General features: G+C 43.1%; 2 protein-coding genes across 3 annotated transcripts; one reads left to right on the forward strand and one right to left on the reverse strand.

Annotated features, from left to right (window-relative positions):
• Positions 1-27,202: 27,202 nt before the first annotated feature.
• LOC147434478 (two-pore potassium channel 5-like) lies at positions 27,203-105,941 on the reverse strand. Of its 2 annotated transcripts, none has more exons than XM_086490928.1 (2): positions 104,104-105,941; positions 27,203-27,444 (listed from the first exon to the last, which is right to left on the reverse strand). In XM_086490928.1, exons 1-2 carry the CDS (start codon positions 105,528-105,530, stop codon positions 27,279-27,281), a joined length of 1,593 nt encoding a protein of 530 aa, XP_086347054.1. In that variant the 5' UTR covers positions 105,531-105,941; the 3' UTR covers positions 27,203-27,278. The 2 variants fall into 2 exon arrangements, with proteins under 2 accessions (XP_086347054.1, XP_086347052.1); XM_086490926.1 differs by lacking the exon at positions 27,203-27,444 and adding an exon at positions 27,486-28,164.
• Positions 105,942-107,411: 1,470 nt separating this feature from the next.
• LOC147434479 (uncharacterized) lies at positions 107,412-108,118 on the forward strand. Its single transcript, XM_086489961.1, has 3 exons — positions 107,412-107,475; positions 107,553-107,635; positions 107,750-108,118. The coding sequence occupies exons 1-3, from the start codon at positions 107,412-107,414 to the stop codon at positions 108,116-108,118; spliced, it is 516 nt and encodes a 171-aa protein (XP_086346087.1).
• The last annotated feature ends 36,061 nt before the right edge of the window (positions 108,119-144,179 follow it).

Genomic DNA, 144,179 nt, shown 5'->3' on the forward strand with positions numbered 1-144,179 from the left:
TGGAAATTTAGACATTGCAAACATAGTACTCAATGTATTGAAATAACTGATCTGTAAATTGTTGAGAATTCTATTTCAATGTAAATAGACATCTACTTATTTTAGGGTTTTGTTCGCTGCTAACCTAAAAAACACTCTTTGAAACAAATTTGACACACTCTCCCTTAAACAGAGACCATATTTTCAACCCAAAATTGCATGCCACCTACTCAGTAGGGTCCCACATGGGATTTAAGGCATTATAAAAAAGCATCCATACTTCATATATTGAGATAGAAATAGATAAAAAAACTAAAGCACTTTTTTGAAATCAAAATTTTAAATCAATCACAAAATATCATAACGTCAAGATACTCTATGGATACATGCAATCAATATCCTTGGTTACAATACAATACATTATCTTGTTCATCTCCCAAATAAATGCTTACAAAAGCTACAATGAGCTTAGAATATAATTTCAACAAAATCATCAAGTCTTGGGTTCAAGACACATTGAGTAGATCTTTGAGGTCTGTCGGGATTGTTCCTATATTGTTGAAAGTTTTCCTCTCTTCTCAATCATTAGGAGATTTTGAAGGTCATGTCGAGGGCCTTGTAAGAGATTTTATTTCTCTCTTATCAATCATTAGGATATTTTGAAGGTCATGTGGAGGGCCTTGTAAGAGATTTTGAAGGTCATGTCGAGGGCCTTGTAAGAGATTTTATTTCTCTCTCTACAATTTTTTCTTCAAATTACACTCACACTTATTTACATCCATCCAAAAGAGCAACTAACACTTTGAAAACCGAACTTCTTGGTGATTTTTAAAAATGATCACCCTTTCATTCAATGCAAGTGTCTTTTTCATGAGGTAAGTGCCACTCATTTAATATTGCTCTTGTCATCATTGAAATGAAAAAAAAAATCACAAAAATGTCAACTAGAGGTAGTATTTGAAGCTTTTGACACCCCCCAATGCATCCAGAACGCCCAAAAACATAAAAAATACAGATGTTTGCTTGCCTTGTTATAACATGCAGAGAGGGAGAAAAATAAGAAGAACTAGAAGGCATGGGACGATTGCTATGCACATTTCTAATATAGCCAATTATATGTCCTAGTATCACAAGAGTATCCTTGAGTTGGATGGAGTAGATGAGTTTTCATAAAAGGATTCTTTGTGGTCTCCCTCCTGACATCAATTCTTCACTTACTCATTTTCATCCAATGATTTTGGAAGATGCAATTGTAGAAGCTTTGGTATAAGATGTGAATACAAACGGTTGCAACAATCACAACTGGTCTCAAATATTGAATCTCTCGAGTGGGAGGCATGCTCTACAAGTTCTCTAACTACTTCAAATATTGCATGAGAAAAGAGACAAGATTTTTGTTTCTATTGTTTGTCAAATTTAAACACCAAAGAGATGGCCTTGTAGTTCATGCAACTGATCGAGATGGTGCTCAAAGCCTAGATCACCAACTACAGTCTCCATAGTCATGAGATATTCCTCAAGTTGGATACTTTACTAGTTTAGTTTTGACTATTAGCAAAAAATAAATTAGATGCTTTTTATTTGTAGAGTTTGAATGGATAACCTATGTGTATCTCTTTGGAAACTATATAATCATTGCTTTCCACTAAGAGTGTGTTGTAGATGTGTTTCCAATTTTTAGCATCGATAGTTCTTTTTCGAAATATATTATGTATGTACGGTTACAAGAGTAAGTACAAAATGTGTTGCTGACTTTGAGTTTTTAGTATTACTAGTATGAGTGTCTTGTTGGATAATAGCTTTGGTCACATAAACTAGAGGCATTGTGTAGTACTATAAGTGTAATGCCTTGGGAGATGTGGCAACCAGAATCCATATTCCCTATATCAGACCCCCACAAGTGTGTAGTTTGAAGTTATCATTGATTATATCTAGAGTCTTGTTTGGCGACAAAAGCTAGAAGCAAGGTGCAGCCATAAGGGTGCCTAGTTTTAAGGATAAGGATGTAGGTGTAGTTCTTGTGTAGAACGATGAGGCACATCACGACATGTATCACATTGTGGAGTTAAAAATTGTTAGGGATCATGTTATGTTAAGCCAAGATACTCCACACAATTCTCTTCTTCTTTTATGAAGAACAATACCAATTTTGAGATTTACTCCGTATGGGGAGAGTAAATGTACTTGTGGACTTAGACGCAGGGCACCAACCTTTTGTTATGTGTCACAAGAAATTCCAAATGTTTGCTTGACTGATCTACATTAGTAAGAGGGTTCCAATTTCCAAAAGAAATTTCTTGAACAGCGAGAGCAATAAGAAGAGCATCTCGCTTGAGATAGGCTCTACTATGTTGAGAAATGAGAGCATTAAGTTTTCTTAATTAGAGCATCTTGCTTGACATAAGCTCTACAATTAAACAAGAGAAATAGAGAATCTCACTTGAGATAGGCTCTACCATTAGTAAACAAATGAGAGTAATAAGTTTTGCTCAATTAGAGTATCTCACTTGAGGTAGGGTCGTCTACTACTAGTATAAGATCTAGTTAGAGTTCTCTTTGGCCAAAGGAAAGGTCTCTTAAAATGGTATTTGATTGTATTCATTCAGCTTAAGTTTTTCTTTGAGAAAATAGTTCCACATATGAGTATTAATTTTCATAATTATCACATGGATTATTGACATAATACAGGTTTAGATTAGGAAAACATGTATATTCTTGAGACAAGTTATTGCATTGATGTTTTTTAGCACATGGATTAGTTGATAATTATCACATGGATCAGTTGACATGATACAGGTTTAGATTAGGAAAACATTTATATTCTTGAGAGGAGTTATTTCATTGATGTTTTTTAGCACAAAAATTCTTCTCCAGGGGGAGTATGTTGATTCAACCACATTCATACCACATTCAACCAATCAAATTTCAATTGTCTTTTTTTTTTTACTTTCATTAGCGAAAAAGAAGGCCCGGTCAAAAATAAGTAGGTTGAAAGTACAAAACAAACATTTCATGCAAAAATCTTAAGGGGGAGATTCTCAAACAATGTAATGGTATGCAAGTCTTCACATATTTGCTAGTTCTCATGGAGGAATTGTATCTATCTCTTCACAAGGTAATTGAGCCAAGATTCATTTTTATGTACTCTTCTTTAACACTCTACATCCATGTTGAAGATTGTAAACCTTGGCAATTAATTTCCTTTCCTAGTCCATATCAATGTCCTGTAATAATGCTTGCAAGAAGGTGAGAAACACACAGGGGAATGAGCAAACGTGGTATCTAGAGTAAAAGTGAAAAAAAATTGATGTGAAGCATGGCAAGTGGAGAAGTTCAAAATGAGAAAATATGTAGAAAACCAAGCATAGTGCTACCACATGATAGTAGCACAAACCCAAACTTGATGCATGGGGTTGTGCTCTATGGAAGAGTAGTAGATGAAGCCCAAGGTTAAAGGTTTACAGAGGTGGTTTTGTACCACCTTTTGCACTTTTTGGTGGTTCGTTTTATAAAAGGTTGTGCCATTAAACTTGTAAGCACGCTCAAAATTTTTTGAAGTGTATAGTTAGAGATAGTACTTTCAAAAAGATATCCACTGATATATAACAAGATCATAGATTCTAAACTTGAAACATGAAAGGGGGGTTGAAAATAATAATTTTTTGGGCTGTTCAATATAATTCACTCACAATTGTGAGTTTTGCTATTAAAAATTTTTTAAAAAAAAAGATCATAGATTCTAAACTTGAAACATGAAAGGGGGGTTAAAAAGTGATACCAAAGGACTACCAAGACCCCACTTTTTGGTACAAAAGCAGAGACGCTCAGCATTATAACTCACTTTGACTTGCAAGGACACATGCCAAATATGCATGGCCTATGCTTCTTCTCCACTAATTTTAAGGATACCCAAATTAACAGACCAAGAGTGATCACCAAGAAGAAAGCCCCATCATAAGACTCTGGAAGTGTGTAAAATGAGAGCACCCTATACTTTGGAAGGCCCTCAAGAGAGGGGACACAGTCAAGGGAGGGTAAAAAAGGGATAACAAAAATGCTTTAGCAACTTCTGCGCTGCTCTTTCCCATATACAAGATTACAACAAACACTTTAGGCTCGGAACATATTCCAATTGCTCATACAATGCACATATGACAATTGTAATATGAGCAATGTGGTGCATTGTATGAGCAATTGTGCATATTCCAACTGTGCAATTGTGAATATATCAACTCACTCCCTCTCTTCAAGGATATTTGATTGTACTCATTCAGTTTAGTTTTTTCTATAAGCAAATAGTTCCACATATGGGTACCAGATTTGGTAATTATCACATAAATTAGTTGATGTGATGTAGGTTAGATTAGGAAAATATTTGTGTTCTTAAGAGGAGTTGATGCATTGATATTTGGGAGCACAAAAACTCCTTTGGACAAAGGAATGGTCTCTTAAAAGGATATTTGATTGTACTCATTAAGTTTCATTTTTTCTATGAGTAGATAGTTCCACATATGACTTTATGAGTAGGAGATTTAGATTAGGAAAACATGTATGTTCTTAAGAGGTGTTGTTGCATTGATTGTTTTTTAGCACAAAAACTCTTCTTCAAGGGCGGTATGCACGCATCTAGACAAGCAATTCATGATAGTGGGCTCTCTTTAATTCCCATGCCCTCAAGTCATTGGCAGTCTTTGGGATGCCCCATTTCACCTTTTCAAATTTTGTGGTTGTGTACCTGAAGCTAACTCGGTATTTGTCACGGCTTCCTCGTTATATCTCAATGCTTGGGATACAATCATATAATATTACTCTTCAAGTGGAAAACACAATCACGCAATCATAATTTATCACAAGGTATGGAACTAACAAGCATGTGGTAGCATTGTAGCCCTTTGGGAGGGACTACTTGTACATGTCAGAATAATTACACCAGGGATGCATGAAATGTATTTATAACTACCACTGCAAGTGCTCAAAGGTATTTCTAACAAGAGGAAGGAGTTGTGGATCCTGTGATCGCAAGGATTTTGCATCATGGAAAAGTTAAATATTTGATCAAACTTTTCAAGACAATGTTAGATGAGCTTATATGAGGGCCTCAATCTAGACAAGTCCTCCTTTTTTTGTATGTTAAGAGATTGTGCTCAATAGAAGGCCATAATAAAGGGCTTTGGGTCCATGCTTTGATTATCAAAGCTGGTTTTAATTGTAATATAGCAATGGGTAATAAACTCATAGACATGTATACCAAGTGTGTTGGTTGGGAAGATGCACATACTATTTTTCACAACTTACAAAACTGTGATATGCTTTCTTGTGGTGCATTGATGAATACATTTTCTAATGAGAGCAACCTCTCCACTTGTTTGAAAGAATGAATCAAGAAGAAAAACAACCAGATAAAGTGGTCTTTCATGTGCAATTAAGGCATATAGCAGGAATCATTCATTAAAAGATGGCATGCAAATTTATGATATGATTGTTAGGAATAGTTTTGATTCAAGCATTGTCATGGTAAACATCCTTATCCACATGTTTCCAAAGTACTTGATTGAAGCACAAAAGGTTTTTGGTTTTGTACATGTTGGTTCAACATATTGTCATGTAATGCAATCATTGAAGGGCATTTCAGTATGGAAATGGACTTCCTGCTATTAAGTTTTTTGAAGAAATGCAACAAAGGGGCATTCAACCAGATAAGGCAACTCATGTTTGTATTCTACGAACGTTTAGCTTGTTAGGAAAGCTAGAAGAGAAATAGTTGGTATACACTAGTTTTACTCAAAGTGGGCTGATGTGTGTGTGTGTGTGTGTGTGTGTGTGTGTGTGTGTGTGTGTGTGTGTGTGTGTGTGTGTGTGTGTGTGTGTGTGTGTGTGTGTGTGTGTGTGTGTGTGTGTGTGTGAGAGAGAGAGAGAGAGAGAGAGAGAGAGAACCAAATGTATACTAGTTTTGTGTGCTCTTCATTCTAGGCATGTGGTCTTTGACTTTCAATTTGTTTTCGACGTGATTCACATTTGGTTGAATAAGCACATTGTTTGGATGGAGATGAATTTAGCAAGTAAAAGCATTAGGGAATTGTTGTGTGGAGGGGTATTTAATCCTAAACTGAGCTATTGTCAATTATAATTTCCTCAACAAAAGTTGGCACTGTGTGATCCTTTGCAATTTTAGTTGTTACAATGGTGGATCTACAAGTAAAACATTTGGTGGTCTTTCCTATATTGTAGGTTGTCTTTTGCTAGCCTTAAATTAGCAATTAGATCAAATAATTATGACACTTTTCAACACGTAGTGTACACCTCAAGAAATATTTTGCAAGGGTATTCCTTCTATGGACTCGGTCACTCCATGGAAAAAGGGGAAATTCGATGGGAAAAAAACATGAAATAGGGTGCCCTCACCCTTTCATTTTGCAGACAAAGTCAAACATTGGATTTTGTACGTGCATATGCATGGTAAAGTAAGACTAGTGCATGTGTCTACGTTGTGATGCACCAAGTACTTGTATACTCATATTTATGCAATAAAGATAGCATGATGTGCAAGAAATCTTGAGAGCTTTCAAGGACCCTATTTTGTCACACTTACCCACTAGAGCTAAAATTGTTAAGAGTCTCAATATATTCTTTCACTTCAATTTGATATAGTTTAAGGAGCATACTAATGCATTTCCATCGTCTTTGGATGCATTAATAAAAAAACACCATTTTAGATAATTTGGGAAAATCCCGTTTCTCGAATTCTAAACGTGTATGCTAGGATTGTGTTATTTAACGATTTCTAAGCTCTAGTTGTCTTTAATTTAGATAAATTATCATGATTGTATAAGTCAATTTACATTCTCTACTATAAAATTTATAAATAAACCTCCAATATAGTTCTTTGAAAAAGAATTTGTATGACATCAATGCTTTTCAAACTTCAACAAATGCTTCTAGAAGTAGCTTCTCAAAAAATGAGGTGTCAAAAAAACGTATTGATATGATTTTTAAGCAGGATATAGATTGATTACAGCAATTAGAAAACATAATATGTAAAGATAAATACTATTAAACACTCTTGTCATAAATTTGATGACCTTAATCCACGTATAACAAAATACTTGGTTATGGTTTTGTAGCATGCTATCAAGTTTTAAATACACAATAATTTAAACAACATTCAAACTAATATTCACAAAAGTATAAAAAATAATATAGAGTATCCTATGGCTATAAGACCATAAGATGCCATCTATTGCACCTATGGCCTTAAGTCCATATAGTGCTCTTTGTAGATATATCTATGACTTTAAGATAATCCAAAATATGTCTCTTTATGACCTCAAGACCATAGGGTAAGAATTGTTAGCAGGTCTCAACGTATAAAGAGATCCATGGATTCAAAGCCATATGGGACTTTATTTATGTGCCACCATATGGCCCTAAGGATGTAGGTTGTCTTAGGGCCACAAGATGCCATTTATGCTAGTAAGAAACCCCTCTATGCTCTATGTTGGCATTCTATGTCCCCAGGGGCACAAGGTGTGCCTCGTATGCTAATAAGAAACCCTTTATTCTATATGTTGTCACCATATGGCCTTAGGCCATAGGGTGCCCTCTATGCTAGTAAGAAATCCTCTATGCTCTATGTTTTCACCCTATGAATCTAGGGCCACAAGGTACCTTCTATGTTAGTAAGAAATCCTCTACGCTCAATATTGAAACCCTGTCGCCCCAAGGCCATAGGATATCCTCTAGGGTAGTGAGAAAAACCCTCTATGCTCTATGTTCACAAACAATTAAAAAATCTAAACAATAATATAGAGTTCCTATGGCCCTAAGACCATAAAATGTCATCTATTGCACCTAGAGTTCCATTTGGTATTTTATTTAACTATACAAAGTTAAATGAGGCACTTACATAAATAAACTATCATGATTCTAACTTTGAATTTGTTTCTTAACATAAAAATACAATATAAAAACTCTTAATATAAGTTTGTGCCAAAGAATCTATCTTAAGATGAAGATTTTTTACATCAAGTACATGCCTTAAAACTTCATTCAAAGGTTTTAAAGATGGTGTCTCAAAAAAAGGAGGTGTTTAAAATCACCATTTGATGTGAATAAGAAGAAGCATATACATTGATTATGTCAAAATAGTACAAAGTATAGACACAAAGATTACCACCAATAACTTGATAGTTTCATAAAAATGATGGTCTTCATCGCATGAACAACAAAGTACTAACTAGAAAGAGTATGATATCCCCAAGAATGAGGGTGTTCAAAAAACATCCTTTTGTAACACTACCAATGTCAAGAACATTTACATTGTTTGCATCACTTAATAAAGACAATTACTAAGAAGAAAAAGTTAACAATACCATAGAAGCATCAAACAATAAAACCAAGAAACTTGAATGAGAGAAGTCTCCTCACAATAGGATGCACTTCATATAAAAAATATTTTATAGAATTTTTCAAGCTATTTCATAACTTTTCATCAAGTTTAAAATTTGAAAAGTACACAATGCCAAATACTTCGTAGATGCTATTTAGAATACTTAACTAGTATAATTAAGGTGGCCTCCTTCTCTTGAGATTTTGAATTCTTTGAGACATATGACATTGCATTACATAGCAAAATTTCTTATGGTTAGTCTCTCTTGTCTTTAACATACAACCATCCACATAACCATGAAACAATCTCATGTTTTAAAAACTTTTGAAGCAATTGAGTAGGTTGGTTCCCTTGCATATTCCACATCACTTCGTATGGACTATCATCAAATATTATAGTGTTGCCCCCATCTAAATAATCAAATAGCTTCAATATAATTGAAAGATTTTTGTGATAGACTCTTTTGTAACTGATCATGATTGAATTTTGGCAGCACGTGCTATCCATATTCATCTTGAATTTGTGACTTTGTGTAGGAAAATAGGTCTTGATTATGTGCTGAGCTTTTTGTAAATGAAGGCAGCTCCAAATCCAAACCTCAAAGAACTCAAAGCAAAAGCTTAAGAAATACTCTCCATCTAGAAGCACTGCATACACCTCATTGTTATCTTCTACAATGCACATGTACTTGGCCCAAGTTTTCCTTGAGTGAAACTCAAATGTTGCAAGAAGCACACTCTCTAAATCCAAGATAAGCGTTTTTTTCTCTTGTTTGAAAGATGTTGTCTTGGCTTGAATGTGATATTTGATGTAATATGAGAGGGAGCTCCTCTATTTTGTGATCATCTAGCAAAATATTTTTTCTTAGAAGCCCTAAAATGATTTTTAAAAAAAGTTAATATAGAGATATTAAGTGTATTGAAGACCTTAGGGACATAGGGTGCTAATTGTGGATGCACTTAGTAAGTCTTATGCAAGAACATATGCTAACCTATGACCCTATGGACTTAGAGTCATAGGGTTTTGAGACCATAAAGTGCAAATCCCCTAAGGTCATAGAGCAAGATTTGACCTTATGACCATGTAGATTGTCCTTGATGGCACAATGAACTCAAATTTCAAAGCAAACAACTATAAAACCTTTTATTAAAAAAAGAAAAAGCATTTGGCACAAAAAACTCAAAAGTTACTTATCGCATAGAAAGACAAATTTAAGAACTATTATTCATTTACATCTTCATATATCTTGAAACCCTAAGCACTCTAACAAAGTCTCTGAGTACATAAAGATCCTTGTAAATGATAAAATGTTACAAAACATTGCTCCATCATTTCTTGATGTCGGGCTATTTGAGATCATACTAAATTTTTAGATTCTTTATATAATTCTTGGCTTCATGTACTTTGATCACAGGCTCCTTGTATTCCAATTTTTCGGCAAGCAAAATTGCTTTTGTACCTTTCAAGGCTGATAACGATTTGATATTCTTTAAGACCCTTACTTTTTCACGATCACGTGCTGAAAGTTTCTTGTCTTCACTTTGAGTGGACATTCCACTAGTGCTATATGTTGCAACTTTCTCATCATAGAGAGGACGAGAAACTTCTAGTAGCCTGCCCATGGAGTAGGTTTTTCCTAGAAAAATTAGATTTCTCTCCTCCCACTCTGCAACAACCTTGTGTAAACGGTTATAAAGCTCATGACCTTGAACTATGGGTGCTTGTCCATATAGACCCTGTAATTGTGTAAATGTCATTACATGATTAAGAGCTTTGATATATGGTAGCAGCTCCCCAAGGAGGATATTATCGTCCTCATCATCAACATTAAATGATATTAAAAAATATAATTCAATGCAAGATTCACTCATCCCTTTAATGGTTCATCATCTACAAAAAGTAATCTTCTTGCATCAATCCCAAATTTTGATGATGCAATAGCCAACGGTTTGAAAAGTGCTTCTACTCTTGGATTATCTAAGCGAGTGATCCTTGATTCTATGCATGGTTGCCATTGACTTTACCTCCAGATCATAAAGAATGGAAATTTTTCTTTAGCTTCCTTTTCTAAAATATTGATGAAGTCCACAACATGCATGTCATTAGCAGCTGACTATATCCCTACATTGAAATTGCTAAGTAGAGCCTTTAAAAACTCAATGCATCCTGGCCGAACAACAATATGCTCATGTCCAAACTTTAAGCTCTTCATTTTCTTGGACTTTTTCCAACATCTCCTCAGGAACAATCCACACAAGCTCACTATTATAGTCAACATTGGTCTGTTGGTGGATGGAAGGTCCGGCTCACCAAGCACTTTGATTTCCAAATCTTGGGGTTGTGTTGGATTCTCCTTCTAGTGTTGCACATGTTATGGAACTTGCATTGCCTTCTACTTCCATTGTATTGACATGCAATCCAATTTCCAAATCTTGGGCTACTAGAATATTTTTATTGAATTCTTCTTCTTGCCTTGCACATGTTCTAAAACTTTCACTGTCTTTTTCCATTGGATTACTCTTTAAATTTATCTCCAATCATTGTAGTGGTTGACCTTCAAAAACTTGTAGATTCTATTCATCTTCTTTAGAAACTCTTTGGTTGACATGAGATTGATAGAATCTTTCTCAATAGGGTCAATGGCATGAGAATCCTCTTTACCAACGATCTCGAGTAAAATTTTGTTAACCGCATTATCTTGTTAAAGGACTGCAAGTTTAAAAAACACCTAATTTTAGATTCCAAAGTATCTACAATCTTTTTTGTCACACTCTTAGAAAAAACTAATCGCAAATAACAGATTTACGAAATGACAACACATCTACAACGAAATTATTTTTATGCTCCTCATCGTCTAGAGATTCATAATCTTTATCTAGCTACATTAGTTCTTTGTCCATGATGGTGGTGTCTAGAAGTATACTTGGAGAAACATTTATGCCTTTAAGCTCTAGAACACAAGTCTCATTTTCTATTGCACTATCTTCTTGCATTGGATGATGTCCTTGAAAAATTTTTACTAAGTTTCTTATGGCCTTCAAGCCATAGGGTGATCTTTGTAGATATCTCTATGACTTTAAGATAATCCAAAATATGTCTCTTTATGGCCTCAAAGCCATAGGGTTAAGATTGTTAACAGGTCTCAACATATAAATAGACCTATGGCTTCAAAGCCATATGGTACTTTATTTATGTGCCACCCTATGGACCTAAGGCCATAGGTTGTCCTAGAGCCACAAGATGCCCTCTATGAGCACTAGTAAGAAACCATCTATGCTCTATGTTGGCACCCTATCGCCCGAGGGCCACAAGGTGTGCCTCTTGTGTTAGTAAGAAACCTTTTATGCTATATGTTGTCACTCTATGGCCCTTGGGCCATAGGGTTCCCTCTGTGCTAGTAAGAAATCCTCTATGCTCTATGTTTGCACCCTATGGACCTAGGGCCACAAGGTACCCTCTATGATAGTAAGAAATCCTTTATGCTCTATGTTTGCACCCTATGGACCTAGGGCTACAAGGTACCCTCTATGCTAGTAAGAAATCCTCTATGCTCAATATTGAAACCCTATGGCCCCAAGGCCATAGGGTGTCCTCTATGGTAGTAAGAAAAATCCTCTATGCTCTTTGTTGGCACCCTATGGAGACTTGAGGGCCACAAGGTACCCTTTATAATGCTACTAAGAAACCTTGTATGCTCTACGTTCGGAGTGAAATATGGCCCCTAGGCCACAAGGTGCCCTCTATGCTAGAAAGAAAACCTCTACACTCTACATTGGCAACCTACAGCCCCCGGGCCATAGGGTGCATCAAATGGCTCCTAGGCCACAAGGTGCCCTCTATGCTAGAAAGAAAACCTTTGCGCTCTACATTGGCACCCTACAGTCCCAGGGCCATAGAGTGCCCCCTATGCCTAGTTAGAAACCATTGAAAATCTATATAAACATCTAAAGACTGTAGGCCACAAGGTGCACTCTATGCTTGTAAGAAACCATCTAAACTCTATGTTGGTAACCTATGTCCCAAAGGCCATAGGGTGGCGAAGGAGCCCTTTAGGAGCATTCCCCACAAAGACCACCTTGTGGCCCCAAGGTGATTTAGTGGCCTAGGTGCCCTTCTTAAGACTCTTCTATTTTGGTATACTATGGCCCCAGGGAAACAAGTTATCCTCTATGCTAGCAAAAAACCCTTTATGCTCTTTGTTGGAACCGTATGGCCCCAAGGCCATAGGGTGCTCTCTATGCTAGCAAGAAACCCTCCATGCTGTATCCTTGCACCCTATGGCACCAAGGACACAAGGTGTCCTCCATGATAGTAAGAAACCTTCTATGCTCTATGTTTGCACCCCATGGGACTATTTTGACACCCTATGGGCCCAGGGATGTAGGGTGTCCTCTATGCTAGTAAGAAACCATGTATGATCTCTGTTGGCACTCTATGGTCCCAAGGGCCATAGGGTACCTTTGAGAATATTCCTTATCACATTTGCAAGGACCACCTTATGGTCTCAAGGCAATTGAGTGGCCTAGGTGCCATCGTAGAGACTCTATATTAGCACCCTATGACCTAGCGCCATAACGTGCCCATTATCTAAAAAGAAACCCTCTATGTTAGCAATAAACCCTCTATTCTCTATGTTGGTACCCTATGGTCCTAGGGCCACAAGGTAACCTTCATCCTAGGAAGAGACCCTTTATGACCTACATTGGTACTCTATGGCCCCAGGGTCATAGGGTGCCTTCTATGCTAGTAAGATACATTATATGATCTAGGTTGCCACCCTATTGCCTAGGGCCAAAAGGTTTTCTCTGCGAAGAAACCATGTATACTATATGTTGGCAATGTATGGCCCTAGGGCTAGAAGAAAACCCTAGGGATATAGGGTGTCCTCTATGATACTATCATATGGCCCAAGGTCCAGATGGTGGCCAAGGTGCCCTTTGTGAGAGAATTCTCTTCTACATATACAAAAACCACTTTATAACCCTATGGCATCCCAAGGGCAACAAGGTGCCAATAAAAAGCCCTCTATGCTCTATGTTGGCACCCTATGGCTCCAAGGCCATAGGACGGCCTTTATGCTAGTAAAATTACCTCTATGCACTATGTTTATGTGTATACTTGTAAGAAGCCATTTATGCACTATGTTAGCATCTTATGACCCTAGATCCATAAAATGTCCTCTATGGTAAAAGAGAAACCGTACATGGGCTATGCTGTCATCCTATGGTCCTAGGGCCATAGGGTGTCCTCTATGCTAGCAAACCCTCTATGCCTAATGCTGGCACCCTATAACCCCAGGGTCACAAGGTAGCCCTCCATGCTCTATATGGGTCCCTCTATTCTAATAAGAACCTCAATATGATTTATGTTGGCACCCTATGGCCCTAAGGTCACATGGTGCTCTTTTTGTTAGCTAGAAACTCTATGACCCTAAAGCCACAGGGTGCTTTTTTTGTTAGGTAGAAACACTATGTACATAAAGCTACATGGTGCTCTTTTTGTTAGTTAGAAACAGTATGTACATAAAGCTACATGGTGCTATTTTGTGTTAGCTAGAAATCCTATGGCCCTAAATCCACAAGGTGTTGTTTGTGTAAGCTAGAAACCTTATGGACCTAAGGCCACAGGGTGCTCTTTGTAAAGGATAGAGACCCTATGGCCCTAAGGCCACGGGGTGCTCTTTGTGATGGCTAGAGACCCTAAGGCCACAGGGTGATCTTTGTGATGGCTAGAGAACCCTAGCCATCACAAAGAGCACCATGTGGCTTTAGGGCCATAGGGTTTTTAGAAATCACAAAGAGCACCCTATGGCCCTAAGCCCATACGGTGCTCTTTGTGATTTCTAGAAACCCTATGTCCCTAAAGCCACAGATGCTCTTTGTGATGGCTAGCTCTTTGTGTAAGCTAGAAACCCTATGGCCTTAATGCCATAGGGAGCCCTTTGTGTAAGCTAGAAACCCTATGGCGCTAAGGCCACATGGTGCTCTTTTTGCTAGTTAGAAACCCTATGTCCGTAAGGCCACGGGGTGCTCTTTGTGTTAGCTATAAACCTTATATCTCTACGGCCACAGGGTGCTCTTTGTATTAGCTAGAAAACCTATGGCCATAAGGTCACAGGGTTCCATGTGGCCATAGGGTGCTCTTTCTGATGGTCACAAATCCTATGGACCTAAGGCCACAGGGTGGTCTTTGTGATGGCCATAAATCCTATGGCCCTAAGGCCATAGGATGATCTTTGTGATGGCTAGTATCCCTATCTCTATAAGGCCACATGGAGCTCTTATTGTTAGCTAGAAACCCAATAGCCCTTATGCCAAAGGGTGCCCTAAGGCTATACATGTGCTCTTTGTGATGGCTAGAAACCCTATGTCTCTAAGGCCACATGGTGCTCTTTGTGATGGCTAGTAACCCTATGTCCCTAAGGCCACAGGGAGATCTTTGTGTAATCTATAAACCCTATGGCCCTAAGGACACATGGTGCTCTTTGTAGTGGGTAAAAACCCTATGGCCTTAGGGCCATAGGGTGCTCTTTGCGATGGATAGTAACCCTATGGCCCTAAGGCCACACGGAGCTCTTTGGTTAAGCCAAAAATCCTATAGCCCTAAGTCCATAGTGTGCTCTCTTTTTTATTTAGAAACCCTATGACCTTAGAAGACCATAAGGTGCTCTTTGTGTAATCTAGAAACCATATGGCCGTAAAACCACAATGTGCTCTTTGTGAACGCTAAAACCCCTATTTTTCTAAGACCATAGGGTGCTCTTTGTAAAAGAAACCCTATGGCCCTAAGGCCACAGGCTGCTTATTTTGTTAGCTAGAAAATCTATGGTCATAAGGCCACATAATGATTTTTGTGTTAGCTAGAAACCCTACTAAGGCCATAGGGTGCTCTTTGTGTTAGCTAGAAACAATATGGCCCTAAGGCCACATGGTGCTCTTTGTGTAAGAAACCCTATGGCCCTAAGGCCACATGGTGTTCTTTGTGAAAGAAACCCTATGGCCCTAGGTCCACATGGTGCTATTTTTTTAGCTTAAGACATTATCGCCCTAAGGCCACATGGTGCTCTTTTTGTTAACTAGAAAAACTATGGCCTTAAGGCCACAGGGTGCTCTTTGTGTAAGAACTCCTATGGCTCTAAGTCCACATGGTGATCTTTGTGTAAGAAACTTATTGGCTCTAAGTCCACATGGTCCTCTTATTGTTAGCTTAAAACATTATGGCCCTAAGGCCACAAGGTTCTCTTTTTGTTAGCTAGAAAATCTATGGCCCTAAGGCCACAGGGTGCCTTAGGTCCATAGGGTGGTTAGAAACCCTATGGCCCAAAAGCCACACGGTGCCTTAGGGCCATAGGGTGGTCATTGTGATGGCTAGAAACTCTATTTCCTTAAGGCCATAGGGTGGTCATTGTGATGGCTAGAAACTCTATGGCCTTAAGGCCATATGGTGCTCTTTGTGATGGTTAGGATTTCTAACTAACAAAAAGAGCACCATGTGGCCCTTAAGGCTATAGGATGCTCTTTGTGATGGCTAGAAACCCTATGGCCCTAAGGTCAGAGGGTGCTCTTTTAGTTAGCTAGAAACCCTATGGCCATAAGGCCACAAAGTGCTTTTTGTGTTAGCTAGAAACATTATGGCCTTAAGTCCACAAGGTGCACTTTTTGTGTTAGCTAGAAACCATATCCCTAAGGCCATAGTGTGCTCTTTGTGTAATCTAAAAACCCTATGCTAGTAAGAATCTCTCTATGCTCTATATTGACATCCCATGGCCCCAAAGCCACGAGGTGCCTTCTATGTTTAGAAGATACCCTTCATGATGGTTTTTTGACAACCTATGGGCCAAGGGCCATAGGGTCCCCTCTATGCTAGTAAGAACCTCTATATGCTCTATATTGGCATCCTATGGCCCCAAGGTGCCCTCTATGTATTGAAGAGACCCTTCATGATCCTTTTTTGGCAACCTAAATTAGCACCCTCTGGCCTGAAGGTCATAGGGTCCCCTCTATGCTAGTAAGAAGGTCCTCTCTATGCTCTATATTGGCACCCTGTGGCCTGAAGACCATAGGGTCCCGTATATGCTACTAAGACTCTCTCTATGCTCTATATTAGCACCAAGGCCAAAAGGTACCCTCTATGCTTTGAAGAAACCCTTCATGATTGTTTTTGGGCAACCTATGGCCCATAGGCCATAGGGTGCTAAACTCTCCATGCTCTATCTTGGCATCTTATGGCCATTGTCCTCTATGCTAATAAGAAACCACCATTGCCCTATGTCTGTCTCCTATTTCTTTACGACAACAAGGTGTCATCCTCCATGCCAATAATTCAAAAAAAAACTAAATGCTCTACATTGACACCCTATGGCCCAGGGCCCATGTGTCCTCTATGCTACTAAAAACCCCTCTATGCTCTATGCTGACACCTAGTGGCCCCAGGGCCACAAGGTGCCCTCTCTCTCTCTCTCTTTCTTTCTTTTGGATATAAATTGTTTATTTGACCTAATTACCTCTCTTTCTCTCGTCCCTTTCTCTCAGCTTCCTCTCCTCTGTTTGTCTCTCCTTTCTCTCTCATTCCAAATAACTATTTTTCTCCCTCTTCTCATCTCTCCTCATTCATATAGCAGGCACTCCCTTGTCAATTTTGGTCGTGAATATCTATCGGTTTTCCAACAGCATCGTCATTCAGGCACCCCCTACCACATCTCCTCTTTCTAGGACCTCTCTCACACCAACAAAAGGCGTACAATATGAAGGTTAGTTTTTTACTGTTTTATTGTTTTTTAATAGAGAGAGGTAAATAAATGTACAAAAAAAGATTGAGCTTACCTGCGAGTGGTGTCGTGTGACACTTCCGTGTTTGGGGAGAAAGGTGCAGGGAGGGAGAGAGAAGGCGGAAGAGGTGGTGCCGCAGGACGTTGCGCATTTGAGAGAGGCTCATGTAGGCATTCAATTTCGTTAGGTGTTGCACGCTTGAGAAGAGGTGCACAAAGGGCAGCAAAGGGCGGCTATTCGTTCGGCAAAGGGCACCATGAGGCACTGTTTGTTTGGGAGAAGAGGCGCAGTAAGGGCGACAGAGAGGCGATGTTCGTTCGAGAGAGGAGGTGCTTCGAGGCATAGGGAGGGTATGTGGCAGAGGTGGCACAAAGGAGACGTTTGGGAGAGGCGAACAAAGGGAGGGCTTTTGGGAGAGGCGCAGGGATCGTTGTTCGAGAGAGCAGAGGAGGTGCATGGAGGGCGTAGAGAGGGCATTTGGGAGAGGTGCAGGGAGCACGCACAGAGCGTTATTCGAGAGAGCAGAGGAGGCGCAGGGAGGACGCATGATAGAGATAGCACAGCTGGGTTTCAAAAGAACAAGAGAGAGAGAGAGAGAGAGATAAGGTTAATTAATTTTGTTAATTCAAAATTCAAATTTTGAATTTCAAATTTTAAACTTACTTCCCGTCCTTCTTTATTTTGAATTTTGAAGGTTTAGAATTGTTTTCTTAGGGGGAGAGTCATACAAATGGATTGGAAACTGAAAGAGCTTTTTGGAAAAAGAAAAAAAAAGTATGGAAATTTTTCAAAAATTTGGCATGAGATTTTGTCCAGTGTCCGTATCGTCTCGCTACGTGTGAGATGATCCCCATGGTTGAAATCGCCGTTCCGGGACCAAAAACCGCATACTAAAAAATACACTAAAAAGCAGTCAAAATTAGAGAATTTTCGCTCGAAAAAAAGTGTGCTATTTTTTGGTGCAGTATTGACCAAGAGACTTGAAAACTCATTTTGAAAAAAATTAGGGTGAGCAAAAAAAAAAAACTTTTATGCATGCGCAATTGTGCACAAGTTGCAGTGTTTTGAAAGTGTGAGCATACATGCAACATACACATATTTATACAAATAATATTTAAATAAGGAGGCCATATACTAGAATGGGTTGCAAAGGTGTTGATTCCCATTTGCGAAAAGGGTTGTAAAGGTGCTGAGAGGCGGAAGTGAAAAAATAGACCCGGTGGCCTCTACACCAAGACTATGCACAATGGCCTCATCATGGGGAATACACAATAGGGGCACCACCTAGCAAGATATGCGGCTAGGATGCATACATATACACAATGAAACATGCCATGCAAAACAATTTCAAGATCCACGTCCAAATGTGGAATGGGGTGATCAGAGAATAAGGTGAGAGGAGGGGTGAGTGAGTGAGAATGGGCTCGCTACTCATGCATGTAGTAAGGAAGATAACGAGGTCAGGGATATATGCAAGTATGCTCACTTCTCATACAAAAGGTGGCGAATCCGCACACCTCAATATGGAAGTAGCAAGATGATAGGAATATGAGAGGGAGAGAGAGTGTGTGTGTATGGTGGCGAATCCGCACACCTTTACATAAGCAGAAAAAAAATGGCAAGGAACAAGCATATACCATACTCACAATGAGATGTATCCAAAGCGACACAAAGTATGGCACCAAGATGGAGTGTATTGATTGCTTGCAAAAGATGAATACAATAGGTAGCGTATGGCAGGAAAATGAGAAGGGAACAAGATCGTAAGAGGCATAATGGAGAGATGGGAGTTGATGGCGAGGAATATCATGAGTGTGTCCACCCTTCTTCTTCTTGAAATTGTGCCTTCAACCCTTAATTACAAGTGGTGTGGAGGTGTGGTGCTCATCTTTTGTGCATGGTGATGGTGATGATGATGGTGTTGTGATTATGTGATTAGGGTTCATGCTACAAGCATGTAGCACAAGAGTGTGTATGGATAGGTGTGTGTGTGTGTGTGTGTTCTCTCCCCCAAGTGAGCTCTCATGGCCTCCTTATATAGGGAAGGAGGGAAGGATTTAGCAATATTTCTATTTGAGGTGAGTGTCCCACTTTGGTGACTAGGAAAATGGGGTGCATGTGACTGTGGCTCCCATCTTGTCTCCTCATTATTTAAAATACCAGAGTCAATAGAGAGACAAAAAGAGAGAATGTGGGTAGGATGTAGAGGATAGGAAATATTTACAATAGTCTAGCTTTGGATAGACATAAGCTTATTAGGGAGAGAAGAGAGAGGTAAGAAAATTATAAGAGAGGTTGTCGAAGGTGGATATTTGTTGATGAGGATGGATCCTCCAAAAATGGTGATAGAATTACTCTAGACTAGCCAAGACCTCATTAAAAGAGCCTTGTCTCTTGTAATCATGCTTTAAGACTTGTAGAACCATAGCCATTCTAGAAGGAAGAAAAGTGGGGATGGCCTGTGTCACCATTACACGAGAAAACTGGGGTCCCCTACAAAAATCATATCTCCGTGTTCATAACTCCAAAAATTCTGAAAAGAATTGAGCTAAAAGTTGAGATCACGAGCTACATCTTTCATGTTGAACGCTCCTTCAGATTCGGGGTTCTTCTTTACTTAAAAAATTCAGCCAAATAATGTATTATTTGTGGCTGCAAAAGTCTTTTGGTGGTCCCCTTTGAGTGGACTTCTCTCTTGCCTTCAAGTGTAAGCTCCTTCATGTGTATGAAAACATGACCTAGAGTGTTGAAAAGATTGGCAATCATTTAGATGGAGCTATTATTGAAATTTGAAAGTGGGGTTGAGGTTTGAAAATGAAAACTAGTGAATAAAATATTTGGTAGAGTGGAATAATATACATACATGAAAAAAAAAAATTAGAAAATACTAGAATATATATATTTAATATTTTTAAGGTCAAAAGAGAGATCAACAAAGAAAGCTTACTTATTATGCTACATCGTGATTGATTAGCATAAGTATTATTTATTTAATAAAGGCTAAAACGTTTGTGAAAAAGGAAGAAAAAATCAAAAGTAACTTATATAATGAGAAATATTTTGATAAAAGGGCAAAAAATATATGGGGGGGTTCCCATGCATGGAAAATCTTTCCTCAGTGCACATGTGCAATTTGATCACACATTTGATCATGCGACACGTACGTACGCCGTTTTTTATGTCCCTTTAAAGACGTAAACATATCATATGGATGTACATCCACGGGACTACTTGAGACACGGTCCCTTATAATCAATGGTTCTGGATGCGCCACTTGGCATAGGATCAATTGATGTGGATGCACCACATGGCATATCGTGCGGCTCATACATACCCCCTTATGTGCTGGCGGACTCTAGCTTTCTGAAATCACTATTTATAGCACCCTATGGTTCAAACTCCATAGGATTCATATATAGCTCACCACAAAACACGAACACATAATGCCGTGTGGTCATAAATCCATAGGATCTATGTATACTTAGCTAGAAACATCAACATATAGCATCCTATGGCCTTTGGTCCGTAGGATGTTCATATACTCATCATGAAACACCTACGTATAGGACCCAATGGACCTAAGGCCATAAGATGTATATATAATCATATCAAGACACCTACATATAACATCGTATGGACCTAAGGCCATAGGATGTATACATACTCATCATGTGACACCTATCATTAATCTACTACATACATTTCCATATGGCACTGAGGCCATAGAATGTATACTTACTATACACAAAACATCTCCATAAAACATCATATGGGCTAAAGGCCATAGGACGTATATATACTCAACAGACACCTACATAAAGTATCCTACGGTCCTAAGGCCATAGGATGTTGTATATCCATCATGGAACAATTACTTATAGTGCCCTATGGCCTTGAGGCCATAAAATATATATATATATCCATCATGAAATAGCTACATATAGTGCCATATGGCTCTGAGGCTATAGGATGTATATATACTTGTCATGACACAACCCATGTAGCGTCACAAACGTCGTAAGACCATATGATGTATATTTATTCAACATAAAACACCTACATAAAGCATCATATGACCCTAAGTCCAAAGGATGTATACATACTCATTATTAAACACCTACATGTTTCCTCATGAACCACCTACATATAGAATCCTATGGCCCTAAATCCATAGGATGTATACAAACTCATCGTGAAACACCTACTTGTAGTACCCTATGGCCTTAAGTCCATAGGATGCATACATAGTCATATAGCATCTTATGTCCATAAGGACATAGGATGTATACATACTCCTCATGAACCACATACACATACGCATTGTGAAACAACTACATATAGCATCCTATGCCCCTAAGGCCACAGGATGCTATATACACATCATGAGACAACTACATATAGTGCCCTATGGCTTTAAACCCATAGGATGTATACATATGCATCGTGAAACAGCTACATATAGCATCCTATGGCCCTAAGGCCATAGGATGTTATATACCCATCATGAGACAACTACATATAGTGCCATAGGATGTTTATTTACTTGGCACAAAACAGTTGCATAAAACATCATATAGACTAAAGGCCATATGATTTATATATACTCAACACCAAACACCTACATAAAGCATCTTATGGCCCTAAGTCCATAAGATGTATACCACCTACATATAGAATCCTATGACCTAGGATGTGTGCATATGCATCGTGAAACATCTACATATAGCATCCTATGGCCCTAAGGCCACAGGATGTTATATACCCATCATGAGACAACTATATATAGTTCCCTATGGCCCTCAACCATAAGATGTATATTTACTCAACACAAAACACCTGCATAAAACATCATATGGACTGAAGGCCATATAATTTGTATATACTCAACACAAAACACCTACATAAAGAATCTTATGGCCCTAAGGCCATAGGATGAATACATACTCATCGTGAACCACCTTTATATACCCATCTATATACCCATCTTGAAACAACCACATATAGTGCCTTGTGTATATATATTCATCATGAAACACCTACATACATACTCACAATGAATGACTTTGTGATGATTTTCTTAACAAATATTTGTTGAAACCTTCTTGCAGGTATGGATTTTAATCAAGGTGATAGAGTATGCATGTTTGTAGCCACACAAAAGGTTGCCCTTGGGAGTGTATGTGAGACGAACCCAAACGGCTATTGCTCAGGAATGCTTATTGAGGAAAGCAATGTATCGGTGTCAGTTGATTTGTGTTTTCAGAAGAGAGCATTCATTCCATTCCCAACAATGGATGCATTGATAGTGGGAGATGCTTTTCACAGTATATTGAAATGGAGTATTGGGTTGCTACAACATATGAATGAGATTCAGTACGAAGGGATTTCTATGTTCTAAACTCACAAAGATGGAAGCATTGGAAGCACAATCTGATGGAATGAGCTATAGGGAGGTTTGGAAGGATAAAAGGGTTCAACTTTGGAATGAAAGCAAAACACATGTAGTAGCTGAAGGCGTTGTCATTTATGTGTGTCCATTTGATTTAGTGAGCTAGGTGGAGATAACATCGGTATTGGTATTGAAACATTCTATGCTTGTGAGGCTACTATTTTTGCACAATCTGATGTATGCAACATCAATCTGGTTTGTTGTCTTATCAAGAGAGTGATAGCTATGGATGGAAAAGCGTTGTTACGATATGAGGATTTACATGCTAGTGACACTTTACAAGATACATGCATTGAATCGGCTAGTTTGGTAGAACCTATTTCAAAAAAACAAAAATATTGCTTTATAAATAGGAAGCCAAAAATGTCTGTGAAACCTTCTAAGAGATCCAATCAAGCATTCATATTATTTGTCCAGCTTGTTTCAACCATAGATTGTTGTTCTATGAGGTGGTCAATATGCCAATAGAGAGAAGGTCATGGCTATACGCAATGAATTTTGGGAACAAAGTTTGCAAAATAGAACCAACTATGTGTATGATACAATGTTGACTGCTTGGCATGAGAACAAAACAACTACAAAGACTTGCTATGTATTTTCTTTTAATGGCAATGAGGTTTGTAGTAGAGCTTGGTACGAAATTCATAGCATTCCAAAAACGTTGTTTTATCGTTACCGTAAACAATTTGAAATGGGGTTCGATGCTCGATGCATGATAATGATGGTGTCATAAGAAAAGGAAGAGACCATACAGAAATGGGAAGGACATTGATGTGCTCTTTTGTAGATTAAAACTCATAGAAAATGCTACATAAGAATAGAACTATAGAAGATGGTACAAGAGAAACCTTGCAACACCAAACACGTACAGGCAAATAGACCTCTTACATTATGTCAATAAAACACTCGAGAGTATGAGTCTCAAGCCAATGTCTAGCACTACATTCAATAGGATTTGGAATACAGAGTTTGCTAATGTGACCTTCTCAAAAACAAGAGAGTTTAGTTAAATGTGTTGTGTGTAGTCGGATAAAGTCTCAACTAGAGTCAACAAAGGATGATGAGTTGATTTCACGTTTGAAGGATGAACGTAGAATTCACATGATGCAACAACAAAGCTGTAGAAATATGTACTACACATGGCGTAAGTTCTCGCGAATGCAAAAGAATAAGTATTTATGCATTATACATGATAAAATGGACCAAAAAAAAAGACAACAATACCTAGATTGCGAGTGAACTCAAAAGACTATGCGAATACATATCAGTTGCAAGTATCATTAACAGGTATGATAACACATGGACATGGTCAGGCAATGTATAGTCATTTCTCGTTGAATGGTCTATGGCCTTCATATCCGAATGCTACAATTGGTTTCATTGCATTATGCTTACAAAATTTAGAAAGAACAGAAAACCATGGGCTAGGAGATTTATGTGATGATGGTATGCCACGTAGCAATGTAGCATTGTTCAATGCATTGAATTCAAGGACAACCCTAGACCACCAAAACAGAATGATGAAAGAGCATGACAGGAACTGTTGATGAAAGAGCATGAGAGGAATGCATCAGCAGCAGTAACACCACCATTGGCTATTAAAGGATGTAATGAAGAGATTGCTAACTTACAATCAACCTCCTCTTGATGTGTTGTAGATACATGTCCACTCCCGTGTTTCGAAAATTGCATGAGAATCTTTTGCTACAACTAGATAATTGTACAAGAGAATAAGAATTGATATTTATTTGCATACTTATCCTTGCTAGTAGCAAAAGGTGTTTTCAAAACTGTGCATTTGGGTTTCGTAATGGTGGGTCATATACATGAGAACATAGATGCAATGTTCAATAGGTTCTCAGAGTGATTGCGAAAAAGAATTGACATACATTTTTCCACATTTGATGGAACATTTTCAAAAATGTAAAAACTAAACTTCAACACCATTTTTGATGACGCAAGTTTCTGATTTCAAATCCTTTGTTAAAGGTTATATGTGTGATGGACAAGATGCTCTTGCTGGACACTCTAAGCCACTTCAATTTCGTTTCTTTATGCAAGGTGAAATCCCAATAATGCAGTACAAAATTCATCCCAAATCACCTGATTGGATGCCGAGGGAGTCACGAATTGAGTTGTGGAAAAAAGATGATCAAGGGAAACCAAAATTGCCAGTAAACTGTCCAGATGTGATTCCTATCGCAAACTACAAGGAATTAAGACATATCTTGAATTCTGGAAAAGTTAGACTCTACTAAAGGGAAAGGAGTACGATTCTACAAAATACATAAAGCAAGTTATTATTTATTGACAAAAAACAATTAGTGAGTTCGAACAACCAACCAATAAACAAACTGGTGAATATACATCATTTTGATCAAAGACTACAAGGAATCATCGAATGCAACAGATAGAGAAAGACATAGATAAGTTCCAAAGATATTAAGAATTGAATGATCACTACGTTGGTCTTTAAGGTGCAAGGCCACAAGAAGCTTGTAGGTCTCAAATTAATGTAAGAAAAGAGGATTTTGTTCTTGTGAGACCCGCAAATCCACAATATCCGATATGGCTAAGAGTTACAAAGTCAGATGTTGATATAGACATCTCATCTCCCTACCTCCTAACTACAAGAATGTTTTCATTCAATACTGGGCACCAAAACATCGAAAAAAAAATTACACAATCCAAAAACAATGAGAATTGTTAAAAAAAAATAAGTGGTGCTATAATCTTGCTGACCCAAAGCGTTGGGAGTGTGTGGATGCAATTGTGTGGTCATGGACTCCAAAGGGTGAAAAACTTGCAGAAGCAATTAAAATGCAATCCAATGTTGAGAAAGAACAAGCTACCTTAATAAGAGAAACTGAATAGCATTTCATTTTCATATATTGTTTTTCTTATTATACATGTCTATGTATGCTTTATAAAGTATCAATTAACACCAACATAAAAATAAAATTTTGAATGGGACAAAAAAAAATGTTTCTCAACACCACCATTTTCTTGAGAATCTATCTCTTTGTCTAATGTAAGACAAATCCTCAACAAAAACTTATCTAACATTCCCAAAATAAATGAAATTTTTTCAAATCAAACAGGAAATAAGAATCCATAGGCATTGAAATCAGTCCCAAAGTTGTGGGATTTTCCCATTTCATCTATAAGTGTTAAAAGCCAGGTGCTTTTTAAGGGTGATGCAAAACCCATGCCCACTTATCCTTGTTGCGTAGGACCTTTGTCCCAACATTTAAGCTATTGGAACATAAACTCAAAGATACTACATTGTGAGCAACTAAAGAGAGATACAGTATTCCACAAGTGGCCTAGAAAATGAATCTGTTTAGATCAATTTCATCTTGCAGGAAAGGTTTAAGCATTTAACTATGAGAATTCATGGCAGCATTACTAGTTTTAAGCAATTCCAAATTATTTGATTCATCTACACTACCACAAACAACCAAAAGAAAGATTTTTTTACCTACTCACTTTTGGAAGGTGCGGCGCATTCGAAGTCTTTGCACCACTCCTCACCCTTCTTCATATACTCACCTAAAGCACTTTTGAGCAACAGATATCTTGCAATTGACAAAGGTAGCTTGAACTTACATTGATCCCTTGTGTAATATCTTGACTTAGATAAAGATACTTTGTACCGCTCCTCACCCTTCTTCATATACTCTCTTGTAGCACTTTTGAGCACCAACTATCTCTAGTTCTATATACCTAATCTTGTACTACTCCTCACTCTTCTTGACACATTAGTTTTCATATTCACAGGCCTATGCTAAGGCTTCAAATCTACTTAGTTGCAGCTCTAGAAGTCTATCCGACAATGTCTTGCACTAAAGCTTCCCCCCCCACAAAAAACACACACACACAATCCTCTATGAGAATCGCAACTCTCACTAGCATTATGCTCTTATACTCGACGACATGTGAAGCCAATGCACTCAAGCCCGCCCCCCCCCCCCCCCAAAAAACATACACACACACACACAATCCTCTATGAGAATCGCAACTCTCACTAGCATTATGCTCTTATACTCAACGACATGTGAAGCCAAAAACTATTAATGCGACACTAAGACGACCTTTCCACATTAATCACCTCTCACAACAGCATTCTGATATTCTGCCTCACATCCCTAATGTACAGCCCAAATACAAAAAGCGTATGAGAGAGACTTGAAAAAAAAATGTGTGAGCAAGCATGCAAGTATAAATGTGTACACATGCCCATGCAAGGTGTGTACGCGCACGAGAGCGCGTGACTAGTTTAAATCAACCCTCACAACCTAGTAAAGTGAAAACAGCCTTTTTTATGATGAGAGGATGCCCTTGACATGCATGCCAGGCCTATTTTTCCATATTAATTGTTGCTTGCAATCCTACTGTGAGAGAGAGAGAGAGAGAGAGAGAGAGAGAGAGAGAGAGAGAGAGAGAGAAGCAGGAGTACTTTTAACGTCGTAGGAAACTATCCCAAGACACCTTAAAGATCTATCCGGGGAGAGAGAGAGAGAGAGAGAGAGAGAAGAAGAAGAAGAAGAAGAAGAAGAGTATTTCAACGTCGTGGGAAACTATCCCAAGACACCTTAAAGATCTATCCGGAGAGAGAGAGAGAGAGAGAGAGCAATTTCTATTGAAAACAACCTGCTATGTACAACTTGGCAAGAATTAAAGAATTAGATGCCGCTCATTTTGAAGCCTCTGAAGCTTCATGCAAATTAATAAGACATGAGAGAGTGATCTTCCCAGAGTTTTCTGTATCCAGCCTATCGAACTGCCTGCACACTTCCGCAATATCTTTCTCTTCAATCTTACGCATTAGCTTCAGCTTATACACGACGAAATCAGACTTGCTGTACAAATAAAACAAAAGCAGCATCAGAGAAGTCCCCATGCACTCGCATTTATATGAATGAGGACTGACTCTCTATACATTATAAAACTCGGCTACCAGTTTCATGAGCAAGCCCTGCAAGAGATGCCATTCAGAGTCACAAAAAAAGCAGGATGCTGTGATGCTGTTAGTTGGGCAGAAAACTGATCATGGAGGAATCCGACAGGTGACCGATAACAAGCACATCTCCCCACAACAGAGTGAGGATTTTATCCTGCCGTGTTTATCTTTCGAATCATGGAAATTTTAAAATTATTCTCGCCAAGCCCTAAACCCCAAACCCTAAACCCTGAACCCTAAAGAAATTCCTTCATTCAAAAGCACTTTCGTTTCACCTCTATTGCCAAAACGGAAGCTCCATATTTCATTCTCAACCTTGCCCCATTCACCTCCAAATGCACCCCTACATAAAAAAATATACAAGCACATTTTCAAAAAGTGTCTTCTGTTAGCGAGATGCCACAGAGGAATAACAGAATGCCACCACATCGCTCCCATCTGCCTGGCTGATTCAGCCGGAATAGCAGTTCGTTGCAGAAGGACCTGTCCAGTACACCAGATTTTGGAGCGTTTGTTTGACCAATGCACAATCTTCTTCCAGTAATTACTCACAAATTTGGCACGCCCTTTTTTCCAAGGATCAAAAGACTGCCTAGTCTTACTCCGTATTGAAGGGTGTCTGGAGTAAGACGCATCTTGTGTCAGGTGCAGCAGAAGTGTTTAAGGATTTTGTTTAAGGATTTAGCTTGGATCTAGTATTCCGCACAAACACAAGGTTGCTTTACTTCACTTGAAAAAGAGAACTAAACTGAACACAATGAATGAGAGAGACGGAGAGAGAGGGAAAAGAGAGACGACACGGCATGTCGGGACCAACAACCTTGCTCTGTTGCCACAGCAAGTACTTGCTTCATTTCTTGCACAAAACTGCTAGTACAATGATGCTAAACATAGAGATGCTGAGATGCTAATGGGTACTTGATGCAGATGCTTGGTAGGATGCGGAGTGCTTGATACAGCCGGGTACTTTGGTACTTGGTAGTGCGGGTACGGCTGGGTACTAAAGGTACTCAGGTGCTAAGGACATGGAGGTCCAGAACCCTATGCTGAGCGAGGCAGGAGCCAAGCCAAAACGCAAGGGTGCTAGATGTTGGGGTACTGCGTTGATGACGACGAGGATGTGGGATGATCTGCTATCGCCAGGGACAGCGATGGGCTGAAAACTGAAATTGCTGAAGAGGCTATGGGCTAAACATTGCAAACGATGACTGCAATCGCCACAAGGTTATGGGCTGGATGCTGAAAACGCTGATGGCTGATGGGAAAAACGCTGGCCTCGCTGGTTCCAAAACGCTCGTCCTGCTAGTGCTTCTGGAGAGGCTCTGTCACTGCTCCTCTACCCTCTACTGATGCCCAAGGGAATGCTCTTATAGGTGCAAAAAGCAGCCCTCTCGCTAAACCCCACGATTTGGAATATAAAAGATCATTTGTTAATAATGCAATGCTAAGAGGCAGTTCACACGCGATAAATGCCTATATGCTGAAATGTTGTACTGTGCACGAGAGGGTATGCAACTATGACCGTCCTATATGCACGTCCTGCTAGAGGCTTACAAAGGTGCCAGGCTAGGTCCTAAGCTAAGACTGACACTAGACTGTAGCAGAAGCTTATCCACGTGGCACAAGTGCAGTGCACGTGTGACATGTTGTTAGTCCTATCCTCACCTCAAAAGCTAAACGATTCTTTCCAAACCTTAAAAAAAGTTTTGCAAATAGTACATCCAAACAAGCCTTTTACGATTGAAATGGATACCAATCACTAGCTATTGGTGTTTTCCTTTACGAAGATGCAAGCCTATAGCCTTTTTGAGAGTTGTAAGCTCACTAATCTCAAAACACAGTACTTCACACAGGAGAAGTACTTCACAAGCAAGAAGGAATAAGGAATTGCTAGCAGTCATCCATGCCTTGGAAGATTTGGCGCCATCCCTTGTGGTTGGGTCTGGCCACAACTCCTTAAAAAATATCCTTGTAAACCAGCCTCTTATGATGAGCGGAGTACATGCAAGACTTTGGCCATCGGAGTGGCAAATGCTTTTAAGTAGATCGTTGAGGTCAATACTTCCTTGTGTGTGAAGATCTTAACTAACTTCTACCTTCCTCTACAAAGGTGCCACACACATGATCCTCACTTAGTGGGAATTGTCGGAATGAACAGCAAAAGAGAGACCAGATGGCAGACTTTGTGATACAAGACAAAGGACAAAGAGCCCCTCGGCCACATATATATCAAATCGCACAAGGAAGCTGATGGAGTGAGCAACTACGGAACAAGCCACAAAAAATATATAGAGGAAGAGACCGAAAAGGAGAGAAACCTGCCAAGGTGGTAAACCGGCAACAAGTTTGAGTCGAGAAGTCTCTGGAGTAGGAGAAAGGAAGCCGACTTGAAAAAGTATTGAGTTGAAAAACGATTTGCTCTTCCAAGACACACACACAATATCGAACACAGTAGTCGAAGGAGATCCTCCATATGTCCACCTGTGAGGACACATCCACCATCGAGGTAGGGACAATATAACCGGCCTATACACAGTAGAGGACGGTACTATTTCAATTACCTCTTAACTTTACACAGAGCACTGAGAAGAAAAGAGAGCACATAGGCATCCAGCGACTAGAATGTCATTGCCCACACAAAGGCCGACACCCTGTAGGCCCCAAAGACTGGTGCCCCTTTCGGTATTTCTTTATTCAACTAAGAACAGACGATCCGGACACGTAGATCAAAGTCTCACAAAGCTGTTCAAACCTGGCGAGGGCTGAAATTGTAGGTTTTTGACCCAATTTCGGCAACATAACGATGCCAAAACCCCTACAGGTCAAAAGCACATGTCTAGGACAGATTCCATCGCAATTTAGAAGCTTTCTGGTGAGCTGTAACAGAATTTCAGCACGCTGTAATTCCCTGTTTTGTCACAGCCAGGTGCCGGAAACCTTGTCTAAGCATGCCAAGGCCTTCTCAAGGCTCCCCTTGTGTACTCTCGCAGTTTAGGTGCGAAACCCTAAACCTGCAGAAAAACACAGTAGGCTGTAATTTTCTGTTTCGCATCATTTTGAGCGAAGCAAACACGTCTACGCGTGTCTGAGAGGCTCCCGCACGCAATGGGACAGTTCCCTTGTGGATTGGACGAGTATTCACGCGAGAAAACTCTCCATTTTCACATTCCTTTGCGATGGAAGTTCCAAGATGGAAAGGTACTCAAGGTAAAGTATGTCTTCGGTCCGTTCTGTACGTAGTACCAAATGGATATAGTTGTTAGGTACGTAAAATTCGTATGATTTTTTTTTAAAGCCAAAAACATACAATACGGTCTATACGCTCTCTGTGCAAGGCTCTACGGGTAACCTTTTTGTATTTGTTGCAGAGAAAACTCTCCTGAATAAGACGCCCAAATAACCAAGAACAAGAGCGAAAACAAGCGCTAGATAAGCTTGGTTGTTTCTCTTTTTCTTTTTTTTTTCCCCTTGGCAAAAGTGCATAAAACCCTCAAAACTGTACATAGTCAACTGAGAAGCCCAACTAGTGGGGCATTACCATATGTGCAAAGGGGAGAGAGGGAGATGCACGAGAGCAAATCATCGTGCTGCATGAGACAAGGGAGAAGGCAAGCTTTCCATTAAAGTTGTGATCACTTGCACCCACTACTCACACACACAATGTGTTCACTTATGATAAAAATCAGTCTCCTCTCTCAGTTTTAGGCGCCCCCTCTTGAGATGAGACATTCTAGAAGTTGAGTTGGCGTGCAGGTTGCTCTCCTACTGCCATGTGTCCAGTTTGCCTCTCTTGAATTAATTCCCTAGTTCTCACCAACTTATAAAGTTGTGACTTATTGAGTGGCCTAAATGACTTTAATTGAGCCTAGCCGCTTCTTTACTAAACGGATTCCAGTATCAATCAGCCCAACCATCTCGTGGCTGTTTGGCCTTGACTCCTGCGGGTGAAACTCCGTTTCACATTGGCCATGCAATGTCCAAGCATTTGTGATTTTAACAAGAGGGTCCCAAAAATTAAATAAAAATCAAGGGAAAGAAACAAGCAAATATATATAGTCCCCTCTTAAAATCGCAAACTTCCTTGATTGCATCCCATATATACCTGCCATAGATGACTTCGTGTAGTAAGCACCCTTTTATCATCGCATGTATCCGCAAGAAATACTCACAAACATGTGTAAATGTGTCAAGCCCTTTGACCTTTGCTCTACTGAAGTGATCTGAGTTGGAGAATACACGGGTTGTAAACCAAAAGCTTCAAGGTAAAACTGCAATAAATTTGGTTACTCTATCAGTTCACTTTCTTCCATCCACTTTGCGGATAGTTTTTGAACTTCACCAAATAATGTCTTGCAACTTTTTCCTTGACTTTTCTTTCTTTTGGCCTGTCCTCCAGAAGACTCAGCTGAGTCTTTTACCTTCCCTGTATTTCTTGACCCCTAGGAAGCTTCGGGAGTCACTTTTGCAAAGAACCTCTTTGCTAAATTTTTCTTTGACCGACCCCCCTTTCACATTGCCCTGAAACCCACTGTCCTCTCCCTTCAACAAGGCATGACCAGTGTTGGCAACTTCCATAAGCTAAGTAAGGGTGGCCACTTTGTTCTTTGTACAGTAGTTCCTAAGCCCTTTAGGCAGCCCATAACAATACTTCTCAATCCGCTCCGTCAATGGCACAAACCTGTAGGAGGTTACTGAGAGTAGTGCTTTACAAATTTTCCAATTGTACTCCTCTAAGATTTTGCAAGAAGCCGCATTAAGTTGGTGTCAATCTGTCATCACATCGTCTTCAAATTCATTTGACAGCCATGCAGATGCAAACATTTGCTTAAAGTAAACCCATGTGGCGGGTGCCTATCCTTGAATCAACGGTGTCGTCCAACATGAACACGCATTTCCTTTCAAGAAAGTGGCAGCTTTCTTGACCTTGGGGGGCCTCTCTGAAATTACCCCCTGCATAAGCATTATCAAACTATTGGAGGAAAGTAAGAGCCTTCGTCTTTTACTCAAATCCACTGAAGGCATCAAACTTCACCGCTGCACCACCTTCTTTGTATGCTTTTGGCTTTTCCAACACTCCCAAATTATCATAGAAAGTGTCTGCAACATGGGGTACAGTGGTGGAGATCATCTATGCCCCTTGGACATTGACATTTTGGTTCCCTGGTGCCATATTTTCTTGCTAGTCGGAAAAACAAGCCAATGAGACCATATAACCAGCATATACACAGTAGAGGACAGTACTACTTCAATTACCATTAACTTTACACAGAGCACTAAGAAGATAAGAGAGCACAAAGGGGTCCAGCAACTTGAATGTCATTGCGCACACGAAGACCGACACCCTGTAGGCCCCAAAGACTGTTGCCCCTTTCGGTATTTCTTTATTCAATTAAGAACAGACGATCCGGACACGTAGATCAAAGTCTCACAAAGCTGTCCAAACCTGGCGCTGAAATTCCAAGATTTTAACCAATTTCGGCAACATAATGACGCCAAAACCCCTGTAGGTCAAAAGCACGTGTCTAGGACGGATTCCTTCGCAATTTAGAAGCTTTTTGTAGAGCTGTAACAAAATTTCAGCCCCCTGTAATTCCTTGTTTCGTCACTGTCACGTGCCCAAAGCTCTGTCTAATGTCAAGCCTTCTCGAGGCTCCCTTGGTGTTCTCTCGCAGTTTAGCTAAACCTGCAGAAAAACACAACCACCTATAATTTTTTGTTTCGCATCATTTTGATGCGGAGCAAACACGTCTATGCGTGTCTCAGACGCAATGGCACAGTTCCCTTGTGAATTGGACGAGTTTTCACGCGAGTTTTCGCATTCCTTCGCAATGGAATTGTGCGTACTGTGGGAGATTAGCAATTAGCTAATCCGCTACCTGTTCAGAAGGCTCTTGCCTTGGCAAACGCACATAAAACCCTCAAAATTGTACATAGTCAACTGAGAAGCCCAACTAGTAGGGCATTACCATGTGTGCAAAGGGGAGAGAGATGCATGAGAGCAAAACATCGCGCTACATGAGACAAGGGAGAAAACAAGCTTTCCATTAAAGTTGTGATCACCTGCACACACTACTCACACACACAATGTGTTCACTTATGATAAAAATCAGCCTCTTCACCCAATTTTGGGCGCCCCTCTTGGGATGACATTCTGGAAGTTGAGTTGGCCTGCAAGTTGCTCTCCTACTGCCATGTGTCCAATTTGCCTCTTTTGAGTTAATTCCCTAGTTCCCACCAACTTATAAAGTTGTAAGTGACTTGCCGAGTGGCCTAAATGAATTTAACTCAACCTAGCCATTTCTTTACTAATCTGATTCTAGCGCCGATCAGCCCAACCATCTCGTGGCTGCCTGGCCTTGATTCCTGTGGGTGAAACTCTCGGCCAAAAGCCGTTTCACACTGGCCATGCAATGTCTAGACATTTGTGATTTTAACAAGAGGGTCCCAAAAATTATATAAAAACATCAAGGGAAAGAAACCAACAAATAGACATAGTAGTTGTCACAGTCTCGTGACACACAAAATATCCATGAGAGATCTTGCCAATGCAAGTCAAAGAGACACATTGCAAAGGAGAACTTCCCCCCGAAAAGTATTGTAATCCATAAGGTAAGGAATGGTAGAGAGAATGTATCAGGGAGGACTGTCGAAGTAGAATCCACAGTCTCAGAGTAGACCATCTTGCCATAATCTACAAGTGCAAAGGGAAAGGCTACCACCAAGAGGGAGAGAGAACCCATCACCAAAGTTGGAATCATCCATGAGGTCTTGTAATGGAATTTGCCTATTCAATTTGAGAGTAGCGGAATTTAATGAGAATACTTTCAAGGAATGATTTTGTGAGCATAGCGGGTAGACATACTTGAAGATAGCAACATAATCATAGCAATTAGTTAACTTGGCATAGACAATACTTTTGCAAGAGAGAGAATTTAGAGAACATGACAACAGTTGAGGACCGGATTTATGTGGAGCCGGTCCCCCCTCCAATAGGCATTTGTATTATGATTTCTCCCATAAAGAGAGACTTGTTAGAATACATTCTTGGTGTTCCTTGTGACCTAGGTGAAGCAATGAAGATGGAAAGCTTCATGCATCACCATCATAGCATAACCTAAACTTGAAGAAAGCTTTAACTATACCAAGCCTCAGTCCCAAGACCTCAAACACCTTCGAAGGTGGAGAGAGCTAGCAGGGAATGAGGGTAGGGAAGAGGAAGAAGAAACATTTCATACGAGAAAGAGCTAGTTCCTCACTTATCATAACTCTTGTGCTAGCATACATAATAGCATAGTCATGAAGAAGAAATAGATGGCAAGCTCAAGCATTGAAGCATGGCTCTTGTATGGATTTGCACTCCATAGCCAAGAGTGTTGGTGTAGGCTCTCAACCTCTACCTGCTCTTGCACTTTGCATAGTACACAATGAGAGTGTTTGTGAGTGTGTGTGGGTGAGTATACCCCCTAAGCACCCCCCTAGCTTGCTTGGGTCGACCCCCCCTTGTAGCTCATGCTTGAAGCTCATTGGACCTCTCCAGGCCTAGCCAATCACAAGCAGGAGCCATTACAAGCAACAGGGATAGCCTTGGGACAAGTGTCCCCCTTTCCCCTTTGAGAGAGAGGACTTGATAAATGCAAAATCAATTAATTAAATATCCTTTATTATCATTGGACCCCTTGGGTGGCCAACCAATAGGTTTCAGGCACACCATGAGGGCAACATGAGGAGGAACTTGACAAGTGTCCTTGCTGCCTCTTCAAGCTGGGGCTTCCCTTGTGTGTGTGTGTGTTCTCTCTCATCCCCCCCCCTTGTAGGCTCGCCCCCCTCCTTGTAGGGATCTTTTTGACTTTCGATGAGCAAGCCCCTTAGTCATCAAGCATGACTAAGCACTTGAGGTAGGGGGTGTTCCCACAAGCATCTCAGGCAAGCTTCTCAAGGCACCTCAAGCACCTTAATCATGCACCAATTTAAGCACCTCAAGCATGGAGCCAGTCAAGCACCTCAAGCATCTTAATCAAGCACCTCAAGCAGGACAAGCACCTCAAGCACGACAAGCACCTCGAGTTTGGGCCGGGTTCCCACCTCAAGCTCAGCCCTAGCTTACCTAAGGTCAAAGGACTTTTACACACATTATTGGAGGTCTTCAATGAAGCTAACCCTAAGGTCTTATGCTCCATTGGTTAGCCTTGCTCTTGATAGACCATCTCCCATTTGGGCCCCTTTACTATTGGCCCCGTGTTGAGATAGATCTATAAGCACATATCTATATCTTAACACTTGTTCCCGTTTATTCTCCCACATTAAGTGATCAATTTAATATGAGAAAATCATTTGGGTTGGTTAGATATTAGATTTTATGACAGGTCTTCATTGCCTCGAAGATCAAAGGTGCATCCAAACTATGCTGGGAGAAGCCATAAGCCCAAGAAGAAGCAACGTAGAAGACTAAACAAATAGAGGCAAGGTGTCACCAGCGTGTGACTACTATCTATCCTTTTTGTTGATTTCTTTCTTATTATCTATTTACTTTCACTTTTTGGAAACACCCCTCGGGAAATCTAACTGCCCTGCATTGCATAGCTAGTGTGGAACTCTCCAGGGGAGTTCAGGCCTGAGGGCAAGAGAGCACTAAGGTTGGACAAGGACTATGGTTAGCTAAGTGGGGTCATTGACTAGCCAAAGCGAATCCTTTGCTACAGAGGCTACATTTCAGTTCCGGATGTGGCCACAGTGTACAAAGAGGGTCGGATGACCTAGAACGATACAATGGCAACATCTCCTAAAATTTAGGGAACTGCTATATTGGGACCTGAAAATGTGTTTGTGTCATTACCTCCGGAATGACAAGGGGAACATTTTCTTACTCTGCCGTGAAGTCAACTGGGCAACCGGTTGGGAGATTTTTAGGCGGCAACCCCGAAACGAGAAAATGCTTGTAAATGCGCCAAGTGGCACATTTTGGTGCACTTTCCTCATGCAACAAGAAGTGGCGTTGAATTTTAAGCTGGGAGAGGCTCATTTTCAGATTTTGTCACAGGTTAAGAGCTATGGAGTGCTTGCTTTCCCTCCTATGTACAGTGCGGTGCCAGGAGTGATGCCCTGCACGCTACGCGCTGCCCTCTCTCTCCCCTATGGCAGTATGTTATGCCCCACTAGTGGGCTTTTCATTTGACCAATGTACAGTTGTGTGGGTTCATGCGCGATTGCCGAGGCAAGAGTCTCTTGCACAGGTACTGGATAAGCTAGCGGCTAATCCCCCCGCAGGTACAGGTGAATTCGGAGAGGTTTCACGCCAGAAATCTCGTCCGATTCAAAGGGCAAGTAGCCCTACAGGTGCGGGAGCTCGAGGACTTGCTACGGACGCGACCGGCACGCGAAACGGAGCATGAAACAGTAAATTACAGCCTGTTGTGTATTTTTGCAGGCTTAGGGTTTTGGCCCTAAACGGTCCCTAATACCCCCAGGAGGCTTGGGGACGCGAGGGGACCGCTGTACAAGTGATCTGGCGCATTTTCGGGGCTGAAAACAGAGAATTCAGCGTGCTGCAGATTCTCGCCAGGTTTTGCAAAGTGCCCGTATGCGTCGGGAAAGTAAGTCAATGCGTGGGAATACTGACTGTGAAGGGTCCTAGTACAGTTATGTTGCCGAAATCGGGCCGGAACAGTTGAAATTCAGCCAAGTGTGTGCGGGGCAGCTTGTAGGGATCCACAGTGTTTATTCCCTCTTTTGAACAATAAAGAAATACCGAAAGGGGTGCCTAAGTTATGGGCCAATCTGGTTTCGGTCTACTCATACAAGTGCAATCTAGCAGCCTGTATCCCTCTCCCCTTTGTTGTGTCTTGAAAGTACAGGTAAAGTGGACGACAAATTAAATGGGTGAAAGCTAAATCAAGGTTTAAAGTAAAGTCTACTGCCCTTTTTGGATTGAACACGCCGGTTTCATGGTTCCATAGACGGGATTAAATCACTTTTTCCCATAGAAGTGAGCCTTGGTCAGTTTGGGCTTGAAGACACAGGGGATCATAGACCAGACATAGGGAATTGTAATTATGGCTGACAGACCAAATGATGTGACTGAAGAGGTTTCCTCTTCACAGGGTCAACAGACACATGAAGTGGGTGAGTCCTCAAGACCACCACAGACGGATGATGATATATTCAGGACCCAGTTGGCTACTGTTGTGGCTATGTTCACACAAGTAATGCAGAACCCGAGGTTTTTAGCCTTTCTGCAACCTCCTGTTCTGTCTCAGCAAGTTGGGTCACTGGATCGTATTCAAAAGCCTGTTAAGGCTCGAGCACAGGTGATTCATACTGCACAGTCAATGGAAACACCTGTACACTTAATGGAGAACATGCAGTCTCCACAACCTGTGCCTAAGGTGCAAGAACAGGTGGCTGAGATGCCAGTCTTTCAAGATGTATTAGTTCAGCCCGCCACCATTCAGCAGCCTATAGCAGGTTCTAATGGGCAGGGAAGCAACCTACAGGCTATGCAACAAGTCTTCCCACCACCTTCAGTACACCCTGGCTATTTTGGAGGTGGATCGGTATTCCAGAGCATGGCTGGTCATGCACCTGGAAATCAGTTTTACACGCCAGGAACAGTGTTTGGGGGTGCTCAAACGATGATGCCTAACCCCATGTATGGTGTCACGGGCATGCTACCAGGGTTTCAGAGCACTCAGGGCCAATTTGGGATGCCACAGGTAAATTTTGGTATGGCTGGAATTACAAATCAGCAGCCAAATATGGCGTTTCCAAGTCAACTTAATTGCGGTCAGGGAACACAAATGAACCCTAACAGTGTTCCCATGTTTCAGTCACTTCCATATGACAATTTAACGCCGCTGGAGAGGCCAACTCCGTACAAAGAAGGTGGCAAAGGTGTGTCATTCACGACCTTTACAGGGTTTGATGACAGGAAGAAGGCTCTCTCATTCCTCCAGCAGTTTGACAAGGCCTACGCAGGGGGAAACTTTACAGAGGCTTCAAAGGTCCGCAAGGCAGCCACTTTCTTGACAGGGAATGCGGGACAATGGTGGACAACTTTATTGCTGCAAGGGCAAGCTCCGTCCACATGGATTTACTTCAAGCAGATTTTTGCAGCAGCATGGTTATCTGATGATTTCGAAGCAGATGTCATGATAGAATGGCACCAGCTTAATGCTGCTACTTGCAAGAATCTGGATGACTACAATCGGAAGTTTTGGAAAGCTCTACTTCCAGTAACTTCCTATAGGTTTGTGCCATTGACAGAACAGATTGAAAAATACTGTTGTGGCCTACCCAAAGGATTGAGAAAGTACTGTACGAAGACCAAAGTCACTACTTTGACGCAGCTCATCGAGGTAGCAAACACTCGCAATGGTTTGCTCAAGGGAGAAGATTGTGAATTCAATACTGGCGTCAAGGAAGGATCAACCAAGAAAAATTCAGCGAAGAAGTATGTTCCCAAGGAAGTTCCTAAAGTGACTCACGAGCCAGCCAACGCAGGGAAAGGCAAAGCTACGGCTGAATCAGAAAAAGGACCAGCAAAGAAATGGAAACGACGTTTTCCTCGCAAGTCAGAAGAGCAAAAGAAGGTCCTGAGGTCAGAGAACAAATGCTTTATTTGTGAGCAACCTGGCCACATTGCTTACAATTGTCCTACAAAGAAAAGGCCAGCTGATTTTGAAAAGGAAAGAAGCCCATGGCTGGTCTAGTGCCAGATATGGTGGGCGACAAGCCAAATTCAGATGCAAGTGAGCTTTGCAAAGCATGGGGAAAGGTCAGGGATCAAACACTGCTTATCTTCTTTGATCCAGGTGCCAAAGCCAACTTCATTTCCCCAGAATTGGCTTCAAAGTTGGGAATCAGACCTGAAGAGATGGGGTATACAGCAGAGGCAAGTTTGGCATGTCCTGGCCATACTGAAGCTGTGACACCCATCATTGGAAAGTTGCGTCTACATATCCAGTCCTATGTAGATGCTAAAGAATTTTACATCATGCCACTGGACGGATGTGATGTGTTGTTAGGTATTCCTTGGTTGTTTCGTGTACAGGGAATCATGGATGCCTACAAAAAAAAGATCACTGTACAGAGCAGGGGAAAGACTCACATTCTGGATGTAAAGCTTAAAGGGGAGTCTATTCCCACTGTATCAGCTTCTGCTATTACTTCTGTAATGAAAAAGCATCTTTCTGCGTACTTGGTTTTTGCACGTGAAGTGTCAGATTGTGATGAATCAAATTTATCTGTGCTAGATAAAGAAAGGTCAATGTTTTTACAACAGTATAGTGACTGTTTTTCCGATTCATTACCGTCTCAATTACCGCCAGAGAGACCCGAGGACCATGCGATAGATTTGGTGCCAGGCAGTAGCCCACCAAATAAGCCTCCGTACAGGGTTAGTGCGGCTCAGCAGAAAGAGATAATGGGCCAAGTACAGGAGTTGTTAGAAAAGGGGCTGATTCAGCCCAGTTCATCTCCATTCTGTTCTCCAGTGTTGTTGGTGCAGAAAAAGGATGGCTCATGGCGTATGTGCATAGACTATCGTGCACTGAACAAGAATACCATCAAGAATAGGTTTCCTATACCTAGAATTGATGATATTATGGACAAATTAGAAGGAGCAGCTGTGTTTAGCAGGATAGATCTAAAGAGTGGGTACCATCAGATCCGCATTAGATCAGAGGATGTGCACAAGACTGCTTTTAGAACGACGTTTGGCCTTTACGAATTTTTAGTGATGCCCTTTGGTCTCACAAATGCTCCTGCTACGTTCAATAGGATGATGGACAGAATTTTCCGTCCACACCAGCAGTTTGTTGGTACGTTCTTTGATGACATGATAGTCTATTCAAAGAATGAAGAGGAGCATAGGCATCACTTGGCCATTGTGTTCAAAGAGCTACGCAGTCATAGGTTGCTCATCAATGCAAAGAAAAGTGAGTTTTTTCTGGAAGAGATTCACTTTCTGGGACACATTGTCTCAAAGGATGGTGTCAGAATGGATCCTGCAAAAGTTGAAGCGATCAAGTGATGGCCAAATTTGAAGACGGTGCACGATGTCCGAAGTTTCTTGGGACTATGCTCCTATTACAGAAGGTTTATCCGAAATTTCACTGAGATTGCTTCACCTTTACATGCTCTTCAAAAGAAGGCAGTCACCTTTAGATGGACACAGAAAGAGATTTCAGCTTTTAATCTCTTAAAGGAAAAGATGACTTCAGATCCCGTCATTGTGTTGCCAGATCTTAGGAAGTCATTTGTGGTCCAGTGTGATGCCTGTGGTAGTAGCATTGGTGCAGTGCTAATGCAAGATGGCAGGGTAGTAGCCTATGAGAGCAGAATTTTGCAAGGGCAAGAGATGACCATGCAAGTCTATGAGAAAGAGTTACTGGGTATGATTCATGAGCTCTTAAGTTGGAAACACTACCTGCTAGGTGCAGATTTCGTTGTCCAAACGGACCATCAGACCTTGCGATACTTCTTGACATAGACAAAGTTATCTGAGAAGCATATGCGATGGGCAAATATCTTGTCCATGTTCCATTTTCAGATTGTGCATGTGGAAGGCAAGAAGAACGTTGTGGCTGATGCCTTGTCAAGGAAGCCACAAATTTCAGCTGTGTCGATTCCTTATCATCATGAACTTGATGATATGAGAGAACAGTATGCAAATGATGAAGATTTTGCAAGGGTCTTCGAGCAGCTAATGGATGGACAACGTCATGAACACTATCTTTTTAAAGACGGGTTCATGATGATGCATGGCAGATTGTGTGTCACAAAGCCATTGCGACACAAAGTTATGATAGAGAGTCATGTCCAACCGTATGCAAGGCATCGTGGTATTGATGCTACAGTTAAAGCGGTTGAGACATTCTTCTATTGGCCTACATTGAGAAGAGATGTGGATGCCTTTGTGCGAGAATGCCTAATTTGCCAGAACGTCAAGTTTGACAGGCAAAAGGCACCAGGGTTATTGCAACCACTACCTATTCCAGACAAACCATGGGAAAGTATAGCTATGGATTTTATCTTTGATCTTCCAAGAACACAGACAAGAAACGATGGTATTTGGACCATCATTTGCAGATATAGCAAACAGGCTCATTTTATTCATGTCAGGAAGAAGATAAAACCTCAGATGGCACGCTTGTTTATGAGCAATATTTTCAAGTATCATGGCATGCCACAGTCGATTGTTAGCGACCGTGATCCACGCATGACAAGTTTGTTCTGGAGAGGCTTGTTTGAGAATATGGGCACAACGCTCAAATTCTCTTCGTCATTTCATCCTCAAACAGATGGGCAGTCAAAAGAGGCAAATTCTATTGTCCTAGATCTGCTGAAGTGCTATGTGTCAAAGCATAAAGGAAAGTGTATTTGCCATTGGTGGGGTATTCATACAATAATACAGTGCATTCATCAACTGGCAAGGCACCTTTTGAGATAGTTGAAGGTGGCAAGAAAGTTCCTCCCATACCGCATACAAAGGACAAGATATTTGAAGCAGATAAGTATGTTCAGGACATGGATGAAATGTACAAGAAGGTCAAAGTGGCCTTAGAAAAGACTCAGGCAAAGCAAAAGAAAGCAGCTGATCGTCGCCGTCGTGAAGTGGTATATTCACTTGGTGATTGGGTGCTTCTACGCTTTGAAAAGGCAAGGTTAAAGAAGATGAAGGGCAAGGAAAGACTGTTTCCAAAGCTCAACATGCGTTACTATGGGCCTTTTCAAGTGTGCGACATAATCAGTGATGTTGCATATAGGCTGAAATTGCCTGACAGTTGGAAGATTCACAATGCGTTTCATGTGAGTCTTCTTAGACCCTATGTGGGTGATGTGCCAGAAGATATGCCAGCTGAAGATCAGCCGGAAGTCGAGGAACTTGACGAGATCTTGGTCCCTGAACAGATTTTGGCACACAAAGAAAGGAAAGTGAAAGGCAAGGTTGCTAGGCGTTACTTGGTAAACTTCAAAAACTATCCACCAATGGATGCTAAGTAGATGGAAGAAGGTGAACTTGCAGAGTCACCAACTGTGTTATCACTTTACCTTGAAGCCTTCGATTTGCAACCTACCTTGACCCCTTGAGTTTCAAAGCTACATGGATTGTCAGTGTGACAATGGCTTCTGAAACAAATGATGTACATGGTATTTAAAGTGAGCTCAAATCAAATACCTGTTACATGAATGTTAGAGCTGTACAGATTGTCAGTTTGGCAATTGCTCTTATGGAATGTCCAAAAGTTTGGTTAGTGCTATAGAAGGGAGTATTTCTTGTCAGTTTGTCAAGGATACGGGTAGATAGGCTTTCTATTTGAGAAAAAGGAAACTCCCTTTACATCATTTGTAAGGGAAATTTATGATGAAAGAAAGGAAGCTAAAAAGAAAGGAGATCAAGTTATCTCATCTTTACATAAATTAACCATGAATTCCCTATACGGGAGGTTCGGCATCAAACCTGATTGTAATATAACAGAAATCTGCAATCAAGAAAGAGTTAATAAACTAATCTTTATCAATTTCACATGGTAGAACAATTAGTAATTGCTTCTATTAAAGAGTACATGTGTAACTGCATTCTTAAACTGTCGGTTTGGGTATGCTCGAAAGTGTTACGGGATCCAACGTGTACTATAAGACAGTGGCGTTCACACGCAGGCAATACATGAGTCGACGAGGTGTTGAATACACCAGGGTTGACAATGAGCATGTATGTGTCGTACATGTGTCGACAGGTGTTGAATACATCAGTGTTGACTAGGAGCATGTACAACATAGATGCAAACGAGGACGTTTGAGATTTCAAGAGGGGGGTATGTCACCAGCGTGTGACTACTATCTATTCTTTTTGTTGATTTCTTTCTTATTATCTATTTACTTTCACTTTTTGGAAACACCCCTCGGGAAATCTAACTGCCCTGCATTGCATAGCTAGTGTGGAACTGTCCAGAGGGAGTCCAGGCCTGAGGGCAAGAGAGCACTAAGGTTGGACAAGGACTATGGTTAGCTAAGTGGGGCCATTGACTAGCCAAAGCGAATCCTTTGCTACAGAGGCTACATTTCAGATTCCGGATGTGGCCACAGTGTATAAAGAGGGTCGGATGACCTAGAAAGATACAATGGCAGCATCTCCTACAATTTAGGGAACTGCTATTTTGGGACCTGAAAATGTGTTTGTGTCATTACCTCCGGAATGACAAAGGGAACATTTTCTTACTCTGCCGTGAAGTCAACTGGGCAACCGGTTGGGAGATTTCTAGGCGGCAACCCCGAAACGAGAAATTGCTTGTAAATGCGCCAAGTGGCACATTCTGGTGCACTTTCCTCATGCAACAAGAAGTGGCGCTGAATTTTAAGCTGGGAGAGGCTCATTTTCAGATTTTGTCACAGGTTAAGAGCTATGGAGTGCTTGCTTTCCCTCCTATGTGCAGTGCGGTGCCAGGAGTGATGCCCTGCACGCTACGCACTGCCCTCTCTCTCCCCTATGGCAGTATGTTATGCCCCTCTAGTGGGCTTTTCATTTGACCAATGTACAGTTGTGTGGGTTTATGCATGATTGCCGAGGCAAGAGTCTCTTGCACAGGTACTGGATTAGCTAGCGGCTAATCCACCCGCAGGTACAGGTGAATTCGGAGAGGTTTCACGCCAGAAATCTCGTCCGATTCAAAGGGCAAGTAGCCCTACAGGTGCGGGAGCTCGAGGACTTGCTACGGATGTGACCGGCACGCGAAACGGAGCCCGAAACAGTAAGTTACAGCCTGTTGTGTATTTTTGCAGGTTTAGGGTTTTGGCCCTAAACGGTCCCTAATACCCCCAAGAGGTTAGGGGACGCGAGGGGACCGCTGTACAGGTGATCTGGCGCATTTTCGGGGCTGAAAACAGAGAATTCAGCGTGCTGCAGATTCTCGCCAGGTTTTGCAAAGTGCCCGTATGCGTCGGGAAAGTCAGTCAATGCGTGGGAATACTGACTGTGAAGGGTCCTAGTACAATTATGTTGCCGAAATCGGGCCGGAACAGTTGAAATTCATCCAAGTGTGTGCGGGGCAACTTGTAGGGATCCACAGCGTTTATTCCCTCTTTTGAACAATAAAGAAATACCGAAAGGGGCGCCTAAGTTAGGGACCAATCTAGTGTTGGTCTACTCATACAGGTGCAATCTAGCAGCCTGTATCCCTCTCCCCTTTGTTGTGTCTTGAAAGTACAGGTAAAGTGGACGACAAATTAAATGGGTGAAAGCTAAATCAAGGTTTAAAGTAAAGTCTACCGCCCTTTTTGGATTGAACAGGCCAGTTTCACAAGGCTAGATAACCACCATCATCAATACATAGGAGAATACCAAGCAAGCATCCACATGCCAAAAGATACTCTCGTTGAGAGAAACATGTTCAAAAGAAGTATCTGCCATGCCAAGAGTAAGCATGGGTTCATCAAACAGATTACTGATCAAGAAGTAGGACAAGACGATCCCAAGCGGAGAGGTAATGATCAAGGAGTAGACAAGACGATCCCAATCGAGAGCAATGTCACATGAAAACGTATTTCGTCCCCTCGAAACAAAACGAAACACAAAATGCTCGAGTCGTTATATTTTGAGGAGGACAAAGCATATTTTTAGGTTCAAATAAAAAATTGGTCTAATTTTTAGTGTCGTGCAAGATATTTTATCACGTGTGTCACATGTATATAGGATATATCCGCCCACTAGACTCCTAAATGTTACATTTTCTATAATCTCTGGAAACATATGTGTTTTGTATTGTGTTTTATTTTCACATTTTGGAAACGAATCAAAACGAGACACCGAAGCCAAGCAAGTAGGGCTGACAATGGAGGGGGGGAACTTAAAACGCACCAACTCTAAAAAACTGACCAGAGATTTCAAGTGCACGAATGGTGAAGATCTAGGTTTTACACTTCTACAAATCCTTCACTTCTTTCCCTTGCGTTAGTGATTCCTTTTACCTTGGACGATGGGATGCCGAAGTACCCGACCGTAACGGCAACACTACCAAATACAAATCCAAGCCGGTAAGGGCTGAAAACGCTAGGGCTGATTTGTAGGGAAAGATGGCGCTAGGGCTGAGAGCTGCAATCTCTAGTTGATCTTTGCCAAAAACGCCAAAGTTGAGTTGAAGCTGGAAAACACAGGGCTGATCTGCTTCTTCTGCTAGCGCTCCCTTCACTTATGATCAAACGATAGGCCAAGTGCTCCCTTCATGGGCCAATTTACAAGTTATGAAATCCTTTAGGTTGAGGTAGGGCAAAACTGGAAGACAAAGTTATAAAAATAAATCATAAATGATTTATTGAATAACTTGAGTTCAGTGAAGTTTCTCGGTGAAACTGTCACACATCTGCCTACCCACGAATCCCATTGGCGCAGGGTATGGCTCGTTGGATTCCTCTAACCTAAAACTACATGCACGTCATGCCAGATGTCCACCATAGTGTAACAACATCTATCAAAAGGCATGTGCAAACCATTTACGCAAGAGGGTTCCAAAACTAGAAAACCTAATCTAATGGACTCGTTTCATCCGACATGCAGGTCCTGTGAACAGGCTCACAAATTGCCACTACTAATCCTCCCAGGATTCTAGAAACTCTATCTACGGATAGGTGGAAAACTGGCTCTAAAAGTCAATGAAGCATGCCCACGTTGCACACAGAGCCATGTGCACATGACATCTCCTCGTGCTTAAGGTGAGATACAGGTACTAAGCTGCATGGCCTCCTTGTATGAGGCTAGCAAACCTGGATAGTCGATGAAAATTCCTCGTCCACCCAAGCAACTTTATGTGTTCCTCGATTCTTGAATTTGAGGAAATATTGCTTTGCTTCCCTCTTATTGCCAAACTAGAATTGGTTCGGTTTGACTCGAAAAATGATCTCCGGTGGTTTTTCTTTTGGATTGCTACTTGCAAGTCCACCCTTGTGGCAACAACTTGTCAGGTCCACTGTGGAAACTCGCTTTGCCTCCTATAGACGCTCCAAGGGAACAGCCATGTGAGGTCTCGTCTTCCGGAATTTGACCGTCCTTGTCCGAAGTCATGGGTGTATGTGTTAAAGAGCAAAAATGAAGTGTCAAATGCTTTCAAACGGTTTCATGCTTTTGTTACCACACAGAAAGGGCTTAAATTGAAAGCAGTTAGACCGGATAATGGGGGAGAGTATGTCTCTAATGAGTGCAATAAGTTTTGTGAGATGCATGGCATTAAGAGGGAATTGACGGTTCCTTATAACCCTGCATCAAAGGGCATGGTTGAAAGATATAATTGCTCTCTTTGTGAGAGAGTCAAACGCATGTTGCCCACTGTCAAAGTCGACGATGCGGAAGCGTACACAAGCAGGGAGAATACACGAGAGAGAGATACTGTGAACCAACCAACCTTGGCAATGAATTGATGTAATACAATGGGGGCTAAGGGTTGCTTATATAGCAACCTTAGTGAATTTCCCTACCCTGACTTTGACAAATAAGTAAAATAAATATCTAAAAGCCAAACTAAATAATGGGATCATATTGGGCAGTTCACTTGAGATGCCAAAACTCTAACAACCTCTCTGTAGCAAATAGTGCACATAAATAGTGAGACCAAGTCGATGAAGACGGTACCAGGACACCCCAGCACGGGCCGGGATACTGGATACACCTCGATTATGCTACCCCCAACTTTGTACCTGACAATAATGCCATCTTGAGCATCGGTTCCCTTTAAGAAACTTTGAACTGTAGACCACACTACGTCCAAAAATCCCCATTCATAAACTGTGAACACATCACGTCCAAATATACTTTTCAAATAATGAACTTTGAAACACATTCTGTCCATAATCCAACCAACAACAATGGATCGGTGCAGTCATTCTTAGTGTTTTAGATACATAAGATTGGTTCCCTGTCAGATGCATGTTCCTTGAACTCCGACCTACGGGTCCAAACATCAATAACTTGAACTACAACACAAGGGTCCAAATTAATTACAGAGAGCATTGCTTACCCCTCTCTGCCTCTCACAAGCCTCTCTCTGGTTGAAGCTAGTGGCGGGCAACAAGAAGAGTGGCCTCTAGACACCCTTCAAGGCTCCCGTGCTGCTCAATGGGGCTGGGGCACAACACAACAAAAACCAACAACAAACCCACAGTCAAATTCCAACTACACAAGGGGCACCACCTAGTTTAAGAGCGAACTAGGACGCAAAAGAGGAGAATCGTTAGAGCAACCCACAAACAAGCAAGGAATTTACACTAACCCTAACACCAATGGAATACTCTCACACCCTAAAACACGAGAGAGAGAGAGAGAGAGAGAGAGAGAGAGAGAGAGAGAGAGATAGTGCTCGGGCTGCTTTGAAACGTATCGGCAATGATCAAGCAAACACAACTATATATTTAAGAAAGAGAGAGAAAGGGGGAGAGGGTGCTTGTTGCATTAATACCTTCTTACAAATCTGTCATGACAAATCAAAGTGAAATTAGTATTTGTTCAACATAGCTTGCGTAAATTTCACCACAACACATCACAAGAAAAGCCACCCCAATCACTGTCTTAAAGCCAGGGGAGTCCTCTCCACCCTGTCGCCCTCTTACAGTATGTGGGATTTATGGCTAGGTTGATGACAACACCAGAGAACAAGCTATCAAGAACTTAACAAAAAACACCAAGACACTTACGCATCATTGTTGTCCATTACTTCACGTTGGAAGGGAGATAAAATATCCAAGCTTAGTCCAAATCCACCCTCCTTGATTCAGCAAATGTTGGGCTTACACTAGTAGGAGAAATGATAGATTTCCTACTCTCAATTGAATGATCACTCTCTCTCTTACAATGGCATAGAGTTCCCTTGCTAATCCCCTATTACAACACATGCACATGCATAAGACAATGAGCTTCCACTCAAGAGCTCCTTCTAGAGAGGTTGAGCTTGGCTTCTCAAGCTATAGCATAGTGCTCTTGCTTATGGCTCCCCCTTTGTGCTAGCTACACTCTCCTTTTATAGCAATTTTGAAGGCTAGGGTTACTCTTCTAACCATGGTTGGGTTAGATTTTCAGCAATTTATCTAATTTCTTTTCCTTGGAATTATCAAGAAGTTGGTGAGGAAAGAGAGAGGAGAGAAATGGAGGTGATAGGACTTTTCATAGTGGGTTAGTGTTAGTAGAGTTAGTATTAATTTACAAATGGAATTGGATATTTACAATGGGAGTATCCATATAGGATACAAATAAGGAAGAAAAAAACTCTTAAGAGGTAAGAAAAGGTGGCTTTCTTACAAGGTTGATGCTCCAAGTGTCTTGAGTAGGGCCGATTTTGACGCTTGTTGACGGTCCACTAGCTTTGACGGTACATTTCTTCTCCACTCTTGACCTTCCTTGAGAGACAAGGTAATTGAAGCTGAGTAATCAACCACCATGATGCTGTCTTTTAAGAGAAGAGGATGAATTTTGTGGTTTTTTTATAGATATGGGTAAATTGGAGGAGGAAAAATGAGACTAGGTGGTCAATTTTTGAATGGAATTGTGTGTGGGAGGTATGAGTTCACCATGGTTTCTCTTATTCTTCAAGGTTGAGGAGAAGGTGAGTAGTGTGCAGAGAGGAGTGGTGAGAAAGATGGGGATGATGAGTGGAGAAGTGTGTGTGAAAGAGGAAAATGATAAAGTGGAAGAGAGAGTGTGGCTGTATAGCATGGGAAAACTGGGATCCACTAAAAAAATCATAGCTCACAGCTCGTAGCTCAAAAAAATATGAAAAAATTTGAGGCAAAAGTTCAACCCACGAGTTACAACTTTTGTTTGTATCACCTTTTCAAATTCGGAGAGCAAGTGAACTTTAAAAATTCAGCAAAACTGACCGTTTTTTTCCACTGCACAAGGTCTTTGTGGGGTCCTTCTTTGGATGATTCTTTTGAATACCTCCAAGAGTGAGCCCTCCATAGTGCATGTATGCATGCCACCTACCTTTGACCTTATTTGGTAGGTCTATAATTGAAGATATTGTTGAGATTAGGATATAAGTGAATAGTACAACTAAGAAAATCAAATATTGAGGGGTCTAAAAAATATGTACATGTCAAATAATATAGGTGGAAAAATATAAAGGGGTCAAAAATAAATCTCTCTCATTATAAGTCTACCATAAAAAGATGAATATTTTTGGTGGTCTAATTTATGAGAGTAATAGAGAATATATGTAAGAAGAAAGAAATCACAATAGTGAAAAAAATATACACATAAATAGAACTAGTTTTTTTGGATTTTTGTTGGGATGGAGTTACACAAAATATAAGAGAAGCTTACATGAAAATATTTCTATATGGAATAAAGAGTATGAAAAATGGTAAGAAAAAATTGTGGTAATGGTGAGGCAATGTACAGAGCATAAATAACACACACCTAGGTAGAAATATTTAAATAAATACCAAAATAATTATGAAAAAATCTTTTATTTAGGCCCTATATACAAAGAAATATTTACATATGCATGGGCCATAATATACTTATATTTTTTATTTTTTTTATTTATTTTTATTTTTTTGGCTTAACTAGCCCAATGACTAGCTAATTGAGGGTTTTTGAAGAAGATATGGGAAAAGTCCCGTGGCTCACGCACGCCTATGTACAGTGAAATGGTAGGGATAGCCACAGTGTTTGGGTGATTTTGGTAGAGTGAGGTAACTCATTGTGGCAATTACAAAGAGCCGAAAAACGGCTATCATTAGCCCTCCCCCTGGATGATGGTATATTCATGTACCATCATAGAGCATCTTTTCCAAAGAGAGTGCTTCAGAGTCCTTGACGAGATCTTTATTGTTTGGCCCCTCAGAATTTTGGCTGGAGTTACACTCATGCTTCATGTAGCAATACTTACATGAGACAGCGGCCTTTGGACAGATCTTTGGTAGATCCTTTGGTAGAAGGCGACTCAAATAGGGCTTCAAGCGATACCCATTTACTTTCCTGGAGTGCTCTTTACCATTCAAGTCCATAAGCTGATAGTAACTTGAATTGAAAGCCTTCTTTACTATGTATGGCCCTTGCCATCTAGTTTCAAACTTGGCATCAAAACGATTATCGAGTCGATTGTCATACCTTAGCACCAGATCTCCTTCATTGATGCCTTTGTCCTTTAGTTTCTTGTCAAGCTTCTCCTTCGCCTGCGTAGCTTTCCTCTTGTAGCACTCGTATGCTGCTTCTCTTTTTCACTCAAGCTCAGCTAAGGTAAGAAGTCGATCCATCCATGCTTCTTGATCATCTTGTGCTGCTTTGTCATGAAGTCGCATTGTTGGAATGTTTAGTTCAATTGGCTGTAAAGCCTCTTGACCATAGACCAAGTGAAATGGTGTGAACTCCGTGGCTTCCCTATATGTGGTTCGATACGCCCACAAGGCACCATCCAAGAAATCATCCCACAACTTTGTCTTGTTTTTCACCATCTTTCTAATGATGCCTGCAATGACACCATTAGCTTTTTCTACCAAACCATTTGATTGGGGATAGTAGGGTGTACTGTGACGATGTAGAATGTGAAGTTCTTCACAGACTTCTGTGAGCAATCCCTTTCTAAACCCTGGACCATTATCAGAAACAATCTCCAAAGGTGTGCCAAATCTACAACAAATGTGAGTGTAGACGAATTTGCTCACTGTCCTCTCATTTACCTTTGCCACACTTTGTGCTTCCACCCACCTAGTCATATAGTCTACAGCCACTAGAATGTAGAGTTTACCATTTTTTGTCCTAGGCAGAGGACCCATAGCATCAATGCCCCACTTTTCAAAGGGTCCATTTGCAAGCACTATTTGCCTCGGGCCATGCACCAACCTTCTATTTCCATTTATCTGACAATTGTGACAGCTTTTACACCAATGTTGAACATCCACATGCAAGCTTGGCCAAACATACCCCGCAAGCAAAATCTTCTTCACAGTTGATTCTTGGGCAAAATGACCACCACATGCCTCTTCATGCAAACCTTTTAGAATGGCTGGAATTTCCTCGATAGTTGGTACTCTTCTGCACACTTGATCCTTCCCTCTTTGATAGAGGGAGCCTTCTAGGAAGAGATAGAAACTTGCCTTCTTCATGAGTCTCCTCTTCTGAGCCTTCGTGAAGTCTTGTGGAAACTCACCCTCCAAAATGTAGCCGATAATGGGAGCCAATGACTCCAATCCCTGGTATCTCGGTTGCTTGACGGTTGCTGCCACCATGATGACCTGCACTTCTTTATTTACACATGCAACGGCTTGTTGGGCAAGTAAATCAACATCTTCATTCTGTTTCCTAGGAATATGATATAGTTGCACTTCTTCAAATTGATTAAACAATCTACGAATGGCATGAACTTTTGTCCGTAAGCTCTCATTCTTGCATGCCCAAATGCCTAAAATCTGTTTAACAATGAGAAGTGCATCTCCCTTTACCATGAGACGTTTTATCCCTTGGCCAATGCACATCTTCAAACCATGAAGTAGTGTGTCGTATTCTGCTTCATTGTTGCTAGCTGAACTTGGTAGATTGAACTTCTCTTTCATGACCACCTCTCCACTTGGGTTGAGCAACACTAGCCCTCCCCCTACTTTTCCTGTGGCTCGACGAAAAGCTCCATCAAAGAACAAGGTAAAAGCATTAGGAATACTTTTTGGTGGTGGTAATGGTAGGGTCTTTACTTCATGCACCTTAATCTCCTTTTCATGCACCCTATAAGTGAGAATCCCTGCCAATTGTGCACGCACACTATCTTCTACCTTGAAAGAGTATTGAAACTCTTGCAACTCCATAATCCACTTTGAGATCCTAGTACTAAGATTCATTTGAGATGACACCCAAGGGAACAAATTCTCTGCAGTGAGAATTACAAAAGGTTTTGGTAGCAGGTAGAATCTAAACTTTCTCACCGCAAATATGAGAGAAAGCATCATGAGTTCTGCTTCTGTGTAGTCTCTCTCCAAAGCATTCATGACCCTACTAGCAAAGTAGATGGGTCGCATCCTTGTACTGTGGGGATCTTGTTGTAGCAACACAGCACCAATTGTTTCCCTTCCAACACTAGAGCTAACAAAGAATGTGTACTCCCAACAAGGAGGCATGAGTGTTGGTAGCTCTGACAAAATGACTTTAATGTTACAAAAATACTCTTCAAGCTCATCAGACCATGCAAATTCTACTTGTTGTGTCAACTTTTGCAAAGGATGAAGCAACTCCGAGGCCAAGTGAATGAAGCGTGACATATACTTCACCTTCTGAATGAAAGAGATCACCTCCTTAAGACTCTTCGGTGATGGGAGCTCAATAAGAGCCTTTGCCTTTGAAGGATCCACCTCAATGCCTTTATAGGAAACCTTGTGACCGAGCAAGATCACTTCATCCTCACCTATGTGGCACTTGTCGGGGTTGAGTTGACCTCCCATGTCGTAGAGCTTCTTTAAACCTTCTTCTACCCTTCGTAGATGCAATGATTTTGAGCTATAAATGCAAAAATCATCAATAAAAACCCTAATGGACTTTCCAAAGAATGCTTGAAACACCATGTTCATGAAGCGTTGGAAAGTTGCAGGAGCATTTGTCAGGCCAAATGGCATGACTCTAAAAGCATAACAGCCCCAAGGAGTGATAAAGGTTGTTTTCAATTGATCCTCCAATGCGATACCTATTTGAAAGTAACCCGAGTAGCCATCACACACAGTGTACTTCTCATGACCAGCTACTTCATTTAGTATCTCATCCTGAAATGGGAGGGGAAAGTGATCTCTTTTTGTTGCCTCATTAAGTGGACGATAATCCACACACACCCTCCACTTGCCGTTTTTCTTAGGAGTGACAACAACGGGAGAGACCCACTCTGAATTCTCCACTGGATAAATGAAACCTGCTGCTAGAAGCTTCCTTACCTCCTTGAGTAGAGCCTGCTCCTTAATGACTCCTAGCCTTCGTAGCTTTTGAGCCTTAGGTGTGGCCTCTGGCTTCAACTCAATCTTGTGTTGAACAACATCTACTCCACGCAAATCGGTGTAGTCTTTAGCAAAAAGCTTCGGAAATTTCCTTAGCACACATTTGAACTCCTCTCTTTCATTCTTTGTAAGTGTTGTAGACAACATACCTTCTAACATTCCTTCATCTTCCACCTTTTGGTTCTCTTGGGAACCTACCTCTTCCAAACCTCGAGAAGAGGTCTCCTGGTTGTTTGGCTTAAACCTTACCCCCATGACTTCAATGGAGGACTCCTCTTCAGTAATGCTGCCGCTACTTTCTTCTTCTGAAGTGTTTTCAGTCCAATCTTCTTCCGTCTCACTTCGAGATGATTCTTCATGGAGCTCCTCTTGGCGTTGCTCTTTCATGTCAAAGACAACCTTCTTGTGATTGTCATTCCTGCAAATTAGCTTTCCACTCTCCCAATCCTGCAAAGCTCGCATTTTCATTAGCCATGGTCTTCCTAGGATAAATGGATAACCACTTCCCTTGGTCGACATAACATAAAAATCCACTGCCTTCTTAATGCCAAAGGCCTCCACAAAAACATTTTTACAAATGCCTACGCACCTAGCCTTGCTATTGTTTGCCATTTTCACTTTGATTTCAGGTGTCTCATGGATGTGCATGCATAGTCTTTGCATGAGCCCTTCTGTCATGATGCAAATTTGTGCACCCCCATCCACTAGACCTTTCCTAACCAATCTTCCTTTTATGTAACAATCTAGCACAGGTGTAATATCCTCGTTCATTTCAGCATGTGCAATTTTTACAACAGGAAAACTCTCTTTTACCTTTCTCCTAGTGCTAACTGCCTTTGTTAAATCCCTCCTAACTTGTGGGCATAATGCAAGAAACTGAGGCCATGAGATATCAGGACCCTTACCTCGCATGTCTTCCAACAGGTTGTATGGAGCCATACCATGTCCAAGAGGGAAGTCTTGGAGATTGATACGACGTCGAGTCCTCTTAGCTTCCTTGGTCTCCTTTGCCTTCTTGCCTTGTCCATGGTCACTCTGTGATGGGACACCCTCTTTCTCTTTACCTTTTCCTCGGCCACGCTTAATGCCATTGGCTTCCATGTCAAACTCATTTGAATTTGTCACCTCTACCACATGCACATTTGGATCTGGCAAAGGTGGAACTCCTTCTACCCCTTGTGGAGGTGGTCTTGGTCCATTTGGCCTTTATAGAAGCCTTGGTTGTTGACCAGCTCCTTCTCCTGCATTCATCACTGGGTAATTCATGTTAGGTCTCCCTGGCTCCCCACGGGGCCAAGGACAATTATACATCCCATGTCCAGACTCTCCGCAATTCCAACATTGCAAGACTCTCCTAGGTCGTGGATCTCGCTCTTCAGACTTCTTTGCTTGTCCCTTTGGACCTACAGCTTGTGCAAGGTGAATTGGCAGGCTGCTTAAAGATTCGTTTAACTTCTCAATTACTTCCGCCGTTACCTCAGGAAGCTCCCTCGATGTTGATGCTTGTGACTTACCTTTGGGTCTAAAACCTTCTATTGGAACCTCTCCCCTTAAGCACTTGAGTTTCCTATATTTCTCAGCAGCCCTAGTTTCAGCTGCATCAAAAGTAGCAGGTGCACCCGCCTCAACTTTTACCTTAAGGTCAGGAAAGAGTCCGGCTATGAACCTCTCCTTCTTTAAAAATTCTGCACCATCACCAGGGTTAGCAACATTTCGTATCCATAGAGCCCAAAGACGTAGAAACTCTTGCTTGTACAAGTAGTAGTCATCTAAGTCTTTTTGCTTATGAGAAACAATGTCTTGCCATAGTTTTTGAGTGTTTTGGGGATCAAAGAAGTATCTCTTAAAACGATTCAACACTTCTGTGTAATTCCCCTTAACTTCCTCAGGCAAAGAGTCAAACCAAGTACTAGCATCTTTCCTAAGGACCACCTCAAACATTTCTACACGTTCTTGATCGGTTACTATCCTCTTGATACGGCAAGACATCTTGAAATTTGCTAAAAATAATTCTGCATCCTCTCCAGGCTCTCCAAAGAAAAAAGGATATCCAGACATTTGGCGTTGGCTCTCCATTATTATGAAAGATTACAACGCGAGTTACAATAAGGGATACAATAGAGATTTAGAACCACTCGCCTGCAAATGAAGAAGTGAGAAAATACCACTCTAGGTTTTCTTCTTCAGCTATCCAAGCTTCAATAAGGTCTCGATTTGTTTGATCAAAACAAAAGGGTAGACTATTGATGAGCTCTAAGAAGGGTTGAAATTCTTCAAAGCTAAGGCGATAAACAGAAATCTCTAGAACTTCATTTTCTGGATCCAAAAGAGCAACCACGTCCCAAGTGATAAATTGCACTTGCTCTACAATTCCCAATGCACAAGCGGTTTGTATAAAAACTAGATCTTCATGCTCGTCGAAGGCCGTGAGAAAGTAGCAATTGACTAGGAGCTCCTTTCCTTCGAGTTCCACACAGTCGGAGTGAGGCAACCTTCTCACAACTTCATAAAGAACATCCTCATCAAGTCCAATCAAGTTTGCAAGATTTAAAGACTCCACTTGTGCTACAAAATTCCTGGACAAAAACTCCTTAGGATTATGGTTAAATCATTCAAAAGCATAAAGAGATTTACAATGTCTCTATGAACAAAGTGTCATAGAAAGTAGAGAAGGATGAGAATTTATACAAATTTGCAATCTTCTCTATGCTCTCTTTATTAAGACAAGCTCTGAATAGCTCCCTATCTCCTTTGTTGAAAGCGAAAGGAAGACTATTAATAAGACGCAAATGAGGGAAAAATTCACCAAATGTGAGTCTATGAAGCATGAACTCTGGCCGCAAGTTTCCTGAAGAGTCTTCCTCAATGGTGAAATGCACTCGCCAAACGCCAAATTTCACTCTATTTACCAATCTTAGAACACACACTAGTTGGATGAATGCGCGGTCTTCCTTAGTGCCCAACAACAAGAGGAAAATGGAATCCACGCGTAGGACCTTCCGTCTTAACTTCACCACCCTCTTGTTATGAGGGAGACGCCTTACTACTTGCTCCTGCAACTCAATTGGTAATAGAGCTAGATCTCTAAGGATTGAACTTTCACTGCACACACATTCCCAGTTAGAACAAATGATTGTTTTTTTGTTTCTTGTAACAACTTGGACAAAGAAAAAACAAACATACACACTATTTTGCCGGGCTGCACTTCATTTTAAAATAAAATGAACACATGTACATCAAAAGAAGTGTGGTAGTTGATGAGAGGTAGAATGACAGGGTTTGGTGATGCAGGAATTTCTCCTGCTCTTTGGGCACCAAACATGAACACCATTCGTTGTTGAAAATGGATCTTTCTACTAATTGCAACGTTTATTCTAATGTGTGGAGTAAAATGAAAGGGAAAAACCTCTATTCCTGGGCCATTATCCATGGCCTATGCATGTCATAATGCTTAAAATAACACAAAAATATAGACGTCCAAGCTAATATCGTACCTAATGAGAGGCAAAATAAAAAGATTTACCGAAGTGTTTATCTCGGCTAACCTAAGAGGACCTAAAATTCTACGAATTACTCGCTGAAATTGCAACTTAGTACTAACAATTATGTGTACCTTTTGCCTTGCAATGGGAATGAAGGGATCATACAAATTCTCGTGATTCATGCAAGCTACTTGATTATGCTAAAGGTTGAGCCTTCACAAAACATACACAAGCCTGTCCTCCGTGGGGGCACCAATTTGAGGCGGTCCAGGGCGGGCAACAAGAAGAGTGGCCTCTAGACACCCTTCAAGGCTCCCGTGCTGCTCAATGGGGCTGGGGCACAACACAACACAAACCAACAACAAACCCACAGCCAAATTCCAACTACACAAGGGGCACCACTTAGTTTAAGAGCGAACTAGGACGCAAAAGAGGAGAATCGTTAGAGCAACCCACAAACAAGCAAGGAATTTACACTAACCCTAACACCAATGGAATACTCTCACACCCTAAACACGAGAGAGAGAGAGAGAGAGATAGTGCTCGGGCTGCATTGAAACGTATCGGCAATGATCAAGCAAACACAACTATATATTTAAGAAAGAGAGAGAAAGGGGGAGAGGGTGCTTGTTGCATTAATACCTTCTTACAAATCTGTCATGACAAATCAAAGTGAAATTAGTATTTGTTCAACATAGCTTGCGTAAATTTCACCACAACACATCACAAGAAAAGCCACCCCAATCACTGTCTTAAAGCCAGGGGAGTCCTCTCCACCCTGTCGCCCTCTTACAGTATGTGGGATTTATGGCTAGGTTGATGACAACACCAGAGAACAAGCTATCAAGAACTTAACAAAAAACACCAAGACACTTACGCATCATTGTTGTCCATTACTTCACGTTGGAAGGGAGACAAAATATCCAAGCTTAGTCCAAATCCACCCTCCTTGATTCAGCAAATGTTGGGCTTACACTAGTAGGAGAAATGATAGATTTCCTACTCTCAATTGAATGATCACTCTCTCTCTTACAATGGCATAGAGTTCCCTTGCTAATCCCCTATTACAACACATGCACATGCATAAGACAATGAGCTTCCACTCAAGAGCTCCTTCTAGAGAGGTTGAGCTTGGCTTCTCAAGCTATAGCATAGTGCTCTTGCTTATGGCTCCCCCTTTGTGCTAGCTACACCCTCCTTTTATAGCAATTTTGAAGGCTAGGGTTACTCCTCTAACCATGGTTGGGTTAGATTTTCAGCAATTTATCTAATTTCTTTTCCTTGGAATTATCAAGAAGTTGGTGAGGAAAGAGAGAGGAGAGAAATGGAGGTGATAGGACTTTTCATAGTGGGTTAGTGTTAGTAGAGTTAGTATTAATTTACAAATGGAATTGGATATTTACAATGGGAGTATCCATATAGGATACAAATAAGGAAGAAAAAAACTCTTAAGAGGTAAGAAAAGGTGGCTTTCTTACAAGGTTGATGCTCCAAGTGTCTTGAGTAGGGCCGATTTTGACGCTTGTTGACGGTCCACTAGCTTTGACGGTACATTTCTTCTCCACTCTTGACCTTCCTTGAGAGACAAGGTAATTGAAGCTGAGTAATCAACCACCATGATGCTGTCTTTTAAGAGAAGAGGATGAATTTTGTGGTTTTTTTATAGATATGGGTAAATTGGAGGAGGAAAAATGAGACTAGGTGGTCAATTTTTGAATGGAATTGTGTGTGGGAGGTATGAGTTCACCATGGTTTCTCTTATTCTTCAAGGTTGAGGAGAAGGTGAGTAGTGTGCAGAGAGGAGTGGTGAGAAAGATGGGGATGATGAGTGGAGAAGTGTGTGTGAAAGAGGAAAATGATAAAGTGGAAGAGAGAGTGTGGCTGCATAGCATGGGAAAACTGGGATCCACTAAAAAAATCATAGTTCACAGCTCGTAGCTCAAAAAAATATGAAAAAATTTGAGGCAAAAGTTCAACCCACGAGCTACAACTTTTGTTTGTATCACCTTTTCAAATTCGGAGAGCAAGTGAACTTTAAAAATTCAGCAAAACTGACCGTTTTTTTCCACTGCACAAGGTCTTTGTGGGGTCCTTCTTTGGATGATTCTTTTGAATACCTCCAAGAGTGAGCCCTCCATAGTGCATGTATGCATGCCACCTACCCTTGACCTTATTTGGTAGGTCTATAATTGAAGATATTGTTGAGATTAAGATATAAGTGAATAGTACAACTAAGAAAATCAAATATTGAGGGATCTAAAAAATATGTACATGTCAAATAATATAGGTTGAAAAATATAAAGGGGTCAAAAATAAATCTCTCTCATTATAAGTCTACCATAAAAAGATGAATATTTTTGGTGGTCTAATTTATGAGAGTAATAGAGAATATATGTAGGAAGAAAGAAATCACAATAGTGAAAAAAATATACACATAAATAGAACTAGTTTTTTTGGATTTTTGTTGGGATGGAGTTACACAAAATATAAGAGAAGCTTACATGAAAATATTTCTATATGGAATAAAGAGTATGAAAAATGGTAAGAAAAAATTGTGGTAATGGTGAGGCAATGTACAGAGCATAAATAACACACACCTAGGTAGAAATATTTAAATAAATACCAAAATAATTATGAAAAAATCTTTTATTTAGGCCCTATATACAAAGAAATATTTACATATGTATGGGCCATAATATACTTATATTTTTTATTTTTTTTATTTATTTTTATTTTTTTGGCTCAACTAGCCCAATGACTAGCTAATTGAGGGTTTTTGAAGAAGATATGGGAAAAGTCCCGTGGCTCACGCACGCCTATGTACAGTGAAATGGTAGGGATAGCCACAGTGTTTGGGTGATTTTGGTAGGGTGAGGTAACTCATTGTGGCAATTACAAAGAGCCGAAAAACGGCTATCAGCGCGATGAGCTGTTCAACAACTCCCTCATCACTCCTCCCGCAAATAACCTAAAAAGGTATGGGCCATGAGATATAGAGGCCTTTTACAACCAAACGCCCCCCCAGACCGTAGCCTGCGTTGTTTGGAGGTACTGAGAGTAATCACTACTCAGACTCTTAATACTCTCCTTGTAAATAACCATCCACGTCCAGGCCATGAGTAACAACAACAATACTCCCCCCGTAAATAACCACAAGGATCCGGGCCATGAGTAAAAACAACACTTTTCAAACATTCAATACTCCCCTCGCAAATAACCACAAGGTTCCGGGCCATGAGTATGAGCAAGCATTCTCAAACACCATTTTTCAGTACTCCACCCAGGAGTAAAATCACCAATCATTGAAACCAGTATTAAAACTAGAGTCAAACAATTCAAATCGGCACCAAGACAAGTTTAAAATAGATACCATCCATTTCAAACAAATTCCAAACAAGATCACCAAACAGAACTCAAACTTAAAAAGCAATCTCAACATTAGTCGAGCTCGAAAAGTCGACTGACTTTCCGTCTTGAAATCTACACCAAAAATTAGGGTTAAGTTCCTTCCATAAGGTTGTAGCTTACCACAGCATGGTCCATCAGCTCTTGGACAGACATTATGTGAGAGTGCGCGTGTGCGGAAGCGTGAGAGAGAGAGAGAGAGAGAGAGAGAGAGAGAGAGAGAGAGAGAGAGAGAGAGAGAGAGAAACGTTGATGTGGGAAGAGGGGGAGATCAGCCCCCCAGGACTACCATGAGCAAAAGACCCGTACAATGATCAGATGATGGAAGTGGGTACCCCCCTGGCCCAAAAAATAGGTGCCCAAGGGGAGGTAGGGCATTTGCCAGATAAAATCCCCCATGACCCAACAAGAAAAGAAATATATGAGGGCGGCCGGACAAAGGTGGGCGGCCGGCCCCATACTCGGGCGGCCGGACTAGGTACAACCTAGACTATGGGTGGCCAGCCCGGAGACATACTAGCCGTACAGGTATGCCCTAGACCTATGTGAAGCAGCAAAGTGGTGTAAATCTAACACCCCCTCTCAACACCTAGTGATGAACAAACCGCATGAAGCCGAAGATGTGAGACAAATGATGAAGATGTCTGCTGCGATGTCCACTGAAGGACAATACTCTGGCTAACTCCGCGAGTGTAGCATCAGTTTGGGGTGTCCCAACCGCCAAGAAATCTCCATGGTAGGATGCCGTCACGAGCAGTGTAGTAAAGTGTTATACTCCGCCGATACAGGGTGAAGATGTTGCATGAAGGTCCCGGCTCAGTGTGAAAAGAACTCCTTGTCATGAGAGAAGTGCCAATAGACTTGCAAGTGTCCTGCCCAATAGGATCTGTAGTGTCTGTAGTCGAACTGTCTGGAGAAAATGAGGAAGCCCAAGAACCGTCATGAGCATGACCGGAAGCATGTCTATGCATGAACCTGTAACCCAGGGTGGCTAGGTGGCTATGTGAAACTCCAGGAAGGCCAGATGTATCAATCTGCGCCATAAACGTCCTTCGAAACAAGGAAAGCTAGACTAAGCAGTTTGCACTGTAGAAGCTACCGTAAGCTGCAGCAGTCACCGAGAGACCGCACGGACCACCACCGGATGGTGTCGTGTCAGTAGGTAGGGTAATCCAAGATGAGGGGAAAGCCAAACTCAACAGTTTGCGCTGTGAATGGCCTCTGAGAAGAGGTGTGGTCAGACCAAGTTGTCTGCACCGTGATCATTCTGTACGAAGAAGGGAAGCCAGACTGAGCAGTCTGCGCTGTGAAGATCCTCGGTGAAGAGGAAAAGCCATACCAATCTATCTGCGCCGTCTTGCCTGTATCTCCTGCCTCCAATCCTTTGGTCAATGAAAATCTGGGATCACAAACCTGTCAAACTCTAAAATCCATTTCTCTTTCGGCACCCCATGCAGCTCCAGCTCCTCTTCATAGCAATCCAAGTATTCTGTCGAGGTCAACTGGTACGTGTCTGTCCACCCAAGATGGTGGTGTCCTCTCTGGGAATGTCAAAATCCCATATGCCATGAGCATGGCCATATCTCGTGTGAACTTTGACGATGAGTGCATAGGTGTGTCCATTGCAAACAACAAGTCACCACCCCCTCTGGAGTGTACAACCGCCGAATGATAGCTGGAATGAATGGATCTCCCAAGGATCGTACGCCCGTGTATGATCAAGCCGATGTCGAAGATACCGTGTACTACAACAATCACTGAGAGACCGCACGGACCACCATTGGATGTTGTCCTTGCGGGAGGTAAATTCATCCTCTATTGAAGAACACAAACCACGTGGCTGCTGCCCACCCCAAAACGCAAATGCGAAGTGATGAAAACGCTGTTGTTCAGCGATTTTCAGCGTGCTCGTACGCTCCCGGCATGGTCCGGAGCGGTGCAGAGGGTTTGGGTTGGGGGGGAGGGGGGAGGGGATCAATGTCACAACCTCTGATAGGCTGGGAAAATGGAGAACTTATCAAACACTCGGTGCCAAATGCGCAATTAGGCACAATTAGTGCATGATTGTGAGCGAAATGATGGATTTCTAAAATTGGAGTTACCTGAGGTCTCGTGGATATGAACCAAAGGGTGTCCTTGCAATTGTTTGGCCTTCTTTTTAGGATAGTCTTTAATTCAGTGGCATGTTTGGCCGCAGCCAAAAAAAGCTCCATTCTTCACTGCATCAGCAATGACAACATTCTTCTCTTGGGCACACGAGAAGTGGTATCGAGAGAAGGTCTCACAACTTGAATTTTTGTTGGAATTGGGGCTGCTTCTCTGAAGTGCCCTTGCCGGATTGGTGATCAAGATCTCTTTTCTTTTCTTTTCTTTTAATAATGCTCCAAGAGGAGAATTTTGATGATGAGAAACTTCTCAAATGTTATGGTGCAATTAAAGGTCAAAAAGTCGTCAAGTTATTTGATTCTAGTAGCACAAAGGACATCATTAGTGAGTCCGTGATGACACGTGTTTGTCTCCCGTCTATTCCTATTCCCACCTACTCGATGATGGGATTCTCGAAAGGCATGCATTCTTCTGTCTCTCTTGCATGTCACAATGTAGATCTTGACATTCAGCAAGTTCGATTTACTCGTCAATTTGTGGTTGCTAAATTAAGTGGATGTGATGTTATTATGGGCATTAGTGGTTTTGGAGGTTCAAGCACACACTAATTAAGATACCTCCTGTCACAAACCGGTGATGTGGCATAGCCCTAGACACACAAATGGGTAGCAAACCGGACACACCAGGCTAGCAAACAGACCCGAAAAACGTGTTGGCACTGCCACGTGGCAGCACCATACGGAGCTCCGCAATTGGCCGCGCAGAATGCGAAAACAGTGCTAACGTGAATGAGCTGTATGGACCCGCTTTTTCTACGCAAAAATAGGGCCGAAAATTGCGTGGCTGATTTTTGGAAGCTTTTGAGTCAAAATTGCTTTATTTTTAATGCTTTTAAAACGGCAGCTTTTGGGGCTCTGCTTTTAGCATCCCTTGTAACCTTTATAATGAACCCAAGGGGGGCTCCCTTTGCAGAGTATCTGGACGCAGAGTCTGAGAGCGAGCACCCGCGGGAGTTGTACTTTGCTCAAAGATTAATATAAAAAGAAATACCGAAAGGGGCACCAGTCTTTGGGGCCAATACCTCTTGGCACGGAACTCCGTTGGGCCATATCGCATCAACTGTGAATTTGTAAACTGTTTTGAAGTGAATCTCTGCTGTGTCGTGGTAGAATCTTGACTTGGAGTGTCCAAGTTTGTTACAGTGGTATCAGAGCACAGAAAGATTCTTCTTCTACGGAGGATTCGATCCTTTTTGCAGTGCACACAGCTTTTGAGAAAGAATCTTCGTGTCTCGACACTCCCACCCTTCATACATCGCGCATCGGGCGCGCTCCCGTCTTCACCGCTCATGTCTTACAGGGCATAAGCCATAAAGATCACTTGCAAGAGAAAGATCCAAGATTTGTTTCGAGTCACTATTTTTTTCAAAAGCAGTGCCATGCAGATGTTGATGTCTATAGCTACCAAGCAGCACACTCCAAGGACTTGGCAAGCTTTCAAGATAATTTTTGCCTTAAGTTTTATGGTTTCTGACATCTTCCTTCAGAGTGCAACTTTTGACAGAGGGGTATCCTGAAATGCTTGCCATGGAAAGCCTAGCAGATTATAACTTGAAATTTCTCGACATCTCCCAATAGATGTCTCTTCACGAGCATATGACCTTGGAGGTCCAATGCGATTGCTATCTTGGGACTACCATCGCCGCCAAAGAAACATTGTTTGTCCAAGAGCTGATGGACCATGCTGTGCTCGGCTACAACCCTATGGAATGAACCTAACCCTAATTTTTTGGTGCAGGTTTCAGGATGAAAAGTCGGTCGACTTTTTGAGCTCGACTGATATCGAGATTGCTTTTTAAGTTTGAAATCTGTTTGAGAACTTGTTTGGTGATCCTGAATGGATGGTATCTGTTTTGAACCTGTCTTGGTGCCGATTTGAATTGTTTGACTCCGGTTTTAATACTGGTTTCAATGATTGGTGATTTTACTCCCAGGTGGAGTAGTGAGAAATGATGTTTGAGAATGCTTGTTCATACTCATGGCCCGGACCCTTGTGGTTATTTGCGGGGGGAGTATTGAATGATTGAAAAGTGTTGTTTTTACTCATGGCCCTAACCCTTGTGGTTATTTACGGGGAGAGTATTGTTGTTGTGACTCCCGGCCCGGACCTGGATGGTTATGCGGGAGGAGTATTAAGAAGTTTGAGCAGTGGTTACTCTCAGCACCTCCAAACGACACAGGCTGCAGTCTGGAAAAAGGCCTCTATATCTCATGGCCCGGACCTTTTTAGGTTATTTGTGGGAGGAGTGATGAAGGAGTCGTTGAACAGCTCATGGCCCGGCCCTGCATGGTTATTTGCGGGGGGAGTGTTCATCGGCGGCTTTATGTTTCTATGTCTTGTAACATGCATATGTGAGCATTTGTGTTGCATTGTGATGTGCCAACCACTGAATATTCCTAATTGGATGAGATTGCCTGGGTATGTAATTTTAGTGCATCAAGACACCCGTGGAAGATCAGTGCGATCTGGGTGTGATGGCTAATTTTACTACACCAAAATATCAAGAGTTCCGATCTGGACGAAAGGAGAAGCCAACTTTTTTATCAAAAGAGCCGAAAGGAGAAGCTAACTCCTTAACAAAAAGAGCAAACCGATTGTCCCTCGGAATGACCCTCGAAAATTTTTGAGCTAACTTGAGTTGTTTTGCAGATATGTTGTAATCGCGGACGATTACTCTCTTTCAAGAAGGGGAGATGTCACAAACTGCTGACATGTTAAAGCCCTGAAGAATGGAGCCAACTTGCAGATGCCGGCCAAGGGGCCTAAACCCTAAGAAGAACAAGTAACAAAAGAAGAAGTCCTATCAACTTACGGGGATCCCGTCCGATGGGACCCCAAGAGACATCAAGGAATTAAAATAAAGCAGGACCCTCACACACATACACAAAGACTTGCGCCAAAAATTGATGACGTGGCAACTGTACAGAGGCTCCGAAAATTCCGTTGACTGTTGACATGGCAGAACTGTACGGATTTCCGCTTTTCACGCTGGTAGTGCTGACGTGGCAGGACTGTACGGATGTCCGTGATTTACGCAATCAGCTTTTGGGCATTGCTTTTGGACCAAATGCTTTTGAGTTTGAAGGCTTTTCACTGTAAACTGCTTTTGGGGCCTAGGGCCTTTAAATATGAGGCCATGGGCTCATTCTTTGGCACGCTTCAGTGAGAAGGTGTAGAGCGTAATTACCGGCTTGTACTGTGTTGATGCAATATAAAGAAACACCAAAAGGGGCGCCAAGGTTTGGGGCCAATACTCTCTGTTCGCCACTCCGTGTCGTGTGTCGTCTCTCTCTCTCTCTCTCTCTCTCTCTCTCTCTCTCTCTCTCTCTCTCTCTCTCTCTCTCTCTCTCTCTCTCTCTCTCTCTCTCTCTCTCTCTCTCTCTCTCTCTCTCTCTCTCTCTCTCTCTCTCAGTGCAGTTGTTACTGAAGTGCTAAAAGTTTGTTCCTTGCTATTGGCACGTGGTGCTCGTCTTGTGACAGCGCCAGTCTTTGGGGCCAATACCTCTTGGCATGGAACTCCGCCGGGCTGTGTCACATCAATTGTGAATTTGTGAACTGTTTTGAAGTGAATCTCTGTTGTGTTGCGGTAGAATCTTGACTTGGAGTGTCCAAGTTTGTTACACCTCCTCTCTTCACATCAAGGAGAATGTTTTTCAGCTTGTTACCATTAGGATGGATCTAGGCATCCAAGCTGGTCCTCTCATCTCTCATGTCCACACTAACACGGAACTACACAGTGGAGTACCGGACTTGGTCATCCGGGTGAGTTCGACATCGACCGATTTGGGTATTCTTGACAAGTATTTTAAGTTAATAATGTTTTGTTTTATCTAGTTTTGTTTCGTAGAAAATAAAGTGATTTAGTTTTTTTTTCCCCTTTTCTTGTGTCCCTCTCTTTTATAGTTTTATGAGTGCTTTATTCCCTCTTATAATTTGTGAGTTCACGCTATTCTGAGGATATAGGTATAGTGAACTATTTCTCAAGGTCATTTCCGTGCTTACCTAGGATGATCGTTTCCTTACACACCATCCCCATCGACCTATGGACATTGTCTCTGGCCAATACCATGACGCAGAACACATAGGTAAAGTTTTCTCTCATTTCCATAAAGTGGATAAAGAGAAGGCTGAAACAAGTGAGCTCTTGTTTAGGAGGCTCCGTCCTTCTAAGGTACGGTCTTTTTGGTTACCAGTTATCTTTGTTAGTAAGAAACCAAACTCACTTCATTTTTGTATGGATTTTAGGGCACTCACGTCAATAATGGTCGCAAGTTTCGGAAGCGGATACCTCTCATTGCCGTTCCTTTGGAGCGTTTAGCGGAGGCGCATAGATTTTTCAAAGTTAACTTGAGGAGTACTCAAATTGAAGGATTGAAGGACACATGAAGCTGCTTGCATGGACGGGGTGGAACTCCACGAGTCCCCATCTCGTGTGTTGTGCATCCTTTTTAGTTCAGTTGTTATTTGAAGTACTTAAAGTTGTTCAATGTGCTCTTTTCCGTTGGCACATGGTGCTCGTCCCCGTTATAATACGACCATAGATGAGGATATCATCAAGAAAGATTACTACAAATTTACCTAGATAGGGCCGTAGAGCACTATTCATCAGCTTTATAAAGTAGCTGGTGCATTGGTAAGCCCAAAAGGCATTACCAAAAAGTTATAATGTCCATATCTAGTCCTAAAGGCTTCAACCCCTATTCTAACTTGATGATAGCCAGATCGTAAGTCAATCTTGGTAAAATACTTGGCTCTCTCTAATTGATCAAAAAGATCTCCCCTTCCAGGCATAGGCAACTTGTTATTAATTGTGAGATTATTTAGTGCTCTATAATCGACCAAAGTCGCATAGAACCATCTTTTTCCTTTACCAGTAACATTGGTGAAGCCCATGGAGAATTACTAGGTTTAATAAAACCTTATCTATATAGTCATGCAACTGCCTTTCTACTTCTAAGTGTTGTACTTGGCCTAACCTATAAGGTGGTTTACAGACATGCTTTGCATCTTTAAGTAAATCAATAGCATGATCTACTTCACCTTTTTCAGGAGGTAAACCTTTTGGAAAATCAATAGGGAAAATATCTTTAAATTCCTCTAGCAAGACTACTTTCATAATCATCACAAAAGGCAAAGACGAGTAAAAAACCTGATCGTTTATTTCTACATCAGAGTACTTTTTTAAAACAGATCTACACCAAAGCATATATACATCACAAGACATTTTATTTACAAGATTTTGCAACTCAAGAGAACATATCGAAGGACTATTCTATACAGCATGCTCACCTTGTATAACAAACTTTTTTTCAAATTCTAATGAGTTTTGTTGGTAGCTCCGTTTCAAAGAAGGTCCTAGTCCCCACAACCATTCCCTTCCCAAAACCAAGCCCACACGATCCATGTTCATAATTTGGAAGTCATAAGTGTATCTTTATACCCTTATATCTCAACTTCCAAATTGGATACCAGTGTATCCCATATCTTCTTGTCTTCACCATGCATCATGGAGACAACATATTGGTGAGCACTTGGTTGTTGAGAAAGCTTTAGTTTCTTGTCAAAAGCATACTTTACAAAGTTATGTGTGGCAGAGTTATCTATCATGATTCTAACCCTTTTCCCATTTACAAACCCGTGCATTTTTACTAGCTCATGTGGACCAAAACTCGATTTCCACATGTTGGTTGGCAAACAACAATGGTGCTCTGTCTTTATGCAACACTTCTATGAATTTATACTTTTCATTACCATTTATCAGAAGTGTTTGGACAACATGGATTTGTCCATCTTCCTGACTCTTGTCAGGACTTTTACCCTTTTCATCATCCTTTCTTTTTTTGCTCTTTGGACAATTCCATTGAGAATGGTTGGGTGACAGACAAGTAAAGCATAAGTTTTCTTTTTTAGCTTTTGTAAAGTCCTCTTGTTTTAGTTTAGGTCCTGGTGCAACCCTCTTTTTAAACAATGGTTTATCCTCTTTATTAAATGGAAATTTCCTTTTTCCTTTCAGAAAGGGTAGTGATACCCCTGCATCTGTGGACTTGGGATCAGTGTGAGTGGGATTAGAAGCTGTCAAGTGAGTATTATCTTCATAAATTTGTACAAATTTAATCGCTTCCTCTAAAGTTTTTGTTGCACTTCTTCTTTTTACCTCTCGCTTGAAATATCTATCTAATCCTCGTATAAACCCTCTTGTTTTGTGAAAGTCATCTATCCCCTGAAGGATTATTTCATTGTATTGTGGAATGTAAGTAAGCAAAGGCCTACCTTGTTGCATAGCTTTATCCCAACCTCTCAATTTCTTTCTGGTTCATTTTTAGGGAGAAATTCTTTCACAAAAATGCTCTCAAATTGAGTCCAATCTCCTAGAATCTTTCTTGATGCCTTGAGACTCATCCCCCATTTGTCTTTTGGTTCCAATGATAGACTAGCCTCAAGGGGTTGGTACTCGAGTGGTTAACCTATGGAGGTCTTGCCATTTCTGCATGAAGGTATAGATAGCATCTTTATTTCTATCCTTTTCTTCACCATTAAATTGAGGAGGTTTCATATCTTTAAGGACAGGGTTGTCTCTAGGTCTCGATTGGCTATCAAGAGAAGGTATAGCAGTGTATTTATACATGGTTCCACCATCCTTGGAGGTGGAGGGCATGTTTGGATTAGGTGGCACAAAAGATTGTGTCACCGATTGCTTACCCTTTTGCATATACTCAGTTAACTTTGTCATTGGGAAACCATCTAGGGCAGCTAGAAAAGTATGTAATTGTAATTCTATGTTTTCTCAACTAATGTGGGAACAAGCCCTTATGGATAGTTAGTGGGAACGGACCTTTATATAGCATTAAAAAAAAAAATCAATAGCTACTTGATGGCAAGCAAGGGTGATACGGGAGCTTCAATATATGCTCGATAGCGAGCTCGGGTTGGCTAAAGTTTCCTTTGAAGCATACAATATAAAGTTTGACTTGACCAACAACTTCTGCAGGAAAGCGAAGCTTGCAAGTAGGGCGTCCAAGATGGCGCTGTGAAGGGGGCAGAAGTGTGTCAAAGCGCAGCCCGCTATGGCGAGCCAGAGAGAGAAAAGAGGAGTGTGTAACAAACTGCTGACGTGTCAAAGCCTAAAGAATGGAGCCAACTTATAGATGTGGCCGAGGGGCCTAAACTGTCACAAAGTGATGTAGCTGCCTGAGAGCAGAAACCCTAACCCTAATTTTTGCCAAAAACCCTAACTGCTGAAACCCTAATTCTGGAAACCCTAACCCTAAAACCTGTAAACCCTAACCCTAAAACCTGCAAACCCTAATTTCTGGAAAACCTAACCCTAAAACCTGCAAACCCTGATTATGCTGCCAAAAACCCTAAAACTGCAAAAACCCTAATCCTAATCCTAAGGGCAGCAGAGAGATTTCCGAAAATTGTGATGGCTGATGACGTGGCAAGCTATACGGATTTCCGTGATTTACGCTGGCAACTTTTGGCATTGCTTTTTGGACCAGGAGCTTTTGAGTTTTAAAGGCTTTTTACTGTAACTGCTTTTCAGGCCAAGGGCCTTTAAATATGAGGTTAGGGCTCATTCTCTGGCATGCTTCTTGGAGAAGGTGCAGAGTCTGGAGTACCGGCTTGTACTTTGATGACGCAGTATAAAGAAATACCGAAAGGGGCGCCAAGGTTTGGGGCCAATACTCTCTGGGGTGGAATTCCGGCACTCCGTGTCACGTGTCGTCTCTCTCTCTTTCAGTTCAGTTGTTATTGAAGTGCTAAAAGTCTGTTCAATCTGTTCTTTTCTATTAGCACGTGGTGCCCGTCTTGTGACAAGTGTGTTGCTTGCGCTTTTGCCTAGGAGTGTAGTTGTAGGCGAGAGCGAGAAAGCACAGTCCATTTGCTCTGATACCGGTTTTATGGTGAGCTCCTCACACTCGAAGCAAGGCTAGTAGCAGAGAACACACCCACCCACACACGAGCGATTCCTCCTCTCTCCCCCTCATGGGCTCGTGACGGCGCCGACCTCCAGCCTCTGGCCAACTTAGTGTTTATTGACACTTGGCCTTCTTTATGATTTTCCCTGCTTAAATCTTTTGAAACCAGCTCACATGAGGCCATGACCTCTTAGCTCGTGGTGCATGCAGATGCCCCTAACAATAGGATACGTGACAGGAGGCTTCGCCCTCCCAAGGTGCTGTCTTTTGGGTTACCAGTTCTCTTTGTTCGTAAGCAACCAAACTCATTTCAGTTTTGTGTGGATTTCAGGGCACTTTCTACTGAAATCATCAATGAAAGTAACAAAGTACCGTGCACCCCCATATGAATTAACAGGCATAGTGCATACAGCAGAGAATACTAAATCAAGAGCATTAGACTTGTTAGCGACACTAGAGTAATAAGGAGACTTCACATGTTTTCCATATATACAACCATTACAAAAGTCGAGACCAGGGCCTTTTACATCAAATCTAAGAGGAGTAAACCTGATGTCACCAACTGCTGACGTGTCAAACCCTGAAAAGTAGAGCCAACTTGCAGATCCTGGCCGAGGGGCCTAAACCCTAAGAAGAAGAAGTAACAGAAGAAGAAGTCCTACCAACTTATGGGGACCCCGTTCGATGGGGCCTTAGTGACATAAATGAAGTAAAATAAAGCCGGACCCACACACACACTCACGCAAAACTGATGACGTGGCAACTGTACGAACGCTCCACGTTTTGCGCGGAGTGCTGACGTGGCAGTTGTACGGCATCCCGCAAAACACGCTGGCAACTTTTTGGCATTGCTTTTGGACCAAAAGCTTTTGAGTTTTGAAGGCTTTTCACTGTAACTGCTTTTCAGGCCAAGGGCCTTTAAATATGAGGCTAGGGCTCATTCTTTAGCATGCTTCCTGGAGAAGGTGCACACTCTGGAGTACCGGCTTGTATTGAGTTGATGCAATATAAAGAAATACCGAAAAGGGCGCCAAGGTTTGGGGCCAATACTCTCTGGGGTGGAATTCCTCCACTCCGTGTCGCGTGTCGTCTCTCTCTTTTCGTTCAGTTGTTATTGAAGTGCTAAAAGTCTATTCAGTCTGTTCTTTTCTATTGGCACATGGTGCCCGTCTTGTGACACCTGAAGACCTTTCTGGCTCATATCACCAAGTCTTTTGTGCCGAAGCTCCATTTAAGAATGGACTTCAGCTACAGTTAAAAACTTGTCACGTAATGCTTTGCAATACAAATAATATAAAGTCCCCTTCTTGCTGCCTTTTACAATCAGCATAGAACCCTTGTGTACTTTCCAAGACCCACCACCAAAAGTAGTGAAATAACCTTTAGCATCTAGCTTCCCCACAGATAGCCAACTTTTCTTAATGCCAAGGGCATATCTCATGTCCTACAAAACCAGCTCTTGGCCATTTTCGAGAGCCAAGTGAATGGTGCCCACACCCTCTATTTCACATGCATAGTTGTTGCAAGTGAACCTTGCCTAGGCAACCTGCAGTGTAAGAAGAAAACGACTCGAAAGAGGAGTACATGAAAAGAGGCGCCGATGTCCACTATCCAAGATTGGGAAAGCCCATCATGAGCTGAAAATCACTTCCCTTTTGGTGACGTGCATATCACTTGCTGCTGCCATAACATCTCCATTAATGCATGAGGCTGCAACAAGCACTTCTCCAGTGTCAGGAAGCTCTTCAATGACCACACTAGATGCAACATTTTCTTTTGCAACTTCTTTTGAGGAAGAGTAGATCATCTTTCTTATCATCCTTCGTTTTCTTTCCCTGTTGTTTCTTTCTTTCTTGCTCTTTCTTGTAGTATCGGCAATCAGCCTTTTTGTGCCCTTTACGCCCACATTGATAGCAAATAACATCCTGGTGTTTGCCCTTGCTTCCACTTCTGCTTCTGCCTTTACTGGCTGCATTCCCCCTCTTTTCGGATCTGCCTCTAACTTGATAAGCTGAGCCATTGCTTTCACCACTAGACTCCTCTTGATATCTTCATTCACGATAGAGCCCCGAACACCATCAAAGGTTAAAGCATGGTTGTTGCTAAGTGAAACAACCAAAGATTCCAAGCTATCAAATAGAGCCATCAACAAGAAAATAGCATTCAATTTATCATCAAGGCTGGCAAGCCTAAATCCTGCAACAACTGACTCAAAATCCCTGTGCAAGCACTCAAATGCTCGGATGTCATCCAACTCCATGTTCACAAGTTTACGCATAAGGTGCACTTGATTCACAGGAGTTGTATTTTCATAAGTGTCCTTTAGCTTATTCCATGTAGCATAAGCCATATCAAGACGCTCAATGTCTGAAGTACATCATCAGACACATCCATTTTGATATATGCAATGGCCTTCTTGTTGAGTCTAGCCCAATCCTCATCCGGCATGAGTGTAGGCTTCGTTTCCAAGGGCGCATCGTCGCAATCCTTGAGAAACAAAATGCCTTCCATTCTGTCCTTCAACAGATCAAAACCAGTGCCATCAAACCTCTTGATTTCAAGACGGGATTTAGTGTCACTATAGTTATCATTGCACTTGATGACAATTATATACACTATTTTAAATCTTGATGAGTGCACCAATCCACTTTAGACTTGAGACTCCATAGAAAGGATCTTTGATGCAAGGCTAAACACGGCAATATCTAATTCAAAAAGCAATTGAATGGCATATGCATGGAAAATGGAGAAGATTGCTCTAGTCTAATCAACAGACTAAACTACCTTATCACTTTGCTGCTTCACACAGGTCTAGGGCACTTCCTTGTACGGCTAGTATCTCCGGGCTGGCCACCCATAGTCCAGGTTGTACCTTGTCCGTCCGCGCGAGTTTAGGACCGACCGCCCACTTGAGCTGGGCACCCACCTTGGGCACTCATATATCTGGGGCAAGGAGGGTACACATATCATAGATCATATGTTGTATTGACAGGTCTTATGCTCTAGTAGTTAGGGGGGCTGATTGCCCCCTCTTCCCCACACCAGCATTTTGTGTTCTCTCTCTCTCTCTCTCTCTCTCTCTCTCTCTCTCTCTCTCTCTCTCTCTCTCTCTCTCTCTCTCTCTCTCTCTCTCTCTCTCTTTTTGGAAAAAGTCAGGGCTGTATATTACTGAGTACAAAATAATCCCACCGGATGCCAAAATAGCTTATCACGTGGGGTGTACAAGCTGAATGAAAGGAGGAGAGCCACTATAGTGACTTCTCGACTAGAACAATCTCATGGTGGTCGATGTGAGGAGTGGAGAAGAAACCACTAAGGAGGGGTATAATGCCAAGTAATATGACAACCTGTCAATGTGAAGAAGAGTGGGGATCGTGCCCAACGCCGAAGGAAGGCAAATCGACGAGCCTCGGCTGCTCTAGATGTACCGGAGGAGGAATCCCACTACCAAATCAGGGTGTGAATGGTGTCTAGCCAAATGGCAATGAGGATATCCTGAAGCAGCTGTGGAGCCGCACTAGGAATGTGAAGACAACGAGCTCTCCAAATATTCCATAGTGTAATACTAGTGATGACTGAGAAAACTGCATCACGTGTCTGCGTATCTCCCTGCCAAGCAATCTGTGGTAGCATAGCCAAAGTCCCTCGTCGATAACCAGTGGAAGTAAGCATGAAGGCTTGATCTGTGGCTGAGCCCTCGTAGAGAAGATGCGGGCCGGGCATCGACATCAACCATGAGACAGATCCCCACGTAAGAAATCCATGTTGAACACCTGATCTGTTGAGTAGAGAGCAAACTGCAAGCCACACTACATGGGAAGCTGAGCATGACCAAAGACAGTGAGCAGGTGACTCAAGTTGGCGCAAAGGGCAGCGAGTACATAACGGATCATGACCCATAGTAGCTAGCCAAGTCCCAACTGGTAGTCCCGCATGAGCAATCATCCACATGAAAAAGGAAATACGACGAGCAACATGTAAATCCCAGATCGCGAACCAAAACTGTTGCAGATAGGCATGAGAGAGACCTGAATGTAACCAGAAACGCAAACGAGTGGGCTGATGTGGTTGTTGTCTCATCAATGCTAATCTTCCAATCCGGACAGTGTACTCAAAGAAGGATACAGGTGCACCTGTGGGATCTGAGTGAGGCCAATGCCACTCTCCTGGGTCCCAGTAAAGCTGCGATAGGGCACGGCCCTCCCACACCCAAAGCCTCCAAAGTGCAGCATCAGCGGAAGCGAAACGGGGGTCAACACAACGACGCTTCCCGCGTGAGCCAACTACTCGTATGGCCTCCCATCGGGCGCCGGAGGAGATAAGTAGTGGAGAAGTGGCAACGTATGTCAATCGAGCATGAATCCCCTGAGAGTTGTCAGTATCAACTGTGAATAGCATGGTGTCCAAACAAACTAGTAAGAGAGTGCTGTGGTCAAAGAGGCCTTTCTAGCCACAATGAGGGGGCATCTGAACCGTGCCGCGCATGACTGCATCCCACTGTGAAGGAACGGCAGAATCGATCTCAAGCAGTCTGTCTGGCACCCCACGACCAGTGTCATAATGTTCTACCACAAAATCTGCATCCAGCATACGTGTCTCATAAAACAACCGCATAGAGGCAGCAGGGCCAGAGTCCCAAGCAGCCCAATCAATGTGAGTCCTCTCTCCAAGCTGACGAGGTGGATTAACCGAAGAATCAAGAATTGAAGCATTCCAAATGAGAGGCTGGCGCTCAATCTCCTCACGACATGAGGGAGGTGAGTGTACGATAGTCCGTCTCATGGAAACCCAAATCTGAAGGAGCGATTGGAGAAAGGGTGAGAGGGTGGAAGTGGACAAGGGAGCATCCGTAAAGAGAAAACGATACCCTGAATGCCAAGTATGACCGTCTCTAGTGCCGAGTCATGGAGTCACTGTGCAAAGAGCAGCCTGAAGAAGCATCTACCAAGGTTCTTGGCCGGGAAAAAGACCCCGAACAATAAGCTTGGTAAGAAGTGCGGGACTCTGTAACTCTGGATCAATGATGCCAAGGCCTCCCTCTGACCTAGGACGAATGATCGTGGACCAGCGAACTCTAGCACGAGTATCAATAGTCCCATCTGTGCCACTCCATAAAAAGTTCCTTACTAGTCGGCGGAGCTGAGCTATCACACCAGAATGTAACATCCAACAAGAAGCCGTATACCATACTGTAGCCAGAATGACTTGGTTGGCGACCAATGCACGGCCAGCCAACGACAGATGACGTGAAGACCAATGGCATAGCTTCCTGCGAATAGACTGTAGTACGGGTGCAAACTGCTGCTGTGAGGAAACATCAAATCCAACCTGGAAGCCCAGGTATTTGCTTGTCTGACCCGGCTGTAGCCATGTGAAACCATTAGCTGCCCCCCCAAGTAGGTATGTCCTCACTGCCAACCAATAACCCAAAGGATTTATGCCAGTTAATGCGTGCACCACTGGCAATGCAAAAAACCTGTAGGGCCTCCCGCATTTCATCAAGAGCGGGTAGCAAATAGCGCAACATGAGCATAGTGTCATCAGCAAACTCTTGATCGATAAGGTCTGGAGCTGTAGGTACTAGCATGGTCAATCCCCGAAATGCATGACTCTGAGCACGAAGAAAGTCAGACATAGTCTCTCCCACAAAAAGATACAGATATGCTGCTAAAGGACATCCGTGACGAACAGATCAAGAAAGCTCAAAACTGCAATTGACACGGCCACCAATGGTAATAGCGCTGCTGGCAGTTCTGAAGAGAGCGGAAATACCTGAAATCCATCTCAAAGGGAAACCCATCCTGGCTAAAGATCCTTCGAGAAAGTCCCAGTCAACACGACCGTATGCTTTCTCGAAGTCTAGGATGAAAAAAGCCAGAGGTTCAGAAGATGATCTTGCCCACTCTACTGCCTCATAAAAAGTGAAGATATTATCTAGAATGCATCGATCCATAATGAAGCCTGTCTAAGAAGTATGAATAATATCTGGTAGGAACGGCCGCAAGCGGTGGCTGATCAGTAACGCTAATATCTTATAGACCGAAGGGAGTAGGGTAATAGGTCTCCACTGTCGGAGCTGAGTGGTGTCACCCCCCTTCGAAATAAGAGATATTGTCACCAGCGTGTGACTACTATCTATCCTTTTTGTTGATTTCTTTCTTATTATCTATTTACTTTCACTTTTTGGAAACACCCCTCGGGAAACCTAACTGCCCTGCATTGCATAGCTAGTGTGGAACTGTCCAGAGGGAGTCCAGGCCTGAGGGCAAGAGAGAGCACTAAGGTTGGACAAGGACTATGGTTAGCCAAGTGGGGTCATTGACTAGCCAAAGTGGAATCCTTTGCTACAGAGGCTACATTTCAGTTTTGGATGTGGCCGCAGTGTACAAAGAGGGTCGGATGACCTAGAAAGATACAATGGCAGCATCTCCTAAAATTTAGGAAACTGCTATTTTGGGACCTGAAAATGTGTTGGCGTCATTACCTCCGGAATGACAAAGGGAACATTTTCTTACTCTGCCGTGAAGTCAACTGGGCAACCGGTTGGGAGATTTCTAGGCGGCAACCCCGAAACGAGAAATTGCTTGTAAATGCGCCAAGTGGCACATTCTGGTGCACTTTCCTCATGCAACAAGAAGTGGCGCTGAATTTTAAGCTGGGAGAGGCTCATTTTCAGATTTTGTCACAGGTTAAGAGCTATGGAGTGCTTGCTTTCCCTCTTATGCACAGTGCGGTGCCAGGAGTGATGCCCTGCACGCTACGCACTGCCCTCTCTCTCCCCTTTGGCAGTATGTTATGCCCCTCTAGTGGGCTCTTCATTTGACCAATGTACAGTTGTGTGGGTTCATGCGCGATTGCCGAGGCAAGAGCCTCTTGCACAGGTACTGGATTAGCTAGCGGCTAATCCCCCCGCAAGTACAGGTGAATTCGGAGAGGTTTCACGCCAGAAATCTCGTCCGATTCAAAGGGCAAGTAGCCCTACAAGTGCGGGAGCTCGAGGACTTGCTAGGGATGCGACCGGCACGCGAAACGGAGCCCGAAACAGTGAATTACAGCCTGCTGTGTATTTTTGCAGGTTTAGGGTTTTGGCCCTAAACGGACCCTAATACCCCCAGGAGGTTCGGGGACGCAAGGGGACCACTGTACAGGTGATCTGGCGCATTTTCAGGGCTGAAAACAGAGAATTCAGCGTGCTGCAGTTTCTCGCCAGGTTTTGCAAAGTGCCCGTATGCGTCGGGAAAGTCAGTCAATGCGTGGGAATACTGACCGTGAAGGGTTCTAGTACAGTTATGCTGCCGAAATCGGACTGGAACAGTTGAAATTCAGCCGAGTTTGTGCAGGGCAGCTTGTAAGGAACCACAGCGTTTATTCCCTCTTTTGAACAATAAAGAAATACCGAAAGGGGCGCCTAAGTTAGGGGCCAATCTGGTGTCTGTCTACTCATACAGGTGCAATCTAGCAGCCTGTATCCCGCTCCCCTTTGTTGCGTCTTGAAAGTACAGGTAAAATAGACGACTAATAATGGGTGAAAGCTAAATCAAGGTTTAAAGTAAAGTCTACCGCCCTTTTTGGATTGAACAGGCCGGTTACATGGTTCCATCGACGGGATTAAATCACTTTTTCCCATAGAAGTGAGCCTTGGTCAGTTTTGGACTTGAAGACACAGGGGATCATAAACCAGACACAGGGAATTGCAATTATGGCTGACAGACCAGATGATGTGACTAAAGAGGTTTCCTCTTCACAGGGTCAACAGACACATGAAGTGGGTGAGTCGTCAAGACCACCACAGACAGATGACGATATATTCAGGACCCAGTTGGCTACTGCTGTGGCTATGTTCACACAAGTAATGCAGAATCCGAGGTTTTTAGCCTTTCTGCAACCTCCTGTTCCGTCTCAGCAAGTTGGGTCACTGGATCATATTCAAAAGCCTGTTAAGGCTCGAGCACAGGTGATTCATACCGCACAGTCAATGGAAACACCTATACACTTGACGGAGAATATGCAGTCTCCACAACCTATGCCTAAGGTGCAAGAACAGGTGGCTGAGATGCCAGTCTTTCAAGCTGTACCAGTTCAGCCCGCCACCTTTCAACAGCCTATAGCTGGTTCTAATGGGCAGGGAAGCAACTTACAGGCTATGCAACAGGTCTTCCCACCACCTTCAGTACACCCTGGCTATTTTGGAGGTGGATCGGTATTCCAGAGCATGGCTGGTCATGCACCTGGAAATCAGTTTTATACGCCAGGAACAGTGTTTGGGGGTGCTCAAACGATGATGCCTAACCCCATGTACAGTGTCATGGGTATGCAACCAGGGTTTCAAAGCACTCAGGGCCAGTTCGGGATGCCACAGGCAAATTTTGGTATGGCTGGAATTACAAATCAGCAGCCAAATATGGCATTTCCAGGTCAGGTTAATAGCGGCCAAGGAACACAGATGAACCTTAATAGTGTTCCCATGTTTCAGTCACTTCCATATGACAATTTAACGCCGCTGGAGAGGCCAACTCCGTACAAAGAAGGTGGCAAAGGTGTGTCATTCACAACCTTTACAGGGTTTGATGACAGGAAGAAGGCTCTTTCATTCCTCCAGCAGTTTGACAAGGCCTATGCAGGGGGAAATTTTACAGAGGCTTCAAAGGTCCGCAAGGCAGCCACTTTCTTGACAGGGAATGCGGGACAATGGTGGACAACTTTATTGCTTCAAGGGCAAGCTCCGTCCACATGGATTTACTTCAAGCAGATTTTTGCAGCAGCATGGTTATCTGATGACTTTGAAGCAGATGTCATGACAGAATGGCACCAGCTAAATGCTGCCACTTGCAGAAATCTGGATGATTACAATCGGAAGTTTTGGAAAGCTCTACCTCCAGTAACTTCCTATAGGTTTGTGCCATTGACAGAACAGATTGAAAAATACTGTTGTGGCCTACCCAAAGGATTGAGAAAATACTGCACGAAGACAAAAGTCACTACTTTGACGCAGCTCATCGAGGTAGCAAACATTGGCAATGGTTTGCTCAAGGGAGAAGATTGTGAATTTAACACTGGCGTCAAGGCAGGATCAGGCAAGAAAAATTCAGCCAAGAAGCACGTTCCCAATGAGGCTCCTAAAGGGACTCAGGAGTCAGCCAACGCAGGGAAAGACAAAGCTACGGCTGAATCAGAAAAAGGACCAGCAAAGAAATGGAAACGACGTTTTCCTCGCAAGTCAGAAGAGCAAAAGAAGGTCCTGAGGACAGAGAACAAATGCTTTATATGTGAGCAGCCTGGCCACATTGCCTACAACTGTCCTACAAAGAAAAGGCCAGCTGATTCTGATGACAAGGAAGACAAGAAAGGAAAGAAGCCCATGGCTGGTCTAGTGCCAGATATGGTGGGCGACAAGCCAAATTCAGATGCAAGTGAGCTTTGCAGAGCATGGGGAAAGGTTAGGGATCAAACAGTGCTTATCTTCTTTGATCCAGGTGCCAAAGCCAACTTTATTTCCCCAGAATTGGCTTCAAAGTTGGGAATCAGACCTGAAGAGATGGGGTATACAGCAGAGGCAGGTTTGGCATGTCCTGGCCATACAGAGGCTGTGACACCCATCATTGGAAAGTTGCGTCTACATATCCAGTCCTATGTAGATGCTGAAGAATTTTACATCATGCCACTGGACGGATGTGATGTGTTGTTAGGTATTCCTTGGTTGTTTCGTGTACAGGGAATCATGGATGCCTACAACAAAAAGATCACTGTACAGAGCAGGGGAAAGACTCACATTCTGGATGTAAAGCTTAAAGGGGAGTCTATTCCTACTGTATCAGCTTCTGCTATTACTTCTGTAATGAAAAAGCATCTTTCTGCGTACTTGGTTTTTGCACGTGAAGTGTCAGATTGTGATGAATCAAATTTATCTGTGCTAGATAAAGAAAGGTCAATGTTTTTACAACAGTATAGTGACTGTTTTTCCGATTCATTACCGTCTCAATTACCGCCAGAGAGACCCGAGGACCATGCGATAGATTTGGTGCCAGGCAGTAGCCCACCAAATAAGCCTCCGTACAGGGTTAGTGCGGCTCAGCAGAAAGAGATAATGGGCCAAGTACAGGAGTTGTTAGAAAAGGGGCTGATTCAGCCCAGTTCATCTCCATATTGTTCTCCAGTGTTGTTGGTGCAGAAAAAGGATGGCTCATGGCGTATGTGCATCGACTACCGTGCACTGAACAAGAATACCATCAAGAATAGGTTTCCTATACCTAGAATTGATGATATTATGGACAAATTAGAAGAAGCAGCTATGTTTAGCAGGATAGATCTAAAGAGTGGGTACCATCAGATCCGCATTAGATCAGAGGATGTGCACAAGACTGCTTTTAGAACGACGTTTGGCCTTTACGAATTTTTAGTGATGCCCTTTGGTCTCACAAATGCTCCTGCTACGTTCAATAGGATGATGGACAGAATTTTCCGTCCACACCAGCAGTTTGTTGGTACGTTCTTTGATGACATGATAGTCTATTCAAAGAATGAAGAGGAGCATAGGCATCACTTGGCCATTGTGTTCAAAGAGCTACGCAGTCATAGGTTGCTCATCAATGCAAAGAAAAGTGAGTTTTTTCTGGAAGAGATTCACTTCCTGGGACACATTGTCTCAAAGGATGGTGTCAGAATGGATCATGCAAAAGTTGAAGCGATCAAGTGATGGCCAAATTTGAAGACGGTGCACGATGTCCGAAGTTTCTTGGGACTATGCTCCTATTACAGAAGGTTTATCCGAAATTTCGCTGAGATTGCTTCACCTTTACATGCTCTTCAAAAGAAGGCAGTCACCTTCAGATGGACACAGAAAGAGATTTCAGCTTTTAATCTCTTAAAGGAAAAGATGACTTCAGATCCAGTCATTGTGTTGCCAGATCTTAGGAAGTCATTTGTGGTCCAGTGCGACGCCTGCGGTAGTAGCATTGGTGCTGTGCTAATGCAAGATGGCAGGGTAGTAGCCTATGAGAGCAGAATTTTGCAAGGGCCAGAGATGACCATGAAGGTCTATGAGAAAGAGTTACTGGCTGTGATTCATGCGCTCTTAAGTTGGAAACACTACCTGCTAGGTGCAGATTTCGTTGTCCAAACGGATCATCAGACCTTGCGATACTTCTTGACACAAACAAAGTTATCTGAGAAGCATATGCGATGGGCAAATATCTTGTCCATGTTCCATTTTCAGATTGTGCATGTGGAAGGCAAGAAGAACGTTGTGGCTGATGCCTTGTCAAGGAAGCCACAAATTTCAGCTGTGTCAATTCCTTATCATCATGAACTTGATGATATGAGAGAACAGTATACAAATGATGAAGATTTTGCAAGGGTCTTCGAGCAGTTAATGGATGGACAACGTCATGAACACTATCTTCTTAAAGACGGGTTCATGATGATGCATGGCAGATTGTGTGTCACAAAGCCATTGCGACGCAAAGTTATGGAAGAGAGTCATGTCCCACCGTATGCAGGGCATCGTGGTATCGATGCTACAGTTAAAGCGGTTGAGACATTCTTCTATTGGCCTACATTAAGAAGGGATGTGGATGCCTTTGTGCGAGAATGCCTAATATGCCAAAAGGTCAAGTTTGACAGGCAAAAGACACCAGGGTTATTGCAACGACTACCTATTCCAGATAAACCATGGGAAAGTATTGCTATGGATTTTATCTTTGATCTTCCGAGAACGCAGACAGGAAACGATGGTATTTGGACCATTATTTGCAGATTCAGCAAACAGGCTCATTTTATTCATGTCAGGAAGAAGATAAACCCAGATCAGATGGCACGCTTGTTTATGAGCAATATCTTCAAGTATCATGGCATGCCACAGTCGATTGTTAGCGACCGTGATCCACGCATGACAAGTTTGTTCTGGAGAGGCTTGTTTGAGAATATGGGCACCACGCTCAAATTCTCTTCGTCATTTCATCCTCAAACAGATGGGCAGTCAAAAGAGGCAAATTCTACTGTCCTAGATCTGCTGAAGTGCTATGTGTCAGAGCATAAAGGAAAGTGGGAGCAGTATTTGCCATTGGTGGAGTATGCATACAATAATACAGTGCATTCATCAACTGGCAAGGCACCTTTTGAGATAGTTGAAGGTGGCAAGAAAGTTCCTCCCATACTGCATACAAAGGACAAGATATTTGAAGCAGATAAGTATGTTCAAGACATGGATGAAATGTACAAGAAGGTCAAAGTGGCCTTAGAAAGGACTCAGGCAAAGCAAAAGAAAGCAGCTGATCGTCACCGTCGTGAAGTGGTATATTCACTTGGTGATTGGGTGCTTTTACGCTTTGAAAAGGCAAGGTTAAAGAAGATGAAGGGCAAGGAAAGACTGTTTCCAAAGCTCAGCATGCGTTACTATGGGCCTTTTCAAGTATGCGACATAATCAGTGATGTTGCATATAGGCTGAAATTGCCTGACAGTTGGAAGATTCACAATGCGTTTCATGTGAGTCTTCTCAGACCCTATGTGGGTGATGTGCCAGAAGATATGCCAGCTGAAGATCAGCCGGAAGTCGAGGAACTTGACGAGATCTTGGTCCCTGAACAGATTTTGGCACACAAAGAAAGGAAAGTGAAAGGCAAGGTTGCTAGGCGTTACTTGGTAAAGTTCAGAAACTATCCACCAATGGATGCTAAGTGGATGGAAGAAGGTGAACTTGCAGAGTCACCAACTGTGTTATCACTTTACCTGGAAGCCTTCGATTTGCAACCTACCTTGACCCCTTGAGTTTCAAAGCTACATGGATTGTCAGTGTGACAATGGCTTCTGAAACAAATGATGTACATGGTATTTAAAGTGAACTCAAATCAAATACCTGTTACATGAATGTTAGAGCTGTACAGATTGTCAGTTTGGCAATTGCTCTTATGGAATGTCCAAAAGTTTGGTTAGTGCTATAGAAGTGAGTATTTCTTGTCAGTTTGTCAAGGATACAGTGATTGCTTCTATTGAAGAGTACATGTGTAACTGCATTCTTAAACTGTCGGTTTGGGTATGCTCGAAAGTGTTACGGGATCCAACGTGTACTATAAGACAGTGGCAAAATGTGCAGCTACCATTTTGTCATTGGAAAGTTAGTGACTCAAAGCAATGGCAGAGTGCGAAGCTACCACTATGTCATTGGGACAGGGTTCACACGCAAGCAATACATGAGTCGACGAGGTGTTGAATACACCAGGGTTGACAATGAGCATGTATGTGTCGTATATGTGTCGACAGGTGTTGAATATATCAGTGTTGACAGTAAGCATGTACGACATAGATACAAACGAGGACGTTTGAGATTTCAAGAGGGGGGTATGTCACCAGCGTGACTACTATCTATCCTTTTTGTTGATTTCTTTCTTATTATCTATTTACTTTCACTTTTTGGAAACACCCCTCGGGAAATCTAACTGCCCTGCATTGCATAGCTGGTGTGGAACTGTCCAGAGGGAGTCCAGGCCTGAGGGCAAGAGAGAGCACTAAGGTTGGACAAGGACTATGGTTAGCCAAGTGGGGTCATTGACTAGCCAAAGTGGAATCCTTTGCTACAGAGGCTACATTTCAGTTTTGGATGTGGCCGCAGTGTACAAAGAGGGTCGGATGACCTAGAAAGATACAATGGCAGCATCTCCTAAAATTTAGGGAACTGCTATTTTGGGACCTGAAAATGTGTTGGCGTCATTACCTCCGGAATGACAAAGGGAACATTTTCTTACTCTGCCGTGAAGTCAACTGGGCAACCGGTTGGGATATGTTTAGGCGGCAACCCCGAAACGGAAAAATGCTTGTAAAAGTGCCAAGTGGCACCTTCTGGTGCACTTGCCTCATGCAACAAGAAGTGGCGCTGAATTTAGGAGGGGAAGAGCCTCATTTTCAGATTTTGTCACAGGTTAAGAGCTATGGAGTGCTTGCTTTCCCTCTTATGCACAGTGCGGTGCCAAGAGTGATGCCCTGCACGCTACGCACTGCCCTCTCTCTCCCCTTTGGCAGTATGTTATGCCCCTCTAGTGGGCTCTTCATTTGACCAATGTACAGTTGTGTGGGTTTATGCGCGATTGCCGAGGCAAGAGCCTCTTGCACAGGTACTGGATTAGCTAGCGGCTAATCCCCCCGCAGGTACAGGTGAATTCGGAGAGGTTTCACGCCAGAAATCTCGTCCGATTCAAAGGGCAAGTAGCCCTACAGGTGCGGGAGCTCGAGGACTTGCTAGGGATGCGACCGGCACGCGAAACGGAGCCCGAAACAGTGAATTACAGCCTGCTGTGTATTTTTGCAGGTTTAGGGTTTTGGCCCTAAACGGACCCTAATACCCCCAGGAGGTTCGGGGACGCAAGGGGACCGCTGTACAGGCGATCTGGCGCATTTTCAGGGCTGAAAACAGAGAATTCAGCGTGCTGCAGTTTCTCGCCAGGTTTTGCAAAGTGCCCGTATGCGTCGGGAAAGTCAGTCAATGCGTGGGAATACTGACCGTGAAGGGTTCTAGTACAATTATGCTGCCGAAATCGGGCTGGAACAGTGGAAATTCAGCCGAGTTTGTGCAGGGCAGCTTGTAAGGAACCACAGCGTTTATTCCCTCTTTTGAACAATAAAGAAATACCGAAAGGGGCGCCTAAGTTAGGGGCCAATCTGGTGTCTGTCTACTCATACAGGTGCAATCTAGCAGCCTGTATCCCGCTCCCCTTTGTTGCGTCTTGAAAGTACAGGTAAAATAGACGACTAATAATGGGTGAAAGCTAAATCAAGGTTTAAAGTAAAGTCTACCGCCCTTTTTGGATTGAACAGGCCGGTTACAGATATGAGACCTAAACAAAGAGCCGGATGCATATATCCTGAGTCAAAGATGTCTTGACAACCGCGAAGCAGGGGTGTATGCAATACATCCCAAAATGTCAAAAAGAAGGCTCTAGTGAGACCATCCTCGCCTGGACAGGAGGATGGATCAAGACTGTCTATAGCAGCATGGAGCTCTGTAAGTGTGAAAGGCGCCAACAAGATCTCTGCCATAGTGTCTGTACAACGATGTCTAGTGTGCTGCCAGATTTGCTCACGGGCAAGTAAAACCTCAAGAGTGCATACATCAACAGTGAACATTGTCTCAAAATAATCTGCAGACATATCAAGAATAACATCAGGATGCATATATAGTGTCCCCTGAGCATCGCACAAAGTCCGCAGAGTGGTGCCAGGAGGGCGTTCTTTATGTGCCGCGAAGAAGTCTTTATTCATTCGATCAGCTTTAGCTATCCAATGAGACACTGAAGCATGATGCGTGAACTCAGACCTAGCCTCCTGTACGCGTCGAATCTCTTCTGTGAGCTCTGTCTGTCTAGCAACGAGATAAGCATCCTGAGGCCACTCCTCAAGCAAGCACTGAGTGGAACCAAGAGGGATGTGAAGATCAGACTCACGTACTCTCAACTGACGATGAATGATAGCAGTCTGATCACGGCAATAAATACTAGACTGAGAAATGCAATGAGCAAGAAACTCTCCAGGGGGTCCACTATAAGAAGCATCCGTGGACCACAAGTCATGAATCTGCTGCTGTAATACTTGAGTGGTGAGAACACTGTAAGGGATGCGGCAGCCTCGTCTCTGAGCAGAGAATCTAGTGAAGGAGAGAAATAATGATGTGGGAAAATGATCTGAGAGGCTGGTTCCTCTCCATATAGTAGTAAATCCGCCTAGAGCTCCTGCCCAAGGGCCAATGTAAAAACGATCAAGTCGCTCTAATAATCTCCCTTGCTGTCGCTGAAACCCCCAAGAGTAATGAAGAGTAGCAAGGTGATGACCAAAAGAGGGTATGTGCCAAGCGTCAACACCTTGAATAGCTAGAAGAAATCTCTCTCTCTCTCTCTCTCTCTCTCTCTTTTTCTTTTTCAGCAGCGTTTTCAGCAGAGGAGGGCAGCGCTAGCCTTGGCCCTCTACAGATCTTGCCCTCCTACCCGGCTTGGCATGCGGGGCCTTGCCGGCGTGATTCCTCTTCATCTGCTACAGATTCCAGCCATAAACACCTGCTGTTCTCTCTGTTTTCAGCCCACCTAGGGAAGTGACTTTGATTTCCCACCCTGCTCTGGACCCTGTCGGGAGTGTACGAGCACGCTGAAAATCACTAGACAGCAGCGTTTTTGTAACAGACTTGGACACTCCAAGTCAAGATTCTACCGCGACACGACAGGAATTCTCTTCAAAACAGTTCACAATTCAGAACTAAATCGACACGGCCCGGCAGAGTTCCGTGCCTAGAGATATTGGCCCCAAAGACTGGCACCCCTTTCGGCATTTCTTTTATATTAAATCTGTTGCCAAAGTACAAGGGAGTGGTTGGGTCTCACTCTTAGACTCTGTGTCCAGATGCTCTGAGAAGTGGAAGCCCAAACCACTCTTTTAAAGGTTTACAAGGGATGCCAAAAGCAAAGCCCCAAAAGCTTAAAAATCAAAGCTTCTCTCTTTTAAAAATCAACTTAAAAATAAAGCAAGCTTTCAAAAGCTTCTCAGCCCATTCGCTTCTCACTGCAATAAAGTATTACACAAGACAAGAGACTAACCATCGCGCTGCTCGCTACTGCTAAACACTCCCCCCCCCCCCCCCCCCCCCCCCTCTCGCTGCTCCCCGCCCCCGCCTGTCCTTGTGCGCGGCAGCCTAGCCCGCCCGTCCCCCTCCTGCTGCGCGTACCCGCCCGCTGCCCCCTCTCGCGCCGCCATCCCCCCCCCCCCCCCCGTCTTCCTCTTTCCCGAAGACTCCTGCAATTGGCTCTGGCAGCATTGTTTCTTTGGACAGTGCTCGGCGCGCTCGGTTGCAAAGTCTCTTCTCCGTCCACTTCTTTGCCACAGCAGTAGACACAGATGGAGACTCCTGCTCCGCCACAGAGGGACTCGTCCGAAGCCCCCTCACTCGACCCCGCTGAGCCCACCATTCGACTTGCTCTTTCACCGACAGAGCAAGCGAGCCTAGCCGCAAAGGTAGAGCGCTTGCAGGCGACTTCTGTCATCTGCAAGATTCTCGGCACCCGACCTAGCAGAGGAGAGCTACGTGACCTTCTCCAGGCCCGCCTTCTCGCAGAGGTGGGCAAGATCTTGGACGTACAGATACTCGGACGAGGTTACTATTAGATCGAGTTTGAGACCTCCGAGATGGCGTCCAAGGTCATCGCCATGAGTCCATTGACCATCCGAGCAGCACGAGCCCACTTTCGACAATGGAGACATGGTTTCGACCCTACTTCGGATGTTCTAGTAGAGGAGACAGACATCCCCATCTCCGTCTGCTTTCCGGGTTTGCACTTACCACTTTGCCTCGGGTGAGTGGGGGTTGCCTGGGGCTCCAGCGGAGGAGGGATGGCAGCAGGTCCATGGTCGACGACGACAGGGGCAACAGCGACAGCTTGGCACTCAGAGTGGTCCTCAGGCGCCTACTCAGCAGCATTGGGTTCCCACGGGGAACCGGTTTGGTCCTCTTGAGCAAGATGAGGTCCTTGCTCCAGCCCCCACCCCAGCTTCACCCTCGACAGTCCCTCCCCCCCCAGAGTTCCCCCCCTCCTCATCATCCTCCCCCCCGCCTCCTGCTCCCGCCGCCTCTTCCCCCCGCCCCTCTACCTCTGCCGCTCCCCCCTGCCCCTCTTCTCCACCGCTCCCCCCTGCTCCTTCTCCCCCCCCTCTCGCTTCAATTCCACAGTCGACCCAGGGGGCAGGGCCTTCTCCGACTGCTAGGAGATCTCTTGGCAGCGCCTTTGCCACGAGTCCCTTGGCGAGAGAGGGACAGCCTTTCTTGCGGCCCCCTCTACAGGTACAGACGTCTCCCCTTGCAACTATCCCTTGTGGTCTAACAAGCATTGAGTCATTGACATCCGACGCCGATGGGACTTCTTCGACTACGACTTTACTCGTTTTCTCGGCGACCCCTTAGCAGACCATGAGGCCGCTTGCTTCAGGGTCCATGTTCTGTTCCTTGCAGCTAGGGGGACAGAGGCCTTGGACTCAGCAGTTGGCTTCTCCTTTACCCTTTGCGACAGGGACCAGATTGAGTGGACTCTCGACTCAGTGTTGGGATGGTTGCACACACAGGTCCTAGAGTTCTCTCACCACATGGGAGAACTAGGAGTTACAGACATGCTTCAGACTTTGTGGCCATTGGCCAAGTTTGCGGTGACACCTCCAGATTCAGCAGGATGTAGACACATTGTGGTTTACTTCTTTGCCGATACACAATGCTTGCCATGCTATGTGTACATTCATGAGGACTCCTGGACATAGGAGGTTGCTTTACGTACGGCTCGCTCTGCTTGGGCTTGGGCCATGCACTCGTTGCAGTCACGCCAATCTAGAGGACGCTCGGATGCGGATTACTCCCCATCCAAGCCAGCCTCGAAGATAGCCCGTCTAGCTGCTGCGGCAGCATCTGTTCTCTCTCGCTCCCCATGAGGATCGTTTCATGGAACGTGCAGGGACTAGGTGGGCCCCAGTTTCAGCGTCAACGGGGCCGACTGCGTCAGGAGCTTCAGCGCTGCCTTGTGGGAGGAGAGATTGATCTCCTTATGCTTCAGGAGCACCATCTGTGTGAGAGCCGCATTAGACGTTGTGGTCAGCTCTTACATGGACGATATGATACTTTTTGGTCAGCTGCTTTTGGACCTGGAGGCATCCAGGGTGGGGTATGTATGACTATTGCGGACTCTTTGCAGCAGGCCATTGTGGGCAGAGGGATTATTGTGCCTGGCATGGCTCAGTGGATTACTATGCAGGTTCAGGGTTGCCTAGTGGGCTTCCTGAACATCTATGCGCCCAATGTGGCGAGTGCTCGAGCAGAGTTTTGGTCACAGATAGTTGAGTCTCTGCCGCAGGCAGAACACTAGTGCATAGGAGGGGACTTCAACATGTTGGAGGACCCTTCTGACAAGACTGGTGGTAGCCATGCTACTGTGCATGGAGTTGAGCTGGCAGCTTGGGAGAGGTTTTGTATGACTCTGAGGGTCTCGGATGTTTGGCAACACTCTGGTTTTGTGAGGCCCCCAGACAGCCTTGCCTTCTCTCGTTCGGACCGCAGAGTGGGAGGAGTGAATCTATCGCGGATAGATCGCTTCTACACTAGTGACCATTTAAGTGACTTGGGAGGGACAGTTGGCATTCTGGGAGGGACTTCCTTCTCGGACCATGCACCAGTGATCCTCACAGTGGCAGACGGGCAGAGGAATGGGAGCATGATGCTTCGCATCCCAGAGAGGGTCTTGTTGGACTCAGCACTCAGAGAGCGGGTAGAGGCTCTCTGAACAGAGAGCTTGGACAGGCAGGATTCTCCTGCTGACAGAGTGGCCTCGGGACTAGCTCAGATTAGCCGTTTCTTTCTCCAGGAGTCTCTGGCTCGCCGGGCTGCAGCGAGAGAGGAGGGGTAGCGTCTCAAACTGGGCATTGCTTTGTTACAGAGGATGCAGGAGCAGCATCCAGACAGTCCTTGGTTGGAGGAGTAGCTAGAGCAGGCTCGACAGGAGCTTGTTAGCACAGAGGAGAGGCGACATGAGTTTGCTTTCCACCGACAGGCATCTCAGTGGACCCAGGTGGGCGACAGAGTGACTGGTGCTTTTTTTGAGGCAGTGGGACCTCGGCATTCGCATGCCAAGGTCAGTCAGTTGAGAAGGCCTGACGGGTCAGTTGCTTCTGAGCCCGAGGATATGCGTGCAGTTGCTACTGACTTTTACCGTGAGTTACTGTCTGCAGAGTCCCAATCAGAGCGTCAGGATGCATGCAGAGAGCAGGTTTGGGCACAGATGCCTTGTCTTGTCGAGGAACGCAGTATCCTTGACAACATCTTTACTTTTTGGGAGGCTTCTGCCCTAGCACGGCTCCGTAGTGAGGACCTAGTGATTCTTCTTCTCGATTTTGAGAAGGCATACGACAGAGTTGACTGGGACTTTCTAGAGGGCACTCTACGCAGGATGGGCTTCTCAGATGCTTGGATCAGAGGGGTGTCAGCTTTGTACAGACAAGCTCACAGTCAGGTACTTTTGGCAAGAGGTAGAGGTGATCGCTTCATGCTCACACGTTCGGTCAAACAAGGCTGTCCTCTTGCCCCCTTCCTCTTTCTGTTCTATGCGGAGGCGATGAGCAGGTTTTTGGTGTCGCAGCACGTTGGTCTATTATGCTTAGCACTCCCTATTCGGGGAGATGAGCTACTGGACGCTGAGTTTGCCGACGACTCAACCTTGTACTTAGATGGCCAGGAGGCCAACCTTCACAGGTGTGAGCAAGCTCTAGAAACCTTCTGTTGTGCATCGGGCACACTGATCAACTGGAGAAAGACAGTGGCTTTCTCGGTTGGTAGTGCTCCTATGCCCGATTGGATGCAAGGAGAGGGTTTTAGGTGGATTCCCCCAGGGACTTCAGTTCTGGTACATGGGCTGTCAGGTTGGTTTGGACTTGTCTCCAGAGCAGCAAATTGCTCCCCTTCTCCTGTCTACCAGGAGGAAGTTGTTACATTGGAGCTCGGCACGACTTTCTTCGGCTAGCAGAGTAGTAGTGGCCAACCAGGTGTTGTTGGCGACTATGTGGTACATCACTTCTTGCTGGATCTTCTCGAGTTCTTGTATCAGCCAGGTAGAGAGGCTGATCAGGAACTTCCTTTGGTCAGGACGTGACACTCAAATAGCCTGAGCCAAAGTGGCTTGGCAGGTCATCACTTTTCCTTGTTCACAGGGAGGGCTTGGGATCATTGACCCAACGCAGCACAGCAGAGCCCTTCTTGGGAAGTTCATCGTCAGAGGACTTCTTCCAGGTGAGACTTATGGATCGAGACAGACATCAGTCGACTTCCTCTGCATCCGGAGATGCAGGAAGATATCAGGAAGAAGATTCACGCGAGGAGTATGGCCCGCCTCGGCCTATAGCGTCAGCAGATTTCCACAGCAGGACCATTTTCAGCCCTAGCGTTTTTGCACCAGCATAGCGTTTTGCAGATTCACCGCAACGGAACACCAAGAAGCACTAGCGGTTTCAATTTTCAGCAGTCAGACATCGCAGTAGAAGTCCCGAACCTCGCAGATCTCACCTTCCCGCAACAGATCCTCGCCGCACAATCAAATCCAGCGTAGTTTGCAGATTCAGCCTGGAAAACGCAGATTTCAGCATCTGCGTTTTCAGCACGTCGTCGTTGCATCATCATCATTGACATCGTCACCGACATAGAGTTAGAATTCAGCAGATAAAGATTTGCAGATTTCAGCCATTAGCGTTTTCAGTTTTCAGCCCATCTCATCGTCATCCTCATCGTCGTCGACATCATCGGCAAGCCTAAAGCATTGTAGAAATTTGTGCAATCAATAGTAGACCACTCTCGCCATAGAGAGTGGGGCCTTCGGAGGAGGGTTTGACAACATTCTGGTTTCGTATTTTTCTCTCTCTATCTCTCAGTCTCACGCACCTTCATTCATAGTGTTCATCCACTTTGTTTGTGTCCATTGCACTCTATCACTAAAGGAACGGAAGGCTCTCCCTTCCGTAAGTAAAAGGAAGCTTGAGCACAGTTCGGAGCAATCATCTAGAGCAAACTCCAGATTTTCGGAAAGATAAATGATGTCTCCTTTCGACTGAAGCTGCCCGATACTTAGAGGATTCACAATGCTTTTCATGTGAGTCTCTTGAAGCCTTTTAAAGGCGATGTGCCCGAGGATGGGAAGCCTGATGAGCAACCCGAAGTGGAAGAAAACGAGGAGATCCTTGTTCCAGAACAGATATTGGCACATAAAGACAAAAAGATTAAGGGTAAAGTAATAAGGCGGTTCTTGGTTAAATTCAAGAACTATCCTGCATAGGATGCAAAGTGGATAGAGGAGGAGGACCTAGCAGATACTCCTCAGATTCTGAATCTTTACCTTGAAGCATTTGGATTAGCATAGTCTATTCTAAATGGAACCCCGAACTCAGCTTGGGCGGAATCTGGTGCAGCGGGTATGCACAAGAGGGGAGTCGCTCTGCTCCTTTGTCAACAGATTGGCTCAATTTTTGATCCTAAAGTCACTGATGTCTCCTTGAGTTTCAGGGATACTGTGAGCTGACAGTATTCTGCTGTATGACTTTATGAACTAGAATTCCCGATAATATGGTATTAATTGTTCTTGACTTGTTTAAGTGCAGGAACTAATAGACGAAATGACTGCAACATTTTGGTCTGAACGATCTCGATAGACATGGTTGCAATAAGGATTAGTCAATCGGGCATCGGTGAGGTCCCGAGTGGATCTAGATGCGATTGCTAAATACGTTGTCGATTAATCATGGTCTCAGATCCGAATGAAAGTCGAATGTGATTTGTTATGTGATGTCCTGTGATGTCCTGTGATGTGACTGTCGATTGGTACATGTGCTAGATGTGTGTTGCTAGTGCGTCGGTACTAACAATAAGTATCTGCTAAGACAGTTTATGGCCTCTGTCCGTTTTGCAGGCGTAATCAAGTTTTACAATGCTTTCAAGAGGGGGGTATGTCACAATCTAGGTGACGTGGCATGGCCCTCGGCAGAGGAAACACCAAGTCTCCTATTCAAACCAACTCTGCGCATCTCTGTGAAGATCCATCTGGTCGAAGGTTGCCAAGGACCTCCTGCCTGAGGCACCCAAGCACGAAGCCACTGTAGCAAGAACTCCTTCTAGGGCAGCGCCGCGTAAAAAGGATCGGATTTCCCGATAGAAGAGAAATCGGCCATCCTCTGATACCAATGTAACAGACTTGGACTCTCCAAGTCAAGATTCTACAGCGACACGACAGTAATTCACTTCAAAATAGTTCACAATTCACAATCGATTCGACATGGCCCGACAGAGTTCCAGGCCTAGAGATATTGGCCCCAAAGAGTGGCAACCCTTTCGGTATTTCTTTTATATTAAATCTGTTGCCAAAGTACAAGGGAGTGGTTGGGTCTCACTCTCAGACTCTGCATCCAGATGCTCTGAGAAGTGGGAGCCCAAACCACTCTTTAAAAGGTTTACAAGGAATGCCAAAAGTAGAGCCCCAAACGCTTAAAAATCAAAAGCTTCTCTCTTTTAAAAATCCACTTAAAAATAAAGCAAGCTTTCAAAAGCTTCTCAATCCAAGACTTACGTAGGATTCAGCGTAGCCAAAAAGCTGCATGTCCGTACGTTTTCTGCCACGTCAATCCTGCAGCGCAATTCACGGAATTGCCTGCCAGAGAAGGGGTGTGTGTTTGGTGTTTCCTCTGCCCAGGGCCATGCCACGTCACCTAGATTGTGACAGTTTTCATCACCTCGCAGTTGCTTTTTTGGAGGGACAGCAACCTCTTGGCTTGTGTTTTTAACTAAGGATGAAGTTAGCTCCTGCCTCCTGCCAGGACACCATTTGATGGTGATCCATGCGATCTCTCTGTGACTGTTGCAGTGTAGCCGACATCGGCTTGATCATCTACGGGCATACGATCCTTGGGAGATCCATTCATTCCAGCCATCATTCGGCAGTTGCGCACTCCAGAGGAGGTGGTGACTTGTGGTTTGCTATGGACACACCTATGCACTCATCGGAGGAGTTCACTGTAAGGGGCAGCGGAATGAATGTTGTATTTTCTCAAGATTAGTGATCTTTATTGCTCAAGGTTCCTTTTAGTTCTTAGGGAAGAAGGGGAGAGCCTTCCGTCTTATGGAGAGTGCTATGATCACGAACAAAGTGAGTGGATATTGTGCGTGCAAGTGAATGAGACTGAGAGAAGGAGAGTGAAGAGATACGACACCCGAGAGGTTGTAAAACCCTCCTCCGAAGGCCCCACTCTCGTCAGCGAGAGTGGTCTACTTTGATTGCACAAAGGTGTGCAATGCGTATGCAATGGACTGATGCAATGGGACTATGCCGATGACAACGACGGTGGTGACGACGACAACGTAATGGCTGAAATCTGAGATCTTCTAATTGCAGAATTTCGGGAGTGTTTCGGTAGCTGAAAATGACTGTTTTGGCTGCGTTTTCTTGGGCTAAAGTTGGGGGGACTTTTGCAACCAACTGGGGGCTGATCTGCTACCGTGTCAGGGGCTGAAATCGGTGTGAATCTGCTGTAGATGAAGGCTGAAAACAAAGCGCTGCAGCAGAGCAAAAACGCTAGCAAAACGCTAGGGCTGATCTGGGAAAAAACGCTAGCAAAGTTGGATCTGCTGGCGACAATGAGAACCTGCAGTCGCTAGGGTGCTGATGTTGATGGGGAAGGCCTACTGTGGAAGGAAACGCCAGGGCTGGGCTGAAAATGCAAAAACGACAGGGATGGGTGAAGATGCAAAAACGCTAGATGGTCTCAGGGGGTACTGCTGAGAAGTTGCCTGTTGAGCGGGAAGCTCCTGCTGCCTCTTCTGCCAATTACTGCTAACTTGGGTTTGCTTATATATTAACTTAGCAAAATTGCCCTTTTGTTGGAAAGTCGCTTAAAAATAATAAGTGAAAATAACCAAAAATAGGAAAATAGGCTAAATGCACTGGAAAATTCCCCTAACTGATGCTAATGGATTCTGATGGGAATTCCGATGATCATGCTGTGTGCAACCGGAGGATATGCATCTATGTTAAGTGATTGGGCATGCACGGTCTACGAATAGACTCACAAAAGTGTCAGATCACTGCTAATCTAGACTTGACTGAACTGACTGAACCCTGCTGTGGTGTAGCTTGTCCACGGACACATAGGGTTGGGATGTGTCACGTGACATCCCCTCCTTTTCAAAGTGAGGTACGGGTACCGAACTGTATGGCATCGAGGGAGATCGCCAACAGCATCCGGAATCCTGGAAGGGACTCTTCGCCGGCCCACTCTGATGTGTGGGTCGTGTGGCACTTGAACTTCATAAAGGTCTGCAATGCTTGCTTCTTTGGGCAGCGCCGAAAGCGACACAAAGTCTTCTGTGGCTCCTTCGATGCTTCAACTTCGTCTAGAGACCTGCTTCTTCCATCTTCAAGAATCTCCATGGCTGAAAATTCCTGAAACCATCTCCAGCACAAAACCATGAACATACCCATTCCATGTAAAGTGAAGGAAAAAAATATGGTCTTCTCTAAAGACTCTGTATGCAATGTAGATGAACATAGAGACGGCGTGACAACCCGTTCATCAAACACATGCAAACAAGGAAGTCGAATCTTTTCTGTTTGATCGAAATCAATCAACTGTGGTAAATCACAATGGAAATGCCCATGCTGGGTGCTCAAACTATCATGTGCTCGTTCGGAAACTGTGTCATGCCAAGGAAGAGACATGAAATGTGACTTCCTTACATACAAACTTTTCAGCTTTTCATGAACAATCCGCATACATTCGTGCTCATCCATGATAGAAACGTGCTCAACATACAATATGGCAAGCCTAGTAAAAGGGATCACATAACGATGCTGACTAAAATACAGGAAAGCGTCACGAATGAAACACTCTAACAATGCGTGCGTATCAATCATGCGAACACATAATACTTCCTGTGAGGGCTCTTTGGACCAAGGCTCGAGAGCCAAGATCGGTTCGTCCTGAATGATCGAATCGTCCTGTGGGGGTTCTTTGGACCTCGACTCCAAAGCCAAGATCGGATCTTCGTGATTGATCGAATCTACAACGAGGTTAGCTTCGCTAGGAAAAGAATCCACTAACACATCATCCTTGTGAACAATCACATCATCTTCATGCAATTCATCATGCTTGTCTTTTTCATCCAAATCATCAGGCAAATCATTATCCTTCAAATCATCATGCTTCTAATAATCATGCAAGTTCTGTGTATCATGCGATGGAGAAGAAGAGACTACGAGAGTCTCCTTTTCCCGAATCTCTTGCATCGGTGCCTGCACTTGAGAAAAGAGTCGCAACATCTCTTGCAGTCGTGCTTTTTTCTTGCGATAAAATTCTGCTTGTCTTGCATGGTTCTCTGCGTGTCTGCGTTCCATTTCTGCTTTTCTTTCTTTGAATTCACGATCCAATGTGGCTTGTCGTTCTTTGGCTTCCAAGCGTGCTTGCTCACGCTCACGCGCTATGGCTGCCATTCTTGCGGCATTTCTTGCTTTGCGTTGTAAATTCTGTTCCATAAACAACAGTTCCAACTCCTCCATTGGAGTTAGTGCAATCAGTGTCGTAGATGAGGAAGGGTCAAGAAAACCTCCTGGTGGGGATAATTCTTCTTCGCCTCTCTCATGCTCATCACCTCCAAACGAAGTATCCATTCCGCTTCGAGTGATGATCATTCTGAAGTCGTGGGTTCTTGTGGGTTCTTGGGTTCTTAAGTTCACGAGGAACTTGGGTTCTTGGGGGTCTTGGGTTCTTAAGTCCACGAGGAACTTGGGTTCTTGAGGGTCTTGGGTTCTTAAGGTTCTTGAGGTTTTCTTTCGCTTGCAAATCGCGTTGGGGAAGGATCTTCTCTTCACCCGAGTTCTACTCCTTTTCGCGGGCACACCCCTTGGCGGCCTTGCGCTCACACCAAGGTTGCTTTTTCCCACCTCACGTCGATTGGCCGGCCGCTAAGTGCACGGTCCGCTCTCAATGAGTGAAAAGAGACACAAGGGGAGGCTGGAAAATCCCTTCTTTCTTGGGATTCCTGTCACTCTTCAACAAAACACGATTAGGAATCGCCACGCCCAAGTAAACTTGGGTTCGTGCGATCGCAACAAGCAAAAAAAATTCTTGTGGTTCTTGTGGTTCTTTCCTTGAGTAATGCAGAACACTTCCAAAGCTCTGATACCAATGTAAGGTGCAACGGAATGAATGTTGTATTTTCTCAAGATTAGTGATCTTTATTGCTCAAGGTTCCTTTTAGTTCTTACGGAAGGAGAGAGCCTTCCGTCTTATGGAGAGTGCTATGATCACGAACAAAGTGAGTGGATATTGTGCGTGCAAGTGAATGAGACTGAGAGAAGGAGAGAGAAGAGATACGACACCCGAGAGGTTGTAAAACCCTCCTCCGAAGGCCCCACTCTCGTCGGCGAGAGTGGTCTACTTTGATTGCACAAAGGTGTACAATGCGTATGCAATGGACTGATGCAATGGGATTATGCCGATGACGACGACGGTGGTGACGACGACGACTTAATGGCTGAAATCTGAGATCTTCTAATTGCAGAATTTCGGGAGTGTTTCGGTAGCTGAAAATGACTGTTTTGGCTGCGTTTTCTTAGGCTAAAGTTGGGGGGACTTCTGCAACCGACTGGGGGCTGATCTGCTACCGTGTCATAGGCTGAAATCGCTGTGTATGTGCTGTAGATGAAGGCTGAAAACAAAGCGCTGCAGCAGAGCAAAAACGCTAGCAAAACGCTAGGGCTGATCTGGGAAAAAACGCTAGGGCTGATCTGGGAAAAAACGCTAGCAAAGTTGGATCTGCTGGCGACAATGAGAACCTGCAGTCGCTAGGGTGCTGATGTTGATGGCGAAGGCTTGCTGTGGAAGGAAACGCCAGGGCTGGGCTGAAAATGCAAAAACGCTAGGGATGGGTGAAGATGCAAAAACGCTAGATGGTCTGAGGGGGTACTGCTGAGAAGTTGCCTGTTGAGCGGGAAGCTCCTGCTGCCTCTTCTGCCAATTACTGCTAACTTGGGTTTGCTTATATATTAACTTAGCAAAATTGCCCTACCTACTTTTGTTGGAAAGTCACTTAAAAATAATAAGTGAAAATAACCAAAAATAGGAAAATAGGCTAAATGCACTGGAAAATTCCCCTAATTGATGCTAATGGATTCTGATGGGAATTCTGATGATCATGCTGTGTGCAACCGAAGGATATGCATCTATGCTAAGTGACTGGGCATGCACGATCTACGAATGGACTCACAAAAGTGCCAGATCACTGTTAATCTGGACTTGACTGAACTCACTGAACCCTGTTGTGGTGTAGCTTGTCCACGGACACATAGGGTTGGGATGTGTCACGTGACATTCACACAAGATATGGCCATGCTCATGGCATATGGGATTCCGACATTCCCAGAGAGGACACAACCATCTTTTGTGGACAGACGCTTACCACTTGACCTCGACTCATGTTACGAGGACGTGATAACTACTAACCTTAGTTGTTGGTTTCTTTCCAATGATTTTTGTTTAATTTTTGAGACCCTCTTTTTGAAGTTGCAAATGGTCGGACATTGTATGGCCAATGTGAACGGTAGTTTCACCCGCAGACGGAAAGTTGGTCGGCACTGGAACTAGTAAAGTAAAAGGATGTCTAGGCTCAGTTCAAGATCATGTAGGTTTCCCCGTCGCACTTAGCAAGTGGGTGGATACTAGGAAGTGAACTCAATAAAGGCATAAAGTCAAGGTGGGATCACCAACAGAAAGTATCCGACAGTTGGGCCACATTGCACTTTTGGATGCGGTCCCAATGAGTATAGATGGTCAGAAGACCAGTGGGAGCCCAACCGAAGCATCTCCTAAAATTTAGGGAACTACTATTTTGGGCCATGAAATCTGTTTGCGTCATTAGCTTCAGAATGACAAGGGGAACATTTTATTACTCTGCTGCAAAGTCAACTAATGCACCAATTGAGAGATTTTTAAGCAAGAAGCCCAATGCGGGAAATTGCATGTATGAGTGCCAAGTGGCACTTTTTGGTCAATTTACCAAATCTGGGAGAACAAAAACTCTTGACTGACTTTTTGGAGCAGTTTTGGAGGCTGATAACTGTGATTTTTAGCCATTTCTCTCCATTTTTGAGCTTCCCAAGACTTTACCTAGGTCCGAGGAGCTCATTTTCAGCATTGGAAGGCATCAGATGCGTGTTTACAAGGCTGTTTTGCTGCATTTTCAGCGATACGCAGGTTTTGGCAGCCATGGAAATCTTCCCCTTTTTGCATCTATTTGTTCACAGATGCATTACAGGTCAAGGGCAGCAGAGAGGGCGCTCGATTTATGCTGGGGGGTGCTTCATTGAGAACCTGTCACAAGTTAAGAGCTATGGAGTGCTTTCTTTCCCTCCCATGTACAGTGTGGTGCTAGGAGTGATGCCCTGCACGCTACACACTGCTCTCTCCCCCCCCTACGTGCAGTTATGTGATGCCCCACAAGAGGGCTCTTCATTTGACTAATGTACAGCTGTGTGGGTTCATGCTTCTGTGTTGAGGCAAGAGCCTCCCTGAGCAGGAACAGGGGTAGCTAGTTGCTACTCCAAAGCAAGCACCGGTGAGGGTCATAACCTCACCATACAAGTGCAAATCAGCGCTGTGTATACGCAGAAAATTGACTGTTTTTCAACCATACGGATGCTAAAACCCTTGGGAATCGTGCCCCACTAGCAAAGGACAGCTAGGGGAACTGTTTGGGGCTGAAAACACGGCAAAAACCAGTAAATACAGCATGCTGAATTTACTGTTTTTGGGCAGAAATCAGAGGGTATACGCCAGTGGAAGTGAGTTCCAACAGGGGAATTGGTTTTGCGCAAGTTTTGGGGCTGTTATGCTGCCGAAATTTGGCCAAATCAGGTAGTATCTAGCGGGATACAAGTAAAGGATTCCCAGGACTCTACTTTGTAATTTACCCTCTCAAAGAATAAAGAAATACCCAAAGGGGCGCCAATTTTGGGGCCTACAGGTTGTCAGCGTCTGCTCCGGGCATTCTAGCTTCCGAGCCATGTGTGTATTCAAGTATTAACTCCCGTCGCAGGTTCTCTTTGCAAAGTGCTTTGTGTGTGTGTCTTGAAGTAAAGATTTTCGGGCGAAAGCCAACGCCTACCGCCCCACAGGTCGGTTCCAAGGTTCCATTGCCGTGGCAGAATCACTCTTTCCTCAAGAAGTGAGCCTCGATTGTTTTGGGTAAAGACACAGAATACAGGAACGCGGGATTATACTATGGCCGACAAAGGGAAGGGCATTATGGAAGAGGGTTCCTCTTCACAGGACAACAGGAAATTCGGCATGTTCGCCCTGCCAAAAAGTGGTCAAATTAGGGCTGATTTTCTGATGCGTTTTTAGGGTTTGCAAGTATGAACCAAGATGAGATAGGGAGAGGTCTCACCGTGGTAGATTGGCCACTAGATCTCCTGCGGGAGTGATGTGGGTCTGCCAGGTCACACACTGCTTGCAGATGCTATGAGGCGATTGCTTGGATTCTATGACGCATTGGTAAATCATCTTGAAATTTGAGCTTGCTTAGTCGTGGGTGGTACGTCACAGGTTGTGGAATTATGCTCGTTTGTTGAGGCAAGAGCCTCTTGCACAGGTAAAAAGTTAAGGGACAGGTTGCAAGATGCTATGTGGTGAAGTTCAAGAACTATCCACCTATGGATGCAAAGTGGATGGAAGAGCATGAACTGTCAGAGTCACCAAATGCATTGCAGCTTTACCTTGAAGCCTTTGGGTTATAACCTACTTATGCCCCAACCCAACATGTGCAAAGGAGGGGTAATGATAGAGCTAGCACATCAAATGTACATATGGATTCAGTGCAATAGCAATGTACAGTTTGACAAAAGTATGAAGGTCTCATTAAGTCATTATTACACATGTTTTGACAGTCTTTCTTGCGGATACATGGGATGATGAAAGGGTGCTTACCAAACAAGATCATCTATGGCATGTATTTATGGTATGCAATCGAGGACGTTTGCGATTTCAAGAGGGGGGTATGTCACGAGGACGTGGCAGCTGCTAACCTTAGTTGTTGGTTTCTTTCCAATGATTTTGTTCAATTTTTGAGACCCTCTTTTGAAGTTGCAAATGGTCGGACATTGTATGGCCAATGTGAACGGTAGTCTCACCCGCAGACGGAAAGTTGGTTGGCATTGGAACTCGTAAAGTAAAAGGATGTCTAGTCTCAGTTCAAGATCATGTAGGTATCCCCGTCGCACTTAGCAAGTTGGTGGATGCTAGCAGGTGAACTCAATAAAGGCATAAAGTCAAGGTGGGATCACCAACAGAAAGTATCCGACAGTTGGGCCACATTGCACTTTTGGATGCGGTCCCAATGAGGATAGATGGTCACAAGACCAGTGGGAGCCCAACCGAAGCATCTCCTAAAATTTAGGGAACTGCTATTTTGGGCCATGAAATCTGTTCGCATCATTAGCTTCAGAATGACAAGGGGAACATTTTATTACTCTGCTGCAAAGTCAACTGATGCACCAATTGAGAGATTTTTAAGCAAGAAGCCCAATGCGGGAAATTGCATGTATGAGTGCCAAGTGGCACTTTTTGGTCAATTTACCAAATCTGGGAGAACAAAAACTCTTGACTGACTTTTTGGAGCAGTTTTGGAGGCTGATAACTGTGATTTTTAGCCATTTCTCTCCATTTTTGAGCTTCCCAAGACTTTACCTAGGTCCGAGGAGCTCATTTTCAGCATTGGAAGGCATCAAATGCGTGTTTACAGGGCTGTTTTGCTGCCTTTTCAGCGATACGCAGGTTTGGCAGCCATGGAAATCTTCCCCTTTTTGCATCTATTTGTTCACAGATGCATCACAAGTCAAGGGCAGCAGAGGGGGCGATCGATTTATGTTGGGGGGATGCTTCATTGAGAACTTGTCTCACAGGTTAAGAGCTATGGAGTGCTTTCTTTCCCTCCCATGTACAGTGTGGTGCTAGGAGTGATGCCCTGCACGCTACACACTGCTCTCTCTCCCCTACGTGCAGTTATGTATGCCCCACAAGAGGGCTCTTCATTTGACTGATGTACAGTTGTGTGGGTTCATGCTTTTGTGCTTAGGCAAGAGCCTCCTTGAGCAGGAACAGGGGTAGCTAGCTGCTACTCCAAAGCAGGCACCGGTGAGGGTCATAACCTCACCATATAGGTGCAAATTCAGCGTTGTGTATGCACAGAAAATTGACTATTTTTCAGCCATACGGATGCCAGAACCCTTGGGAATCGTGCCCCACTGGCAGAGGACAGCTAGGGAACTGTTTGGGGCTGAAAACAGGGCAAAAACCAGTAAATACAGCGCTGAATTTACTGTTTTTGGGCAAAAATCAGAGGGTATACACCAGTGGAAGTGAGTTCCAGCAGGGGAATTGGTTTCGCGCAAGTTTTGGGGCTGTTATGCTGCCGAAATTTGGCCAAATCAGGTAGTATCTAGCGGGATACAGGTAAAGGATTCCCAGGACTCTACTTTGTAATTTACCTCGCAAAGAATAAAGAAATACCGAAAGGGGCGCCAATTTTGGGGCCTACAGGTTGTCGGCGTCTACTCGGGGCATTCTAGCTTCCGAGCCGTGTGTGTATTCAAGTGTTAACTCCCGCCGCAGGTTCTCTTTGCAAAGTGCTCTGTGTGTGTCTAAAGTAAAGATTTTCGGGTGAAAGCCAACGCCTACCGCCCCACGGGCCAGTTTCAACTCATCAGATCACTTGCTTACACAAGAGCATCTACATGGACTTACGGAGAGGATCTTGGATCTTTTGCTGGATAGATTTATTGCTTGGATCTACAGACTGGAGTGGGACTTCAGTGCTTTGGACTCTCTTGAAGAGTTTACCCGCATCAGGCATAATTACCCCACTACATCCGGAGCTTGGCTTGGATGGTAATGCAGTTGCTCTTCTACACTCCTGATTATTTGGATTGCTGCCTTCAAAGTTGCTTACACTCACCCTCGGTAACCTTACAGCATACTTATCCCTCGACCTGGGCAGTAGACCACTCCCAGCTCATTCACATACAGAGCCACACCAAGACGCGGTCTGATAGCGTTGTTGGCACGGATTCTGTTTTGGTCGACACCGGAGGATTGGAGGCAGGAGATAATTACACCTCTGCTACTTCACACAAGTGTAGGGCACTTCCTTGTACGGCTAGTGTCTCCGGGCTTGCCACCCATAGTCTAGGTTTCTAGGTTGTACCTTGTCCAGCCGCCCGAGTTTGGGGCCAACCGCCCACTTGAAATGGGCGCCCACCTCGGGCACTCATATATATAGGGGCAGGGGGGTACACACATAGATCATACGTTGTATTGGTAGGTCTAATGCTCTGATAGTTAGGGGGGCTGATCGCCCCCTCTTCCCCGCACCAGCGTTTTGTGTACTCTCTCTCTCTCTCTCTCTCTCTCTCTCTCTCTCTCTCTCTCTCTCTCTCTCTCTCTCTCTCTCTCTCTCTCTCTCTCTCTCTCTCTCTCTTCCACACACGCGCTCTCACAAGCCCATGTACAAGAGGAAGTAAACCTGAGAAAACGACCAAATTTAATAAAATCCTGAAAACTTGACAACCTGGGACCTTCACTTCACTACTTGTTCAAAGAGCAAGAATAGATAGTATCATTAGCTTTATCATGCATAAGTTGCACAGATCTACTCAAACTTGACAACCTGCGACCCTCACTTCACAGCTTGTCCAAAGAGCGGGAATAAGGTCATCAACTTTATCATGCATAGCTTTGACAGCCCTCACATCATCAGTGCCCAAGAGTAGGTGCATGTTTGTATAGCCTTAGGTACAAATTAAAACTTATCTAAAAAACCACAAACTGGGGTTCTATCACACTCCGAAATTATTTCATTTAAAGTAAATTCCAAAGATTTGGTGAAAAATGATGGTGACAAGAAAAATTGCAACTACCCTATCAACCACACTTTGTTATGCTACATTGCAGCCCAGCCTTGTTTTAGTTAGTAAGACCCTTCTAAAACCATAACCATCATTCACTCCAAATGCAAATGAAACTTTCAAAAAAAGGCTAGCTGATTTAATGTGTACCTTATACAGCCATCATTGTCCAAATCAGCTGCAACCAGATCACCAAGCGTCATCTCCTTTTGTAAGACAAGCTTTGCTATTAAACGATGCCGCCGATCGATTCGAGCTTCTGCAAGGTAAAGAAAAGACCTGGCCACTGCAAGCGTACTCACTAACAACCACATTGACGCAAATAGCCGACCTGCCAGGGTCGTAAAGGCATGATCTCCATACCCTACAGTTGTCACTGACATGCATGCCAAATAGAAGGAATCCAGCCACCCTAAAGTCTCGAGAAAATGCATCACAAATGTGCCCACTCCAATGCACGCAATCACAACCCCAAAGGCAAGTGCAACTTTCATGCGAATCCGCATCCGACCCTTCTTGATGTCCACCAAATAGTTTTTCGTTTTTTCATGGTGCCCTGTAGTAACTGCAGTTAAAAGAAGTGCCTCTTGACTGTCCAGGACATAATTCACCATGCTACTTAGAAGAATATCAATGAAGCCAAAGCCCACAAGCACAAAAGCACATGAGAAAAGCTTTGCAAAAGGTGTAGTGGGAGTTATGTCACCATAACCGATTGTGCACAAAGTAACAATGCAAAAATAAATTGCATCCACAAAGTTATGCGTGGTTGAGCCAGAAAATTCATCCTCCTTCCAGGTGTAAATAGCCACACCAACTGCAAGATACAAGATGAGGCCAAGAAAGGCATGTGTCACAACTGCGCCTGGTGTAATATCTGACCTCGATGTTGAAAGTGCTTGTTTGGCATGCGGCTTAGCTTTATCTTCCATCACTGTCATTGCAGGAGCTGTTCTTGACCTATGAAACTGCTTCTTGGTACATGTCCGACACTCTGTGGAAGGCGTACTTGAAGGTGACTCCAATGATATGGGAATGCTGTGAGATGAGGCCTTGTCTGAATCTTTGTCAAGCTCTCCTTTACTGAATCCCCTACTAAGTCCTGATGACCATGCAGAGGAAGGTACATATCTCGGGCTCAGAGCCCTTACATCAAGGTCCAACCTTGTCAAGTCGGCCAGAAAACTTTCACGTGTACTACTCGATCCCATGATTCGGTTATCCACAAATGAGTCATCAAAGCTCTTGTTGTCTGACTGCCTAAAAGATTCACCTGCCTCCTTGGAAAGGCTTCCGCATGTGCAAACCTCCTCACTATCCCCCAAAAGATGTCTCTCTTTCGTTTCATTGCTAGATTGTTGTGGCGGAACTGTATAGTCGAACCAGGCAAACTGAGCTTGAGGGCTGAGAGTGTCAGGAGACCCAAAAATCAATCTTTCCTTGATGATTGAAGGGCTGGGTACTAAGATGGGTGAAATTTGTGGATTGCTGGTTCGAGGTTCCTCCGGTATTTGACTAAGGGCAGGAGTAAATGAAGAGCTTGACCTTCTTCTGGACCCAAGAAGAGGCTCCTCCATCTCCTAAAACGCATAGAGGGGTAAGGGGCTATGGTGCTGTAAGGTTATATGCTGGGGAGTCGTTTCCATATACATTTCGGTGCGTAGATGGGTTTTCCACAGTCAAAGTATGGGTCTGCATAGGAGGAATCCTGGAGAATTCATGGTGGGTCTTTCCAACCCGCCACTGCTGATGATTGGTGGTTACCTCGTGGTTATCTCTGATGCTGGTAGGTAATGGCGTCCTCTAGAAACTGGCGAGTGCGCAGGGCGAGGGAGCTAGGCCTAGTGACGAGTCACACACTCGAGCAGGTGTAAGGCAATAATGCAATTGCTGTTCTGAAGGTATGGGGGTGAATCCAGGCGGGTATCCATCGAAATCGCTAAGCGCGTACCTTCGAATTTTATCCGAGCTGCGACTTCATCATTGGCAACCCCACCATTTTACTATCACATGTTTGCTCCATCCACCATTTTATTATCATATGTTTGGTCCATCCACCGTTCACATTTATAAGCACGGCCTTTTTGGGCCCACCTAAACCTTAGGGGACCCTTGGCAAAGGTTGGAGCAAAGTAGGGGATTAATGCCACATGGCAAAGTTAATGATTGCCAGTAGGTAGCCAAAACGAGTTTTTCCTGCTGGGATTAGTGCGAATCTCCGTAGATGTGAGCCAAATTTCAGGAAGCAAATCCGATGCGAGCCAGGCGGTCTGGTGCGTGTCAGGACAGCTGGCGGCACTTGCTGGTGGACAGGTTTGGCTATTTTGTGAGATTGTGGATCTTTTTACTCAGTTGTCGGGACGCGCTTCTGTCCGTTTTCGCTGCACACGAGGCTGTCGCTGAATCTTAGGAGGTGCAGGTAATACGTGTTGTACTTTTTTGTTTATGCTGTCGATTGTGTGTTGAGTTCATCTGAATAGGTTGAGAGCGTGCTGTATTGTGTTGCATCTTCTTGTTTCATGCAAAGGGCTATGGTTCGCCTCAAGGCAGAGGCCCGGTGCACGCAGCATCCAACTGAGGGGAATGTAGAGGGCTGCTGCAGGGGGCACGGAAATGAGGGCAATGTGGAGCCCTCCTGCAGGGAGCACCTAAGTGAGGGGAATGTAGAGACCCGCTGCACACAGGATGCGACTAAGGGCAATGTAACAAAAAAATGAAAAAGGCAGTCATTGCCAACTACTACTAGCAGGACTGAGAAGCCGAAGAGCTGTAGGGTTATGGAGGTTAGTGTCACGGTATCTGTAGGGGGTTGCGATATTGATATAGATTTGTTAGCTTCTATGCACGCATTCCTTGAAAAGGAGACAATTGCTGGTCTTTGTGCTGTTAAAAGAGGCGGTAGTCTTTTTCACTTGCACTTCCAGATGGTGATGCGGCTTTGGACTAGCTCCTTGGTCGCAGCAAATAAGAAAGTGAAACAATACCTGGGCTAAGATAAGGCTTTGCCTACTGGTGGGATGGTGCTTTGCCGTGCGTTGAAACAGCGTAATATGCATACCTTTGAGGGTATGCTCGGCTACTGCTTGAAGGACCAAGACCAGCCGTATTTTCAAGTCGTGATGCACAATATTTATGTAGATGAGATTAACAAGGGAATAAATTGTACAGCTTGTATGGCGGTGACGACTTGAAGAAAAAAGTCTGTTTGACGCCCGCAAATATATTTGATAGAACATATATGTTCTGGAAGTTTAGATTGGGACATCCATTGGGAAACGATTTCTTGTCTACTGTGCATAAGATGCTAAAAACAGGGAAATATTATCCATCGTCGGTGTGGGTGACACCTTACCAAGGCCGGGAGATGCAATTAGGCAAGACGAAAGCTCTTTGGAGATGCATGGTTTATCCATCAACCACAACTTACCAAGATGTCGCTAGTATCTTCATCAACAACGATGAGCATAGTACAACTCACCCACGTGCCGACTCGTTCCACTCGTGCTGGCAAGGAATTGAGAGGTATGGTCATCAATATGCATAGGAATGATTTTGATTTTGCACTTTGCTAACTATCAAACATGTTCTCAACAGTCCAACGAGTGTGCGAACGAATGACGAAGATGACTATAGTCAACAAAACGTAGCGAGTCCGCAAATAGGCGATGAGTACATTCCGTTGGTGCATAGTGTTGGTGTGACAACGGTTGCATGATACAATGTATTGCTGGTCTATTGTAATCGCTTCTATTTCTTGCATGTCATGAGACTAAAAGTTTGTATTCTGTGAGTGCAGGGTAAAATGGACCAGGTGAACTTGGTGGACTCAATGACAGATACGCAAGTAGACGAGTCGCTAGATGAGATTCAAGATCCACGATTGGAGAAGGTCGAGGAGATGGTGACAGAAATTTTGCACGAGGTCTCTAGGAATCAACCGGAGGGTTATCGAGCTCTTCGATCTGATCTCTTGGACACAATAGATAGATTGAAAGACGCAATCGATGAACGTGAAACAAATCTCGCTGATATACAAGTTTCCAAGCTAGAGGAGCAAATTGCAATGCTGCGTACTGAAGTGTCGAAGTTGAAAACGCAGCTCAACAAGTTGAATGCATTGCTATGCAGGCTTGCGAACTTGCTAAATAGACATCTTGTCGACTAGATTGTCAATATCTCCTGGTCTTTTTGTGAGGACAATCTGGACACCTGTTGGGTTTTTTTGCTGGTGCAGACTCTGAATATTTGCTGGCGTTTTTGTGAGGAGAATCTGGACAGCTGCTGGGTTTTTTTGCTCTGCACCCATTTTGGTTATTTACTCCCAGCAGATATTCCTGACCTCATGTAACAACAGAATTTTGACAGTCATCTCGACTTCCAGCTCCATTGTCTCGCAATTTTTTGATTGTCTTTAAAATTCATCTTAGCATAACAAAACGCTATGCTTGTGTGTTTTGTAATGCTGAGATACGTTTTCTACGGAAACAAGCTCACACGATTTGCTGATTACGTTCAGAATTCTTGTTGATGTCACAGATCGTTACGCTGTTGTCTTTCGTGATCTGAATTTGCTGATTATGTTCAGAATTGTTGTTGATGTCACAGATCTTCATGCTTTTCTCTTTCGTTATGCTATGCACGTGAACAAGCGCAAGCTATGCTTTTTCTCTAAACTCTTTAAGAAAACATGGAATCTTGCTAATTAATTAATCTAACAGTAACATACAGCCAGTAGTAGTAGTAGTAGGTGTACCCCAAAGTGAACACACTTACTCTCATTAGGCCACTCTCACTTCTCACCTTGTCCAATGGAAGGGAGTCTAATGACTCAATAAAGCCCATTTTCCAATCAGCATAAATAATCAGGCTTTATTGAGTCAAATGACTCATCAAAGCCCTTTTCTCGATCAATAAATAATCAAGAAAAGTCAGTTATTAACATTTCCAACACTCATATGCATCATATGTTTGATCATGAATAGGATTGACATGCAACCTTTCATTTATTACTTTTACCTTTTAGTTGAGTAGTTTCAGCCCAACAAGCTTTTCATTAGGCACGTCTTTCCAACCTTCTCCGTCGCGACATGCATTCTTGTTGCTTCTCTGATGCAAGCTTCTCTATGCCGCATACCATTTGCTCTCCTTGGCATAAAGCTTGTGATTGTATAGTAGATCAAACACATGCCCAAGACGTTTCAAGTGATCGTCTTTGGTAGCATTGCAAACAAGGATGTTACCCAAAAAGACTATAATGAATTGAGTCAAATATGTCATTATTTTTAAGTGTCATAAAAGTAGTAGGGGCATTGATCAAGTCAAAGGGCATAACTTAAAACTTAGAATACCCTAATCATGTTTGAAAGACAGTCTTAGGTATATCTACATTTCATATGCAAACTTGGTGATACTTTGAGTGCAAGTCTATTTTCATAAATAGACTTGCACTCAATAAATAAATAAACTTGGTGATACTTTGAGTGCAAGTCTATTTTCATAAATAGAGCGCTCTATGTAGTTGACTGAATAATTCATGTACCCATGGTAGTAGCGAATACATATTCTTCGTAGTAATTGAGTTCAGTGCTCGGTAATCTAAGCCCTATGCATAGTACTATTTTTCTTCTTGTCCAATAAGATAGAGGAGGCATGTGCATCTCAAGGTGGGGTGACAAACCCCCCAAGGGGGTGCCTCATATGGCTCCTTGTTTATTTATTGTTGTGTAAGTTTATGATGAATCCGATTGCGGGGTAAGTTGTATCTGTTATGGGCTTCCGTGTAAAAAGTTCCACTCTATGGACTATTATACAACATTATGTAAAAAGTTCCACTCTATGGACTATTATACAACATTATGTATTCTAAGTTTTTCTACATCATCCATTGCTCATTTTGAGCATGGAGGTGTTGTAATTTCTTGTGTTATTATGCTAATACATATCTCCACTCACATTTGTGAGTACATGTTTATGCTCATGCGGTTGTCTTAGCATTTTGATTTGTTGATGGTTCAGTATGAAATTTGAATCTCTTTTTGGATTATGTGAGTGATGAAAGTAGCTTAGATCTTTAAATTTTATTACACTACACTTATCGATGGATGCAGATTTTATGTTACATTCATTAATGAAGACCATTCACGGAAAGTATGGGTGTACGTAACGAAGTACAAAAGTGAGGTGTTTACCCACTTTAAGAATTTCACACTAAAATACAAAGTGGAAAATATGTATAGTGCCTATGGTCTAAATGGACGGAGAGAGCCCTTCTCCAAATCTTCTAAAAATGCATGGAATTCAAGGAAACTTTCATATTGGTACACGCTATAGCAAAATGGTGTTGTTGAGCAGAAGAAGAGCACATCGTACAAGTTACAAGGGCAATGATGATCGAGGAAGAATATGCCTCATTGTTATTACATTGAGGCACTTTGTATAGTTGTCTACAATATGAACATGATTCCCATCGATGTTGTACATAACAAATGACTAAAGGAGAAGTCCATTGGTATAAAACTAGAGTATCATACACAAAAGATATAACGGTTACAAGTGCAAGAATTGTGATTATATGCATCTATGTGGATGACTCCATTGTTGGAGAAAATTATGTTGATCATGTAAAGGATCTTTTAAGGCAAGAATTTTATATGAGATACCTAGCTGACTTTCACTAGTTTGTGGGCATTGAAGTAACACACAAGTATAGCAAATGAGTTCGGTAGCAAGGTTTTCTATTTTTGAGAATTTAAGCAATTTAATAAAGATATAAGCAATGAAGCCCTGAGTATTACAAATTGACAATTGCAACAGGGCTAGAACAAGCCAACTCTAGTGACAATGATCCTACTCTTTATAGGCCTTGAAAGAGATAGAGAAGGATCATTCCAACATAGAGCAACAATACAAAGCTCTAGATTGGGATCCCCATGATTGATTTACTCAAAAAATTTAAATAAAATGTTTTTGTTATGCATTTCATGAATAATTGCAAAGGTTTTTCCCATGTGGTCTTCCTTTGACCTATATTTTTGCATATAGTTGGGTCTAAACACTACCCATGCTCTTAAAGCATGTGATACCTTTTCTTGTTGGCATATGCATCGGCTAACCTAAAGAAACCACTTTTACTACTCTATCATAAGGTTGTGTCTTCAAGGGGATTGATTGGCCTCTAAGCACATCTAAAGGATATGTGTGGCCCAACCTTCCAACATCAGAACACATGTCTCTGAGGCAAGCTGGCTTTTGTTCAGTCTCTAAGTCATGCAAGTTACTTTATCTCTAGTCAACTTTTGTTCAACCTCTAAGTCATGTAAGTTAGTTTATCTCTAGTCATGTTGATGCATCATCATCTTTGAGCCTACTAGAGTTCATGTTGGCTTTACGTCCATTCTAATTGAGACTTAGATTCCTTTTCTGAGCTTAGTCTCATCTCCCAAGTTAGCTCCACCTATAAGCTAAAGGGGGGAATGTTAAGTGTGGGAACCATTTCTCCGATTTTGTGAGCATTGGCGAGCATCAATAGGTCGACAAATACTTGGGGTCAACTCGTAAAACTTGGTCTGCTCAGAATTTTCATTTGGGCTCATGTTGGTCTCCGCTTCCACTACAGGCATTACTGCACATTCTATTTTGTCATTTTGTGTAGAATTTCAATCAGTGCCATTTTTTTCATAGTAGGTCCTTATAGTCTTCTTCGGTTTTTGCTATATAGCACGTGTTGTTCTCGCTTCATTTCTCCTCTTTTCGAACAATTTTCACATCAGGTGCAGCATTTTCCATGCATGGCTGACAACAACACATATGTGTTCAAGATGTTTGCTATTGAGGATATATTGGATGGGGAAAATTACCCTATGTGGTCTTATATGATGCAACATGTCCTTGTGTCAAAGGGCGTTTGGAATATTGTGAAGGGCATTGATGTACTCCTAGTTCTGAGGATGTAGGCGATGTTGAGGATGTTGCAGGTTTTGGTGGCAGGATTGCTGCTCAGAGCTATTTTGCCTATGATTAGGCAAGCTCGTTGGGATCTAAAAGATGCAAAGGCTCATGCATTGATTGCGTTTTTTGTGAAGCACACTACTACTCCTCATACTTGTTGAAAAAAATTTGCAAAACAGGCTTGGGATATCTGGCTGGTCTTTATGCAAGTTGCAATGAGGCTAAAATTGCATTGTTGCGTAAAGATCCGGAGTCGAAGATTATGCATGAGGAAGATGAGATGGACACTATGACAAGTGTGTGTGTATGCGCGCGCACGCGTGTGTGTGTGTTTGAATTGAAAATGCTATAGACAGAATGCGTGTCTGCCCTGCAAAATACCCGAACCAACACGCTGCTAATCATAAATGAACGAATCAGCATACCTAACGCCTCGCATAGCACATAATCAATGATGTACACGAACAGAGAGAGACAGTGAGCGAGAGAGAGGAAGAGAACATGCACAGGCGCACCTCCTAGAGTGGAGTGCTATGCCTAGCACGACGAGAGAGGAGAGAAGAATAGACACAAGCATTGGGTGCAATCTCCCCCCATGCAAGAGTGACCATTTCCCTCTTGCATGTGTTTGATTTATAGATTTCTTGAATGGTCAAATTGATTACAAACTGGCTGGCCGGTCATAATCCTATGTTCGCATAGGATTAGATCGATCAAGCCTTTTCCACCTGTCCGCTGCAGTAAATAGCAGACTATCAATTCTATAACATACCTCTCCGTTGGAAAGCAACTGTACTCAGTTTTGCGAAGATAAAAATCTGCAAACCATACTTGTCAAAAATAGTGATTAGAAATCTGTGTCAAAAAAAATAGCAACTAGTAAAAATAATGAAACTAAACAACATTGCTTATGCCTGCCGTCATCCACATACCACCTATTCTAGTGTCCCATACCACTAGAATAAGTAGTATATGTCATACCTTGATGAATCAAGATATCATTGGTCACACTCATAATTCAATAATCAATTTTCATCAATCTCAACGTCCATTCCAGAGATATTATTGCGATAGAAAATCATCAGAAACCCATTCAAAATCCAGTTTCAAATCCAAATCCAAATATCCTTCATTTTGTGTACCGGGGTAACAAATCATACCAGTTGTAGTGGTGGCCAGCCACTGCAGCATGATTTTGTGATCGGTGTTGCCTCAACTAGCGAATCTACACCAATAAAGCGTGCTACCTAAATCAAAAAATCTGCATTTGATATTGTTTAAAAATCATGAATTTGTATCAATGTGCTGCCTAGATGGGCGGATCTGCACCAAGATGACTATCTACACACTGCCTAAACCGGCGAATCTGTATGTCTGTGACCAATGGACTAGGTGAGGCATAAAATTATAACATTTATCACAAGTGTAAGACCAATGTGGAGCATGTTTGAGTAGGAGGATACTTACAAATTGTTGTTTACTATCTCAGAGCACCTTAGCTCACATGAATATCTGCATAGTTAAATCATCTTAATGAAATTCCCTTTCAATACAATTGGAAGCCATGACCTTAGCAATGTTTGAGTATTCAGCTTTAGAACACAATGCAGAGAAATGAAAGAGGAAAAGAGGAATGACATATTTGATATACATACCAGGAGGATATACTGTATTTGAAAATATATATACCATTGTTGGCAATGGGGAGAGGTACAGGTGCTGCAACTAGCAAACTTACACCAGAGGATAGCTAATAGATTCAAAATGTGTTAGCGTGGGGTTAATAATTGGTCATGAACTTGCAATGACAACTATAGAAGGGATTAGTATACAACTAAGACAAATGTGAGACAACTGAACGGAAAGGAAATTTTTGTAGTTCTAATTAAATAGCATAGGGCAACTAGTGTCACTAACCAAAAAATACAAGAACAAAGTGCGAGTTGTTGCAGAGCAACTTGTGCTCAGGCAGCTGTGAAGCACGTAATTTTGGTGGAAAGTTTCATTGTAAAACTGTTGTTAAACTCAGTGATCATGTTCAACTAGAATGAGCAAAGGTGCTCGGGATAAGCGTCGATTGTGAGGGGGATTAGTGTATGACATTAGTGTCCAAATTATATATGAGCCATGCCTTTTGTGTTGTTCAGGTACCAGGTAGATGCGTGTTCGCTAATGTATGTTTTTTTAATTATTAAATTTATATGCAATTAATGGATTATTATACATTGCATAATTGTCAAAAATATAACATGATTGACATCAATTATCAAAACATAACAATTGGGGGCTGGCGGGGGCTTGTGAAAAGAAAGAGAGATATGAAATGAAATGTTATAGTAACCGTCTTTAAAATGCAAAAATTACTTATGAAAACAAAGTGAGATAATCCTTGCGGATCTAATACAATGTCTGGGTACGAAAATAGACTAAAATCGTCGTCAAGTCCCGTAGATGCTTGGCATTGGGCGTCGTCGCAAAACGTATTGCATGAGTCATGGAAGAGCTTCATCAATGTCTACCACCGTAAATAGTCATCTTGGAAGGGGAAAGAGAGAGAGAGCGACATAAAATGCTATATTACTCGTCTTCCAAAGGCCTATGGGACCAAAGTTCCAGGGATTTAATATTTACGTGATTACGTCAAATTTTGTGTGATCACAAGGTCTTATTAACACATTTACATGATCATAGTAAACATGATCACACAGAACCCGGTTAATGGTGACCTGCAAACCCACAAAATTCCCACCGGGCTTTTCAGTATCCCCGGCGGGCCCGCCGGGGTTTATCATTTTCCTGTTACCATATACATATGGTAGTGATGTGTGTGAACACACTAGGATCGCCGGGGCATTTTTTCCCTCTTTAGGAGGTTTTTTCCCCCGTGCATTGTATATACGCCCATCACTCTAGGGCTATCTATCTTTCCATTGCACACTAAGTAATACACTCTCTGTTGTGTGCCTTGAGCTTCCTTCATCTTCTCCAAGCTGTGTGTGTTTCTCTGCAACCCTAATTCCAACAATTGGTATCAGAGCAGGTTGCGTCCTCCCGGGCTTAGTCGCCAGCTACTCCAGTACATGCCTGCTCACTTTCTCCGATTTCAGTGAGCTTTGGCAAGCGTTCACAGGTCGACAAATACTTTGGGAGAACTCATAGAGCCTGGTCTGCTCAGATTTTTGATTTGGGCTCATTTCGGCCTCCGTTTCCACTACAGGCAGTGTTGCACAGGCTATTTCGTCATTTTGTGCAAAATTTCTGTCAGTGCCGTTTTTGCATAACAGGTGCCTTATAGTCTTCTACGGTTTGTGCTATATAGCACGTGTTGTTCCCGCTCCAATTCTCCTATTTTCGGACAGTTTTCACATCAGGTGCAGCATTTACCATGGCTGACAACAGCAACACAGATGTGTTCAAGATGTTTGCTCTGCTGAGGATAGGTTGGATGGGGACAACTACCCTATGTGGGCTTATATGATGCAACATGTTCTTGTGTCAAAGGGCATCTGGAACATTGTGCACGGCATTGATGTACGTCCTGGTTCTGAGGACGTAGGAGATGTTAAGGATGTTGCGAGTCTTGCTGCTGTTAGAGTTGTTTTGCCTACGGCAGAACAAGCTCGTTGGGATGTTAAGGATGCGTAGGCTCATGCATTGATTGCATTGTCTGTGAAGCGCACCATTGTTCCTCACATCCGTTCAGCAAAATCTGCAAAACAGGCTTGAGATATTCTAGCAGGTCTTTATGCAAGCCGCAATGAGGCTAAAATTGCTTTGCTACGTAAAGAGCTGGAGTCGAAGATTATGCATGAGGAAGATGATATGACACTTTCCTTGCTAGTGTCAAGGATATCAATAAGCAACTTATTTCTGCAGGAGAAGTCATTTCAGATAGTTCCCTTGTGCAGACTATTCTTGATGCCTTACCAGTTCTTACCAAACTTTTGCTAGTACTAACCCAAGGAAATCCAGAAGTTGTCAAGTTTCATGCATTATGCACATTGCTGTTGCAAGAGTCACTTTCCAAAAAAACAGAACTAGGCAGCGTGCAGTTGAACAGGCTTTTATTGCTTCTCAAAGAAAGGGTGGTAACAGCAATGCAGCCACTTCTTATGGTTTTGCTGCGAGTGGAAAAAATTCTGTTACTAATGCTTCTACTGGCAGCACTTCGTCTGGCAATTTTGGTGATAACGGCAAATAGAAGATGCATTGCCATTATTGTAAAGCTAATGATCACTTGATCAAGTCGTGTCCTAATTTGAAGGCCAAAGAGGCTAAGAAGAAAGAGGGTGGTTCCACTGCAAATGCTGGTTCCACTACAAATGCAACCATTGTTGAGTCTTCTGTTGATGCAGAATGGGCTTTTAGTGCAGAATGCACTTACAATCCTGTTGTCCATGATGCATGCTTGTCAGTTGCTGCAGATTCACATGTGTGGTATTTCGATAGTGGTGCTACAAAGCACATTACCTCACATCGTGAATTGTTTACCTCTCTCGAGTCTGTCCCTCATGGGAATTCAGTCACTTGTGCCTACACTGCCTCTTATCCAGTTCAGGGAGTTGGAAAGATTGTGCTTACTGCTGCTAATGGCAGTTCCTTCACACTTGTTGATGCACTTTATGTACCTGGGATCAAGAAGAATCTATTGTCTGTATCCGCACTTGCTAGACTTGGACTTGTAGTCAAATTTGTGGATGACAGATGTACAGTTCATGATCTCAGTTTTGGTGATGAAATTGTTGCATCTGGCCTTTTGTGCCATGGGCTGTATAAGCTCACTTTGTATGACAAGTGTGGACAAAATTTTGCAAATGTTGTTGCAGATTCAAGGGCTATTTCAGATGCAAAACTTTGGCATGCACGTTTTGGTTATCTGAATTTTGCCAGTTTGCTGCGTTTGTAGAAATCTGATATGGTTGCTTCTTTGCCGCCTCTTGAAGCACCTGTCAAACATGTTTGTGAAGGCTGTATTTTGGGTAAGAGGCAGCGTTCTAAGTTTCCAAAGGATGGTTCAGTTCGGGCCACATGCAGGTTGCAACTTGTGCATAGTGATGTTTGTGGGCCCATGCAAACTCCGTCCTTGGGCAATTACCTGTACTTCGTGACTTTCATTGATGATTACTTCAGGCATGCATGGGTATTTCCACTTAAAGCGAAGTCCGAAGTTTTTATGTGCTTCAAATAATTTCTGGCTATGGCCGAAAATGTCTAGAAATGTACTATGGGCACCCTCCGTTCCGATCGAGGGGGGAGTATATGTCTCATGAATTTAATGCATTTCTGGCTAGTCGTGGGATAAACACCAATGTACAGTGCCTTACACACCTCAACAAAATGGTGTTGCTGAGAGGAAAAACAGGTCACTGACGAAAATGACACGATGTATGGTCAAGAGTCAAGCTTTGCCGCATTCTTTTTGGCTTGAGGCCATCATGTGTGCCACTTATGTACTTAACAGGTGTCCTACGAAAGCTTTGCAATCTATTACTCTATATGAAGCATAGCATGATAGAAAGCATTCTATTGAGCACATGCGTGTTTTTGGCTGTTTGGCATATGCTTTGGTGCCACAAGTGCAACACAGAAAATTGGATGATAAGGCTTTCAAGTGTATTTTTGTTGGTTATAGTGTTGAAAGCAAAGGTTACAGGATGTATCATCCGCAAACAAAACATATTCTGGTTTCTCGGGATGTAGTGTTTGTGGAAGATTCTGTTCAGCCCTTGCTGTCATGTACTAGAGACAGTAATGTAAACTCACAGGACATTTATGACACTTTGTTGCCTCTTTTCAGTGGTGGAAATACGAATGTAAGTTCCAATGAGGCAAATGTATAGCCTATGGGGGTTTCTGAAAATGTTCTAGATCAGCCTATTACTGATGCAGATGTACATGATGTACTTCATGAGGAAAGGGCTAAAAATGAGCAGGCTAGAGGTATGCCAAAATGGCTGGCGCACACTTTGCGTGACAGTAAATTGGATGCACCTTTGTCTAGTCGTACTCGTTCAGGCTCTCGCCATGCATCTTATGCATCATATTGTTATGCTTTGGCTGTGTCTAGCTTACATGATGTTGAGGAACCTTTGTCTTTTGATGAAGCACATGGCTGCCATGTAATCAGAATATGATGCACTCATAGAAAATGACACATGGACTTTATGTGATTTGCCTCCTGGCAAAAAGGCCATTGGTACGAAGTGGGTTTACAAGTTGAAACGCAAGCCGGATGGTGAGCTTGATCGCCATAAGGCTCGACTTGTTGCAAAGGGTTATGCACAACAAAAAGGCATAGATTATGAAGAGACTTTTGCTCCCACTTGTCGTATGACTACTGTGCATTTTCTATGTGCATTGGCAGCTCATTTTGGTTGGGATGTACATCAATCAGACATTGTTACTGCTTTCTTGAATGGTGACATATTTGAGGAAGTTTATATAACGTAGCCTCGCGGTTTTGTCATAAAAGGACAAGAGGACAAAGTGTGCAGATGTAAGAAGGCTTTGTATGGGTTGAAGCAATCTCCTTGTGCTTGGTATGAGAAAGCTGACACTCATTTGGTTAAACGAGGCTTTCGTAACAGTCCAACAGAAAGCATAATGTATGTAAAGCGTGAGGGTGATGTACTTCTCATTGTGGTTCTTTATGTTGATGATGATCACTGGACCAAATGAGAGACATATTGTTGATTTAAGGCTGATTTGAATGTTACTTTCAAGATGAAAGATTTGGGGCTGTTGCATCATTACTTGGATATACAGTTTAAGCAGTGTGATGGTGGTTACATACAGACATTGCTATTGATAGCCGTTTTTCGGCTTTCCATAATTGCCATAGTAAGCTACCTCACCCTACCAAATTCACCCAAACACTATGGCTATCCCTACTATTTCACTGTACATAGGCGTGTGTGAGTTAGGGGACTTTTCCCATATCTTCTTAAAAACCCTTAATTAGCTAGTCACTGGGCTAGTTGAGCCAAAAAAATAAATAAAATAAAATAAAAAATATATATTATGGCCCATTTGTGTGTAAATATTGCATTATATATATGGCCTAAATATAGGGATTTTTATAATTATTCTGGTATTTTATTTAAATATTTATACTTAGGTGTGCGTTTTATTAAATATATGTACACCTTCTTTCATCCTCTTACACCATAAGTATTTTGCCAATGTGTACATACTCTAACCTTATATTTTTTCTTTTATACAAATCACCCCCACATTTTCACCCTCACCCTCGTGAAAACAAAAAATTGATTTCTACTCATTGGTCACGTTTATCATATTATTTACTTGCATAACTTTTCCTCTTTCACCCAAAATAATTCAAAGAGGAACCATATCATATGATTCCAATATCTTTCCATATCCATAACTCCTCCATATTTTTATTATTATTTTTACTCATTATTCTAACACCATGTGCTCATTGAGCTAAAGTCCATGAATAGTCCATACACTAGGCCCACCATGTATATATTTCTTTATTCACCAATAATCCTCCTCCATGCATGTGTCAAGGGCAGCTTGGATGCTTTGTATTATGATATGACAAAGGAGGGGCTCACTCTTGGATGCATTGTACAAATTCGACAAAGGAGGGGGCCACTGAAGACTTTTTGTGAAGAAAAAATAGGTCTTTTGGTGGGATTTTTAATATCCATCTCCACTCCGAATTTAGAGTGGTCGTCAAAAGAGAAAATGTAGCCCACGCTCTGAATACTCACCTCAAATTTTTTCATGATTTTTGGAGCTACCAGCGGTGAGATATGATTTTTTGAGTGGACCCTAGTCTGCCCACTTTTCTCACAAGTAGCCCATAGTTTTCTCTCACCATTTTCCACACTTCTACACACACACACACACACACACACACACACACACACACACACACACACACACACACACACACACACACACACATTCCTCTCAATCCCTCACTCAAACCTGCACCTTCAATGGTTTCTCTCACCTTCTTCACCATTAACCTTCCCACTTACTCCCATAGCTCTCATATGAGCTCTCCATGTAGATACACCATCTCTATGCCTCTCTCTATTATCTCCAAAGTACAATTCCATCTTAACCCTTATATATATACATAAATTCAGCATGTGTACCATGCTTAACCTCTGCAAATCAAGAGATCTCATCAACGGAATTACCATTTTCATCACGATAATCAACTTTGGCGGCGGTGGCGTAAGGAAGGGAAGACGAAGAAGAAGATCGAAATTCATTTTGAGAACCTACACAAGTAAATCCAAAACTTCTTCAAGCTTCACCATCACAAGGATTTGCTCACTTCATTCAACCATCTTACTTCAACCAACCACCTCATTCTACCCATTGTAAATGTAACATTAACTTTCTAGTGATTACTAACACTAATCACTAACATACTAACACAAAATAGCATTGACCTAACCATAAAAGACACCTCACCTCAAGACATGTACAAAGTAACTCTCTCTCTCTCTCTCCTTTTCCTTAAAACTCTACTTTCACCTTATTCACCATCAATAATGCTCTCTTTTGAGCCTACACCCATGACTCAAGCAGACAAAGAAGGCCCGCAATGTTTTGATATTCAAAAAAAATCATAATCCTGATTTGTTAGCTTGTAAATTAGGATTTCCAATAATCTTTATGAGGAGTCTCCAACCTATAAATAGGCCCCTCTCCTTCTTGTAAAACAACCTCCAACATCTCACATAGCACCCCAACACTCTATGCGTGAGGAGAGACTTAGGTGTAGCAACCACTTGTGAGCTTCACTCTTGGTGTGAGAGAAGCCTTCAAGCTACACATTGTAAGTGAGAGAGCGTGAGTTCCACAAATCTCAAAACCACTATTGTATATGCTCCTTCATCATCAATAAATTGAGGTTTGGTGCATCAAAGGCGTGATTCGACGTTCAAATCTTCGTCCTTCCATTTGTGCAATACGGTTTGGCGAATTCAAGGTGACTTGTGTATTTTGAGTTTTTATCGGTTGATCTTGATTTTAGAAAGTGTTTTAGTGTGTTTTTCATTGCCATTTTTTTGTCCATTGTAAGAGGGTATTGTGGTGAGAGGTCTCCCACACCCTAAGACAGTGTGTGTGTGTGTTTGGCGATGTTTAGCAATCACTAAGCATTGAGTGAGTTTTGTACAAGTTCTATGATAGCATCATAACGAACCATCTCCATTTGCAAGTCACAAATAAGGTATTACGCAAGATCCTTTCCTCTCTCTCTTCCCTTTGCTCTAGCTCTCTCTGGTCCATTTCATGTGTGTCTTGGTGTGAGGTTGCTTGTGTGTGTTGTGTGGTGCATCTTCTTGCACTACAAGAGGTTGTGTGCTCTTGTGACGCTGTTAGCGACGGAAATACACTGGGTTTTTATAACCCCCGGCGTCGCTAAAACCGTCGCTACGAGAGCGTCGCTATATGCGTCGCTATAAGCGTCGCTATATGCGTCGCTATGAGCGTCTCTATATAGCGACGCTCATTGCGATGGTTATAGCGACGTTTACACAGAAGACTATAGCGACACTCATAGCGACGCTACATGGCCATAAATAGCGACGGTTATAGCGACGGCCGAGAGAATTTTTTTTTGGTGGCAGGGCATTGAATGCCCTGCCACCCATCAACCATATTGTACTTGATTCACTTTTTAAAAAAAGTGCAAGGGTAGATAATAGACCCAAAATAGTCACCCACAAGACGCATTGTTTGCAAAATTGACAATTGTACACATCATAGGCAAAATGAATTGATTGGCAAATGTAATAATGACAATTGTACAACATCATAGGCATAAAGAATTGATTGGCAAAAGGAACTGCGATGACAAATGTAATAATATACATGGTTCAAAAAGACGTATAAAATCCGTCTCATGATACATAAGCTATGAGAAACCCTAAACTAATGCTATCTAGCTACGGCTAAACTGACGTCGTCTAGTCAGACGTCTCATCGCATCCAAGCGGCGTATCTGTCAGATTCTGCAAAAAAAAGACAATAAGACAGCTTTCAGTAAGTATAAACATATAACGACATTTATAAAACAATACAAAAAATAGAAAAGAGTAAACCCTAATACTAACCATGCCGCCGCGAGAACTGAGAATGTCCATCAGGGCGTTTAAGCCCTTCCTGCCTGCGTACTCGCGCTCGTACGATGTGGAATCACGTCCTGTCATCGACCACTGTCAAAACATACAAAGATTTCATTATGTTAGAATTAAAAAACTCATAAACCCTAAACTATCGAACATAAAGAGCAATGCGAAAACACTTACAAAATCGGCCTCAAATGATGCCCATCCACCGCTCCCCAAGTGGTGCGAGCTCCATGCCTCTACTCGCGCTCTGGCTGCATCCTTTTGTTGCTTCCACTTGTCGGGATTCTCGCGCGCTACTTTCTTCGCATTCTTCCAATCTTCTTTGGCCAGCCAATCTGGCCTGTTCCACCCATTCTTGATTGCTTTTTGCACTTCGGAACGCTTGTGTTTGCAGTATTCGCGCATTCGAATCTTCATCAGGTCTTCATTGAAGCGCTGATCCCGTGTTGGAACGGGAAACTCATCATGAAGTATGCTGATGACTCTGTTTTTTAAATCACTTGGTACTTCACTCCATTTGTTTAGTATGTAGTGTCTAAACAACTGAGAGCAAAGACCACGCATGCGCGAGATCACCTTCTTGCCGTCATCATCCATGATGATGCCGCCGCTGAAGTCGACGGAGTAAGACAAGCCCTCTGGCCGGTGACGCGTGAACCTGGGTGTCCCGGCAGGGGTCTCTAGCGGCGTGTCGATGGGGGTACGGACGTCAGGTGTCTCCACCGGCGTTTGGGCCCCGAAGCGAGGAGTGTCGAGTGGGGTGGCTCCTGGCGGAGTAGGTAGAGGTGTGTAGCTTCTAGGAACAGTCAGCCGTGCAAAACCTGGCGTAGATGGCGATGCTGTGGCTGGTGTGGGGGCGGGCAAAGAAGGGGAGGGTAAAGAGCCTCGTCGAACACGAGGCGGTGTGGAGGCATCGGTGGCGGAATCCCCACAACAACTGCCACCGCCACCACTAGAGCGCCGGTGTCTAGATGAGTGTGAAGCTCATCTCGTCGACGCAGAAGCTTCGGAGCGCGCCGAATGCTCCGAAAGAGAGGGAGATGCGGATGGAGTAGGAACGCGCGATGATGCGCCAGAGCGATGAGGCTCCACGTACCACTGTCTCTGTTGCGGTGACAAAGAAGAAAGAAACTCCTCATCATCCATACCTGCATTAAACACACGAATATTTAAACTTAATATTGAATGAATAGAGTAGACAATGACGCAAAGACCATTAAATACAATGACGTAATGACGCATATAAATACAATGACGCAATGAATTGAGTGATAGAAGAGGCAAGTCGAAAACTCAGAATTTTCAATCAAAAGATGTGAGCGCGAGTAGAAAAGAGCGTTATACACCATGGAAGGTACTTAGAGAGCAAGAGCTTTTACAACACGGAGCAAAATTGTTCAAATACAATATTTGTGGCTTTAAGAGATCTCTCTCTCATCCTCGCATAACTCAACATAACTTCCTATATCTATATAGAGCTCTCCATTTAAACACATATCCTCTGTTTCATTTTGTAGCTCCTCTGCATGCACCCCATATAGAGTAGTAGCATCTTGATGCTCGTCTGGCACCACCGCAGCGGCTTCTGATTGAGCATCTTCTCTGATCTCCTCCATTGATGCCGTTGTGATTGGCACATGGTAGCCTTCATACGTCCTTGCACTACGAGGGGCTACCTCTATGACGTACCACCAGTTTGATGTAGACTTTGTAGGATGAAATATTACCTGCCAGAGCCACATAACTTACATGAGAGCTTTCAAGCACATAACTTGTAAAAGGGGGATGTTAACTATTTACATACTTACTTGTTCACAATGCTCGGGTAGTACGAAAGTGTCTCTTAGGTCAGTCCATTTCTTAGTAGAATCCACCTCAAGAAAACTAGACTCTCCTCTACGCACAGTAGCGTTGCGACCCTCCATGATTATCTTGAACCATTGCACGTCGAACAAGTCGACAAAAAATCCTCTGTAATCGATCCTCAAAATCTCTTGCAGCGTGCCGAACTAAGTGAGTTCCGCCACCACAGGATCTGCATCAGAGGAACGTCGTCGACTAGACTGTTCAAATTTTGCCATGATTCCACAATCTTGAGTAAAACGCTTTTTGTCGATTCGTTCCACCCTAAAATGTCAACCTTTACACCATGCTGCTGTGTATGACTTATACTACAACGAACAAAGATTATGAGTGGCCGTTCAAACGTTTATAAATAAAGTCACTTGCTAGTCGTACATTGCAAACTTACCTTGGTCGCGCAACCCCGAGAGTACTCCCACTCTTCCTCAGTCACTTCGTCACCGCATTGTTGTGCGCTTTTCAATTGGTTGTGCAACCATCTTAAGCTCATGAAGGTTGGTAGGCTCTACAGAACCGCTGGATAGTGCATCGGTGGTCGTCTTCCCCATCTCCACTCGATTCGTGCCCTTTGTCGCTCTTGCTTTGCATCCTCATATTGTGAAATCCACTTTTGCATCACTGGATTGTGAAGCATGCAAAATCGGTTGATTTTAGCCTCTAGATCTTCCGTCATCTTCTTCTCAACACCGAGATTGCACATGACAATCCCAGATATGCGCTCATCATCTATGGTTCGCCATAGCGTGTCCCGGGCTTTATCAAATCCGTCTAGCCACTCTCCAATGTACACTAGGGACTCTGATACCAACCAACCTTCTGCCATGCTACCCTTCGGACGTGCCTTTTGACGCACATATCCCTTAAGCGTTTTCATGAAACGTTCTAAGAAGAACATCCATCTGGAATGAACTGTGCCAGCTATTTCCACCTCATCAACTATGTGAACAAGAAGATGCACCTGAATGGTTAGCATGGTAGTAGGAAAATGTTTCTCAAACATGCACACAAGCTCCGCAGCATTTAGTTTGGCAAATGGTATGGAGTCTACGTTGATCTCCTTTTGTGAGATCCATTACACCAGCTTTGCAAGTTTGTAGATTGTGTTACGGATGTCGAGAGAAAAACATCCCTCAATGGCAACCGGTAAAATAAACTGTAAAGTATGTGCAGCAATGATATTAAAGTCCACATTTTATGCAATGATATTAAAGTCCACTATGAACGTACCTGACACATTTTATGCCAATCGTGTGACTTCAAATCGGTAAGCTTTCCTTCTTTAGTAAAACACGTTCGGAGCGAGTGCATTACGCCAGTGGGGGTCTGCAAAGATCGAATGGTCTCTTTTACTTTGCGTTCTTGGGCTCCTGTGAAAATCCATGGTGCTTTAGGGAGTTTTATCGATCCATCAGACGCTGTTTGCGGCCAATATTGCTCCATACGATCCACATTTCTAAGGTCAACTCTGGCTCCCAAAGTATCTTTCTTGCCGGTCAGATGGTCTCATAGTAGATTACCCACATTCTTGAATATGTGCATTGGATCGAGCAAGTGATTGATCATGAGTCGGGGCCAGTATGGTAACTCGTACCATAGAGATAGTCTCTTCATCCCTGGAGGCAATCTGTCATCGCACATCTCCTTCTGCTCTAACCATGCTTGTGTAGACATCCTTGGTGGCTCTCTTCCCAAAAAGCCGTCGCGTAACACATGATTCTTTGGAAGATACGCTTGATGACCTTCATAGATTTGCTTCTTCAGTGAGGGTGCCCTACGTGCATTCAGTCTAGGTCCACATGTGACACATGCTCTGTATCCGCTTGTTTGAAGCCCTGCATGTATACACATGATAATAGATCAACTATGGGAAAAAACAAGATTTACAGTGTCTGAGTGAGGAGTGTCAATAGATCACCTGAGCATTCTGTTAGCTCGGGATAGTCATGCATGGTCCACATTAGAATGCCTCTGATCAAAGCATTCCGTCGTCCTGTGTGTCAGCTCATATCCACCACCTCTATGCCAATCCACAATTGTTGTAGCTCTTCCAATAGTGGACGAAGATACACATCCATATTCCCCACTTTATATCGCCCTGGCACAATCAAGCTTAGCCATAGGTGCCCCTTCTTCGTAGTCAACCACGGGGGAATGTTGTAGTTGACGATGACAACGGGCCATACACTGTAAGATGTTGATCTTTGACCAAATGGATTTACGCCATCCATAGCCAGGCCTAAGCGCAAATTTCGAGCTTCCCTGGCAAAATCCGACCATGTTCCATCTATATGTTTCCAGGCTGCGCAATCTGCAGGAATTCGTAGCACACCATCCAAAGATTTATTCTCCTCATGCCATGATGCTAGGGCGGCCATGGACTTACATTCGAAGAAATTCTTGATGCGAGGAAGCAGAGGAAAATGTCGCAAAACCTTTTGTGGAATTTTTGTCCCATGGAGATCTACTCGATATCTTTCGGAATCACATTTCGGACACTTCTCCATGTCTATGTATTCCCCTCTGAAAAGAATGCAGTCATTAGGACAAGCGTGGATAGAATTATAATCCATCCCCAAGTTTCGCAAAATCTTTCATGTCTAGTATGTGCTCTTTAAGCAATCTACACAACATAAAAATACGATACAGTCGTGTAAAAATCTATCAGATCATTATACATTTAGAGTTTTATTAAAGTAAACTAATTGTAATAGATCACCTGAAAAGCGCTGTGACGCTAGTGTCACTCCATCCAAACTTTGCCTGCATGTTGAGAAGAACCAGGAGTGCTTTCAATCTAGACATACGTGCTCCATTATACAATGGCGTATCGGCTTCACTTTTCATATCATCATAGATAAGCCTTTCTGAATCCATGATCGTCTCAATCATTTCATCAATCTCGGGCTCAAACATTGCCTCGTTGGGAATGTGCTCTGCATGATCATCCCCCGAGCTGTCAGAGGCTACATCTTGTGGCCTCACATATGCTGCTTGACCAAAGCGCCTGCGAACACGTCTATTGGGTTGCAAGATTGCTGCTTGTTGGCCAGCATCAGAGTCCGACGAGTTATAATTGGCAACAACTCGATCTATAATAGATGGATCGAACTCGCCAAATTCGCGAACGTGCTGCAAAGAAACACGTCTTGTCCGTCGCACAGCATGCTTGCATTGATTACAAGGACATAAGACCCTCGTTGAGAGATAGGTGTTTCGGTTGGACGGTCCCACATCCTCGTCACTACTCATAATGAGGATAAAAATCTTATAACTTGGACAACAAATTTAATATTCTATTGGCATTCTTCGTCTTATCTCTCTCTCTCTCTCTCTCTCTCTCTCTCTCTCTCTCTTTACCTCACATTCTCTAGTCATGTCCAATCCCCGCACACCTCGGTCTAGAGGTGCACGGAGATCAGAACCACCGGGTTATAATCTTGTCTTTATTGGTCAATACCTATATTTGTGGGTACAAGAAATCTACACACCCACGTCTACATGATACTGCATGTAGTGGACAAAACCCCTTTGCCTCTTCTCTAGCTGTAGCACTTCACAACATCTTAACATCTTTTCACAGTAGATCTTTTCACTGTTCGTCTAACTCTAAACCCTAAACCGTAAGTAATTCTTGCGTGGACTCGATCTAAAGTAAATAAGCGTAAATCTAAATAAACGTAAATCTAACTAAAAATAAACCTAAATCTAATTTAACGTAAGTCTACATCTAACCTAATCTTTAACGTCTTTTGGGATAGTTTCTTACGACGTTAAAACTCTCTTCTTCTTGTGTGTGTGTGAGTGTGTGGGTAAACCTAAATAAACCTAAGTCTAATCTAATATAACATAAATCTAAATCTAACGTAAATTATGTTATATTAAAAACAAATAACTAAACTAACAGGGATTATAAGAACCTTAAAACTGATTTAACACATAATTTTTCACATAACTCGACAAGAGTTGGCATTCTCATCACTAAAGATGTGAGAGTTAACTTCCGGCGGTGACGCTGCCTCATCTCCATCCACATCTGACGATAGCAATTGGCCCTTTAGACCGTTCTTGCTCTTGTTACTAACTTTGAAGTTGTTGTTGAATGACTAGAGGTTGTCTAGATGGTCATTGTGTCGGGGATGTAGTGACTCTTGCCGCCCTGAAGATCCACCTTCTTCCCTATCTTCTGAAGACATTTCACCAATACTTTTGGATCGACGGAGCCCACCATGAGTGAAGGCAGCAATACCCTATATTCCATTGAGGGCTTTCTTCACCCCCTTCATGCAGGCATCGCAGTCTATGGAGACCTAAATCTAATCTAATATAACGTAAATCTAAATCTAGCGTAAATAAACGTAAATCTAGTTAAAAATAAACCTAAATCCAATCTAATTTAACTTAAATAAACCTAAATCTAATTTAACGTAAGTCTACATCTAACCTAATCTTTAACGTCTTTTAGGATAGTTTCCTACGACGTTATAACTCTCTTCTTCTTGTGTGTGTGCGCGTGTGTGTATGTGTGTGCCAATAAAAAGAGATAAATGGTATAAACTTTCTATCACCCATGCCAAGTATGATAGATTGATTATGCCATTTCCCTATTGAATAATAGGTCTTGAGTTCAACTCCTCGTCGGCTAGATCTTTAGGTCTTTTAATTTTAATTAGTTTCCTACGACGTTAAATTAGTTTCTCTCTCTTTCTCTCTCAATGTGTGTGCGTTTTTGTGGATCGTATGCATGTTTTCTCTCTCTTTTCCTCTCTCAATGTGTGCGTTTTTTGTTTATGCATGTTCTCTCTCTCTTTTCCTCTCTCAATGCGTGCGTTTTTTGTTTATGCATGCTGTCTTTCTCTTTTCCTCTCTCAATGTGTGTGTGCATTCTTTGTTTATGTATGTGTGTCTGCGTTTTTGTTTATGTTTGTACTCTCTCTCTCTCTCTCTCTCTCTTTTCCTCTCTCAATGTGTGCGTTTTTTGTTTATGCATGTTCTCTCTCTCTTTTCCTCTCTCAATGCGTGCGTTTTTTGTTTATGCATGCTCTCTCTCTCTCTTTTCCTCTCTCAATGTGTGTGTGCATTCTTTGTTTATGTATGTGTGTGTGCGTTTTTGTTTATGTTTGTACTCTCTCTCTCTCTCTCTCTCTCTCTCTCTCTCTCTCTCAAAAACACTGTGTGTGTGTGTGTGTATGTGTGTGTGTGAGAGAGAGAGAGAGGGAGAGAGAAAGAGGGGAAGGGAACATGAGAATGAGGAGAGGGAAGGAGCATACCTGGCTCTCCTTCCTCTCCTCGTGTGTGTGTGTGTGTGTGTGTGTGTGTGGAGAAGAAAAGAGAGAGAGAGAGAGAGAGAGAGAGAGAGAGAGAGAGAGAGAGAGAGAGAGAGAGAGAGAGAGAGGAAGAGCGTTACCTGCTCCTTGCTTGAGGGCGCCGAAAAACTCAGATCTGAGATCTGAGTTTTTGGGCGCGCTCGGTTATTTTTTTAGCCCAGCCGGCGTCGCTCATAACGACGCCGGGAATTTTTTTTTTGAGCGTCGCTAATATGAATAGCCTCTTGTAGTGTTGGTTGTGCCAAAATCTCTCTTGCGTCCTAGTTCACATACCATAACTAGGTGGTGCCCCTATCTTGTTTGGGTTTGGCTGTGGGTTTGTTGTTGTGTTGTGCTTGTGGTTGCCCCAGCCCCAATTGAGCAGCACGGGAGCCTTGAGGGGTGTTTAGAGGTCGCCTCTCTTGTTGCCCGCCCCGGACCGCCTCATTATGTAAGTTTGGACTTGAGGATTGCAAACCTATTGCCACTCCCATGGAAACAGGTTTGAAAATGAGTCTGCATGATGCTGGTGATCCTGCTGATGTCACTCTTTATCAAACTGCTGTTGGCTGCCTCATTTACGTATGCAACACCAGGCCAGATATTCAGTTTGCAGTCTCACAGGTCAGCAGATTTATGCATAGCCCAGGGTCTAAGCATTGGCAGGCTGTCAAGAGGATTTTCCGCCACCTTAGTGGCACTTTACATCTTGGCTGTTTTATCCCAAGGGGGGATCATTGCTGCCAGACTTACATGCTTTTTCGGACTCAGATTGGGCTGGTTGTTTTGACACACGAGTGTCCACAAGTGGTTTTTGTTTCATGCTTGGCAGTTCATGTATATCATGGTTGAGCAAGAAGCAACCTACTGTGGCCACTTCGAGTTGTGAGGCTGAGTACAGGGCAGTCTTCACAGCTACGGTTGAGTGTTATGGCTGACTTGGGTGTTGAATAGGACACTGCCAACACTATCTACATCGACAGTCAGAACGCATTAGCAGTTGCGAGAAACCCAGTTTTTCATGCCCACACAAAGCACATTGAGGTGTATTACCACTATGTCAGGGAGAGGCTCTCAGCAGGAGAGATCAACTTGGCTTATGTGCCAACACAAGACAACCTTGCAGATCTTTTCACAAAGGCATTGTCTTGTGAGAAGCTTGAAGCTTTCCGCAAAGCTTTGGGCTTACTCCCCTTTGTGGACTGATCATGTCCTCAGGGCATGGCACTTCCCTTTACTCATGTGCCAGCTCTTGTTCACTGCATCACTCCAGGGGGGATTTGTTACCATATACATGTGGTAGTGATGTGTGTGAACACACTAGGACCGCTGGGGCATTTTTTCCCTCTTTAGGAGGTTTTTTCCCCCGTGCATTGTATATACGCCCATCACTCTAGGGCTATCTATCTTTCCATTGCACACTAAGTAATACACTCTCTGTGTGTGCCTTGAGCTTCCTTCGTCTTCTCCAAGCTGTGTGTGTTTCTCTGCAACCCTAATTCCAACATTTCCCTGCGGGCCCGTCGGGGATACTGAGAAGCCCGGCAGTCTGTCAGCGTTATATATACGCGGGCCCAATTGGGCCCGCTGGGTGTATTATCGTCTTGCTTTCATCTTGGGAGAGAGAGAGAGAGAGAGAGAGAGAGAGAGAGAGAGAGAGAGAGAGAGAGAGAGAGAGAGAGAGAGAGAGAGAGAGAGAGCGCTTGCGACCACCTTTGCAGGTACGTTGTGGAAGCGTGCTCTGCATCGTAGTGCACGGCAACAACAGAGTACCTGACCACATGATTCGGGTATGTGTTGTGTGTGTGTGTGTGTATGCGTTGTGTGGTAGCGTGCGTTTTGTCGTAGTACGCGGCAGTAACAAGGTACCTTACCACACAATGGCAGTGTGTGTGTGTGTAAGCTGTTCTACGGAACAATGCTTTTCACGGGGGCATCACCTCGGTGACGCGAGGAAGATGGTGTCCTTGTGGTAAGTATTGGCTTACTGTCTGGGTACTATGTTGGTAACGTGGCGAATCTAGTATTCTTATGGTAAGTCAACTTCCCTTCCCCTTTTCCAAAAATCATATGGGCATTGGTCGGTAACGCGGCTATATGATGTTCGTATAGGCCATTGCTTTTCCTTAGATTCGGAAGACACTCAGTCTGTAACGCGGCTAATAGAGTGTCATTTGTTGGAAGCATATGTTTTTGCATAAATGTGGTGTTCAGGTCGTTAACCCGGCCGTATGAACTTTATATAATTTGTATGTGCATGTGCAGTTAATTTTTTAAGTATTAAGTATATGAAATACTTGGTCAGTAACGTGGCTGTGAAGAGTATTTCATATACAAAATGTATGAATTGTTTGATTTTGTTGGACTTTACTCGCGTCAATAAACCCCGCGTCGGCATCATTGATTGGGGTATGATGGTGAGAACACCTGCTAAGCGCGTAGCAAATAATTATCTGTCTCCAAGCGCACGGTCGGACGAAGCAGTTTTGAATGCATAGAGAGCAGGGAATGCCGAGATGGCTAAGTGACCGTGGATTGCTCCCAAACTATACGATCCACGGTGAGCAGATGCATACACAAACGTGAGCGACATTTATGCATTGGACTACCTATTCGACATGCTGGCAGATTTTTGGAGTGTAGCCATAAAATTTTATTTTCTAGAAGAAGTTTTTCACCACCTGGATGAAGATGTTATGAGGGCTATTCGAATTAAAGTAGATTGTTGGATGAAGTTAAAAGAGCGGCACCAAAGAAGGAATGCTTCTGACGTGTTGATATTTTTCAAAGAACATTTAAAGACAGACCCTAACCCTATCCAACGTCCACTTGTTGAACTTGCACCATCATTTTATCCGATTTAAACATTTCTATGATATACATATGTCTTGTCTAGTGTATTCTTTTCTTTATTGAAGTGTATTATCTGCTTTAAAGTGGTTCACCTAATTGAGTCAATTATCTTTAGTCATTTCAAATTTGTCATTCAACTGTCAGTATTTCAAATTTTCCGTGTGGTTCAATTAGTCGCATTTGTTGTGGTTTGATTTAGTGGATTCTGCGCAGTGTCCCAATGAGTGTTGGGATTAAAGCCCAAGTGGCCTCTTATGCGGATATGGCCGGCCGCCCGCCTAACTCACTTACCTCTAACTCTTTGTATATACTAACTTATTCTTTGTGAATACTAAGGATTTGGGAGATAACCCTTCTAACAGATCTCTGCGTACTGTACTGTGTAAGCTCACTGTGTGTGTGTGTATGAGAGAGTCGATCCACGCTCCGCTCCGCGACTTCAATTGGTATCAGAGCCTTGGTTCAGTGCGGATTTGCGCAATCGCGCGCGCGCGCACTTTTCCGGCAGATTCCGGATCCGGAGTTCGAAAATTCACACTCGGCGTTCCGGGAGCGTTTCCAGTAGGCGACCTGGGGTTTTACCCCCCTTTCGAAGCCGTTTATGCCCTCAGAATTTCGTTCTGAGCACTACAGCAGAAGATAGATTTCAGCCGCAAAGAAATCCGTCTTGTGTAGATTGGCAAGCAGGAGGTGGTCGACATCAATATCGACATCGACATACATCACTTATTCGTCTTCAGAGCATCATCTATAGACCAGGTACACATATATATCATCAGATATATATATTGCAGTCTGCATTGCTACTTCTTGTGCTTGCCAGGTTCCAGGGGAGGTGTGGCCATACGACAGCTTGACACCACTGGCATGTATTGCAGATTGATGTACTGTGATTGTGGGTCTGCTAGTTGTGAGTCACACTAGCAGACAGACCGCCGCAGCGGTCATAGGACAGTGATTGGTCTATTATAGGATGTATGCTAGTTCTGGGCAGTTTGCTGAGCCATCTGAGAGGGTCGGGTGTGAGGTTTTTTGATGCCAAGCACTGGGGGCTGGGTTACCCAGTGTGAGGTGGATTAGGTTGCTGGAGTTCCCCTCTACACGCATCCTCTTCGGCGACTTTTATCCCTTAGGATGTATGACTTTGTGTAGACACTGGATTGCATCTTATGCGTCAGGCCGTTGAGGCATTGTTCAGGGTTCAGTCTTGAGACAGATACAGGTTCTGTCATTGCCCAGAGAGGAGACAGTGTATGCTTACAGGATTTGTCATTGGTCAGCTATTTATGATTGTTTTTTGAGCTATCTTTTGGTTCCTAGAGCTCAGTTTACAGGGGAGACTCTGTCAAAAATTTTCAAAATACTGACAGTTCCTGAGGAGAGGTGTTCAGCTTGTTGATTACAGCTTGTTTACTGTGTACAGAGGCCAGTTTACAGGGGAAACTCTGCCGGATTTTTCTCAGGAGTAAACAGTTTGGCAGATATGGCATCTTCTCAAAGTGAGACTCTTTACAACATAAAGAAGCTGGATGGCACAAACTTTCCATTCTGGAAGAAACAGATTTGGCAGGTTTTGGTGCAGAAAAAACAAGTGAAGCCACTGAAGCTCAAAGGGGAGAGACCAGAATTTATGGCTGAAGATGAGTGGGAAGAGCTTGACGAGTTAGCTTGTTCCACAATCATGCTGACACTGGCAGAAAATGTTTACTTCAACGTAGCAGAAGAGACTACAGCGTATGGCGTATGGCAAAAGCTATGTGATATGTACGAGAAACAAAGTGCTGCTTCTCAGATTTACTGGCTCAAGAAATTGGTGGATTTGAAGATGAAGGAAGGGACAGTCATGTCAAATCATCTGAATGAATTTCACTCAATTTTCAGCCAGTTAACAGCACAGGAGATAGTCTTTCCAGATTCAGTGAAGGCTATGTTTCTCTTAATCACTTTGCCAGACAGTTGGGATACTTTTCGTACAGCGTTAAGTAATTCTGTCACGCCAGAAGGTCTTACAAGTGCCAATGTAGAAGGCAGCTTGCTCACAGAGGAAGTGAACAGGAAGAACATTGACAAAGGCAAAGGCAATAGTGCTTTGGTCGTTCGAGGGAGACAACAGTTTAAAAAGAAGAAGGGTAAGAAGGCACAAAACCGAAGTAAGTCTCGTGATTTGAAGTCAAAGGATGACATAGAATGCTACCATTGTGACAAGAAGGGTCACATGAAGCGAGACTGTACGAAGTGGAAACAAGAAAAAGGCAAAACAAAGAGTTCTGAGCAAGATGAAAAGAAGAGTTCAGTGAAGATTGAAGAGGTGAATGTCACAGGATCTGGTTCAGACAGTGATTCTGGTATAGCAGCTGGTGACATCTTCCTTACAAGCAATCTTGATTCTGTTTTCTTGACTGCAGAGGATGGACATGCTATGAGTGATTGGATTATCGACTCAGGGGCATCTTTACATGTTTCTCCGCACAAAGAGTGGTTTACATCATATGTGGCTACTAAAGATTATGTCAGACTTGGCAATGAGCAGGTTTGTGACATACTTGGAGTGGGAGATGTGCAGTTGAAGTTTCAGAATGGCTCTTCTTTATGGCTCAAGAATGTCAGACATGTTCCAGCAATCCGAAAGAGCTTGATTAGTACAGGGAAGTTGGATGATGCGGGTTATGTGACAGTTTTTGGGAACAGCGCTTGGAAGATCTCCAAAGGTTCGATGACTGTAGCACATGGCAGCAAGTCAGGAACTCTGTACACTTTACATGTTTCAGAGGTTAAAAACCATGTAATTAATGTGATTGAGCAACCAAGTGTGTCACTGTGGCATCGTAGGTTGGGACATATGTCAAAAAGAGGAATGGAAATACTTTCTCATTATGGTTATTTGCCTGGCTTTTCATTTCAAGATTTCGAGTTTTGTGAGCATTGTGTTTATGGTAAGCAAACACAGGAACCGCACAGATCAAAGAGGAATCGTAGGGACGAACGGTTAGCTCTTGTACACAGTGATCTATGCGGACCAATGCCTAGTTTGTCACTAGGGGGAGCAGCGTACTTTTGTACATTCATAGATGACTATTCTCGCAAAGTATGGGTTTACTTTTTGAAGCACAAGGATGAGGTGCTCAAGGTCTTTAAGACATTCTTGCAGCTGGTGGAGAATCAGAGTGGTCAGAAGCTGAAGTGCTTGAGAACTGACAATGGTGGAGAGTACGTTTCCAAAGCTTTTCAAGACTTTTGTGAAGCAAAAGGGATTAAGCGGGAACTTACTGCACCATATAATCCTTCACAGAATGGGGTTGCAGAACGTATGAATAGGACCATACAAGAGAAGGTCAGAAGCATGTTGTCAAATGCTGAGTTGCCTGATGGATTTTGGGCAGAAGCAGTGGCTACAGCAGTCCATTTGATCAACAGGTCTCCTAGTAGGGTTCTGGATAAGAGTGCAGTGGCCGAGATGCTATGGATAGGCAAGGCACCTTCGTATAAGCATCTCAGAGTCTTTGGTTGTGAAGCTTATAGCCATATTCCTAAGGAGTTCAGAAATAAGTTAGAACCAAAGAGCAAGAAGTGTATATTTCTTGGCTACGGAGAATCGGGCAAGATGGGTTACCGGCTTTGGGATCCTGAGTCCAGAAAGCTTATTCGTAGCAATGATGTGCATTTCAATGAAGCCAAGTTTCACGCTAAGCCAGAGAAGACAGAGGAGATCAGAAGAGTTGTCTTCAGGGAAGATGGAACTAGTGCTAGCACATCAAGACAGCATGGTCAGGCTCAGGAACAGCCTATAGTGGCTAGAGAGGCAGAATCAGTTGTGGTGAGACGTTCTGAGCGTGTCTCCAAACCACCTGATCGTTATGTGCCATCTCTAAATTATGTCATGCTCACAGATTGCGGAGAACCATCTTGTTACAAGGAAGCATTACAAGTGGTTGACTCGAAAAAATGGCAGTTGGCCATGCAGTCAGAGATGACAGCTCTGCATAAAAACCAGACATGGAAGTTGGTTAAATTACCACAGGGCAAAAAGGCTCTACCTTGTAAATGGGTTTACAGGTATAAGATCACCGCTCATGATAGTCAGCCAAAGTACAAAGCAAGGCTTGTTGCCAAGGGCTTTAAGCAAGAACAAGGCATTGACTTTGATGAAGTCTTCTCTCCAGTGGTCAAGATGACTACATTGAGATGCTTTCATGCATTGGTTGCTATATTGGATTTGGTGTTGCACCAAATGGATGTCAAGACAGCGTTCTTGCATGGTGATTTAGATTTGGAAATTTACATGCAGCAGCCAGAAGGGTTTGTTGAGAAAGGCATGGAACATTTGGTATGCCAGTTGTTAAAGAGTCTTTATGGCTTAAAACAATCACCGAGGGCATGGTACCATAAGTTCCACCAGTTTATGCTTTCTCAAGGCTACAAACGTAGTGAGTTCGATCACTGTCTATATACAAAGAAGGCTAAGGATGGCAGTTGGCTGATCCTTATTTTGTATGTGGATGACATGTTGATTGCTGGCAAACACTTGGAAGAAATTTCAGCTTTGAAGTCAAAGATGGCAAAATCGTTTGACATGAAAGACATGGGTGAGGCAAGTCATATACTTGGTATGCGCATTGAGAGAGACAGATCAAAGAAGTTGATTTGGTTATCTCAAACAGAGTATATTGACAAGGTTTTGCAACGTTTCAATATGGAGAAGGGAAAGGCATTGAGTGTTCCATTGCCACCATATGTGAAACTTAGCAAACAAGATTGTCCTATGTCTGAGGAAGAAAAGGCTGAAATGGATAAGATTCCATATGCGTCTGCAGTGGGTAGTTTGATGTATGCAATGATTGCTACACGTCCGGATATTGCATTTGCAGTGGGAGTGGTTAGCAGATATATGTCAAATCCCGGCAAGAAACATTGGGAGGCAGTGAAAGGTATCATGAGATACTTAAAACATACAAAGAGTATGCGCATATGCTATGGTAGTCAGGATTTGAGTGTCAGAGGATACACTGACTCAGATTATGCAGGAGACTTGGATAAGAGGAGATCTACATCAGGCTATGTCTTTACATTGGCTGGAGGTGCCATATCATGGCGATCTCGATTACAAGATTGTGTTACGCAGTCTACTACAGAAGCTGAGTATGTTGCAGCAAATGAGGCATGCAAAGAAGCTATTTGGCTTGGTAGATTGGTTGCAGACTTGGGAATCAAAGTAGATATGCCAGAGTTATATTGTGATAGTCAAAGTGCTATACAATTGGCAAAGAATCCAGTGTTCCATTCGAAGACTAAGCATATTGATGTCAAATATCACTTCATTAGGGAAGTACTTGAAGACAAGCAGATACAGCTGCTGAAGATCCACACCAAGGACAATCCTGCTGATCTACTCACAAAGGGACTTCCAGGAGAGGGCTTTGTGCATTGTCGTGAGTTATTGGGCATTGGATAGATGGTAGCCATGTAAATCTTTGTACATTTATGTTCATAGATTTACAGTTACTTAAAGTGCCACATTGGACTTTAAGTGGGAGGTTGTTGGGATTAAAGCCCAAGTGGCCTCTTATGCGGATATGGCCGGCCGCCCGCCTAACTCACTTACCTCTAACTCTTTGTATATACTAACTTATTCTTTGTGAATACTAAGGATTTGGGAGATAACCCTTCTAACAGATCTCTGCGTACTGTACTGTGTAAGCTCACTGTGTGTGTGTGTGTGAGAGAGTCGATCCACGCTCCGCTCCGCGACTTCAATGAGTGAGAATATATATTTGCCAATGATATTGAATATTTGTCCATCTGTTGACTGCAGCTCTAAGAGAAAATGGCCGATTAAGAACAAGATATTGGCACCCAATCATTGCCTGATGATCAACAATAAGCGGCTGTTAATGCATTTCAGCTCATGAAGTCTCTGGCACATGGCATGTTGGCACAACAAGCGACGTGTATTGCTCCTCGACTCTCAAAGTGGGCAAATCCAAACCATATGCAATGGAAAGAGATCAATAAAGAAGTTACAAAGGACATGATCAAGACAATATGGCCATGTGAGGACGTAGAGATCAAGAAAGGAAGGTGGAAGGTTTAGAAGTGCAACCATGATGGTATCAAAGATAACGCTGAGAGGATTTATTTGGAGGTTTATGGCCATCCCCTGCACAATCGCAGATTGTGCGCTATATTTTGTAAAAATGTTATATGTTCACTTTGTGCAACAGCGACCAATAGACTTCTCGTCAAAGGAGACAATTGTTGCCACTCATGATTTAAGGGAGAGTTGTGTCACTTTCACCCGAGATGAGCTGGCATTGAGAGTGGAAGGCGCCAACTTACACTTAAAGAGAGAGAAGGATATTTACACGACACAGTTGGTAGAGAAAGATGTAGAAATAAAATGTCTTTCTATAGCCACCCAGACATCGCAACCCTCACAAGTCCGGATGGAGAAAAGCATTCACTGCTTAAGTCAGGACGTTCAAAACTTGACACAGCGAGTGAATCCAACACATGTACAAGGGACACACATCAACCACCTTGTCTTGCATCCAGAGTTGGTCCCCTCGTCTACTTCAGATGCATCCTTATCTTCCCAATGTTCAGTTTGCTACAAGAATTTTGATGGATGGAGTGGATACTATACATTGACATGTGGTCATTATTATCATTTAGTTTGTCTTATTCGTTTGATGCAAAACAGTAGGCGATGCGCAATCTGTTCACAAGATATTCCACAAGGAATATATATTATGTTTGGCATGACAAACGAATATAAATTCAAGCAAGAACGCCCAGATACCCCTAGCACAATTAGAAATATGTTTGATGAGCAAGATGCTGCTTCAGGGCAACACAATTGAGATCGACAAACTATGTAATATCGTGACAAACTGTGTACTATCGCGAATATGAAGCATTGTAATTACTCAAAACACATTTGAATACAAGGTTTTTTACAATGGTTTTTGACATTTACTCATTCTACTCTCAAGCTATATTGAATCAGTTGAGTTGTTATCTGGTTCTAAGTCGGAGTGTTGTGGTTCTCCTTGTAATTCAACTTCCACATCTATTATCAAATTCTCTTCTATTTCGTCTACAGTGCATTGAGATATACCAACATTGAAATCTTCTTCATCTTCGTTTTGACAATCATAACCAGGTTGGCATTTCCTCCTCGTAGCCAGCACTTTCGATGTGATTCAATATCTTTTCATTGCAATACATATACACTAATTTTTCTGCTCTGTCTGCTAATAGTCTGTTGCGAATAGTGCTGTGAACATACTTGTACATACTCGAGTTTCTCTCTGAACTTGAATTTGTTGCACATTGTGCGAGTACTTTCATTGCAAGGGGACGTAAGGTAGAGTAATGCTCTCCACCATTCATCATCCACCACTTGCATGCAGGTTGCTCTTTTGCCATTACCTGTACAAAATCATTTGCAAAAGGACCTTCTTTTAATCTAAATGCACTCATTTCTTTTATGTAATCAATTTGGTCCTAAACGTTGGAGTAGAACGTGTTGACCACGTGATAGAAATCGCCTACCACCGTTGTATTGGACATCGGGTCTAAATTCCAATACTCTGGATCGAGCATGTAAGCCACACTATGGAGTGGACTATGAGCGCTCTTCCACCTTGCATGAAAATACTTAGCCAAAATTTTTCGATGTTTGCCAGAGAATGGTAATCACCACTCCTTCTCTACTACAGACTCTTTCAGCTCTTCAGGATTTTCAAGACTCTGTTGGACTGACCACCATGTCATCCACACTTTGGCCAAGTTTGGCGCCCTTTGATCAAGATTGCAGATTGCGAACATAACGGGCATCATTACATGGTATGCATCCATTACACTCCTCCACCAAGCAACCTTGTTTACATTGCTATGTAGACATGTAATTTTATCTTTCACTATTTCTTTCTGCTCAAGCTGCCATTCATCAAAGGCCGCGCAATTGAATGTGTCAATCACAACCCATTTATCAGGAGAAGTGATTCCAAGGTATAAAAGTGTGTCCAGAACCGAGTTTCAGCAGGAAGTTTCAGCATCACTGACATGCACATCCTATACAAATCGAGCACTCTTTATCGTTTCAAGATAAATTTCACAACCTGACGTGCTGTATCAATTATTTTGGCGAACCATGTGGTTTCTTCGCTAGTGTACCAATCTTTCAGCACCAAGTTCAAGCTGTATGTATTACAAACATTGGCAAAAATGTGTGGAAAGCACTTCTTTATTAATTTACTGGCGTTTTTACAATTCTTTGCGTTGTCCTTGACTACTTGAACGACATGTTCAACACCAATTTCTTTGATTACATTAATGTTACCATATACATGTGGTAGTGATGTGTGTGAACACACTAGGACCGCCGGGGCATTTTTTCCCTCTTTAGGAGGTTTTTTCCCCCGTGCATTATATATACGCCCATCACTCTAGGGCTATCTATCTTTCCATTGCACATTAAGTAACATACTCTCTATTGTGTGCCTTGAGCTTCCTTCGTCTTCTCCAAGCTGTGTGTGTTTCTCTGCAACCCTAATTCCAACAATTGGTATCAGAGCAGGTCACGTCCTCTCGGGCTTAGTCGCCAGCTGCTCCAGCACACGCTTGCTCACTTTCTCCGATTTCAGTGAGCTTTGGCGAGCGTTCGCAGGTCGACAAATATTTTGGGAAAGCTCGAAGAGCCAAGTCTGCTCAGAATTTTGATTTGGGCTCATTTCGGCCTCCGTTTCCACTACGGGTAGCACTACACAGGCTATTTCGTCATTTTGTGCAGATTTTCTGTCAGTGCCATTTTCAGCATAACAGGTGCCTTATAGTCTTCTACGGTTTGTGCTATATAGCACAAGTTGTTCCCGCTCCATTTCTCCTATTTTCGGGCAGTTTTTACATTAGGTGCAGCATTTACTATGGCTGACAACAACAACACAGATGTGTTCAAGATGTTTGCTGCTGAGGACAGGTTGGATGGGGACAACTACCCTATGTGGGCTTATATGATGCAACATGTTCTTGTGTCAAAAGGTGTCTGGAACATTGTGCAGGGCATTGATGTACGTCCTGGTTCTGAAGATGTAGGCGATGTTGAGGATGTTGCAGGTCTTGCTGCAAGGATTGCAGCTGTCAGAGTTGTTTTGCCTACGGCAGAACAAGCTCATTGGGATGTTAAGGATGCGCAGGCTCATGCATTGATTGCGTTGTCTGTGAAGCGCACCATTATTCCTCACATCCGTTCAGCAAAATCTGCAAAACAGGCTTGGGATATTCTAGCACTTCTTTATGCAAGCCGCAATGAGGCTAAAATTGCTTTGCTGCGTAAAGAGCTGGAGTCGAAGATTATGCATGAGGAAGATGATACGGACACTTTCCTTGCTAGTGTCAAGGATATCAATGAGCAACTCATTTCTGCAGGTGAAGTCATTTCGGACAGTTTCCTTGTGCAGACTGTTCTTGATGCCTTACCAGATTCCTACAAGACTTTTGCTAGTACTTGGAGACTGATGACCCAAGGAAATCCTGAAGTTGTCAAGTTTGATGCATTATGCACATTGCTGTTGCAAGAGTCACTTTCTAGAAAAAACAGGACTAGGCAGCGTGCAGTTGAACAGGCTTTTATTGCTTCTCAAAGAAAGGGTGGTAACAGTAATGCAGCCACTTCTTATGGTTCTGCTGCGAGTGGCAAAAATTCTGTTCCTAATGCTTTTGGTGGCAGCACTTCGTCTGGCAAATCTGGTGATAAGGGCAAAAAGAAGATGCGTTGCCATTATTGTAAAGCCAATGATCACTTGATCAAGTCGTGTCCTAAGTCGAAGGCCAAAGAGGCTAAGAAGAAAGAGGGTGGTTCCACTGCAAATGCTGGTTCCACTACAAATGCAACCAACATTGAGTCTTCTGTGAAAGGAGACTGTGATGCTGATGTTGATGCAGAATGGGCTTTTAGCGTGGAGTGCCCTTACAATCCTGGTGTCCATGATGCATGCTTGTCAGTTGCTGCAGATTCACATGTGTGGTATTTCGACAGTGGTGCTACAAAGCACATTACCTCACATCGTGAATTGTTTACCTCTCTCGAGTCTGTCCCTCATGGGAATTCGGTCACTTGTGCTAACAACGCCTCTTATCCAGTTAAGGGAGTTGGAAAGATTGTGCTCACTGCTGCTAATGGACGTTCCTTCACACTTATTGATGCACTTTATGTAGCTGGGATCAAGAAGAATCTCTTGTCTGTATCCGCACTTGCTAGACTTGGACTTGTAGTCAAATTTGTGGATGACAGATGTACAGTTCATGATCTCAGTTTTGGTGATGAAATTGTTGCATCTGGGCTTTTGTGCCGTGGGCTGTATAAGCTCACTTTGTATGACAAGTGTGGACAAAATTTTGTGAATGCTGTTGCAGATTCAAGGGCTGTTTCAGATGCAAAACTTTGGCATGCACGTTTTGGTCATCTGAATTTTGCCAGTTTGCTGCCTTTGCAGAAATCTGATATGGTTGCTTCTTTGCCGCCTCTTGAAGCACCTGCCAAACATGTTTGTGAAGGCTGTATTCTGGGTAAAATGCAGCATTCTAAGTTTCCAAAGGATGGTTCAGTTAGGGCGACATGCAGGTTGCAGCTTGTGCATAGTGATGTTTGTGGGCCCATGCAAACTCCGTCCTTGGGCAATTACCTGTACTTCGTGACTTTCATTGATGATTACTCCAGGTATGCATGGGTATTTCCACTTAAAGCGAAGTCCGAAGTTTTTATGTGCTTCAAACAATTTCTGGCTATGGCTGAAAATGTCTCAAAATGTACTATGGGCACCCTCCGTTCCGATGGAGGGGGGGAGTATATGTCTCATGAATTTAATGCATTTCTGGCTAGTCGTGGGATAAAACACTAATGTACAGTGCCTTATACACCTCAGCAAAATGGTGTTGCTGAGAGGAAAAACAGGTCACTAACGGAAATGGCACGATGTATGGTCAAAAGTCAAGCTTTGCCGCATTCTTTTTGGCTTGAGGCCATCATGTGTGCCACTTATGTACTTAACAGGTGTCCTACGAAAGCTTTGCAGTCTATTACTCCATATGAAGCATGGCATGATAGAAAGCCTTCTATTGAGCACATGCGTGTTTTTGGCTGTTTGGCATATGCTTTGGTGCCACAAGTGTAGCGCAGAAAATTGGATGATAAGGCTGTCAAATGTATTCTTGTTGGTTATAGTGCTGAAAGCAAAGGTTACAGGTTGTATCATCCGCAAACAAAACGTATTCTGGTTTCACGGGATGTAGTGTTTGTGGAAGATTCTGTTCAGCCCTTGCTGTCATGTACTAGAGACAGTAATGTAAGCTCACAGGACATTTATGACACTTTGTTGCCTCTTTTCAGTGGTGGAAATACGAATGTAAGTTCCAATGAGGCAAATGTACAGCCTATGGGGGTTTCTGAAAATGTGTTAGAACAGCCTATTACTGATGCAGATGTACATGATGTACTTAATGAGGAAAGGGCTGAAAATGAGCAGGCTAGAGGTATGCCAAAATGGCTGGTGCACACTTTGCGTGACAGTAAATTGGATGCACCTTTGTCTAGTCGTACTCGTTCAGGCTCTCGCCATGCATCTTATGCATCAGATTGTTATGCATTGGCTGTGTCTAGTTTACATGATGTTGAGGAGCCTGTGTCTTTTGATGAAGCACAAAATTCAGAAAATTGGATTGCTGCCATGCAATCAGAATATGATGCACTTATAGAGAATGACACATGGACTTTATGTGATTTGCCTCCTGGCAAAAAGGCTATTGGTACGAAGTGGGTTTACAAGTTGAAACGCAAGCCGGATGGTGAGATCGATCGCCATAAGGCTTGACTTGTTGCAAAGGATTATGCACAACAAGAAGGCATAGATTATGAAAAGACTTTTGCTCCCACTTGTCGTATGACTTCTGTGCATTTTCTATGTGCATTGGCAGCTCATTTTGGTTGGGATGTACATCAATCAGACATTGTTATTGCTTTCTTGAATGGTGACATATTTGAGGAAGTTTATGTAACGCAGCCTCGCGGTTTTGTCATAAAAGGACAAGAGGACAAAGTGTGCAGATGTAAGAAGGCTTTGTATGGGTTGAAGCAATCTCC

Source organism: Adiantum capillus-veneris, chromosome 19, assembly GCF_014529385.1.
Source record: "Adiantum capillus-veneris isolate H3 chromosome 19, ASM1452938v2, whole genome shotgun sequence".
In the NCBI taxonomy this organism is placed as follows: domain Eukaryota; kingdom Viridiplantae; phylum Streptophyta; class Polypodiopsida; order Polypodiales; family Pteridaceae; genus Adiantum; species Adiantum capillus-veneris.

What these genes read in the sequence shown, in the direction of transcription:
- LOC147434478 (XM_086490926.1), bottom strand. Translation starts at nt 105,530, where the DNA reads ATGGAGGAGCCTCTTCTTGGGTCCAGAAGAAGGTCAAGCTCTTCATTT. An exon ending in GACAATGATGGCTGTATAAG is followed by an intron (nt 28,165 to 104,103) that starts GTACACATTAAA and finishes GTCTTACTCCAG; the next exon opens with ACACCCTTCAATACGGAGTA.
- LOC147434479 (XM_086489961.1), top strand. Translation starts at nt 107,412, where the DNA reads ATGAGCATAGTACAACTCACCCACGTGCCGACTCGTTCCACTCGTGCT. An exon ending in TGCTGGCAAGGAATTGAGAG is followed by an intron (nt 107,476 to 107,552) that starts GTATGGTCATCA and finishes TCAACAGTCCAA; the next exon opens with CGAGTGTGCGAACGAATGAC. An exon ending in GCGATGAGTACATTCCGTTG is followed by an intron (nt 107,636 to 107,749) that starts GTGCATAGTGTT and finishes CTGTGAGTGCAG; the next exon opens with GGTAAAATGGACCAGGTGAA.